This window comes from Cryptomeria japonica, chromosome 5 (assembly GCF_030272615.1).
Source record: "Cryptomeria japonica chromosome 5, Sugi_1.0, whole genome shotgun sequence".
NCBI lineage: Eukaryota > Viridiplantae > Streptophyta > Pinopsida > Cupressales > Cupressaceae > Cryptomeria > Cryptomeria japonica.
This window is the reverse complement of record NC_081409.1, coordinates 50515850-50660028: the sequence shown is the minus strand read 5'-3', so window position 1 is coordinate 50660028 and position 144179 is coordinate 50515850.

The window sequence follows — 144179 nt, the reverse complement described above, 5'->3', positions numbered from 1 at the left end:
CAAGATTTGTCCTGCAAAAGGTAGTGAGGCTGGTCTACATTCCCCAAAACATTTTTCTAACCCCACTTCTATGCCTATTCATGCAGTAAAAGATAAGAAGCCATCTTACACCAAGCACAAGCCTAATCTGACTCTAGACTTTTATACTCCTTGATATACAAGGACACGAAGTGCTGCGCAAAAGAAATGGACCAAGTCAAAGACAAAGAGGAAAAAGACAAAATCCTTGATACTCAGATTTTCAAAGTCAAGGACCTTGATAACGACATTGTCAACACCATAGATTCTCATGTAGTCATTGTAGCCATGATGCCACCCCCTAAGGTGATCAAAGGAATAGCTAGTTCAAGTACAACTCCTAAATGGCTAACCACTTCCATAAGAAAGAAATGGAGTTTCATTCCAGTGACCATCCTAATTCAGGACATGATCATTAAGTACACGGAGAAGGGTCCCAAACAAAAGAAGTTCAAAATAACTGCAAGATTGGATATTAATGAAGAGACTAGGAAGTGGGTTGCCGAGATTGCTTCTTATAAGCCCAAAGATGAGAATAAGGAGGTTAATGTAGAGGACTTTGAGATCACCAAAGTGGACCTTGGGAACATGAGTAGGGATTCAGATAATCACCTTTTCCAAGTATTGGCTAAGAAGATGCTCACTAGGTCAGAAAACGATGGGCAGGAGAAAAGAGACTTGAAGCAGCATATTAAAATTCTTGCTCAATTCATTGATAGTATCGGTTTCTTTGGAGCACTTCCCATATCACATGCTTTAGAAAGTTTTGACCCTACTACGCTAGAGAACAAGAAGTTGATGGGTCAAGTCTAACGAGCCAAAATCATCACGAGGGCTATGGAGAAATGGATTGAAGGAGTGATTAGAGATGGTGAAAAGTATATCACAAGCTCCAGAAAGTTATGCGATGAAATGCAAAGCCTCATTGCAGAGATCCAGAATCAGATTGTGCCATGGGAAAAAGAAGAGAATAAATGGGAAAATGTCTTACCCATCCTCACCAAGATAGAAGAGTACAGAGCCACAAAATTTTTAGTAGAAAACTCAATCAAGTTGGTAGACGAGTGCCAACTCTTCATATTGAAGAAGACTATAATGTGGCGGGTACTCGCATTCAAGTTTGTAATCTCTGATGCTAGGGCTTCTATTTATGAGCTTCAAGATCTTCAGTGCAGCTTGGTTAATGACAACAAAGTGGTTAATCCAGACCATGATTGGCAACTGGGAATCTGTGGACTGAACACATAGGATGCAATAAAGGCTTTTAAGCTGCACATGGAGAAAGTTAAGGCCAAAGGAAATTTCACTCCCGAAGATATAACGCAAGTCACCTGAATTGAGTCCATAACATTTATCGATAATGATCAGTTACCTAAGCATGCCGAGAAAATGTTGAAGCATAGGTGGGATAAAGAAGTTGCTAAAGAAAAGATCAATGCCATGAAAAATCCTAGCCAGTCTATAATTCAAGAACTTGCAACCACCCACAATGCCCAAAAAAGTGGAGGAGAGGATGGCGATCGAGAAGAAGCATAGCATGATGATAATGATCTATTTTTATTTTATGTGTTTTTCATAATCTTGCAAATGACTTCAGGACATCTATCCTTAAAATACTCTGTTGGTTTTTATAATTGTTTTGGAGGAGGTGGGGTTTTAAGGGAGACCTCCTCTGTTCTTTAAGACTACCATAAATTAGATTAAGATAGATAGAGAAGGGGTTAGAATAAGTTACTTAGATTTTGTTTTTAGAAGTTTTGTTTTTGTTGGAAGGAAGTCACTAGTTTCTCGAAATCTTAAATTAGAAAGAACTTAAACATGTGTTGTTGTGTCTTTGTTGCATGAAATACATATATATATAAAGATCATATGCATTTTGGAGAAGGAAAACCTTTGAGTTTTGAATTCGTGGAGTAGTATTTCTTTGCAAATATGAATCTAATTGAACGATTGTGATCACCTTTCTAATGGTAAATGTTGTTATTATTCTAGAGCTCCTTTCTATGTGATTTTAAAAGATATGTGTTTGAAAAGAGATTTTATTTCTCTTACCTATTTTTATGAAGTGCTAAATCGGTTTTTCTGAACTTTCTTTCGATCACCTCCATTTTTCATGTTGAAGCAATTTGAAGAATAGTTTTCTCTAAAATATTTGTAAACCATTTGCCTCTCATCTAAGAATGAAGTAGGTAGTCTTATGTGCTTTCAGGTTAAAAGCATACCAGTTTAATTTAATTAGATTATTCCCCGAATAACTAATGGAGGGAGATGTACCTATCAAAAATTCAGAGGGAAGTGGTGTATGTCACACTTACCCAATTGTTTAGTTAAACTTTTGTCTTTCAAAGAAGGCAACAAAGTTTAAAATAGTTTAATTTGAAGAAAGGCAAAAATCTGTTCACTAACAGATAAGTTTACTATTGTTTATCAGAGATCTGATAATGGTTACCAATAATGTTAATGAGTTGATAGATGAAGTATACTGATCTGATAATAAGTCTGTTTGAGTATGTGTTGATCAGATATCTAGTTGGTGAATAATTTTATTAATAAGATTGCATAAGTGGGTAACAAGTGTATGAGATCTGCTAAAGGGATAGATTTTATGTATTAAATGATTTCAGATCTGTTGTGAATGGTATTTTGATTTGAAGTTAGAAAATACTGATTCACCCCCCCCTCCTCTCTGTATTAACCAGATCCTCATAGGATTAACAATTGGTATGAGATTGGTAGTCCTCTATGTGCAGAAAAGATTAACCACTTGAGAAAAAGATTCAAAGGAAGACAAGATGATGAAGAAAGAGAGTCCAAAATTCAACAAGGATAATTATAAGATCTGGAAAGACTGAGTGAAGATATATCTCAAAGGTCTTTGTACTCAATACTGGAAACATGTTGAAACAACATATGTGGCTCCTACTACTGCTCCCTTGACATCGAATGAACTTAAAGATCAATAGGAGAACATGCAAGCCCTTGAAGCTATTGTAAGTACTTTATCTGATTTTGAATATATTGATGTTCAAGGATCGGAAACTACACATGAGGTTTGGAAAAAATTAAAGACAATTCATGGAGGAGATGAGCATGTCCAAAGAGAAAAAGAGGAAAGATTAAGAGGAAAATTTGATAATATGAAAATGTAAGAAGGAGAAAACATTGCACAGTGTGGTCAGAGAATTAAAGAAGTTGTTGGCGGTATAAAAGGTGCTAGTGGTAAAACTGATGATGATGTTGTGGTAAGTAAAATGCTCAGAACTCTTCAACCTAAATATGCTATTAGAGTATTGACAATCCAAGAACTGAGGTCCATTTCAAAGGATAAGGTAATTATTGACTCTTTGATTGGTAATCATACAACCTTTGAGTTAAATAGTTTTGGCAATAGTGTGACAAAATCTATTGAATCTACTTTTAAAGGTTCTATTACGGTTGATAACTCAATGATGAATAGTGAGTACCAAACCAGTACTGAGAGGGGGGGTGTGAATCGGTACAGGCACAAAAACTTTTCCTGAACCGGTTTGAATACAAATAGTGAACTTGACTGGCAATCACTAACATCAGTCAGAACCAAATTACTACTGATTAAGCACAATGAGGTTGTGAAAGATATAAACCAGAAACACTTATCTTTCCACACAACCTACACCCTCATTTCCACATTATCCTTGTGCATAAACAGGTAATGTGTCATTAAAAATGTAATAACTTGCTAGATCAACATGGTTCATCGCTTGACAGAAAACAACAAAACATCACATGAAAAGGACATCACATAAGACACACATATTTTTCATGTGGAAACCCAATTGGGAAAAACCACGGTGGGGATGAATACCCACAAGTTGTTTTTGAACCCTTTAGAAGTTCGCTTTGTTAGGAGCCTAGTCTGGTTAAGGAATGTTACAACAGGTTCTGTTAGGAACCAATCCTGTTAGGGATCACCCGGTTAAGGGATGGCTAGAATACCCGGTTAAGAGTTAAACCCTGTTAGGGGTTACCTTGTTAGAGGATTTTATGAACTCAATGTCTTTGAGTCACCATGTTAAAGGATTTATAGCAAGCTAGTTAAAGCTAACCTGTTAAGGGATTTTCCAACTATTGAAGTGATGAGAGATCAATAGGTATTACAATGATCTAGTAATAGCACTCAATGCCAATGCAGACTCGGTTTCGTTCCTTCCTTCTGCACACACACTTTGTAGGTATCAATTATTTTATTTGGTCTGGCAAGAATCACATATCTCTGTACTTAGATACACACCCAACATTTTCCAATAACCTCAACATCAAACACAACATCGACCTTAAAGGAAACAGATAGGTTGGTAGCATAAACCCTAAACCCTAAACATTTAGGTTGAGCAATTCAGTTGGTTCAATCCTAACCATTGAACACTTTGCATTTGAATACAATGGTCTTGAATAGATCTCAAGACATTCTCCATCATTCGTTCTTCACCATTTCTTGAAGGCGATAACCCATCACATGTTATTCACCATTTGCAGGGACTTCGCTCATTCCCGAGGTAGATAGGATCAATCCCCTTTGTGCAAGATCCTTCACATGCACAAGGCTGATGTGGCAACATGATTTGATCTCCATTACAATGCTAACTCATCACACAATGCCATCAGTTGAATCACAAGCTCGAAATACTTCAACTGGAAACCCTGAGGCTCGAACTACCAACCGATAGTCATACCATATTAAACCTTGATAGAGAACATTCCATATATCAGTTCACTTGGACAAAATTACCGCTTCACCTTTTGCACATATATCGGTTCACAACATTATACCGATTCACTTTTCCAGTTGCTCAACTTCAATAAACCGGTTCACTCTTCAACATATTACCGGTTCACTCTTCAGCATATTACCAGTTCTTTCTTCAGCATATTGACATCAATGACAACACAATATCATCATGTCAACATACTCTGCACATATGCCAACAATGGGTTCATCTGCTAGAAAAAGAAAGAATGTATGTCAAAGTCATGAGTGCAAATCTAGTTATGGAGGTAACTGGGAAAGTGAAGACAATGAAGATCAAGTAATGGAACTTGAAGCACTGCTAGCCAAGAGATTTCCAAGAGGCACTAGTAAGTATAAAGGAAAAATACCTTTAAAGTGTTTCTCTTGTAGTAATATTGTTCATATTGTTGCTATCTACCCTAACATTGATAAGAAAGATAAGTTCAATAAATTCAAAGGGAAAGGTAGAAAACGATGTTATGTTGCAGTGGATTAAGGTGTGACTGATGAAGAATTTGAAGATGAAGATGACAATGAAGAGATTGTGTTTGTAGATGTAAAGGAGGAATTGTCTGATGAAAAGGCATTGGTTTATCATGTAGAGAACAGTAATGAATGGATTATACACAGTGGTTGTTCACACTATATGACCAGAGATAAGAGTAAGTTCCCAACTCTTATTTATTTTGATGGAGGTGTTGTTAGATTTGGAAATGACTCTCCCTCCATGGTGAAAGGTAAAGGTTCTATTTCTTTGAATGGGAAGAATAATACTGATGATGTATTTTGGGTTGATGGTCTAAAACATTATCTGTTAAGTGTTGGACAACTCAATGATAAAGGTTATTTTCTTGAGTTTAATGGTAGAATCTGTAGAGTTCTTCGAGGAAACGGTGAACTAATTGCTACTGGAAAACAAAAAAAAGGTAGCTTATTTTATTTAAATGCTAATATCAATAGTTGTCTAGTTGCAAAGATGGAAGATAGCTAGTTGTGTCATAGGAGTTGTTGTCATATGAATTTTGATAACTTGGTGAAGGCAAGCAAGTCTAGTGTTGTGAGAGGATTACCACAAATTGTTAAACCGGATTATGTGATTTGTAAAGACTATCAGATTAGTAAGATGACTTCTATTTCATTTAAGAGAAATAAGTGTACATTTGAAAATATTTTGGATTTGGTTCATACTAATCTCTATAGTCCTATGCGAACAGAAAGTTATTTTGGTGATAGACATTTCATGCTTTTTACTGATGACTATTCTAAGATTATATGGGTTACATTCCTAAAGGAGAAATTTGGAGCCTTTAGTAAATTTAAATCATTTAAAGCTCTAGTTGAGAATGAGACCAGTAAAAACTTGAAATACTTAAGATCTGATTGAGGAGGAGAATTCACATCTGATGAGTTTGTCAATTATTGTGATGAATAAGGTATCAAAAGACAGATGTCTACTCCAAGGACACCACAACAAAATGGTGCAGCAGAAATGATGAACAGAATGATTGTTGGTTCTGCTAGAACAATGTTATTACAAGGTAATATGCCTAAGATGGTTTGGAGAGGAGCGATAAGTACTGTTGTCTATATATTAAACCAGATACTTGTAAAGAAAGACAACAATAAGACACCTTATGAGCTATGGTATGGTAAAATTCCTTGTGTTAGTTATTTCAAAATCTTTGGAAGTCAATATTTTATTAAAAAGGATAACTACACTGGAAAGTTTGATACAAAATCTGATGAAGGAATATTTCTTGGTTACTCTTCTAAAAGCAAAACATATAAATTCTATAATATGAGAACTAACAAAATAGTTGAAAGTGTTAATGTGAAGGTAGATGATTTGTCAAATAAATTTGAAGGAACAAGAAGGTTTGAACCTGAAAAAGATGATAATGAAGAAAGACTGGTGATCTTTGAACTAGAAGCACAAAATAATGATCAACCAAAAAATGTAGTTTTAGGTGCTCAACCAATAAGCAAGGACAGTGAAGAAGAAAGTAGTAAATCGACTGATGAATCTAATGAGGAAGATGCAGAACCAACATGAACAATACCTAGATATGTGAGATTAAATCACTCCCAAGACTAGATAATTGGTGACAAGAATGTAGGTGTGCAGACTAGGAGGAAGATTACAAAAAATTCTTATTTGATCTCTACAATGGAACCCAAGACAGTTAAGGAAGCACTCAAAGATGATGATTGGGTGAAAGTAATGAATGAGGAATTAGATCAAATAGAGAAAAATCAGACATGGTCACTTATTCCTAGACCAGAAGACAAGAATGTGATTGGAACCAAATGGATCTTCTGGAATAAGAAGGTGAAGACTATGGTGAAAATTTTGCACCAGTTGCAAGATTGGAAGGAGTAAGGATGTTGCTGACATTTGTTGCATATAGGGATTAAAAGTCTACCAAATGGATGTCAAATCAGCCTTTTTGAATGGAATTCTTGAAGAAGTATACATTGAACAACCAGATGGTTTTTCCTTGACCGATGATAAGGACATGCTATGTGAATTGCATAAAGATTTGTATGGTCTAAATCAAGCACTGAGAGCATGGTATGAGAGATTACATCCACATTTGATCAAGATTAGATTCCAGCGTACCAGTGAGGATAGTAATATTTATCTAAATATTGATGGAGACAAGATGGTAATAGCTGAAGTATTTGTAGATGACATAATTTTTGGTGGAGATGATAATATGAGTATGGACTTTGCTGATGAGATGAAAAAGGAATTTGAGATGTCTCTAATTGGTGAAATAAAGGTCTTTATTGGATTATAGATCCAACAACTGGATGGTGGTATTTTTATTTGTCAAAGCAAGTATATTAAAGAGGTGCTGAAATTTTTTGGCATGGAAGAATGTAAACCGATAGGTACACCGATGGTAACAGGTTGCAAATTGACAAAGCAAGATGATTCACCTGATGTTAGTGAAAAAGAATATAGGTCTATGATTGGCAAACTACACTATATTGTACATTGCAGACTAGACATTGCTCATGCTATTGGGTTAGTTGCAAGATTCCAAAAAGAGTGCAAAGAAAGTCACATGGTGGCTGTTAAGAGGATTTTTTGATATCTTAAAGGAACATTAGACTATGGATTATGGTATCCCTGCAAAGGAAATTTCACTTTAGATTTTTTACTGATGCAAATTGGGCAGGCAATGTGGATGATAGGAAAAGCACAACTGATGGAGCTTTTCTACTTGGAGGAAGACATGTTACATGGATAAGAAAGAAATAAACTTGTGTTTCTCAATCTACAATTGAAACTGAGTATGTTGTTGCATCCATGAATTGCATGCAAGCCATATGGATGAGACATGTGCTAGAAGGATTCAAGATAGATAAGTTTGAACCATTGACTATCTATTGTGACAATACGATTGCAATAAATATTTCCAAGAATCCTGTACTTCATGCAAGAACCAAGCATATAGAGTTGAAGTATCATTTCGTAAGGGAAATAATTCAAGAGAAGTGGGTAAAGATGGAGTATCTGAGGAGTAAAGATCAGTTAGCTGATATATTTACTAAACCATTGCCAAAGACTACTTTTGAGTTTCTTAGAAGTAAATTTGGGGTTAGACCCATACAATGGAAGAACTAAGATGTTGGAGTCACATCAATCATGTGGATTTCATGTTTATTATTCACTAAGGATTGATGAAGAAGTGAGCTACTCCATAGGGGGAGTGCTCTAATGCAGTATGATATGATTTACAATTCTGGTCAGATTGAAGTGAACTGATATTTTTCTTTACTCTAGCATTGCTATCAAGGGGGAGAAGAAAAATAAATTAGTTAATCAGTTATGGAGAAGAAAAATAAATCTGATGATCATGCTTGAGGAGAAGAAAAGACAGCGAAGACCAACAGATGCAAAGATCGACAGTTAATGTGCTAAGATGCAGATGATTGGTATATATGATTGTATATTGATTGTATAACTGATTGGTGTTGCCATCTATGCCAAAGGGGGAGATTGTTGGCATGATTGGCATAAATGATGTAGATGAGTTGATGACTATATCGGTAGAAGAATGATAATGACATGATCAGTTATTTGTGTTGTTATTGATCACAACCTAATTAATGTTTGATGATGGTTACAAATGAACTTTGATGTCTAACTTGTTGGATAAGTAATTTGGTCTACCAGATTTAGAATTTGTAAGTATGACAGGGTTTACCAACAGGACTAAGAATTAGGACTTCAACTGGTAAAAGAAAAGATTTTGATGGAATCATTAAATTGGTGATGGTTGGAGATTTGTGGTTTGAGACATAAGCTTTTATGATGCATTTGTGTATGTGACCAAAACTGCATTCTATGTTGATTACCGGAAGGCATGTTTTGAATTTCTGATGGAGTTGTGCTAAGGATTTAGTAGGGTTTTAGGACCGGTGATAAATTCACTCAACCAGTAATGATTTTTTATATGACGGTGATTGGCATTGAGTCTAAATAAAGATGGAAATAGGGCACAAGTAGCTTGATGAGTTTGAGAGCTATTTTTGGCACGATTGAAGGAAGATTTTCTTAGGAATCAACGAAACACTTAGTAGAGTGTTTTGAGGATATAGATCAGGTTTCTGTGATGGATTATGATCAACCAAAGGTTTATATTGCATTGTAATTTGTTGTAATGATCTGCATAGCAATCTATGATGATCTCTTGTGATCTATTGTAAATTCAAGATGTAACTAGGTTTTATGGCCCACTTATTTGTTATGTCTATATAAGGCAACACATTTGATATTTCATGTGTCGGTGGCATTAGGAGAATGACTAAAGCCATCCTAGAGATGATAGAAATCTATGTAAGTGTTGTAGATTGTGAAGTATAATGGGATCTGACCTAGCAAGCTAAAAGTGCAAAGTAATAGATCTTTTTTCATTGTTGTTCTCTAACAATTACAACATCTAAAATCCCTTAATCGGGTAGGTCCTAACAAGCCTTTTCCATCTAAGTCCCCTAACAAGGCAACTCACAAAAGATTTTTTAAATCCTCTAACCAGGTTGATCCTAACAGACCATTAAGCTCCTAGCTAGACTGATAGGTAAATCCCTTAATCGGGTGACTCCTAATAGGGTCTGTTCCTAATGAGGTGTATTGTAAGCTCCTAACCGAGATAATCTCATAACAAGGCATACTTCAAAAGAGTACAAATTATTGTGGGTACCAATCCCCATCATGGTTTTTCCCATTTGGGTTTCCATATCAAAAATCTTGGTGTTCATGTATGGAATGATTTTTCATAGTGTTTATGTTTTCATGCATTATTTCTGATTACAGGTTATGATAAGTTTACTATTGTTTATCAAAGATCTGATAATGGTTACCAATAATATTAATGTGGTACTACATTCTAAAACAAAGCATATATCAATTAAGTATCACTTCTTGAGGGAGAAAGTAAGTGATGAATAAGTCAAATTGGAGTATGTATCTATAAAGGATCAGATTGTAGATATTTTTACTAGGCCTCTTCTTGCAGATACATTTGTCTATTTGAGAGATAATTTAGGGGTTTGTGCCCCTCTTGATGAGAAATAGATGCATTGATATACATCAATCTAGTGGACTTCATAGTCTTATCTTGTACGGGTTTATGAGTTGGTGCTGCTACTTAATTGAAGTAGTCATTAGGTGGTTCAGATGTTCATTTGTGAGTTTGACCTAAGGGGGAGAGATTGTCCTTCTTAGAGGGAAAGAAGAATGATTTGCATTTTGTCTTTGGCATTGCTATCAAAGGGGTAGAGAAGCATGTAAAAATATGTCTTATCTTTGGAGCTTTGTGTGCATGATCTTAGGGGGAGTTTGTTGGTGTTAAATTATTACTTTGCATTGATTATTTTTTACATTTATATGTTGCCATCAATGCCAAAGGGGGAGATTGTTTGATATCATTGCTGCTAGGATATGTTGTTGTCATTGATGTCAACATATTCTTGTATTCTAGTGATCTGCTGATTGTAGTGAATTGTTCTAGTTGGTTTATCTATTTGCTATGCTGAATCAACTAGAGATACTTCATTCTTTATTGATTTCATGATGCAATGTGGTGACTTGATTGAGTTGTGGATTTCAGTATGGAGATTGGTTTTCACTATTCAGTGTTGCAGTATTCTCATGTTTGATCCGTTGTGCTCTGGTATGATCATATCTCTGGTTGCGGATTTGGGAGAGTGTTTGGGATGTTCATGTGTATCTTCATTTTAGATGGTTCATGATTTGGTGCTCTGCAAGTTATCTTTCTTGTCCAATTTGATGTTGTTGAGTGTTAGCGTGTTGATCAATGAAGATTTGATTAAGTGGTGTTGGTGCAACTATTGTGGATGGTTCTAATGTACTTGTCGGTGTTTCTTGATCATGTCCTATTTATTTTGGTGGTCTGTATTGATCATTGTGCATGATCTTATGGGTCTGGTGATATTCTTCATGTTATGTAGTATTTTTAGTGGTGTAATGTGTTGCGGTTGATCTTGGCAAGATTTTTAGTGGTGTTGCATATTTGAGGAGTTGATTTAGGTCCATGCTATGTTGTCTATGACATTGTATTGGTTTGGTGGTTGATTTATGTATCATGTGATGAAATTTTATAATTAGGTGTTAAGGGTTTAGTCGATCATGTAGTCAAGGCTGATGATCTATATAAATAGGTGTTATATCCATGTATTTTAGATATAGTTTTTTGTTTCTACATTATGAGAGAGTGGTTTACGTGAGTATAATAAAATTCATCTTTCGGTGTGGTGTACTGAGTAGAGATTTTTTCAAAGAAGACAAATGAGCTTAACCAAAATTGTCATCAAGCATTAGAAGATGTTATTCTTCTAGTTCATCTTAACTAGATTGTAGTCTGAATATTTTTGTAAGTTTTCCTTCATTTTTGTTGCCAACAAATGTTTGTGAGACTACATGGATTACCTAACAGAATAGTTTCTAATAGAGACACTAAATTTGTTGAATATTTTTGGAGAACACTTTGGAAGAAGATGAAGACAAATTTAAAATTTGGTTCTGCTTTTCACACACAAATTGATGGATAGACATAAGTAGTAAATAGGAGTTTTGGAAATTTGCTGAGATTCTTAGTTGGAGAGAAAACCCGAAGTTGGGACTAGGTTCTTGCACAAGCAGAGTTTGCCTACAATAATTCAGTGAACATGAATACCAAAAGAACACCCTTTGAGATTATTACTAGACTACACCCTAGAGGCATATCAAAGTTAAGAAACATCAATAATGAGGATAAAAGGAGTGTAGAAGTGGAATAATTTGTAGAACATATGAAGATGGTACATAATCAGGTCAAACAACATTTGGAGGACATGAACAGTAAGTATAAGGAGAAAGCAGATGAAAAGAGGAGACACAAGGAATTTGAAGTTGGAGATGAAGTGATGGTGTATTTGCAAAAAGAAAGATTCCTTGTTGGTACCTATAACAACTTAGTTTGGACATTTTAAGATCTTGAGGTAATTTGGACATTATAAGACCTTGAGGTAATTTAGTTTCGGAAATGCATATGAAGTGGAGTTACCTGATACTTTGGGTATTTCACCTATATTCAACATTGAAAACCTTGATCAATATCATGAGGTAGAATTCAGCGGAGACAGTGCAATAAACTTGGAGAAGGAGATGCCCCAGACAATACTCAATTAGATGGAAGATATTTTGGATGGTAGAATTGAGCATAGAACCCGAGGCAAACAATACAAAGAGTATCTTGTGAAGTGGAAGGGTAGACTGGTTGAAGACTCATCATGGATCTCTCAGGCTGATGTCTAGACAATCTTTGTTTTCCTCTAGTCCCTACAAAGTGAGGGGCTCACTTTTTATCAATCTCATATGTCTGATGCAAGAGCATCCCTAATTCTTGGCAAATATTTACATTCCATTTTGTTTTTCTATTTTCATTTTTGTTTAGTTCGGCTTCCAGTTTCAACATTCCATTCTACGTTTTCCCACATTTGTCCACTGAGTCTTGTGGAGCTAGATTTTGGTGGTGGATATGATCATCTTTCTTATCCTAAGTCCACAGGATGTTTAGAACTTTTCTTGGCAAGTTATCGCTTCTATAATATGTGCTAGTTTTTCTAATCAAAGCACCAGAGTTGATTGGACCTATTTACTAATGGAAAATATTGGGGATCATTTCCATAGTTTGTAGACCATAATTTCATTGCTTCCAATGTTCCTTGGCTTATGGGTGACCTTTCCCTTAGGTCCATACCTCATTCTATGTAATTTTCATAGGAATTCTTTTGGTATAGGACAACCTAGTTGTTCTACACATCACACCTTCTTCATCAGTAATTTTTTTTATCTTTGGCCAACATGAACCATCCTAAAGCTTTGAATATCATACAAATCAATGTAATCAAGCATTTAGAGGGGATATAGAATATTAATTAGAAGGTTAGGGGATCTGGTGTTGGCTTGCATTCTTGCTTGAGCCTGGATACTATATTTTGAGCATGTTTGTAATCAGGCTTGTGTGCTGAATTTATAATCCCACTTGTTGCCAACCAATTTGAATTCCATGATATAATAAAAGTATGATTCTACATTGTCTCCATCCTATTGTTTTTTCTGTTATGTGACTCTTGCTGCATGATCCAGACTATTCTCTTTGAGGACTCTCCTACTGTGACTGCACCAAGATTATAGGCAACATGAAATAGGGTGTTCAAACAAGGAGAAAACATGCAAGAAAAAATGAACTAGTCAATTTTTGTCTCTTGACTAAAATGGAAACAAAGAAGTACAATGAGAAGATTGGGTAAAGGCAATACAAGAACTACAATATATGGAAAAGAATAAAATGTGGGATTTAGTACCTAGACTAGCTTATAAAAATGTTATTGGCACTAAGTTGGTATACATGAATAAAGTAAATGAGGATGGCAAGGTGATAAAAAACAAAGATACTTGTGTGCAATGGATACTCACAAGTAGAGGGCATAAAATTTGAAGAAACATTTTCCCCCATTGCCAAACTTAAGTCCATTATAATGTTCTTGGTATTTTCAGCTCACAAGGGTTATAAAGTATACTAAATGGATGTTAAATCAATGTTCCTAAATGGAAACCTTGAAGAAGAAGTATATATTGAGCAACCTGAAGGGTTTTAGTCAATTGAGAAAGGATATTTTGTGTGCAATTTAAGGAAACAATTATATGGATTAAGGCAAGCACCTAGAGCATGGTACTCTAGACTAGACAGGTATTTACATTAGGAAGGCTTAAAGAAGGGGTGTGTTGACAACAACTTATACATTAAATATGAAGGTAATCTCATGATTATAGTTGTTTTTTGTGTAAATTGGTTAAGATGACCAATCATGCAACCAAGAGCTCTGAAATGCCATCTCCTTGTAATTCAACCAAAAAGAGTAGGAAAATGGTACCTTATGAATTAGTCCATGAGTTTTTCCTAATACAAATATATCATAACCTATTAAAGTTTTCTCTATTCTCTTGTACAAATTTGACTATCTAATCTAAACCTAAACGCATGGATAATAGGGAAGAATGGTTGTGTTGTATATGGGCTTTCCCAAGTCAAACCTCATGTTGATATTCCTAGACCCACAATAGCTACACTAAGTCAAAAGAGTGTATTTTATTGGGAGGATAGAGGAAAAGTTGGTGGAGCGTGCTAAAATGCTAAATTAAAAATATTACATTAGTTATGAAACCCTATCATGGAATTCCACATAAATGCTTGAAATAGTATTCCTTAAAGACATGCAAGTGTTAGCACATGACATGAATCAATACTTGAGTGTAGCTCTCATATGAGGATGTTGTAAATCTAATATACTTGTACCTTGTTGATCCTTGATATCTTTATATTTGACTTGGATTGGAATAGACTTGCTAGATTTTACCATTAGGCCTTATGAATGATAGAAGATGTTATTTATATAAGGAGTACAAGGTTTATTTCAAGTGTTGTATGACAACTAATGATCGAAGGAAAAGATCAAAGGTCATATATCAAATAATTTAGAATGACACTTGCAAATATTAAAATTTGAGCCCCTTTTAGAGGGGCACCCTAGTCCACTTAAGAAAGAGACAAGCAAAGTGTGTCAAGGTTTGAAACATATGATGTAGTCCAAGAATTAGCATTTAATTATCATTGTTATAGGTTCAATTATGAAATTTTGAGTAGAATAGGGAAAAAATAGGCTTAAAATAATCTATATGAAATGACACTAAAGTAGGTACCATGTAAAGTGTGAAGTTGTTAAGGTGTATAATTTATGACACTAAAACCCCTCATGTAGCAAGTTAAGGTGTGGTTAAATACTAATAAGGTAAAATATCAAGCCACTTGAAATGTGTTAAAATATCATTTTTCCAAGATCCATAATTATCCTCTTCTACGGAAACAAAAAGAGGATGAGTAAAAAACCCATAATACTCCCAAAATAACCTTTTATTAAAAACAAATAGACTCAATACATGCAAAGAAGATGAAATGAAATCATCTCATGCAAACAAACCATTTTCGAGTGCCAAATTGTCCAAGTAATTTACTAGAATGTGAAATTACAAAAAATAGAATATAATATACTTAGGGTAAATTGTAGAAAAGGAACATAAATCAAATAGAAGAGCTCTAAAATACCTTTTCAACATTATAAGAATCTCAAAAGTAGGATATTGTGGCAAAACATTGTGATCTCTGAAACAGAAAATGAAGATCTATTTTTGAATAAGAATAATAAAAACAATCAAGGAAAATTGAAAATGAGACCTACACCATTGGAAAGTGCATGGAATAAATTTTTCAACAATATATTTTTTTATAATTTCAACTTTGTGTGCCTATATTATTGTAAAAAATAAATTAAAAAACTCCTTTGCATGCAAACTAGGGTTAGAAGGGGGACAAGGTGGCTATACAGGGTGATGTCACATTAATATTAGAATATAGAATATGCCCCAATTTATCTTAATATTCTGTGAGGAAAATGGAAAATTGTATACCTAAAATAATTGAAGACACTTCTTAGATTGCACTGGAAAAATACCAACTAGATTGAAAAGTTCAATTGTCCAATAGAAATAAATGTTATTACCAATTGTGAAATTTATCACCATTTTTGGAGAAGCTAGCAATGCAAAATAGTTATTGGTGATAGAATCAAAAGTACTACAATGATATGAAAAGGAATAACATCAATTGGAACACACCGAGAAAATTGAAAGTATCATCCAACAATTATTGACCTGGTCATATGGATCTTGTAGGGCATTGTACCATGTGCATGTACCATTGGTAAATGTTATAGATGCACTAATGAAGTTGGTGAGTATATGTTTAGATTTTGTTCTATTTTATTTCCATACTAGGAGGATACCTATTTCCCAGTAATTAACATACATCATTGTACATCATTATGCTTTAAATTAGATTATTAATACTAAGGAATAATTAATAATACAAGTGATAGATACAATATTTATGCCACTAATCCTTACCCCTTTCCTAATTATTAACCCTAATAGAGGATGGGGAATCACTTGTTTAAGTGCTAGGAAACCATCTCCACAAATAGGCCAAAGGGTTTAAAGAACACCCATCCATGCCACTTCTTGGGGTTCACCTATTTTTGGATGGAATTACTTTTCCTTTCCCTAATAAAACCAACCTACCCTCATGAGAGGTAATATGAAATGAATAAAGATTATGTAACTAATATGCTAATATCTCTATTATTATAATTATATAAGTAAATGAATGAAATTAAATATAATTTTCATATAGATCTAATTACACTATTACTTAACACACACATAAATGAAACATGTTGTATTATAGACCATGAATATGTCCTTATTCCTAATTGAATTCCAATATAATATGACTATAATTATTAACTCATAAGTAAGACACATCATACAAATCTATTTTCACAATAATGATTGCAAGAATCTATATGTTTTGCTAGTAAAATCATTATTCTATTCCTTCCATGTCTTGTCGCCTAATATCCATTTCATCTATATAGGTTGTTATTCATATATTAAATTCTCTTTTATGTAAAATATACTTCTAGGTTCCAATTCAAACATCTATGTACGATTACAAAAGAAGTGTTACTTGATTGTTAAATTAAGAAATCAATGGTTATATTGAAGTCTACAAGGGTGCAATCTACCTTTTATGATAGTTATACTTTGTTTGTTAAGGTAACATTGAAATTAGAAGAGGAAGACTTTCTTGACTAGCTGCCACTTTTCATAGAGTTGTGCCTCTTAGTTAGGAGATAAGTCATGTTAAAGACTACCTTGTTAAAGGATTTCAGATCCACAGTTGTGAACCACCTTGTTAGAGGATTTACAAAGGCTTTGTTGGGCCTACCCGGTTAAGGGTTTCAGACTTGTCGAAGATATTAGTAATCAATAAGTGAATGATCTAGATAATAGCATAGTACGCTTAATTAGATCCTTGACAACTCCTTGTTAATGCATTTAAGCATTATTTTATTCTTCAATATCTCCACACTATATCTCTTCACACAGACCTAATCTTTTCTTCAATGTTTGCACATAACCTTTTCTATTCTATATCTCACATATGTAAATCCTAGACATGATGTCCTTATAAAGGAATCTAATTTCATGTCGGTCCAATAGAATTAGACTACAATTTCCTAGGTACAGTGCATCTAGACACATTTGGTAACATGACACAAACACACCGCCAAAGTGTCAATGGATGATAACTCATCACACATTATAGTCTGGTTGGTAATTCATCACAAATATATACTAGTTAACACAATATACCAATTACCAGTTGAAACAAATGAAGACTGGAAGATCATAGTGTTCTGATCAAAAGTTAAATAATGCTTGGGTCCTTTGTACCGCTTGAGATCCTCGAATCGCTTGGGGTCTTCATGCCGCTTGGGATCTTCAGTCAATCTATGACTGGTAAACCATCTTCTGCAAAATACCGATAGTCTAAAGACTATTCATTCAAAAATACACAATAGCGGTTGGAACAATTACCAGTTGAGCATAACTCATACATCAAGAAAGTGTGTATCCATCAATCACAATCAAAACATCATCAAAATGCCAACAATATCCCCCTTTGGCATTGATGGCAACACTTAGGAAAATTTTGACATCTAAGTGTTTTTACAACAATAACACAAAAGATGTTATAATCAAAATTAGTCCCCCTAAGCATGTACACTACCTTCTTTGTAAAAATTACAAGTAAGTGCATAAACATTCACCAAAATTTTAATGTATGTACACTACTCCCCCTTTTCCAACAATGACAAAGTAATGCAAACTATCCTTTTTATAAAATAACACAAAGTAGATGTTCATGACAATAAGGAATGAAATTTCTCAAAAACAGATTTAAAGTTCTGCACAAAAATCTTCATGTACAATGTCCACGACTCAAGTACTGAGGTAGCTATCTCACTTTCAGTCTTCATCTGGAATGCCAGTTCTTCCATTGCATTGATGGTACTCAGCTCTTGAGTTACCGTGATGGCTTCCAAGTTGAGAAAACATCTCTAAAGAACCTGCAGTTTAGGTAATAGGAGTAGTTGAAGCTCCTACAAATCTTGAGTCCGGTTGCTGATCTCTAAGTCCATCTTGGCAATCTGACGCTGAAAATGATGAACAATTTGTCCATACGCAGTTAATAAATCACAGGGCATCTTGAAGTTGTTGATGTATTCCTGTAACTCTGATTGGAGTTGAGCTTTCTGTTTGAGCACATCTTCACAAAATAGATGGGGTTGGCAGATTTTACTCAGAAGTAATTTACCCTTGCCCATAGCAACACTGATATTATCCTTCTGCTTCAGTAGTTGTGTCCTAAGTTCATTCCTTTACTTGACTAAGGCAATATTAAGTGCCTTTTCATGGCTCTTACTTGCAGTTGCTTGAGCAACATCTTCCAAGAATTGTATCTAGTCCTCTACTATGGTACAAATTAGTTTGAGCTTGGATAGAGAGGAGTCAGTATAGGGGAGGTTAGTACTGGGAATTAGACTGGTAAGGGTGTCAACTACAATTTGTATGACATCTTGTTCTTTCTTCTTCTGCAATTCTTCTAGTCTCTCCTGTGCAATTTTTATGCCTCGAAGTAGCTCAGACTCATCTACTGATTGAGTCAGACATGCAAGAGTTAGATCAATAGGACTAGTGGAATCAACCTGCTTGGTTTGATCACTGGTTGCCTTAGGATTCTACCCTCCTTCTTTGTTCTTGATCTTGGCTTGTTTTCTCTTCTCTGCTTCCTTCTCCTCTTCTGCTCTTTTCTTTTCTTGTTCTTTCTTCTTCTCTGACTCTTTCTTTTTCTCCTCTTCTTGTTTCTTCTCCATTTCTTCCTTCTTCTTATCTTCTTCTTGCTTTTTCTTTTCCTCTTGTTCTTTCTCTACTTTCTCTTTGTCCTGTTTCTCTTTTTGACCTTTTTCTTTGTCAGGAGAGACATCCTCATTATCTAATGCATCAACATCAATAGGGTCAATTTGTTCTGTCACTCTTTCACCTTGACTGTCAAATACCTCATCTGGTTTGTCTAAGGATAGGTCAGGTTCTTGATCATCCTTCCTAGTTGCTTCAGATACTCGGTGTATTTCAACAGCATCTTTAACCTGTATGTGTGTACCCTTTTCTACTTCAGAAGTTTTACCTTCTAGTAACCTAAGTCGCCTTCTTCTCATAAAGAAGATGCCTTTGTCCTTATCCATAGTTTCAAATAACTCAGAATTTGAAGCATCGAGAAAGTATTGTGCAAAAATTTTCTCCCTGATCTCTTGTTCTCTTTCAATGGAAATGCACCATTTATTATCCAAACAATTATACAAAGAATTTGGAGTAACAGATTTAATCTCAAAAAGCGACCAATTATTAATACATAAATATTTAATGACCTCCTTTTCTACCTCCTCTTTATTGATAATTAAAGTCATCAAAATATTCCTTTAAGTCATCATGCACTTTCCTCCTAATATTCTTTATTGTCCTATAACAATGTGTCATTGGTTTATAAGAGGTAACATCTATATTTACTAGTGCAGAAGTTGGTAGACTTTGACTTTTTTCTTGATTGCCTTGTCTTCTTTGTTTCAACCTTCAGTTCAGTGTCCTCTGACTCTGGTGAGTGATTCCTAGATTTCCGCTTCCTCTCGAATACTTTTTTTGGAATAATCTCAAGTTTATTTTTGGCTAGTGACTGCTTGGTCACTTTCAGACTAGCAAATGTAATCGATGCAGATACTGATGGCACTGCTTTGCCCTTTTTCTATTTTGGTTCCTCAATCGGTGTGACCCTCTCCAAGTAGGTACCGGTTCTTTTCTTCTTTGCATCCAGTGGTGAGGAAAGTAGGGTAGAGGCATACCCGATCAATATTTCATTCACCACTTCATGCCCCATAGGGCCAACTACTTCCTTTCTAGGTTCCACAACTTCCATTATGCAGTCATCTGTCCTTATTGTGAAGCAGATGTCATCTTCATACTTCTTCATATTATCACCAGATATCCTCATTCTCTGGCTCATCTTTCATTTGAATTCATCAAAATACGTATTTAGAACCTCAGGATATGCAGTTCCAACTACTTGTAGACTCTTGTTAATCTGTCTGAAAATTGATAGGTCAGTAGACCATTGAACATCACCTACTCCAAGGAAATAACCTTGAAAATAGAAGAATAGAGCGACCAGAAGTTGGCCAAACTTGAACCTCAATGATTTGTCTTGTTTGATGGATTTAAGATTCACCAACAATTGCTTATGTAAGTAGGTACATATGTCATATTTAGTATCTTCCTTGATCATCCTATAAGCAACATTCACCATAGCAGCAGGGACAGAATTCATTCTATTGGCATAAAATATCCTATAACCAATCACCATGCAAGTATATTTTACCAGATCATAAAAAATGGTGTTGACGATCATTGCCCGTTGGTCACTCATAGAACTGGTGAGTTGTGTCATTTTAGTTTTGGCAACCTTTTGTAGAACTAGTACTTCTCCAACATTGCAGAATCCAGTGATGGCATGAATCACTTCCGGTGTGATGTCATGGGTCTGCTCGAGATACATCTTGTCACCATGCACTCTGCTAAGGATAATGTGAATATGTTCTTCTGTAAATTCTTCCAGAAAGTATACTGCATTTTGTAGTTTCATCTTCTCAAGGATGCTATACTCTGGTTTGATCTTCTTGTCATCTCCATAGAATAGACTTAGCTAGGAGTGAATTACTAGGGATCCTAGGTCTTCCAACTTACAATCTATATACCCTGAAATATCTCCCTCAATAATGACTCCAATAGGAATTTGAGATAGGGCATTGTATCTCATTTTCTTTTGAGGAAACTCAAGTGTATCTTCAAGTGCACTAGAACTAGAATGCGATGCATAAGCCATAACCCAATGATAAAAATGAATTTCAGAAATTACCTTCACAATCTAAAATTTAGGGTTTCCAATATCGCGCACAGTACACCACTTCGGTTTCTAGTTCACCACTTAGTGTTCTTCATGGATTGCAAGATTTTGCACATGATTTCTCCAAATGCCAAAAAAAATTCTCTAGTTGCTCTACTCTTGAAGATTCTTCTTTTGAAAACAAATAAGTGAAAATGATGATGAAAACCCTTTTAAACAAACTCTCACCTACCATAATAAATGCATCACCACTAGGGTAAAAACCCTAATTTTTCCTTTTACCACTTCAGATCTTCTGCCAACTGACAGGTAACATATATCGATAAAGTTCTTTATTGATATAAACTGGGGGTTCAAAATATTTCACCAATATGTTCCCCCTAAGATTTTTTGAAGCCCAGTTTGCCGGTTCAAAGACTTCCACACTAGGTGCAGAAGCAAGTTGATCCTGTGACTCTTCTTCTAATTTCTTTTTCCAAGTTTTATTCATTTCCACCTGGACGGTTTCAATATCAATCTTCCCTTCTAGAGTGATCGGTATATCACCTGATAGGTTCTTTCTTAGTCTGCAAGTTCTGGCAGTGTGTCTCAGTTTGTTGCAATGATAGCATACCATTCCAGGTGTTCTCCATGGTCCATTATTCATAATTCCATTCTTCCTTCAACATGTTGCAGCAGTGTGACCGTTACCATGACAAATCAAACAAGTTGCTCTCCAACTAGTAGCCGCTTGATAACCACTTGACCGATGGTCATAGGTATTGTACCGGTTGGGATTCTGATTCACAGAAGGTTTCTGGATGACTCCTTGAGTCCTTGGAGGATATCTCCCAGTGTTGTGCAAAACCGACCTATATTAAAATTCTCTATGCCCAAACTTGTTGCATGCATAACAATTTCCATTGAATCTATTGGATCTAGGCATATTGTTTTGAAAATAAAGAAAATTGTTGTAGGCCTTGCTTCTACACACATTGGCAGTATGTCCCTCTTTGAGACAATTAAAGCAAACAGGCTTAAATCTTTTCTTACCTTTTCCTTTGGATGTCAGTTGCTTCTTTGGTGCTTCATCTTTTGTTCCAGAGGTCTCACCTTCCTCATATGTAGAGAAACCAAGTCCAGTGGTATTCTTTACTGGCTTTGCTAATTCTAGCTTTTGCTCTAGCTTAGCAGTACTTTGATTGAATTTGACAAGTATATCCTTTGACTTAGTAAGTTCCTTGGAAATAGCAGTATTGGATTCCATCAAGGTTGCATTCTCAAAAATGGCCATGTTTAGTTCACCTTGCATTTCTTCTTTTTCCACTTTACTCTCCTGGAGATGAGCGGTAAGGGTACTAATTTCTTGCTTTAGCTTGGAGATCTCATGATCTTTGTGTTTTACTAGATCTTCATCTTTCCTTCTATTCTCAATCTCTTGACTCATTCTGATAGTTAGTCCTTCCAACTCCCTTCTCAGATTGACTTTAGATTCATTCAATTTTTCAACCTCTTCAACTAGGGAATCAATGTCTTCTTCATCAAAAGAGCTATTTTTAGTAAGTTCCATCAGTTTTTGAGCATGCTCTCTTCTTTTGGCCAAAGAGGCTTTATACTTGAATTTGAGTTCATCATAGGCTCTCTCAGTCTGAGTGAGATGATGAGTAAGTTCCCTCACACTTTATTCCCCCATATCTCCTTCCAAGTGGTTAGACTTATAGAAAGGTTGGCTCTAATACCAATTGATGAATACTAAGAGGGGGGGTGAATTAGTATACCAAAAAATACTGTAATCAATTGTTTAAACAATTTAGCAGATAATTGGTGCAACAGATTCACTAATAAACTAGTTAAGATAAGTGCAAACCAAATAGCAAACAAAGCATTCACCCACAAAAGAACAATCACCATAACACAAGATATTTGACGTGGAAACCCAAATGGAAAAACCACGGTGAGCAAAAACTCACAAGTAACTATCTGCAGAATAGTAACCAGACCAGTTAAGGTCATACAATATTCTTCAATAGAACAGATCTTGTTAGGAATCTAGATCTCTATTAGGAGATAAGTCCTGTTAAAGACTACCTTGTTAAAGGATTTCAGATCCATAGTTGTGAACCACCTTGTTAGAGGATTTATAAAGGCTTTGTAGGGCCTACCTGATTAAGGGTTTTAGACTTGTCGAAGATATTAGTAATCAATAAGTGAATGATCTAGATAATAGCACAGTACGCTTAATTAGATCCTTGACAACTCCTTGTTAATGCATTTAAGCATTACTTTATTCTTCAATATCTCCACACTATATCTCTTCACACAAACCTAATCTTTTCTTCAATGATTGCACATAACCTTTTCTATTCTATATCTCACATATGCAAACCCTAGACATGATGTCCTTATAAAGGAATCTGATTTCATGTCGGTCCAATAGAATTAGACTACAAGTTCCTAGGTACAGTACATCTAGACACATTTGGTAACATGACACAAACACACCACCAAAGTGTCGGTGGATGATAACTCATCACACATTATAGTAATACTGGTTGGTTGGTAACTCATCATAGATATATATCGGTTAATACAATATATCGATTACCGATTGACAAAAAAGAAGACTAGAAGATCGTAGTGTTCCGATCAGAAGTTAACTACCACTTGGGTCCTTCGTACTGCTTGAGATCCTCGAACCACTTGGGGTTTTCATACCACTTGGGATCTTCAGTCAATCTATGACCGGTAAACCATCTTCTACAAAATATTGATAGTCTAAAGACAATTCATTCAATAATACACAATACCGGTTGGAACAATTACCCGTTGAGTATAACTCATATATCAAGAAAGTGTGTGTCCATCAATGACAATCAAAACATCATCAAAATGCCAACAATTAAGTATTACTTATGATGATGGAAGTAAATTTGAGGAAACCCCAAATCATGCTTTCACTCCATCATTACATATTGTTCATAAGAGGGAAACATCTATTTCTAAACTTATATTCTATATAGTTTGTTATATGAATATGTCTAATTAAATAGTTTAAGATAATACAATTGCTGAGATAAAATTCCCAAAAACTTATAAATGGTTTATTAATTATAGAATGTGAAATATGTTTGTTTTTTATTAAATAAATCTAGATGACAACATGAAGGTTAATAATAATAATTATACTTAACTTGGCATCTATGGATGTTGAACCCTTAACATGGAAAGTGATTAGAAAATGAGAAAATTGCTGATATCCTAGATACTAGATAGAAGTAAGTAATGAAAACTAATTAAAAAAATATGGTACCCCCCTATTTTACTTTTTTTCCATACAAATTGTATACATTTATAATGTATCATAGATATATTGAATGGCTAGTTTTATCTTTTTCTAATGTTATTCTCAACATGTTTACTTTCTTCTTTTATGACAATCTATATGCAAACTTACTATACTCATCAAGTTCTTTACTATCACCTCATGGTTTGGGCAATGGTACTTTCACACATTATTTCATCCTATCGGTTTTCATGGCATCATTATATTCAATAATCGCTATGTTGTCCTCCCCAATTTATTGAGTACATGACTCATATTTCTAGAAAGGACCATGATGATCTAAAACATGCACCCCATTTTAGTTGTAATGTGAGGGTATATCTCTTAAAATATTTATAATTACTCATACTCATAGGATAACTAAGAATGTGTGTTCCACACCTCAACACATATCACAAGAGTGTTAGAGAAATGGAATTCTAGAACCGAAGAGCCTATCAATGGTCATTTATTTCTTGGAAGGGGCAGGGGTTTCTAGAAGAGTCAATGCTTCCATGGAGACCACAAAAAATGGTTTGGGAGGACCAATATTTTTGATTAGGCTATCTTGAGAGATGGAATATGCAGCCAAAAAATCTGAAAAAGAAATTACTTCCTACCAAGAAAATGGGGCTATGTAGAGCTCGTGACGAGAAGAGAAGTTGGTTTCAGCAAAATCGCAAAAAACATTGGCAACCGAAAGAAGAGAAGAACAAATGTCTGGAAACACACATGACTATCATAATGTTTGCTGAGAAAAGGGTATATTTAAATATAGAAGATGAGATTTGGAGTTATATAGTAAAATCCTTTAAAGAAAGGGGACTCTTCCTCAAGTGGGTAGGAGAATGGTTGGCTTACCCCAAAGTTTAGAAATGGTGTGAGGATGAGTAGGGGAAAGTGTTTGTAGTTAAAACCATCATGAATGGTTTCTTTATTGATGAGGGCAAAAACTGAGAAACGAAAAAACACAAAAAGTTGCAATAAAAGACATAGAAGATCATATTATTATTATCTGTAAAACATGCAATTATAATCTAGAGGAATAAATCCTCTCATGCTGCAACACACAACTTACAAAGTTTTCTGGAAACCCTTTAAAATGCAAATTATCAAACTCCAAAACTCAACTCCCAAAAACACACTCTCTAGAAACTAAAACAAGTTTCCTCAAATGAGTCCTCAATAGATTCTCCTTTGTTTCAAGCCAAAATTACAATTTGCAAATTAGCATTTGGCGAACAAATGTGAAAACATAAAATTGGAAATTTGAAAATTTAGCCAGATTCGAAAACTGGAAACTTTCTGAAAAATTTGTCCAACCTTTGGCAGCTATAACTTTTGATCTGGGAATTAGATTGATGTGTCGTTTGAAGCATCAAAATAATCTCTAAGTGAATAATATGCTAATAGTTCTCTATGTTGATTCCCACCATTTTCAAGCCCATTCGAAACCATTTAATGCCTCAAATCTGACTTGGAAGATTTTTTTTTGGTTTTTTGAGAAATAGAAACTTGAATAAGTTTCAAAACATTATTGATTTTAACCTAATTCTTTCTCCATTGTGCTTATTTTTCCGTTCTCAAGCTTCCCACAAAATTCGGGCTCCATCCGCCTTTAAATAAAAACTTTCTATTTTTGCAAGTTGGCAAGAAAAAGTAGATTGACAATTCTAAAAGTTGGAATCTCTTATTCGTTCAAATGGGTATCTATAAATGAAAAAACTAAAAAAGAAAACTAAATTGAAATATTTTTGGATGATGCAGGATTGCTCTTATACCATTCAATGCCCTTGCATGAGACACCCAGGGTAGTTTGAGAAGTGACCCCTACACATCTTAGTTGGTTGAGGAAAACCCAAATGGTCAGCCTCTGCCTTGGACAACCATAAAGAATCCTCAATATATCTTCCTCTCCATTTCACCAGATACTCCTCATACTACCTATTCTTGGTACTCCTTCCCACACAACTATCAAGAATTGCTTCGATCTCCTCCTTCTCTGAAGTACGTGTAGGAATTTTGTACTATACTATTGGTAACTCCTACTCTCTGCCACCTTCATGATATTATATTAAGTCGACAATATTGAACATGTTGTTCTTAAATTCTGATTCCCCCTAAAATCCCTTATAATAAAATAATAAACTCTGCCTACAAAAGAGAAATCAAGGAGAAGGAAACTTCAGAGCAACATATGACATGGTTTGATAAACCTTCTACACTTCGAACTTATCCAAAGTTCAGGCAGGTATACCTTATGTGAATTGACTTCACACTTTTAAAAGACAAATCCATAGTAAACCAGTCCAAAAACCAATGAATCCTATCACCTCAAAACTAACTGAAACAAAGAAAGAAAGCTTATGCTCATGTTCAGTATCAACCTACAAGATATGTAAAAGATAACCACAATAGATACCAGTGCCTCATCCAGGCCATAGAGTCATCTAAGTTCAAACAATAATCTCACAATTAAACATCTCCATTTGTCCCATCACTTCGGCTTCTATAAAACCCCACATATGCATGACATACATAAGAATTTACCCTCATCACAACTAGATAGAATTCATCAAATTCAAAGTCTCCCACAAGGAATTTACTGATAGAATTGAATCCTGCATATTTAATTCCCCTCCTGAAGAGAAAATCTAAGAAACACATCTATTTAAGATTGCCTTACAATCCATATTCAAATGAATAACCCTAGATTACTCAAATTGAAAACAACAAATATTTGCAAGCACACTTGAAGACAACATGGATTCTAGGCTCAAAGTTGATGGTCTGTGTAGTGATATTTAATTTAGAAAATATTACAAGACACTTAAATGTTCTCCATAAGACTTAAAGAAAGCTCAGATAAATTTCTACAACATTTTCTTACAATTACTTGCGATCATTTTTTAGAAGTCTTGGTATCCATTTATAATAGCATGGATGCATACAAGCTTCAGATTTTTCAAAAGAAAGTTTTTTATAAACAAGAGTCTTTTCCAAGAAGCGGTTACAAGTCCTTTTCAACATCTGCGGCTTCCTTCACTTGTTGTTCTATTACAACCTCTCCTAACTGCTCTACATCCATCATCATGTACATTTTTGTCCACTCCTAGTATACATCATCAGCAGGCCATGAGAAGTTAATCACTTTTCCCTTCGTCTTGGCTAATCTTTTCCAAGAGTTCCTCATTTTGTTGACCTTTGAATTTAGAAAACCATAGTGTGATTTGATTTTCTCTATCTCCTCAATTGTTCTAACAAATAGGGAAGTATCATCTATATTAATGATTCCTTTTATTCTTAATGATAGGTTGGCTTCTAATTCATTAAGCCATATTTGTTTGTCCTTCAATTGAGGGTGACTGGTAAAACCCCTTGGGAGTAATTCAAATACTTGATCAGTGTACTCTTTCTTGTACAAGTTGATCTTTCTATCTACATTATCTACTCCTTCTACTAACTTTACTAGATCCTTTGTTATGTCACAAGTGGATTTGATAATGGGGTCTGCCCATGCCTCATCATAAGATACACAAATAAGTTCTAGATCCTGCTCTCTGGGTTTCCACTTGTCAAAAATAGGCATTAGAACAGCCTTGTCTCCATCGAGCTCATTCCATATGTCCAAAATTTTGCTCATGTTGTTGTACATTAATGAGGACCCTATGGTGTCAGCAAAACTCAAAATTGTAGCCCTCACTCTCTCTTCATATTTCTTTGCAAATAGTGCTTGGGCCTGTTTTAGCTTCTCCAACTCATGTGGAGTGATCTCAACCAATTGGGAACTCGAAGGTGCTAGAGATGGTGGGAATTCAATGATAGGGCTAGTAGGTGGAGGTCATGTAGGAGAAGAAGCGATCATCAATGTTGAGGACTCACCTTGATGGTACTATCCTGCCAACTGGCTTTTCAACTTGGTAATGATGCTATCTTTACCCATTACCTCCTCCTTGGCATTATTGTAGGCTTTTAAAACTATCTCCAACTTAGCTTGGAGATCTGCCTTTTCCTTTGCTTCTTTCTCTGCCACTGCAACACTGAACTTTGCAGTCTCTAGGACTATGCTAGCAACCTCCACCACCCTAGAGCTTTGTACTCTTTTCACTATCATACCTCCAAGGTAGCTTGACCCTGGGGTGTCCTTTTTCTTTCTATTTTCATCTCTTTTCAGAGACCACATGACCAGGGCAGCATTATCCTTGTTGAAGGTGACTCCTTCCATAGGCTTGGTCTCCTTCCTTACTGCCTCTAAGACCAAGACATCTGCTATATGCCATTCAGGGAGAATGAGTACACCAGCCTTTGCTACCATGTCTCTTCCTTGCTCAGGAGTGATGTTTTTGAACTCAGTGACCATTTCTTTCTTTATTTCTTCCTCCACCACAGCTGGATCCTTATGGGGATTCTCACTCTTCCTCTTCTCACATCTAGCATTAAACTGATCAATATTTTGCTTCCACATGAATTGAATGAAAGCTCCTAATGTGACAAAGTTTCTATTAGTCAAGAAATCATATCAAGATCTAGCTCCTAGCCTTTGAACTCATTAGTGGTTATGTTCATCTCAGCATTAAGGGGCTCTTCCGGCATTCCCTCTTCTACTTCATCATAGGTGCAGGCTATCTCCCTAAGACTACCTAATTGTAATAGTTACTCAGCTATTTCTTGTTCATCTCCTATATGAATAGGGGATTGAGATGGGGAATACAAGGGCTCATCAGACTGCACTTCCTTTCCCACCCTTTGCTTCTTTGGGGAGTCCTGAATATCAATGAAATCTTGTATTTTCCTCTTCCCTCTTGAAGTAGAAGGCTCCCCTATTGTTGGCACTAGCACACTGTATTGGGACTTTTTATGTAGCACATAATCACCTGGAGGGTTTTCTTTGGCAGATGTAGACCTAGTTAAAATTAATATTGCCTTCTCAAGGTTATTTTTAATCACTACCTCCCTCTTCTCTTTCAATGTCTGCATTACATCTTCAAAACAAAGAATGAAGAATTTTGCCTTTTCTTCAAAGAGGTGGAAACTAGACAAAGGGTCATAGCTGGTGTCAAATAGGTGCACAAAATCTAGGGCCTTCTTGTAGGCCACCCACTTTTCTTTCCTTAGCTCTTGGTCATCCAAATCGAACTCATTCCTGATGAGGTCTTCAAGGAATTGGAATTGGTGAGGTCTGCCTTTGCATACTACCCTCTTTCTGAACATGTCATTGAAGAAATCTTTAGGGTCAACACACCTTGATATTGCAGTTGATAAATGGTAGGGTTGAAGGAAATCTTCAAAGCACTTCCAACCCCCTTTAGTTATTACAAACTGATGTGCTATAGTTATTGTAGGGAAAATGGTCCCTTTACCTCTACCTATTAGCTCTGCCTCTTGCACACTTCCAATTTGCCTAAGGACTTCTTTAATTCCTATTATTAGTGGGACCTGATATGGCAACAAAAAAAGGAGTGCCTCTGAAACCATACACTCTGAAAACTATGGAAATGGGGTATAAGTACATATCACCCCAATTGTGGACAAATTTGATATCTTCAGCAAACTCCTTTGGCCTAAGGAACTCCAAAAGAGCTTTAGGGACTCTTGGATTCTCTAAGCATAAAAGAGTCTTGATCTTGGATGCAAAGCACTTATCAAACCTCAAGTATCTAGCATCTTCTCTATCCCATGGCAGCACTGTGCTCCATAACTGAACTGACATCTTCTCTCCATCCTTTTCGTTCACTAGATCCATTCCATCTGCAAATTAATCACCACCCTTGAATAGAAATAGGTGCATGAGGAGGGACTACCATCCAAAAGGCCTATCCACTTTTCCATTCTTTATCCCTATCAAGCCTTCATGGATGGAATCAGTAATATAGGGGGCATAATCAAATGTCACTGCCAGAGAAGGATTTAAAATTTGAGAAATCATTAACATGTAATGAGTTGGCATGTTTTCTTTAGCATCCTCTCCAAAAATATGGCAAAGGGACCAATATAATCCCTTTGCTCTAAGAGTGAACACATTTAAGGAGAAAGGCTCCATGGTATTAGGTCTTATAATAGTTAATTCACCTATTTTAACAAATAATTCTTTAAGAGGCCCATTCCTCAGATGATTCCTCTATGCATTGTAAACCTGAGCCAATGATTTAAAATTGATGGGTTCCAATTAATTGGACACTTCACTGAGCCCAAATACATTTCTGAACTCCTCATCATTTATTTCAATGAGGGTTTTTCCATTTATGTCCCTAACACTCTTTGTAATGGGGTCATAGTTGTGTGCAATCTGAGTTAGGAGATCCACATCCATGAACACTCCAGGGACCACCAATTTGCCTATATCCAACTCCCAAATACTGTTCATTGGGGATGGGGAGTGTCTCATACTAAATCTAACCTTGAATAAACCCAACCCAGACAACCCTGTCTACAGGTCTCTCAGCCAATTGCCTTTGTTGTACAATCCTTCTCCTATTCTCAGGCAAGGAGCTTTTGGCACCAACTCTTTAACCTTAGCTACCACGTTAGTCGACATGGTTAACTATTCTAGGAAATCATCACAGATTGCCCTCTCATAGTAATTAACTTTCCCAAAGAAATCCCTTTTAGGTGCCATCTCAATAATACTATACAAGTAACTTAATTACTAACCATAACAATTCTATAATAGAACAAAACCCCAATTCAAACAAACTATCAAGTAATTGTTAAGAAAAAATACAAGAAAACCTATTCTTGGCTTGAAGAAATCTCCTCTGCACCCACCTTTTCACAATAGCTCTTCAAACTGATGCCTACATTCAATTGATGTGAGACCATATACGCTAATCAGGCTCTTAACTGTGACATTGATACTGCATGCTTCGGTCGTCCCTTCAGAATTTAATTCATGGAAGAATTAAAAAATTTGGCTCCAACAAGTCATAACATGTCTGTGTATTTTCTTTTTGCTCTTTCGCTATTTTGCAGAGCATAACACCCTTGCATGTTCATCTAGTGAAGTCACACCAATCGCTAGATCAAATAAAACTTGCACTGCCTTTACCCTTTTACCTTTCCTCATTTGGCAACGGGCTAGAAATCCTTTTGCTATTTCGCAGATGGTAGCCAACGTGCACTTTAACCCAGTGAAGCTACGCTAGCTGTCCGATCGGATGGAACTTGATCGGTCTTTATCTCCACTTGATCTCACTACATTAGTGTCGAGCCCTACCTCCTTTTTGCCACTTCGTAGGCTTTAACCCTCAAACACGTTTCTTTCACGAAGCCTCATGAACCATTAGATCAAGCTCAAATCACCTAGTCTTTAACTCTAACTAGGATTGTCAACCTTACTAATTAACTGCGCTTCATCTTGACAGCTAGCAGTTTTCATCATTTTGCAGAGGTTAAGCCGCGAGCATCTTTGGGGCACGAAACAATGAAAACTGTTGGATCGACCTCAAGATGGATACCTTTTAACAACCTTCGAACCTTTTAAGTGTGCCCTTTATTCGGAAATCACTTACCCCACTTGTTCTCCGGTTAACAAATGCCACATGGCAGTCGGCCATTAGCTCTAGAAGCTCCTTCGGGTTCAATTCTAAGTCAGCCACGTGTCTTACTTCACTATTCCCACATAACTACTGGTTACGCCTAGGCGGGCCCTCAACTACCCTTTAGAACCATGTGGCATTCAACACATCACTATCAAACCCTATGAAATGCACTAGCTATCATGCCACGTCATGCCTTCATGTGATTTCCACCTATCTTTTGCCATTTCATGAACATTAATCTTCATTCAAATTGCTGCCATGAAACCATGAGAACCGTTGGATCAAACCAAAGTTAATCATCTTTTAACTTCATGCCTTGCCTGTCCTTTGGGCCCACCAGCCTTTTCACCATTTCGCAGAATTTAATTCACTAGCATCTTACCTTTGTGAATCCACGCGAGCCGTCAAATCTCAAGAACATGCTCATTGTTTATTCCTTTTATGACAACCTTGCCCAGGCCTACTGCGAACCGCCAACTGAGCGCCTTGTCACTGCTCTGTCATCACCAGCTGGACCTATCATCTTCACTACCACCTTTAGCTGGACTTGCCACCTTTTCACTACTTCGCGATTAATAAACTTGCGTGCTTATTTGGGCTGTGAAACAACGTGAGCCATTGGATTCAAAATGAGATGGAGTCTCATTAAGCTGGCTGCCAGTGCACCCGGTCAGGCCCGCTTATGCCTTTCACTATTTCGTAGAGGCTAACACACTAGCAACTCTGCCCAATGAAACAACGAAAGTCATAGATTTATCTGAGAGTTGTGCGATACTTATGAGGCCCAACAAACATTAGGAAAAGGCATTTGAGATAGCCATAATATTTTACACATATTTAACGACCGCCTAGGCAAATAACAATGGGGGGACACTCGTACGACTAAGGGACCCATCACTTAAGTGCATAAAGTAACACAGAGTTAGAAGCCAAAGGAATTTTATTAGACATTAAAGTGATTAAAACCTAAACCCTAAACCCCTTTGGATTTGAAATAGTTTTGAAGCAACAAGGGCATACCTAACTCAAAAACTTCATAAACTTAGCCAGTTATGGGAAAAGAATACCCATTTTCTAAACAGTGATAATAGTGGCTCTAACTAGGGATGGTTGATAGCAAGATCAACACAAGAAACTCATAAAACTGGAGAAACAGACCAAAAACAAGCCCAAAAACAACAACTAAAGCAAACCTAAATAAATACAAACAAGGACCTACTGTGCATGGACTTTAAGAGAAATAATGCTTCAGGAATTGTCCATGCACTGGAGATTCCTGTATTTCATCATTCATATTCTTTAGAAAGTATAAGTCTTTTCCATTCACATCACAGACCATAGAAGGGCGAATCCATAATGACTCAAACTTCTTATGCTTTCCCTTGTCCTGTCCTTATGCATTCCACTGAAGAACAACATCACCGATTTGAAACTTTCTCAATGATGTCCTTTTATCAAACAGATACTTAGACTGCAATTGGATCTTCAAATTTCTCTTATGGGCTAAAGTTCTAATTTTTTCCACTTCCACCATCTGAATCATTTGGTCCTCCATAGGCTCAGACAACTCCATGTCTTTAGCTTGTAGGAATTTATATACTAGAAGAAGATTTTTTACTGGCACTCTAGCTTGTGTACCATAAACCAATTCAAAAGGTGACATTTGAATGGCCTTCTTGACAGTAATTCTATCACCCCACAAAGCTAATTTCAGCTTTTGATCCCATGACCTCTTGTCTCTTCTAAGATTTTCTTAATAATGTTCAAGAGGCTTTTATTACTGGATTTAGCTTATCCATTCCCTTGAGGATGATAGGGTGAAAAGTAAGACATAATTATCCCATGACTAGTGCAAAATGTAACAAACTCTTTAGACCTAAAACTCATAGCATTATCCACTACTAATTTTGCAGGGACTCCAAATCTAGTTATAACACTATCTATCAGGAAATCAATGACAACTTTACTTGTATCTCTCCTGATGGGTCTGGCTTTGATCCATTTAGTAAAATAGTCAGTTGCTACTATAATCCACCTATGGCCTCTTCCGGATATTTCAACAATTTCTCCAATAAAATCAATGCCCCACTGGACAAAAGGGGCTTCCACTGTGACTAGATTTAAAGGTAAAGCTCCTTCATATTTTAGCTTGGATGAAAACCTTTGGCATGGGTCACATTTCCTAACATGTTCATGAGCATCTTTAAATAAGGTAGGCCAATAATACCCAGCCCTAACTATCTTTCCAGCAGTTGTCTTAGCAGAGTAATGACCTCCGCATACTCCATCATGCATTTGAATCAACGCTTTCTTGGCCTAGAATTCATCCAAACACATTAGTAATGCCCCATCTCTATTTATCCAAAAAAGGTCACCCTGAATGAGAACATATTTTTGAGACTTAAGCTTTAGTGTCCTTTTCTGATTTTGGGTCATCCCTTCTGAAAATGTAGCATCTCTCAAGAAATGTACTACTTCTGAATACCAGGGCCACTTTTCAATGCTCGTGACTACAATGTTTTCAAGTTCAACATTATTTATTTCAACATCAAGAAGATTGGATTCAGCCATAAGCTTTGCCAGGCCTAAGCCTCTCACCAATTTGGTGATCTTTAATGACAAATCAAATTCTTGGATTCTATTAATCCATCTGCACCTTTTGCTTCTGACCTCAGATTGGGATAAAATGTCCTTGACTGCAGCATGTGGAACATAAGCAACTACTTGTGCATTTACAAGATATGGCCTAAAAGCCTTGACAACTTTAACCAAAGCATATGCCTATTTTTCCATGATCTCATACCTTAATTCTGCTACTTGTAAAGACTTCCTATAGAAAGCTATGGGATGTTCAAATCCCTCTTATCCTTTTGCAACAACACTGCAACTACTGTATGATATGAAGCAAAAGAGAACAAAGAAAAGGGTTTACTATAATCTAGAGATTTCAACATAGCTGCTTCTTGAATAGCTCTTTTAATCTCAGCAAAAGCCTTTGAAGCTTCTTGATCCCAACAAAATTTTGTATCCTTCTGGAGTAGTCTAACAATAGGCTTTACCACCTCTACAATGATTGCAATGAATCTTCTAACAAAATTAACTTTGCCTAAAAAGGATTGAATACCTTTAATACTCTTTGGTTTAGGCACATTGTTTATTGCTTCAATTCTTTCAAGGTCTATCCTTACCCCTTCCTTGGAGACAATATGCCCCAGCAACTTACCTTCAGTAACAACAAAATGACATTTCTTGGGGTTTAATGACACACCAAATTCCAAAGCCTTACTGAACACTTGTTCCAAATGTCCACAGTGGTCATCAGCCTTTTTGGAGAAACATGTTAAATCATCTTGGTACACAACCATGATGATGTTGATAAATTATTTGAAGGCTACATCAATTGCTCTCTAAAATGAAGCTCCAGCATTTTTTAATCCAAATGGCATCCTTACATAAACATATGTTCCCCATGGGGTGGTGAAAGCGGTTTTGAATTGCTCAGATTCCTTCATTAGCACCTGATTATACCCTGAGAAACTATCCATCATTGACAAAACATCATAGCCAGTTACTCTCTGTAGCATGGCCTCCATATTGGGAGAAGAATAATTATCCTTTAGGGAAGCAACATTTAAATTTCTAAAATCAACACACAATCTTATGTCCCCATTTTTCTTTCTAACTGGGACCAAATTGGAGACCCATGAAGAATGTCTTATAGGTTTAATAATCCCCCCTTCTCTTAGCTTAGTCAATTCTTGTTGCATCTTGGTTTCTAGTAGGGGATTAATAGGTCTCTGCTTTTGTCTGAAAGGTGTAGCATCTGGAAGTAAAGGAACTTCATGCTGAAAAAGGTCTTGTCTGTATGCCTTTAGGTCTTCATAGGACCAAGCAAACACATGCTTATATCTCTTCAATAAATTAATAAGATTAGTTCTGACATGAGGAGGCAAGTTTTTTCCAATGTATACCAACTTAGGGGATAATTTAGTCCCCATGTTTACTTCCTCCAATTCTTCTAATTTGGTAGTAGATTGCTGGTGTAGGTGACTGTCATTATAGTTGAACATGCTCTCAAGCTCTACCAACCCTTTTGGTATCTCATTTGTTTCCAATTGAACCAAGTCATTGCCGAACACACTCTCTTTGTTGTCAATCACCTCTAATAATGCATTGCAGTCAATTTTATGTCCATCATAATCATCGATGCATTGTATGAACCTAAGAATATCTTCATCATCAGCAAAAAATTTCCAATTATACACATTATCAGGGATGGCAGGCCTAGATTTTATTTCCACAGTGGATATGTCGGTTAGTGTTGCATCATTATTTTTCAATGCAACATTGGCTAAAAAGTCTGCCATGATATTATTTGATCTCTCTATCCAATTAATAGAAAAAGCACTAAAATGTTCAATGACATCCCAAACCGCATGCTTATATCTTTTCAATCTATCATTTTTTGATGCATATTTGGATCTTACCTGAGAGACAACCAATTTTGAATCTCCCAAAACTTTTAATAGTTGTATCCCATGCCTCTTTGCAACTTCAAGCCCCAATAACAGAGCTTCATATTCTACAGTGTTGTTTGTGCACTGAAAGGCTAATAAAAAGGAATATTTAAAAGTTATACCTAATGGGGATACAAAAAGAACTCCTGTTCCAGACCCTTCTTTCGAGCAAGCTCCATAAAAATACATTTGCCATAGACCATGTTGTTGTGATTCTAATTCAATCACAATGGAGTCAGTATTTTTTAACTGAGGTAAAATTGGTTGCACTCTAAAGTTGTCAAGATCCACATCAATCATATAATTGAGCATGCTACAATCTACATTTTCAGTTACTCTAGGAGCACGTGTTTCTCTGTATAAGTTGATTTGATTCCCATTGATTGGGATGGTAGCATAAGATAGATCCAATTGGACATTTCCACCTACTACTCCTACCCGTTGCCTGGATAATAACATGCCATAATGAGGCTTACTGTCAGTGACAATAACATCCATCTTATAGGTCACTTCAAGGAATGCTGCTATCTTCACTTCAACATCTTTCATTGTACCTATCATAGGTACTTCTTTGTTATCCATAGCATAGAATTTACCATATACTATAGTCACTGATAATCCTAATTCTTTCATAACACCATAAGGTATTACATTAGCAGCTGCACCTGAATCTATCATACAATTTTTTATCAACTGGTTATTTACTAACAAAGTGACATAAAAAGGATCTACCTATGAAGGCTCTTGAGTAATAGTTGTTCCAACATAAACCTCTGGGGTTTGGAACTCCTGATCCTTTCCATTTTTAACTGAACCAGAGGGTAGGACTGTGTTATTGTCAGATATATTAGAAAACAAAGACAAGGTAGCTTCTCTATGCTCTTTTATTTTCAATAACTCTATTAATGGGATAGTAACTTTCATTTGTGTAAGAGCCTAAGCCATGTCAAATGTTGAATTGCTACTCAAGTCAGCATTAGCTTTAACTCTTTCTGCCTTAGGCTGACTCGCCTTCTTTGTTGTGGTAGCTCCTTGTGTATCATTGGTATTTTTATCATCTCTACTCTTGGGTACATCTTTAATTTGATCTTTCTTTTCTTGACCCATTTGAGGGGTAGTAGCACTACTTGTTGCCCTTTTCTAAAAAACCTCTTTTATAATCATAGAACTAGGTTCACCCTGATCACTATCCTTTTTGGTGCTCCTAAGGTTATAATTGTGCTTTGCCTTAGCTATAGTAGCTTTGGTGAGATTTTTCACTTCTTCCTCACTAGGCCTTCTAAGATGAACTTCTTCATCTTCAATGGTTATCACATTTAGAGTAGGATGCCATTCAAGTGTTAGTTATCCTCGCAAAGACCTTTTACTGTCCAACACATCACTAAATTCACTTTGTACAGATTCCTCATCACTTTCTACAATGGTTTCAAATATATTAATATCAGGCTCAGTATCTTGCCTTAGGGACTCTTCAAGGGCTTGAGAAACTACACACTGATGAGGAGAATGTGGCCCATCAAAAGCAATACACCAAGGAGTGTTCTCTATGTTGTGGAATTTTTTTCCTTTTAAGAGATTAGGGGTGTCTTGGCTTTGAACATTCTTAGGCTTGTCATTCTGAGGTTTACCATCCTTCCAGTTGGTATTATAAGGCATATCATGCAATCTGGGAGGTCTATCTTGCCAATTAGAGTGAGGCTTATAATTTTTATTTACCTTAGTAGTTAGATCCTTCATAGCAGTGACTAGCTTTTCTATCTTATCTTCCTCCTTAGCAACTTTGTTTGGTTGCTATTTTGTTTCCTGCCATAGCCTACCATCAGTTCTTCTTCCGAATTTTTTGGATGCTTTCCTATTGCTCTCCACATTGATAGCAATTCTGAATGCATCTCTTAGGCTATGTTGATTCTTATCCCTTAAAATATAATCCATTTTGTAATCAAATGCATTATAATAAGTGTTCAGGCACATGTTATCATCTAGTGTCATCACCTGATACAACCTATGCATGGCTTTCTGAAATCTAGCATTGAAATTGGTGACCATTTCATTATCAAATTTTCTAATATTATTGAATTCATTTAACATGAAACTCACATTTGTTTTGTCACCATATTGTTCTTGAAAGCAATTCTTGAAATCCTCCCAAGACCCAATGCTATTAACAGGGAGACCCCTATACCAATCTCTTGCATCATCTATTAGGGACTAGACAAATAATTTCATTATGACATCTTCATCTTCATCTTCTATCTCATAATCATTTATCAAGTCACCAAAAGATTTAAATGCTCCTCTACACTAATTGCATTATTTTCAGCAAATTTATGGAGTCTATCTCTTAACTCAGTAGGAATGTGGTTGGGATATCCTAAGATTCCATCAAAAAATAACTGTCTATACTCTTCGAAGTTGATAGGTATCCTTTGAAAAGGGTTAACAACATTGTTATTACCCATGTTCATTTCACAGTAGGGATTTGAGTCTAAGAGATTTGATTATTTTGGTTAATTATAGGGGCTTGACTGGCCATTGTTGTATTGACAGGCAAAGTGGACTGAACCTTAAGAGGGGGGAAAAAACTTGTTGAGGAATGGGATTGTTTAGATCTTTTGATGGGAAAATGATAGGGGGAGCTTTTAGGTAACCAATTTTTCTTTTAACTTCCTGGTTAGCAGCCTCTAATTCAGCTTTCTCTAGCCCCATTTGTAGATCTTCTTTCTCTTCCCTGATTCTTTCCATTTCCCTTTCATGTGCTAATAATCTATGAGAGATGTCCACCGTAGTCTTTGATCCTGACCCGCCTTTCATGCATTTTTGCTTTCCTTTATCAACCTCATTTCTAACAAACTGTAGGTCACTAAAAACCTCCTTATTTGGTTGGATTACTGACTTATATGCTAGTTTGGCTTTGGGGACTAGAATTTCCCTTATCATAGGACCTCCATCATCACTCTTTTCCTTTTCTTGGGCCAATAATTCAAGATCAGCAATCTGCCTAAGAAGCCTATCTCTTTCCATCAGTTTTGCTTTGACTTCCTTCTCCCTATTTGCTTCTTTTAGGGATCTTAAGGAGATTAAGTGATGATCCTTTCTATTTAGGTATTCTGTTTCTTGGGACACTTTATCTTCATCAGGGAAAATCTCCTCAGAGTCAGATACGTTGACTTGGTCTATATCAATCAAGCTGATGTTTCCATCAACTGTTCTAGGCACAGAATGTTTGACTACATTAGAACTACTTCTATCTTTCCCAAAAAAACTAGCATGAGATATATCTTGATTTAAAACTTGAACATCATCTATATTTCCAAATAATCCAGAATAAAAACCTAATACATCATGTTCAGATTCTTAGGAAGAAGAATTAGACTTTGCATATACAGGTCTATCAGATACCTTACTAGTATTGTTACTTTTTTGCACCCATGCAACATTTGATGGTTCATGTAGTACTAATCTTTTTTGACCTCTTTGTGACTGTTCAGGTAATCCCTCCTACAACGTCTCACAAGGATGTTTCTTCATGAAGGACCTAGTGTTCTTTCCTCCTTGCATTATGCTTGTTTCCCTTTTAGAATTTTCTTATTTTAAAAGGACTGGTTGAACTAACAGAGTTGCCACCCACAGATCTATGGGAAATATGAAAACAATCTTTGCACAAAATACTGCAAATCTTTAGACCAACATCATGTATCAAATATCGTGCAAATTTCTTTAAATGAATATATCAAGACAACACCGATATTTTATTGAAACACCAATCTGCATCTGGATTCATAGTATGACTCTCCCCAACAGAGTTGCCACTTTTGTTGTTCTCAAATTATGATTCCCCCTAAAATCCCTTATAATAAAATAATAAACTCTGTCTACAAAAGAGAAATCAAGGAGAAGGAAACCTCAAAGCAACATATGACAAGGTTTGATGAACCTTCTACACTTCAAACTTATCCAAAGTTTAGACGGGTATACCTTATGTGAATTGACTTCACACTTTTAAAAGACAGATCCATAGTAAACCATTCTGAAAACCAATGAATCCTATCGCCTCAAAACTAATTGAAACAAAGAAAGAAAGCTTATGCTAATGTTCAGCATCGACCTACAAGATATGTAAAAGATAACCACAATAGATACCAGTGCCTCATCCAGGCCACAGAGTCATCTAAGTTCAAACAATAATCTCACAATTAAACATTTCCATTCATCCCATCACTTCAACTTCTATAAAACCCCACATATGCCTGACATACATAAAAATTTACCCTCATCACAACTAGATAGCATCCATCAAATTCAAAGTCTCCCACAAGGAATTTACTGATAGAAATGAATCCTGAATATTTAATTCCCCTCCTAAAGAGAAAAGCTAAGAAACACATCTATTTAAGATTGCCTTACAATCCATATTCAAATGAATAACCCTAGATTACTCAAATTGAAAACAACAAATATTTGTAACCACACTTGAAGACAACATGTATTCTAGGCTCAAAGTTGATGGTCCCTGGAGTGTTCATGGATGTGGATCTCCTAACTCAGATTGCACATAGCTATGACCCCATTACAAAGAGTGCTAGGGACATAAATGGAAAAACCCTCATTGAAATAAATGATGAGGAGTTTAGAAATGTATTTAGGCTCAATGAAGTGTCCAATTACTTGGAACCCATCAATTTTAAATCATTGGCTCAGGTTTACAATGCTTAGAGGAATCATCTTAGGAATGGGCCTCTTAAAGAATTCGTTGTTAAAATAGGCAGATTAACTATTGTAGGACCTAATACCATGGAGCCTTTCTCCTTAAATGTGTTCACTTTTAGAGCTAAGGGATTATACTAGTCACTCTGCCAAATTTTTGGACAGGATGCTGAAGCAAACATGCCAACTCATTACATGTTAATGATTGCTCAAATTTTACAGAAGGTTACAAACTGGTACTTGGTTGACTGACAACCAGTTCCCAGAAGGTTATGACCGGTTCATTTACCACTTGCTCACTGCTGGTTTCCTCAGTTTTCTCAGAGGTTTCATCAAGTCTTACATTGATGTTTTCCATAATTCTCTAAGTCCTATTGTTGAAACACTTGAGAGCTTTTCTCTTGGTGGAATATCCTAGGAATATTCTCTCATCACATTTCGCATCAAATTTGCTCTGGTGTTCACTCCTCTTGATGTAACATTTGCTACCAAATACTCTAAAGTAGCTAACCACAGGTGTCTTACTGGTCCAATACTCATAAGGAGTTTTATCCTTACCTTTCTGGATGAGTACCCGGTTCATTGTGTAGACTACAGTGCTCACCGCTTCTCTTCAAAAGGTGTGAGCTACCTTTCCTTGAATCAACATGGCTCTAGCTGCTTCAACCATAGTCCAATTATTCCTCTCTGCTAGGCCATTCTGTTGTGGAGTCTAGGGAAGATAGTTGCCTCTTGATGCCATGTTCTTCACAGTACTTGTTGAATTCACCGGAAGTGAATTCCCTTCCTTGATCAGTTCTCAGGCACTTGATCCTTTTACCTCTTTCCTTCTCCACTAATTCTCTGAAACTGTTGAACTTTACAAAGGCTTTAGACTTGTCTTTCAAGAATGTGACCCACATCATTCTTGAGTAGTCATCAGTGAGAATCATGAAGTACCTATCACCCTGTACACTTCTTGTTTTCATAGGACCACACAAATCAGTATGCACAAGATCAAGCAAGTTGTCAGTAGTGAAAGATTTATCTTTAAAGGTTGAGGAAGACATTTTCCCCAATCGACACTCTCTACACAAGGTATTATTTGGTTTTCTTAGCACCGACAACCCTCTAACTACCTTGATCTTACTATCCTTCACAATGTTATCAAAGTTTATGGTGCAGGAGCACCTGAGCACCTGAATGCTCAAATCCTAGCAGGTATAGCATTTTGTTGCAAATTAAGCATGTGTGTTTATTTTATGCTCCTAGTAGTTTAATAGGTTTGTTTTGTGGTGTAATAAGGTTTGGAACTCATTTGTGTTTAAGAGTTTCCAAGATTTTTGTTTTTTTCTCAGTGGGCCAAAAACTGTCAATTTTGGGTCCAAATGAGCATTTTTGAATTTTTGATGTTGTAAAGCCTTGAAACACATTGAAGGATGTTTATTTAGTGTTTCTAATGATTTTGAGTCATTGGTTTGAGTGCCAAGTCACCGAGAGTCAAAATGCAACTTTTTGAGCAACAAAAGTAGTCAAAAGTTGTCAAAAAGCTGTCAAAATAGTGCAAAAAAGTGACTTTTGGTGGTTTTGCTTAGTTCCAGCCTATACCTGTCTATACAAAGGCTTCAATAAGTTGGCACATGTTTAAAAACCATGTTCCCATCATTGTATGTATGGTTCATGTTGGAAAAGTAAGAGAAATACTTGTTTTTGCTCTTGTTTTATGAGTTTTAACTAGTTTTCTGTACTTTTGAGAGTACAGTCCGTACCATGGCTCCATGAGTCCGTACTATTCCTGTTTTTGATTGGTGTGATCTCATTTTATGTTTGAGTAGTGGTTTGGAACAAGTTTTGTTTGAAGTTCTCTTGAGAAAGGAATTGTTTTGTGGTTCCAATGGAAGATCATTCCTGGTCCAACTGATTTCTTCAAAGTCTCTTCATCCCTGGCTTTGAGGAAATTTGTTGGATCCCCTGTACATACTGTATCATTAATCTATTTTCCTTTTCTAGAAATGCACAAGTGTTTGTAAGCCCATGGCAAGTGTGTGAAGTGAGCAACTTGGCTTGGGTATTCTTAAATTTGTTTGAATGGTACTTTGTTGTTCATAGCACTGTACTTTGAAATGTTGAAGAAGAATCAAGTTGGCAAGAGTCATCATTGTACTTTACCATCCTTGTCTCTCTCATGACTTGGTTGGATGAAAGAAGAAAAGGTGTAAATGGACTATAAGACAGTGTGTCACTGTTTCACTGTTAAAACCTCATTGGCAACCTTCCTAAAGGACAGTATGGAATGATGGACTCCTTCTTTTATGCATCATGGGAATGTATTTACAAGTGTTTTCAATGTTAGGAAGACAAGATGCACAATCTGATTGTAAAGGACCTAAATAAGGATCCTAGAAAGGTGTATCCTCTGTCACAGTCTTATAGTGCTGTCATGTTTTGTGGTATCCTTTGAATGATCAAACTTGTAAGATCCTTGAAGAGGATATATGTGTTATTTTACCTTGCCATTTACACCTTCTTGTAGGCCAAGGACAGAGTGAAGAAAGAAATTAAAACAAAGAAAGAAAGTGCAAACAGTTTTAAGACTGTTAAAGTGCAGTGATGGCGGTGTATGACCAACAGTCATAAAAAAATCCTTTCCTACTTGTTTGCAGGTTGCTCCAACTTCTATCAAGTCTTTATTGCATCTATATTTGATAGTATTACATTGTATTTGGTTTACAAATGTTGAAATCTATGCAAAACATTAAAATCATTGTTGTCCCAGTCCTCTAGACTATTTTTTCTATGTAAGGGCAGCTGTATGGCATTTTTTTGACATAATGATAATATCCTAAGTTGGATTTTGGATCCTTGGAAGTGTTTGGTAGATGACATAGCAAGGTTTGAACATTTAAATTGGGTCTAGTATCATGGAGAAGACTCTTAATTTGCAAACCCTCACTAAAACCTTTAAAAACCCTTGAAAAGTGCCTATTTTGTGGGACAGTCCTCAAACCATCCATACAGTACTTGCCATAGCAAAAATCCTTGAGTCTTCATCATCAATAGACCACATCTCCAAGGGTTTGTCATGAAGTTGAGCAGGTTGAGCAGGGTGAACAAATTTCACTAAAAACTAGGGCTAATTCTAGTAGCCTTTTTGGAGCAAATTTGACAATTTCATGAAATCGGTAAGGAAGGAGAAGTAAAAGATTGTTTCAAATCATCAAAACTGATCAGTTAAGACCTAAGACACCCTACTACAAGCTCCACAACATTGCATTAAGTCATTTGATCAAAATGACCATTTGAACCTAGAAGTTGCCTTGAGTAAACCAATGCTCTTTGCATCCAATTTGGATATTTTCACTATTGAAAGGTGAAGGACAGTCATCATACTTTGCAGACCTGTCCAGATGCTCAATCAACACATCAATATGATTGAAATCCTTAAAGGTGCAAACAAGGTTAGGTAAACCATGGTTCTCCAATAGTTGCCCATTCCTGGAAGAGAGGAGATTCAGCCAGTTGGAAAACCAAACTTGTTCATTTTTGGTGACACACAAGAGGATCTCATTTCTGACTTGAATGCCTTAGCATGGAAGGTAAGGAGGAGTGATTTCCAATACAATAGGGTGCAAGCAGTGTTGAATAAAGAGGAGGAGATAGGAGAAAGGTTTAGAAGAATCCCAGTTGTGCCTAGGGATTGATTTGGGAAGCACATTGAGAACAAAAGCCCACCAACCTCAAAGAAGACCAACTCCTACTCTACCTCCTCATCATAGTGGTATCAGAGCCAATTTAGATTTGGGTTGAGAGATTAGCACATGTCAAGTAGTTAGTCAGTGGGAGACAACACCAACAACATGGTGACCAATGCAGAGTTAGCAAAGAGGATGGAGGATCAGGTTGAAGAAAATAGACTCCTTAGGGAAAGATTACAACAACTTGAAAAAAAGTTGAACCAAGTAGAAGTCAAGACTGAAGAAGTTAGTGAGAGAGTAGAAAATGTTGAAGATAAGAAGGAAACCTTAGAGGAAGAAGTCCCAGAACCAGATCCAATCTTGGATAGAGAACAAGAAACCTTTTTACAAGCTTTGAAAGCTTTGACTGGAAAGGCCCTAGATGGAGTGTCCCTTTTTAGTGGCAAGATGGAACCAGAAGCACTAATGGAGTGGATAGAGGGCCTAGAGAATCACTTTGAATGTGATGGAATCACTGAAGCACAGAAAGTGAAGGTAGCCAAATCTAGAATGAGAGGGGAAACCTTAACTTGGTGGAAGTTCATCCAAGAGGAAAGGGTGAAAGAGGGAAAGAAACCCATAACCACCTGGAAGACAATGGTAACTAAAATCAAAGACACCTACATGCCTAAAGATTATGAAATCTAGTTACATAGGAAGAGACAAAACTTGAGACAGAAAGACCTAGATGTCAGTAGTTACACTGAAGAATTCCAAAAACTAAGCCTTCGATCTAAGGTACAAGAAGATGAAAATATCAGAGTAGCTAGGTATCTCAATGGGTTAAGATGGAATATTCAGGAAGAGTTAAGCCTATGGTGTCCCAACACATTATAGAAGTGTTTTCAATTAGCGCTAAAGGTAGAAGAGAGAAACAAGAAGAAGCAAGAACAGAATGGTAGAGGCAGAGGTAGAGGAAACAGAGGCAGTCATAGAGGCAGTTTTGGGGGAAGAAATATAGATCATAGGTCCCAGGGAGAGTCTAAGCTTATTGAGCAAAGCGGGGATTCTCAGAGTAGACCCAATTATAGGGGTAGAGGATCAGGCAACCCAGGAAGGGGTAGATCTAATGGACCTGGAAGAGGTTCATACTTCTCCACCATGAAATGTTACAACTGTCAGAAACTAGGCCATCCAGCATATAGATGCCCAGAAAAGCCAAGCTCATCTCAAGGAGGTGATAAGAGAGTCCATTTTGTGCAAGAGGAAGCCACACCAGGTCAAAGGTGTCTACCATCAGAAGAAGAGGAAAACCTCATGATCAGGAGGATCCTCATGGAAGAACCATCCCAGAAAGATATGTCTCAAAGGAAAGCTCTTTTTAGGATCAAATGTAAGATCCAAGGAAAGGTGTGCAAAGTTATCATTGACTTAGGATCAACTGATAACATCATATCAGAAGAAGCTACTACAAAACTTCATCTACCTAGAATACAACACAATGAGCCCTACAAGGTCACATGGTTGGAAAAAGGGCAGCATGTATTGGTGAGTGAACAAACATGGGTAGAGTTTAACATAGGTGAATACCAAGATAAGATTTTGTGTGATATACTACCTATGGATGCTTGTCATTTGCTTTTAGGAAGACCTTGGCAATTTGACAGGAAAGCACAATATGATGGTGAAAAGAACTCATACTCATTTTTCAAGAATGGTATCAACTATAAAATTCAGTCCCTTAATGAAGGAAGTGAGGGCAGCAAACCACAAGTTCCCAAAACTTTGTTAGTTGGTGAAAAGGAGTTCATTCATACCTTAAAAGAAGGTGATGACATAGGTTTTGCATTGGTAACTAAACCAGTTGATGAAAAGAAAGAAAAGAAGGTAGAAATCCCATATGAGGTGCAGCAACTTCTATATCAGTTTAAGTCAATTGTTAATGATGGTCAACCAACCTCTCTACCTCCTCAGAGAGCCATTAGCCACTAGATAGACTTCATCCCAGGTGCATCCTTACCAAACAAAGCTACTTACAAAATGACACCTGAACAAAATCAGGAAGTGGCAAGACAAATCCATGAGCTCCTAGACCAAGGATTGATTAGAAAAAGTATTAGTCCATGTGCAGTACCCACAGTGTTAGCACCTAAGAAAGGTGGGGCTTGGAGACTTTGTACAGATTCAAGAGCAATAAACAGGATCACAATCAGGTATAGATTCCCCATCCCTAGGATAGAAGATCTTATGGATTGTTTAGGGGCAGCAAAATATTTCAGTAAGATAGACCTAAAAAGTGGTTATCATCAAATCCGCATCAAAGAGGGAGATGAATGGAAAATAGCTTTCAAGACAAATGAGGGGTTGTATGAATGGCTAGTCATGCCATTTGGGTTAACAAATGCACCCAATACATTTATGAGATTAATGAATGAGGTGTTACATGACTTCATAGGCAGGTTTGTAGTTGTGTACCTTGATGACATCTTAATTTTCAGTCAAACCAAGGAAGAACACCTCCAACATTTGCAGATTGTCTTACAAAGATTGAATGATGAACAACTTACTATCAATCTAGAGAAATGTGATTTTCTTAAGCAAGAGCTGGTCTATTTGGGTTTTGTTGTTTCAGGGGGTGATTTGAAGATGGATCCAAGTAAGGTAGAAGCCATAGTTAATTGGGCAACCCCTAAGAATGCTAGTGATGTCAGGAGTTTTCATGGACTTGCTCAATTTTATAGGAAATTTATCAGAGGTTTCAGTGAAATATGTGCACCTATGTTGGAAACCATTAAGGGTGGTGTGAAAGTGAAATTTCAGTGGATAGAAGCAGCCAACAAGGGATTTGAATTGCTGAAAGTCAGAGTTGCTACCCAACCAGTGTTGATTCTACCTAGTTTTGACAAATTGTTTACCTTAGAGTGTGATGCAAGTAATATTGCTATTGGTGCTATTTTGAGTCAGGATAATAGGCCTATTGCATTTTTCAGTGAAAAGCTTAATGATGCTAAGAAGAAATATTCTTCAAATGATCTTGAAATGTATGCTTTGGTTTAGGCACTTAGGACATGGAGGCATTATCTTCTTCCTAAAGAATTTGTGGTTTACACTGACAACCAGGCACTTAGTTTTCTCAATTCATAGGATAAGCTTAGTCACAGACATGTTAAATGGGTAGAGTCTTTGCAAGCATATACCTTTGCTTTGAAGCATAAGAAAGGATAGTGCAATAAAGTAGCTGATGCATTGAGTAGAAGGTTACTTACTGTTCAAGAAATTCAGATTAGAAGTATTGGTATAGAATGTTTTAAGGATTTATATCCACATGATTCTGATTTTGCTGATATTTACAAGGTTTGTCAAGATTTTCAGAATACTTTTCATAGTGAATATGCTGACTATACTTTGCAAAATAGATTGTTATTCAGGGGTGGATAGCTGTGTGTGCCAAAAGGTTCAATGAGGGAGAATTTGATACAGGAAAAGCACAATGGTTGCTTGAGTGGTCACTTTGGTCTTAATAAGACTTTGGAATTGGTTTAGAGGCACTATTTTTGGCCTAAGATGCAGGCAGATGTCAGGAAATATGTTGAGCAATGCATGGTATGTCAGAAAGCCAAGGGTACTAGCACTAATGTTGGTTTGTATCAGCCTCTTCCCATACCTTCTAGGCCTTGGGATTGCATCAGTATGGATTTTGTGGTAGGTTTGCCCAGAACAAAAACAGGGTGTGATAGTATTTTTGTGGTTGTTGATAGATTCAGTAAAATGGCACATTTCATACCTCGCAAAACTACTAATGATGCTAGTCACATTGCTTTTCTTTTCTTTAAGGAACTTGTAAGAATTCATGGTTTTCCATCCAGTATTGTATCTGATAGAGATGCTAAGTTTTTGGGTCATTTTTGGAAAACTTTATGGAAGAAATTGGGTACTAACTTGTCTTTTGGCTCAGCTTATCATCCACAGACAGATGGCCAAACAGAAGTGGTGAACAGAACATTGGGTAACCTACTAAAATGTCTTACCAAAGAATATGGGCAAAGTTGGGATCAACTCATCCATCAGGCAGAGTTTGCATACAATGACAGTGTAAACAGATCCACTGGTAAGAGCCCATTTCAAATTGTTTATGGAATGCATCCTAGAGGTGTTTTTGAGTTAAATGATGTAACTAATTTCCAGCAAGTGAGTGGTACAGTAGAAGATATGGCACAGTCTATGAAAGAAATTCATGAATAGGTACAGAAGTCTTTACAGGAAACTACTCAAAAAGTTAAGGAGAGAGTTGATGCTTCAAAAAGAGATGTTCAATTTTCAGTGGGTGATTATGTGATGGTCCATCTCAACAAGTCATGGTTACAGAAAGGAGTGCCTACTAAGTTGCAAATGAGAAGAGTAGGACCATGCAAAATCTTGGCTAAATATGGCCATAATGCTTACAAAGTTGATTTGCCTAATGAAGTTTCTATGTCTTCTATTTTCAATGTTGTAGATTTGGTGCCATTCAAAGGGGAGCTACCATCAGATTCACAAAGAGTTTCAGATATTTTTCATTCCCTTTCTGATCTTTCTCTCCCCTCTTCTTCTACTCCCATTCCTCAGCAGGTACTAGATTCAAGAATCATCAAAAAGACAAGACACCATACCTACTTGGAGCATCTCATCAAGTGGAAGGATAAACCAGCTTCTGAAGCCACATGGATACCTGAAAGTGACTTTCTCAAAGTTGGAATTCCTCTTTCTTTACTACCCAAAGGAGTCACATGACTTCTTTGTCCTTAGGGGAGTATGGTGCAGGAGCACCTGAGCACCTGAATGCTCAAATCCTAGCAGGTATAGCATTTTGTTGTGAATTAAGCATGTGTGTTTATTTTATGCTTCTAGTAGGTTTAATAGGTTTGTTTTGTGGTGTAATAAGGTTTGGAACTCATTTGTGTTTAAGAGTTTCCAAGATTTTTGTTTTTTTCTCAGTGGGCAAAAAACTGTCAATTTTGGGTCCAAATGAGCATTTTTGAATTTTTGATGTTGTAAAGCCTTGAAAGGAATTGAAGCATGTTTATTTAGTGTTTCTAATTATTTTGAGTCATTTTTTTGAGTTCCAAGTCACCAGGAGTCAAAATGTAACTTTTTGAGCAACAAAAGTTGTCAAAAGTTGTCAAAAAGCTGTCAAAAAGTGCAAAAAAGTGACATTTGGTGGTTTTGGTTAGTTCTAGCCTGTACCTGTCCATACAAAGGCTTCAATAAGTTGGCACATGTTTAAAAACCATGTTCCCATCATTGTATGTATGGTTCATGTTGGAAAAGTAAGAGAAATACTTGTTTTTGCTCTTGTTTTGTGAGTTTTAACTAGTTTTCTACACTTTTGAGAGTACAGTCCGTACCGTGGCTCCATGAGTCCATACTATTCTTGTTTTTGATTGGTGTGATCTCATTTGATGTTTGAGTAGTGGTTTGGAACAAGTTTTGTTTGAAGTGCTCTTGAGAAAGGCATTGTTTTGTGGTTCCAATGGAAGATCATTCCTGGTCCAACTGATTTCTTCAAAGTCTCTTCATCCATGGCTTTGAGGAAATTTGTTGGATCCTCTGTACATACTATATCATACATCTATTTTCCTTTTCTAGCAATGCACAAGTGTTTGTAAGCCCATGGAAAGTGTGTGAAGTGAGCAACTTGGCTTGGGTATTCTTAAATTTGTTTGAATGGTACTTTGTTGTTCATAGCACTGTACTTTGAAATGTTGAAGAAGAATCAAGTTGGAAAGAGTCATCATTGTACTTTACCATCCTTGTCTCTCTCATGACTTGGTTGGATGCAAGAAGAAAAGGTGTAAACGGACTGTAAGATAGTGTGTCACTGTTTCACTGTTAAAACCTCATTGCCAACCTTCCTAAAGCATAGTATGGAATGATGGATTCCTTCTTTTATGCATCATGGGAATGTATTTACAAGTGTTTTCAATGTTAGGAAGACAAGATGCACAATCTGATTGTAAAGGACCTAAATAAGGATCCTAGAAAGGTGTATCCTCTGTCACAGTCTTATAGTGCTGTCATGTTCTGTGGTATCTTTTGATTGATCAAACTTGTAAGATCCTTGAAGAGGATATATGTGTTATTTTACCTTGTCATTTACACCTTCTTGCAGGCCAGGGATAGAGTGAAGAAATAAATTAAAACAAGGAAAGAAAGTGCAAACAGTTTTAAGACTGTTAAAGTGCAGTGATGGCGGTGTATGACCAACAGTCATAAAAAAATCCTTTCCTACTTGTTTGCAAGTTGCTCCAACTTCTGTCAAGTCTTTATTACATCTATATTTGATAGTATTACATTGTATTTGGTTTACAAATGTTGAAATCTATGCAAAACATTAAAATCATTGCTGTCCCAGTCCTCTAGACTGTTTTTTCTGTGTAAGGGCAGCAGTATGGCATTTGTTTGACATAATGATAATATCCTAAGTTGGCTTTTGGATCCTTGGAAGTGTTTGGTATATGACATAGAAAGGTTTGAACATTTAAATTGGGTCTAGTATCATGGAGAAGACTCTTAATTTGCAAACCCTCACTAAAACCTTTAAAAACCCTTGAAAAGTGCCTATTTTGTGGGACAGTCCTCAAATAGTCCATACAGTAGTTGCCATAGAAAAAATCCTTGAGTCTTCATCATCAATAGACCACATCTCCAAGGGTTTTTCATGAAGTTTAGTAGGTTGAGCAGGGTGAACAAATTTCACTAAAAACTAGGGCTAATTCTAGTAGCCTTTTTTGAGCAAATTTGACAATTTCATGAAATCGATAAGGAAGGAGAAGTAAAAGATTGTTTCAAATCATCAAAACTAATCAGTTAAGACCTGAGACACCCTACTAAAAGCTCCACAACATTGCATTAAGTCATTTGATCAAAATGACCATTTGAACCTAGAAGTTGCCTTGAGTAAGCCAACGCTCTTTGCATCCAATTGGGATATTTTCACTATTAAAAGGTGAAGGACAGTCATCATACTTTGCAGACCTATCCAGATGCTCAATCAACACATCAATATGATTGAAATCCTTAAAGGTTCAAACAAGGTTAGGTAAACCATGGTTCTCCAACAGTTGCCCATTCCTGGAAGAGAGGAGATTCAGCCAGTTGGACAACCAAACTTGTTCATTTTTGGTGACACACAAGAGGATCTCATTTCAGAGTTGAATGCCTTAGCATGGAAGGTAAGGAGGAGTGATGTCCAATACAATAGGGTGCAAGCAGTGTTGAATAAAGAGGAGGAGATAGGAGAAAGGTTTAGAAGAATCCCAGTTGTGCCTAGGGATTGATTTGAGAAGCACATTGAGAACAAAAGCCCACCAACCTCAAAGAAGACCAACTCCTACTCTACCTCCTCATCAGTTTACATGGCAGAGTCTCCTATAACATATCTAGCTATCATCAAATTTAGCCATAAGACATGTACTTATATTTGCATTCAACTGAAATAGGTTACCTTTGGTCTGCATGTCGATGGCCACCAATTCACCATTCTTTCCTTTGATTCTGCAAACTCCATTCTTGAATTCCAGAGTGAGGCCATTGTCATTCAGCTAGGCAACACTCAGAAGGTTGTGTTTGAGACCATCAACCCAATACACATTGTCAACACTACTCTTTCCATTCAAAGAAATGGACCCTCTGCCTTTGACCATGCATGGTGCATCATTGCCAAAGCGAGCCACACCACCATCATACTCTTCCAAGGATAGAAACTTTTTCTAGTCACCAGTCATATGGTGAGAACAACCACTATCAATGATCCACTCCTTGGAATTATCAAACTGCGAGACAAGAGCCTTCTTGTCTACCACATCTTCCTTGACAGCAACAAACACAATATCTTCATTTTCTTCATCCTCTGATTTCTCATCTATGACACCTTCATCAACTGTTGCAAAATAGTTTCTCCTGTTTCCTCCTCTGAATTTCTTGATCCTTTCCGGTTTGTCCTTGTTGTTTCCATTAGGATAGTTTACAACAATATGTCCTATCCGATTACAAGAAAAGCATTTCAAAGGTAGCTTACCTCTGTATTTGCCGGTTTCTTTAGGAAGTTTCCTGGCAAGGAGAGCTTCAAATGCCATCAAAATCTCCTCATCATCCATTTCTCTACTCTATCTTGGTTCACCACTACTGCTAGCTTCTTTTCCTTTTTTGGATGGTACATTAGAAGCTTTAAAAGTTGATTCAATCTTTTGAACACTGCCATCAAAACTATTTAGCTCATAGGCTGTCAACTTTGCAATGATGGAGTCTAGGGATACCTTAGTCTTGTCTATTGATCTTAGCTCCTAAATAGCAACAACCCTTATTGCATAGACTTGCAATAGGGATCTCAGGACTTTGCTTACCATAGTGGAATATTCTATTTTACCACTTGCACTCTTGATATCTCCAACAACAGTTTTGATTCGTATTCCATATTGTTGAATTGTCTCACCTTCAACCATCTGCATATCTTCAAACTTCCCTCTAAGGCTTTCTTCCTTAGCTTGTTTTACATGCTCATCACCGCCATAGATATTTTCAAGAGTATCCCATACCTCTTTGGGATTTAAATTATATTGGACATCAATAAACTCAATGTGAGATAAACTACTAATTAGGGCTTCCATGACTTGCCCATTCTCCTGCATCTCTCTCTTTGGGTGATTGGTGAGAGTACCGGTAGGGGCAACATAAGCATTCTCAACATAGCTCCAGTGTTGAGCACCCATGCTTCTGATGTATATCTTCATTCTGTCTTTACATATACTAAAATTTTCTTTGTTAAACTTTGGACCTTCCCTCTTCATCATTAGACTAGAATCTTTACCTCAAGCAGTTAAGATTATAGCACAGAGGACCTAGAGGATGCTCTGATACCAATTGATAACTCAATGATTAAAGAATAGTACCAAACCGGTACTGAGAGGAGGGGGGGTGAATCAATATAGACAAAAACACACTCTTAAAGCATGTTATCACTAATTAAAAATGGGCTTTTATTTTCCCATAATTGGCTATGGTTTTTTGAAATTTTGAGTAAGGCGCATTTTCAAATGCTTCAGCTCTGTTTTAGGACTTAAGGGTTTAGGATTTTTTTATTTTAAATCACCTGATGTTTGTTTAAAACCCTCTGGTTTATATTCTTTTGTTACTTTATCCACTTAAGTGATGGGTTATGGGATCGTAGGAAGTGTCCCCCCTTGTCATTTGCCTAGGTGGTCATGTTAATTAATCGCAAAAAATTTATGCCTTATGTGTATTCCCCTTAAAGTTGTCGGGCCTAGTAAGTAGTGCACATCTCGTAGATAGATCTACAGCTTTGGCTATTTTGCAAGGTGAAGTTGTGCATAGTTTAAAACTAGCGAAGTTGCGAAAATGACATGGCATGCCAACTAGGTGGTCTAGCTGGTCAATGAGGGCGAGTAAAATGGCGGCACGCGGCATAATCTACAACACTCAGCAAGTTAGGATTAAAGGTTAAAAGGTGGGTCCCAGAGGTGAGTCACATCATAGGTTAGGAGATGACATGGCAGATACAAGTGTCAAGAATTAATCAGAGCTTGGTACTTTCTCTCGGCAAGTAAAATGGTGACATGTTAGCTCTGAAGATGATTGTATGCCAGGTGTTCAAAGTGAGTCAGAGGGCCCACCCCTCCTGAAACCTATTCTGATGGTTAAAAGTCGATTAACTAAAAAAATGATCTGATGGCCCATGCTATTTCACAAGGGTAAGATGCTCATGCTTTATACCCTACGAAATAGCAAAAGTGAACGAGGACCGTCCATGTGTCATGATGGATGGTAACGTGTCCTGGGACACGTGGTCTTAGAAGAAAGTCGTGGGCCTGGCAAGGTGGAACTGGTGGTATAAGAGAAAGACACACGGCCAGCGTTAAGTCAAATGTGAAAGGCATTTCAAGGCCAGTGGTTGAGTGCCACATGGTAGCACATAGCCAATAGAGAAGCAGGACGCAGCGCGGAGCCAAGGCTATTAGTTAGTGTAACGGTCGATCAAGTTCTTTTTGATCGGACGGTCGGTGCTATTTTGCAAGACTAAGCTGCCTGATAGTTATGCTTCACGAAGTTGTGAAAGAGCAAAAAGAAAGACTTGTAGGAATGTTGTGACCCATTGGAGTGAAAAATACGAATTCTCCTATGAATTCAATTTTGAAGGGACGGCTAAAGCATGCAGAATCAATGTTGTAGTTAAGACCCTAGGTACAATATATGATTTCCCATCAACCGGATGAAGATATCTTTTTAAAGAATTATTGCAGAGGAGCGGATGAAGAGCTATCTTCTTCAGGTACAGAGCAAGTCAATTTAGTTGCAAAGCAAATTCCTTCAAGTCAAGAACAAGTTTTCTCATAGTCTTGTGTAGCAATTTCTATGTGGTGTGTTTCAGATAAGATATTCATTCGTCATAGAAGTATTTAGGGGCGGTATTGATTTCTTATGTTTTTTTTAAATGGCTCCTAAAAGAGAATTTTCTGGCAAGTCAATTACTCAGAGAGAAGTATCTGTGATGATTTTCTTGAACAGTTGACATTGTCAACTAATCAGGCATTGAAAGCAAAAGAATTAGTGCCTAGAGCTTCCCGTTTTAAAATAGGAGAAGGACTATATGACAAGGGTAACTGGTTGAGAGACCCACAGGTTGGATTGTCTGGGTTGGGGTTATTTAAGATTGGATTTGGAATGAGAAATTCTCTGGCCCCGCAAAATAGTATTTGGGAATTAGATGTTGGGAAATTGGTAGTCACAGGGGTATTTATGGACATAGATTTGTTGACCCAAATTACACTCAACTATTATCCAGTCACAAGAAGCATTCAGGATATAAATGGAAAAACCCTTATTGAGATTAATGCTGAAGAATTCAAAAATGCTTTTGGGCTTAATGAGTTTACCAATTTTCTAGAGCCCATAAATTTCAAGTTACTAGCTCAAATTTATAGTGCACAGAGGAATCATCTCAGGAATGGGCCACTCAAGAAATTTTTTGTAAAGATAGGTGGGTTGGCAGTTGTAGGACCCAACATAGAAGAGCCCTTTTCATTGAGTATGTTCAGCCTTAGGGCTAAGGGAATGTATTGGGCACTTTGCCATGTTTTGGAAGAAGATGTTGAAGCAAATATGCACAATCACTACCTATTAATGATTGCTCAGATCTTGAATCCTTCTCTTGCAATTACATTTGATTATGCTTCTTTCATTGCTGACGCTATCCATGGAGGGTTAACAGGAATAAAGAATGGAAAGGTGGATAGGCCTTTCGGATAGTACTCACTCCTGATGCATCTATTTCTTTTCAAAGGTGGTGATTACTTTGCCAGTGGATTGGACCTTGTCAAGGAGAAAGAAGGAGAAAAGATTCCAGTACTAGTATGGATTACTGTGTTGTCATGGGATAGGGAGGATGTCAGTTTCTTGAAGTTTGACAAATACTTTGCATCCAAGATCAGGACTCTCCTCTACTCGGAGAACCCAAGAATCCCCAAAGTTCTTTTGGAATTCATAAGACCAAAAGAATTCGCAAAGAACAGAAAAATTGTTCACAATTGGGGTGACATTTATTTGTATCCAGTCTCAATAGTTTTCAGAGTGTTTGGTTTTAGAGGCACCCCATTCTTGCTACCTTACAAGGTCCCTCTCAAAGTAGGAATTGCAAAGATCCTTAGACAAATTGGTGGTGTACAAGATGCATAACTAACAGGCAGGGATAAAGGGACTATTTTCCCTACAGTTACCATAGCCCACCAATTTGTAATAACAAAAGGGAGTTGGAATTGCTTTGAGGATTTTCTCAAGCCTTATCATTTGTCTATTACAGTATCTAGGTGTGCTGATCCAGAAGACTTCTTCAATGGCATGTTTAGAAAGAGAGCAGCATGCAGAGGTAGGCCCCATCAATTTCAATTTCCTAAAGACCTCATCAGAAATGAGTTTGATCTAGATAAGCAGGAGCTGAAGAAAGAGAAATGGGTGGCTTATAAGAAAGCCTTGGATTTCATGCATCAATTTGATGCCAGCTATGACCCATTGTCTAGTTTTTTCCCTCTGGAGGAGAAAATAAAGTTTTTAATTGTTTGCTTTGAGGATGTGATGCAGACCCTGAAGGAGAAGAGGGAAGCTGTAATCAAAAGTAACCCTGAAAAGGTGAGAGTGGTCCTAAGTAGGTTAGCTTCTAGCAAAGCAATCCCTCCTAGTGATTATACACTGCACAAGAAATCTAGTTACAATGTGTTGATGCCTACAACAAGGGAGCCCTCTACCTCTAAAGGAAAGAGGAAGATACAAGATGTCATTGACATCCAAGAGAGCCCAAAGGTGCAAAGGGTAGGGAAAGAAGTACAATCAGATTTAGCTTTGTATTCTCCATCCCAATCCCCTATACACATAGGAGATGAGCAAGCAGCAGCTGAGCAACTCCTACAGTTAGGCAGTCTAGGAGAAATTTCCTACACTTATGATGAAGTGGAAGAAGGAATGATAGAAGAACCCCTTGCTACTGAAATGGACATTACCACCACTAAACTCAAAGGCCAGGAGTGGGATCTTTGGATAAAGCAGGCAAGTAATGCCTTCTTGGTTGACAACAATTTTGTCACATCAGAAGCATTTATGCAGTTTATATGGAAACATAACATAGATAAATACAATGCTAGATGTGAAAAGAAAAGAAGGTGAGCAGCCTAATAAAGTTCCACCCTGGTAGAAGAGGAAATAAAGCAAGAGATGATGGAAGAATTCAAAACCATCACCCCTGAGCAAGGGAGAGATATGGTGGCACAAGCTAGAGTGCTTATTTTACCTGAGTGGGATATAGAAGATGCTCTGGTACTAGACGTAGTGAGGAAGGAGACCAAACCCATGGAGGGAATTACTTTCAGTAAGGATAATGCTGCACTCATCATGTGGTCTCTCAAGAGAAATGAGAGTAAGAAAAGAAAAGACACCCCAGGGTCAAGTTACCTTGGTGGGATGATGGTGAAGAGAGTGCAGAGTACAGGGGTAGTGGAAGCTACTAGCATTGTGCTAGAGACTGCAAAATTTAGTGTTGCAGTAGCAGAAAAGGAAGCCAAAGAAAAAGAGATCCTCCAAGTCAAGTTGGAAACAATTTTGAAGGCCTATAACAGTGCTAAGGAAGAGGTAAGAGGTAAGGATAGCATCATTGCTAAGCTGCAGAGCCAGTTGACTGGACAATACCATCAAGGTGAGTCTTCAACACTGATGATCTCCTCTTCTCCTGCAAGACCTCCACCCACTAGCCCTATCGTTGAGTTTCCACCATCTCCAGCACCCTCCTGCTCTCAAATGGTTGAGATTACTCCTCAAGAATTAGAAAATTTAAAACAGGCTCAGGCCTTATATGCAAAGAAGTATGAGGAGAGAGTAAAGGCTACCATTTCCAGTTTTGTAGATACAATAAATGCCTCATTGCTATATAATAATGTAGGTAAAATTTTGGATATATGGAATGAACTCAGGGGAGATAAGGCCATTTTGACACCTATTTTTGACAAGTGGAGGCCTAGGGAGCAAGATTTAGAGTTTATATGTGCATCTTATGATGAAGCAGGGGCCAATCCTATCATTAAATCCACTTGTGACATCACTAAAGATTTAGTACAATTAGCAGCAGGGGTGGATAATGTTGATAGCAAAGTTAACTTGTGCAAAACGGAATATACTAATCAAGTTTTTGAATTGCTCCTAGGAGTTTTTGCTAGCCCGGATCAACTGAAGGATAAACAAATGTGGCTTAAGGAGATGGAGGCCAAACTGTCAGCAAGGATTAAAGGAATTATTGACCTAGATGATGCTTCTTTCTTTGTTATAACAATACAGGAGATAGAGAAAATTAAGGCACATTATGGTTTTCTCAATTCAGAAGTCAACAAATTGAAAAACTCTTGGAAAAGGTTGACCAAGGCCAAAGCTAAGGTGATTAATTTCTCATGGCCTACCAATGATGTGTATGATGAGTGGACCACAAAATATGCCACTCGTGATCCGGAACAGTTGGAGAGCGCCCTTGAAAAGGTAGAAGAAGTTACAACCGAACAACCTGTTGAAGAAACTGCAGAGGCCGAAAAGAGTTTGTAACTATTTTTGTGAAAAGCTTGTAACCTCTTTGTTTTGAAAGAAATGATTGTTAAAAACTCTCCTCGAGAAGTTCGAAGCTTTGTGCATCCATGTTGATATAAATGGATACCAGGACTAGAGGAAAGGGGATCGCAAAGAATTGTAAGAAAATGCTACTGAAATTCATAGCTGAGTTTTTCTAAGTATAATGGAGAAAATTCCAAAGTTTTGTAATACTTCTTCGAAGAATAATATCAATATGCAAACCATCGGCTTTTGAGTAAACTTTGTGTTGTCTTCAAGTATTCCTGCAATTTGTTTACTGTTTTCATTCTGAATAATCCAGGGTTATTTTGTTTGAATGGGGTTGCAAGGCAATTTTTAGTAGATGTGCTCGCTAGCTTTTCTCTTTAGGAGGGAAATTAAAGATGCGGGGATCATTCCTATCGATGAATTCTTTGTAGGGAACGTTGAATCTTGATGATCATGGTTTAATTTGATATGCATAAATTCTTATAACTGTTAGGCACATGTAAGGATTAACAGAAGTCAAGCCAATGGGATGTGTGAAGATATTTTGTTTTGGGGAGTATTGTCTGAATTTTAGATGACTCTATGACCTTGGATATGGCACTGGTACTGATTGAAGTTGTCTATTACATGTTTTGTTGGTCACAATACTAAATATGAGTAGAATTTGCATTCTTTTGTTTCAGTCGGTTTCAAGGTGATTAAATCCACTGATTTTCTGGACTGGTTTGCTGTGGGTTTCTGTTTGAAAGTTTCAATTTAGTTCACAAAGGTATACCCACCTGGACTCTGAGCAAGTCCGAAGTGTAGAAGGTTTATTTAAACCTTGTCATATGTTGTCTTGGGAATTTCCTTATCTTTGATATCTCTTCTGCACCGAGTTCAATCATATTATATTAAGGATGTTAAAGAGAATTAGATTTTGAAGACAACAAAAGTGGCAACTCTGCTGGGGAGAGTTACAATAAAGATATAAATGCAGATTTGTGTTGAGGCTTATAAAGAAAATTGTTGTGTGTTTGTGGATTAGACTGCTTGTTTTCATATTTCCCATAGTTTTGTGGGTGGCGACTCTATTACTTTTGAACCAGTCCTTGTGAGATACAAATATTTTTTAAAAGGAAGACAAGTGAGATGCAAGGAGCAAAAAACACGAGATCATTCATGAAGAAACATCCTCGTGAAACCTTGCAAGAAGGTCTGCTAGAACAGTCACGGAGAAGCCAGAAGAGATCTGTGTTGCATGAGCCATCAAATGTTGCTTGGGTGTAGAAAAACAATAATACTGGGAAGATGCCTAATCAACCTGTTTATGCAAAGTCTAATTCATCTTCCAGAGATTCAGAACATGATATATTAGGTTTCCATTTGGGATTGTTTGGAAATATTGATAATGCACCTATTTTAAATCAAGATTTATCTCATGTTAGTGTTTCTGCAAGAGATAGAACCAATTCAAATGCAATTAGACACTCTGTTCCTAGGATAATTGATGGGAACATTAGTTTGATTGACATAGATCAAGTTAATGCATCAGACTCTGAAGAAAACTTTCCTGATGAGGATAAAGTGTCTCAAGAGATTGAAGACTTAAATAGAAGAGTCCATCACTTAATCTCCCTAAGAGCCCAAAAGGAAGCAAATAAGGAGAAGGAAGTCAAAGCCAAATTAATGGAAAGGGATAGGCTCCTTAGACAGATAGCTGATCTTGAAGTACTTGCTAAGGAGAAAGAAAAAAGTGATGAGGAAGGCCCTGTGATTATAGAGATTCTAATCCCCAAAACTAAACAAGCTTGTAAGTTAGTAGTCCAGCCAACTAGGGAAGTATTTAATGACTCCTAGCTTCCTAAAGCTAATATGGATAAAGGAAAATACAAATGGGTAGATGATGGAATAGAATCTAAAATTGCAGAAGAGATCTCTCATAAGCTTTTAGCACATGAGAGAGAAATGGAAAGGATGAGGAAGGAAAAGGAAGATCTCCAAATGGAATTGGAAAAGGCTGAGTTAGAAGCAGCGAATCAAGAAGTAAAAAGAAAGATTAATTACTTAAAGGCTCCCCCCATTACATTCCCATCAGAAGATCTTAGCAAGCCTAATTATCAACATATTTCCCTTCCCTAGGCTAATACTCAACCTGCAGTACAAGCTAATATTGCCTTAGTAAGTCAAATCCCTGTGAATAAACAGCACACCCAAATACCTCAATCTCCAATCCCAAAAGTTAAAATGACCATGGGAAATAATAATGCTATTACCCCTTTTCAAAGAAGACCAATCAATTTAGAACAATATAGACAATTGTTCTTTGATGGGATCCCGGGATATCCAAATCATGTTCCCACTGAGTTAAGAGACAGACTCCATAAATTTGCTGGGAACAATGCAATTAGTGCTGAGGAACATCTGAAATCTTTTGGGGATCTAATAAATGATTATGAGATAGTAGATGAAGATGTTATTATGAAACTGTTTGTTCAATCCCTGGTTGATGATGCAATAGATTGGTACAAAGGTCTCCCGGTCAATAGCATAGGGTGATGGGAAGATTTTAAAAATTGTTTTCAAGAGTAGTATGGTGACAAGGCTAATGTGAGTTTCATGCTAAATGAATTCAACAATATCAGAAAATCTGAAAATGAAATGGTCACTGATTTCAATGCTAGATTCCAGAAGGCCATGCACAGATTGTATCAAGTGATGAGGCTAGATGATAACATGTGTCTTAATACATATTACAATGCATTTGATTCCAAGATGGCCTATATTTTGAGGGATAAGAACCCACATAACTTGAGAGATGCTTTTAGAATTGCCATAAATGTAGAAAGTAATAGAAAAGAATCTGGGAAGTTAGGAAGAAGGACAGATGGTAGATTATGGCAAGAAACCAAACAACAACCTAATAAAGTTGCTAAGGAGGATGATAAGATAGAGAAATTGGTTATTGCTATGAAAGATTTGACTGCCAAGGTTAACAAAAATGATAAACCTCATTATAACTGGCAAGATAGACCCCCTAGATTGCATGATATGCCATATAATACCAATTGGAAAGATGGCAAGCCCCAAATTGAGAAGCCTAAAATTGGCCAAAGTCAAGACACTCTAGATCCCTTGAAAGGGAAAACTATTCACAATATAGAAAATACTCCTTGGTGTATTGCTTGTGATGGACCACATTCTCCTCATCAGTGTGTAGTGGCTCAGGCTCTAGAAGGATCTATAAGACCAGAAGCAAAGCCTAACATTAATATGTTTGAAACCATCATAGAAAGTGATGAGGAATCCGTGCAAAGTGGATATAGTGATGTGCTAGATAATGAAAGGTTAGTGCAAGGATAGTTAACCTTAGATTGACATCCTACATTGAATGTGGTAAGAATTGAGGATGAAGAGGTTCATCTCAGGAGGCCTAGTGAGGAAGAAGTTAGAAATCTCACTAAAGCTGCAATTGCCAAAGCAAAACACAATTATAACTTGAGAAGCACTAAAAGAGATACTGATCAAGGTGAGATAGGTTCTATGTTCATAAAGGAGGTCACTAAGAAGGGGGCATCAAGTAGTGCTACCATTGCTCCCAAGGTCAGTCAAGAGAAAGAGGAACAAGTTAAAGATGTACCCAAAGGCAAACATAATAAAAATATTGATGATGTACAAGGAGCATCAATAGTGAAAAAGGCAAGCCAGTTCAAGACAGAAAAGGTCAGAACTAACACTAAAACATGCAATAGTTCTACATTTGACATGGCCCAAGCTCTTACTAAAATGAAGGTCATTGTTCCCTTAGTAGAATTACTAAAGATTAAAGAACCTAAAGATGCAGCTTTGTCTCTATTCTCTAGTATATCTGACATTGACACAGTCTTACCCACCGGTTCAGCTAGAGTTAGAAAGGATCAAGAGTTCCAAACCCCAGAAGTTTATGTTGGAACCACTATCACTCAAGAACCCTCATAGGTAGATCCCTTCTATGTTACCTTGTTAGACAATAATCGACTGATTAAAAATTGCATGAATGATTCAAGGGCTGCTGCCAATGTAATGCCTTATGGTGTTATGAAAGAATTAGGATTATTAGTAACCACTGTGTATGGGAAGTGCTATGCCATGGATAACAGAGAAGTGCCTGTGATAGGCACAATGAAAGATTTAGAAGTAAAAATAGTAGCATTCCCCAAAGCCACTTACAAAATGGATGTTATTGTTATTGACACTAAACCCCACTATGGTATGTTACTTTCCAGGCAATGGGCAGTAGCAGTAGGGGGAAATGTCCAACTGGACTTATCTTATGCCACCATTCCTATTAATGGTAATCAGGTCAAATTGTACAGAGAGCCACGAGCTCCTAGGGAAATAGAAAATGCAGACCCTAGTATGCTTAATTGTATGATTGATGTAGACCTAGATAACTTCAGACTTCAACCAATTCTACCTCAATTGAGGAATATTGACCCTATTGTGATTGAGTTACAAGCACAATAGTATGGTTGTGGCAGATGTATTTTGATGGAGCTTGCTCCAAGGAAGGATCAGGAGCAGCGGTTCTTTTTGTTTCCCCATCAGCTATAACTTTTAAGTATTCATTTTTATTGGCATTCTAGTGCACAAATAATACTGCAGAATATGAAGCCCTGTTACTGGGACTTGAGGTTGCAAAAAGGCATGGAATCTAACTATTGAAGGTAATGGGGGATTCAGAATTGGTTGTCTCTCAAGTCAGATCTAAGTATGCATCCAAGAATGATAGATTAAAGCAGTATAAGCATGCTGTTTGGGATGTTATATAATATTTTGATACATTTTCTATTAATTGGATAGAGCAAGCAAAGAATATTATGGCAGACTTCCTAGCTAATGTTGCTTTGAAAAATGATGATGCAACCCTAACCGATATCTCCACTATGGAAATAAAATCTAGGCCTGCTATTCCTGACAATGTGTACAATTGGCAAGTTTTTGCTGATGATGAAGACATTCTTAGGTTTATTCAATGTGTTGACAATTATGATGGACAAAAAATTGATTGTAATGCATTGGTGGAAGTGGTAGACAATAGAGAGACAGTGTTTGGAAATGATGTGGTCCAGTTGGAAACTAATGAAATACCTAAAGGGCTGGTAGAGTTGGAGAGCATGTTTAGTTACAATGATAGTCACTTACGTCAGCAATCTACCGCCAAATTAGAAGAGTTGGAGGAGGTAAATTTGGGGATTGAGTCATCCCCTAAGTTAGTGTATATTGGCAAAAAATTACCTCCTCATGTTAGGACTAACCTTATTAATTTATTGAAAAGATATAAACATGTTTTTGCTTGGTCTTATGAATACCTAAAGGCGTATAGACAAGATCTTTTTTAGCATGAGGTTCCCTTACTTCCAGATGCTAAGCCTTTTAGGCAAAAATAGAGACCTATTAACCCCTTATTAGAAGCTAAGATGCAACACGAGCTGACTAAATTAAGGGAAGGGGGGATTATCAAACCAATAAGGCATTCTTCATGGGTCTCCAATCTGGTCCCAGTAAGGAAGAAGAATGGGGACATCAGATTGTGTGTAGATTTCAGGAATTTAAATGTTGCTTCCTTGAAGTTTAACTACTCATCCCCAAATATGGAAGCCATGCTATAGAGAGTGATAGGATGTGATCTTTTATTCATGATGGACGGTTTCTCAGGATATAATCAAGTGTTAGTAAAGGAGTCTGAATAGTTTAAAACAACCTTCACTACTCCATGGGGAACTTATGTTTATGTGAGAATGCCATTCAGATTAAAAAATGCTGGAGCTACATTTCAAAGAGCTATGGATGTAGTTTTTAAAGAATTCATTAACATCATCATGGTGGTTTATCAAGATGACCTAACCTATTTCTGTAAGAAGGCTGATGATCATTATGGACATCTGGAGAAAGTGTTCAATAACGCCTTGGAATTTGGTATATCACTAAATCCCAAGAAATGTCATTTTGGAGTCACTGAGGGAAAGCTATTGGGACACATAGTTTCCAAGGAAGGGGTAAGGATAGACCCTGAAATAATTGAAGCCATCAATAAGGTGTCTGAACCTAAAAATGTGAAAGGTATTCAATCTTTTTTAGGCAAAGTAAATTTTGTTAGGAGATTCATTGCAAACTTCACAGAGATAGTGAAGCCTATTGTCAAGCTCCTCAAGAAGGACACCAAATTTTATTGGGATCAAGAAGCCTCAAAAACTTTTGCTAAAATTAAGAAGGCAATCCAGGAGGCACCAGTGTTGAAATCTCCTAATTACAGTAAGCCTTTTTCTCTATTTTATTTTGCTTCATATCATACGGTGGCTGCAGTATTACTACAAAAGGACAATGAAGGATATGAACATCCCATAGCTTTCTATAGTAAGTCTTTGCAGGTGGCAGAACTAAAATATGAGACCATGGAGAAACAAGCTTATGCTCTAGTTAAAGCTGTTAAGGCTTTTAGGCCATACTTAGTGAATGCAAATATCATTGCCTATGTCCCACATGTGGCAGTTAAGGATATTTTGTCTCAGTCTAAGGTTACTGGGAAGAGATGTAGATGGATCAACAGAATTCAATAATTCAACTTGGAGATAAAGATCACCAAATTGGTGAGAGGTTTAGGTTTGGCTAAGCTCATGACTAAGTCTAATCTCATGAATTTAGAAATACATAATATTGAGGTTAGAAATGCTTCAGTCACTAGTATTGAGAGGCAACCCTGGTACACAGAGATAGTCCAAATTTTGAGAGGTGCTACATTCCCAGAAGAAATGACACATAATCAGAAAAGAACTCTGAAACTCAAGTCCCAAAAATATGTGCTCATTCAGGGTGATCTTTTCTGGAGGAAAAGAGATGGAGAGCTACTAATGTGTTTGGATGAATTCCAAGCTAAACGGGTGTTGACTGAAATGCATGATGGAGTATGTGGAGGTCACTACTCTGCTAAGACTATTGCTGGTAAGATAATCTGGGCTGGATACTATTGGCCCACTCTATTTAAGGATACTCATGCATATGTTTGGAAATGTGACCCATGTCAGAAATTCTCATCCAAGCTGAAGTATGAAGGAGCCTTACCCTTAAATCCAGTCTCCGTAGAAGCTCCTTTTGTCCAATGGGGCATTGATTTTATTGGAGAGATTATTGAGAAGTCAGGGAGAGGTCACAGATGGATCATAGTTGCCACTGATTATTTCACCAAATGGATAGAAGCCATCCCTACAAGAAGAGCTACTAGTAAAATTGTCATTGATTTCCTGATGGATAATGTTCTAACTAGATTCGAAACACCTACAAAATTGGTGATGGATAATGCCATGTGTTTTAGATCAGAAGAGTTTGTAGGCTTTTGTACCAGTCACGAAATACTCATGTCTTACTCTTCACCTTATCACCCTCGGGGGAATGGACAAGCAGAATCCAGCAATAAAAGCCTGTTGACTATCATTAAGAAAATCCTAGAAGAGAATAAAAGGTCTTGGGATCAAAAATTGAAGTTAGCTCTGTGGGCAGATAGAATAACAGTTAAGAAATCCATTGGAATGTCACCTTTTAAATTAGTCTATGGTGCCCAAGCCAGATTGCCAGTAAATAATCTTCTTCCAGTGTATAAGTTTTTGCAAAATGAGGACATGGAGATATCTGAACCACTGGAAAATAGAATGATCCAAATTGTAGAAATGAAGGAGCTTAGAACTTCTGCCCATAAAAAAAATCAGAAGATTCAGTTGTAGTCAAAATATCTTTTTGATAAAAGGACATCACAAAGGAAGTTTCAAATTGACGACATGGTTCTTCAGTGGAATGCAAAAGGACAGGATAAGGGAAAGCATAAGAAATTTGAATCATTGTGGATTGGCCCTTTTGTGATTTATGACTTAAATGGTAAAGATTCATATTTCTTGAAGAATATGAATGATGAAATACAGGAATTTCCAGTGCATGGACAATTCCTGAAGCATTATTTCTCTTAATGTCCATGCACGGTAGGTCCTTTGTTTGTACATATTTTGTTCCTTTCCTGTTTTTCTATTTTGGTCTGTGTTTTGGTCTGTTTCTCCAGAAGTTTCTGAGTCTTCTTGTGTTGACCTTGTGATCAACCATCCCCAGTTAGAGCCACTGTTATCACTAATTAAAAATAGGCTTTTCTTTTCCCATAATTGGCTATGGTTTTTTGAAATTTTGAGTAAGGTGCATTTCCAAATGCTTCAGCTCTGTTTTAGGCCTTAAGGGTTTAGGGTTTTTTTAATTTTAAATCGCCTGATGTCTGTTTAAAACCCTATGGTTTATATTCTTTCGTTACTTTATCCACTTAAGTGATGGGTCATGGGATAATAGGAAGTGTCCCCACTTGTTGTTTGCCTAGGCGGTCATGTTAATTAATCGCAAAAAAATTATGCCTTATGTGTATTCCCCTTAAAGATGTTGGGCCCAGTAAGTAGTGTGCATCTCGCGGATGGATCTACGACATTCGCTATTTCGCTAGGCGAAGTTGCGCGTAGTTTAAAACCAGCAAAGTTGCGAAAATGACATGGCATGCCAACTAGGTGGTCTAGCTGGTCAATGAGGGCGAGTAAAATGGTGGCACGCGGCATAAGCTACAACACATAGCAAGTCGGGATTAAAGTTTAAAAGGTGGGTCCCAGAGGTGAGTCACATCGCAGGTTAGGAGATGACATGGTAGATACAGGTGTCAAGAATTAATCAGAGCCTAGTACTTTCTCTTGGCAAGTAAAAAGGTGACATGTTAGCTCTGAAGATGACTGTACGCTAGGTGTTCAAAGTGAGTAAAAGGGCCCACCCCTCCCGAAGCCTATTCAGATGGTTAAAAGCCGATCAACTAAAAAAATGATCTGACGGCCCGTGCTATTTCGCAAGGATAAGATGCTCGTGCTTTATACCTTGCAAAATAGTGAAAGTGAATGAGGATCATCCATGTGTCGTGATGGATGGTAACGTGTCCTGGGACACATGGTCTAAGAAGAAAGCCATGGACCCACCAAGGTGGAACCGGCGGTATAAGAGAAAGACACGCTGCCAGCATTAAGTCGAATGCGAAAGGCATTTCAAGGCCAGTGGTTGAGTGCCATGTGGTAGCACGTAGCCAATAGAGAAGCGGGACCCAACATGGAGCCAAGGCTATTAGTTAGTGTAACGATAGATCAAGTTTCTTTTGATCAGATGGTCGGCACTATTTCCCAGGACTAAGCTACCTGATAGTTATGCTTCGCGAAGTTGCGAAAGAGCAAAAAGAAAGACTTGCAGGAATGTTGTGACCCATTGGAGCGAAAAATATGAATTCTCCTATGAATTCAATTTTGAAGGGACGGCCAAAGCATGCGGAGTCAATGTTGTAGTTAAGACCCTAGGTACAATATATGATTTCCCATCAACCGGATGAAGATATCTTTTTAAAGAATTATTGCAGAGGAGTGGATGCAGAGCTATCTTCTTCAGGTACAGAGCAAGTCAATTCAGTCACAGAGAAAATTCCTTCAAGTCAAGAATAGGTTTTCTCGTAGTCTTGTGTAGCAATTTCTGTGTGGTGTGTTTTAGATAAGATATTGATTTGTCACAGAAGTATTTAGGGCCGGTATTCATTTCTTACATTTTTTTTTAATGGCTCCTAAAAGAGAATTTTCTGGCAAAGTCAATTATTCAGAAAGAAGTATCTGTGATGATTTTCTTGAACAGTTGACATTGTCAACTAATCAGGCATCCAAGGCAAAAGAATTTGTGCCTAGAGCTCCCCGTTTGAAAATAGGAGAAGGAATATATGACAAGGGTAACTAGTTGAGAGACCCACAAGTTGGATTGTCTGGATTAGGGTTATTTAAGATTGGATTTGGAAAGAGAAATTCTCTGGCCCCGCAAAATAGTATTTGGGAATTAGATGTTGGGAAATTGGTAGTCCAAGGGGTATATATGGACATAGATTTGTTGACCCAAATTGCACTCAACTATTATCCAGTCACAAGAAGCATTCGGGATATAAATGGAAAAACCCTTATTGAGATTAATGTTGAAGAATTCAAAAATGCTTTTGGGCTTAATGAGTTTACCAATTTTCTAGAGCCCATAAATTTCAAGTCACTAGCTAAAATTTATAATGCACAGAGGAATCATCTCAGGAATGGACCACTCAAGGAATTTTTTGTAAAGATAGGTGGGTTGGCAGTTGTAGGACCCAACACAGAAGAGCCCTTTTCATTGAGTATGTTCACCCTTAGGGCTAAGGGAATGTATTGGGCACTTTGCCAAGTTTTGGGAGAAGATGCTAAAGCAAATATGCCCAATCACTACCTGTTAATGATTGCTCAGATCTTGAATCATTCTATTGCAATTACATTTGATTATGCTTCTTTCATTGCTGACACTATCCATGGAGGGTTAACAGGAATAAAGAATGGAAAGGTGGATAGGCCTTTCAGATAGTACTCACTCTTGATGCATCTATTTCTTTTCAAAGGTGTTGATTACTTTGCCAGTGGATTGGACCTTGTCAAGGAGAAAGAAGGAGAAACGATGCCAGTACAACTATGGAGTACAGTGTTGTCATGGGATAGGGAGGATGCCAGTTTCTTAAAGTTTGACAAATACTTTGCATCCAAGATCAGGACTCTCCTCTGGTCGGAGAACCCAAGAATCCTCAAAGTTCTTTTGGAATTCATAAGACCAAAAGAATTCGCAGAGAACATAAAAATTGTTCACAATTGGGGTGACATTTATTTGCATCCAGTCTCGATAGTTTTCAGAGTGTTCGGTTTTAGAGGCACCCCATTCTTGCTACCTTACCAGGTCCCTCTCAAAGTAGGAATTGCAGAACTGACAAGCAGGGGTAAAGGGACTATTTTCCCTATAGTTACCATAGCCCACCAATTTGTAATAACAAAAGGGGGTTGGAATTGCTTTGAGGATTTTCTCAAGCCTTATCATTTGTCTACTCCAGTATCCAGGTGTGCTGATCCAGAAGACTTCTTCAATGACAGGTTTAGAAAGAGAGCAACATTCAGAGGTAGGCCCCATCAATTTTAGTTTCCTGAAGACCTCATTAGAAATGAGTTTGATCTAGATGAGAAGGAGCTGAGGAAAGAGAAATGGATGGCTTATAAGAAAGCCTTGGATTTTGTGCATCAGTTTGATGCCAGCTATTTACCATTGTCTAGTTTTTTCCCTCTAGAGGAGAAAATAAAGTTTTTAATTGTTTGCTTTGAGGATGTGATGCAGACCCTGAAGGAGAAGAGGGAAGCTATAATCAAAAGTAACCCTGAAAAGGCAAGAGTGGTCCTAAGTAGGTCAGCTTCCAGTAAAGCAATCCCTCTTGGTGAGTATACACTGCACAAGAAATCTAGTTACAGTGTGCTGATGCCTACAACAGGGGAGCCCTCTACCTCTAAAGGAAAGAGGAAGATACAAGATGTCATTGACATCTAAGAGAGCCCAAAGAAGCAAAGGGTAGGGAAAGAAGTACAATTGGATGCACCTTTGTATTCTCCATCCCAATCCCCTATCCACATAGGAGATGAGCAAGCAACAGCTAAGCAACTCCTACAGTTAGGCACTCTAGGGTAAATTGCCTACACTTATGATGAAGTCGAAGAATGAATGCTAGAAGAACCCCTTGCTGCTGAAATGGACATTACCACCACTGAACTCAAAGGCCAAGAGTGGGATCCTAGGATAAAGTAGGCAAGTAATGCCTTCTTGGCTGACAACAATTTTGTCACATCAGAAGCATTTATGCAGTTTATATGGAAATAGAACATAGATAAATACAATGCTAGATGTGAAAAGAGAAAAGGTGAGAAGCCTAATAAAGATCCAGCCCTGGTAGAAGAGGAAATAAAGCAAGAGATGATGGAAGAATTCAAAACCATCACCCTTGAGCAAGGGAGAGATATGGTGGCACAAGTTGGAGTGCTTATTTTACCCGAGTGGGATATAGCAGATGCCCTGGTATAGGACGTAGTGAGGAAGGAGACCAAACCCATGGAGGGAATTACTTTCAGTAAGGATAATGCTGCACTCATCATGTGGTCTCTCAAAAGAAATGAGAGTAAGAAAAGAAAATACACCCCAGGGTCAAGCTACCTTGGTGGGATGATGGTGAAGAGAGTGCAGAGTACAGGGGTAGTGGAAGCTACTAGCACTGTGCTAGAGACTACAAATTTTAGTGTTGCAGTAGCAGAAAAGGAAGCCAAAGAAAAAGAGATCCTCCAAGTCAAGTTGGAAATAATTTTGAAGGTCTATAACAGTGCTAAGGATGAGTTAAGAGGTAAGGATAACATCATTGCTAAGCTGTAGAGCCAATGAAGCAGGGGCCAATCCTATCATTAAATCCACTTGTGACATCACTAAAGATTTAGGACAATTAGCAGCAGAGGTGGATAATGTTGATAGGAAAGTTAACTTGTGCAAAAAGGAATATACTAATCAAGTTTTTGAGTTACTCCCAGGAGTTTTTGCTAGCTCGGATCAACTGAAGGATAAAGAAAAGTGGCTTAAGGAGATGGAAGCCAAACTATTAGCAAGGATTAAAGGAATTATTGATCTAGATGATTCTTTCTTTGTTATAACAATACAGGAGATAGAGAAAATTAAGGCACATTATGGTTTTCTCAATTCAGAAGTCAACAAATTGAGAAACTCCTGGAAAAGGTTGACCAAGGCTAAAGCTAAGGTGATTAATTTCTCATAGCCTACCAATGATGTGTATGATGAGTGGACCACAAAATATGCCACTCATGATCTGAAACAGTTGGAGAGCGCCCCTGAAAAGGTAGAAGAAGTTACAACCGAACAACCTATTGAAGAAATTGCAGAGGCCGAAAAGAGCTTGTAACTGTTTTTGTGAAAAGCTTGTAACCTCTTTGTTTTGAAAGAAATGATTGTAAAAAACTCTCCTCAAGAAGTCTGAAGCTTTGTGCATCCATGTTGATATAAATGGATACCAGGACTTGAGGAAAGGGGATCGCAAAGAATTGTAAGAAAATGGTGCTGAAATTCATAGCTGAGATTTTCTAAGTATAATGGAGAAAATTCCAAAGTTTTGTAATACTTCTTTGAAGAATAATATCAATATGCAGACCATTGGCTTTTGAGTAAACTTTGTGTTGTCTTCAAGTATTCCTGCAATTTGTTTATTGTTTTCATTCTGAATAATCTAGGGTTATTTTGTTTGAATGGGGTTGCAAGGCAATTTTTAGTAGATGTGCTCACTAGCTTTTCTCTTTAGGAGGGAAATTAAAGATGCGGGGATCATTCCTACCGGTGAATTCTTTGTAGGGAACGTTGAATCTTGATGGTCATGGTTTAGTTTGATATGCATAAATTCTTATAAGTTTTAGGCACATGTAAGGATTAACAGAAGTCAAGCCAATGGGATGTGTGAAGATATTTTGTTTTGGGGAGTATTGTTTGAATTTTAGATGACTCTGTGACCTTGGATATGTCACTGGTATTGATTGAAGTTGTCTATTACATATTTTTTTGGTCACAATACTGCATATGAGCATAAATTGCATTCTTTTGTTTTAGTCAATTTCAAGGTGATTAAATCCACTGGTTTTCTGGACTGATTTGCTGTGGGTTTATGTTTGAAAGTGTGAATTTAGCTCACAAAGGTATACCCACCTGGACTCTGAGCAAGTCCAAATTGTAAGAGGTTTATTTAAACCTTGTCATATGTTGTCTTGGGAATTTGCTTATCTTTGATATCTCTTTTGCATCGAGTTCAATCATATTATATTAAGGATGTTAAAGAGAATCAGATTTTGAAGACAACAAACCGGTTTGTTAGCAGACACTGTGCATTGACAGACAAACAGTAACACCAGTCCTAAAATAGAGTACAACCGGCAAAAACCCAGAATAACTGAGATAAGCATAAATTGGTTGATACCTATCTTCTCATATACTCTAACACTTCATTACCATTTCACTCTAATACATGAACAAGTAATCTACCATCAAAGATATACTTATGAGCAACTAGATCAACATGATTTACCGCTTGATAGAAAACAACAAAGCATCACATGAGGAAGACATCACACATAACACACATATTTTTCACGTGGAAACCCAACTGGGAAAAACCACGATGGGGATGAATACCCACAGGCTTGTTTTTGAACTCTTTAGAAGTTCGCTCTGTTAGGAGCCTTGTCCAGTTAAAGACTGATACAATAGGTTCTATTAGGAACCGATCCTGTTAGGGATCACCCAGTTAAGGGATGGCAAGAATACCTGGTTAAGGGTTAAACCCTGTTAAAGGTTACCTTGTTAGAGGATTTTAAGAACTCAATTGTTTTGATTCACCCTATTAAATGATTTACAGCAAGCATGTTAAAGCTACCCTATTAAGGGATTTTCCAACTGTTGAGGTGGTTAGAGATCAACAAGTATTACAATGATCTGGTAACATCACTCAATGTCAATATAGATCCGCTTAAGCTCCTCTTCACCTTCTTTACTTACATTCTATAGGTATCACTTCTCTCCTTTGGTTTGGCAAGAATCATTTATCCCTTCTCTTGGATACACACACACAACTTTTGCCAACAACCTGAGAAAGAATCACAACATCGACCTTATAGGAAAATAGATAGGTCGGTAGCATAAACCCTAAACCCTAAAACCTATTAGTTTAAGAAATTCAAATGGTTCAATCTTCACCATTGAGCACACTGCATTAAATGCAATTGTCTTGATCCAATCTCCATCATCCATTTTCCACCGATTTCATAGCGGCTGATAACCCATCACACGTTATCACCATTTATAGACTTTGTATATTCCCGAGGTAGATAGGAACAATCTCCTGCATGCAAGATCCTTCACTAGCACAAGGCTTACATGGCAACATGATCTGCTCTTCATTACCATGCTAACTCATCACACAAAGTCACTGGTTGAGCCACATAGGCTTGAAGCACTTCAACCAGAAACCCTAAAGTTGAGACTACCAACTAGTAGTCATACAACGCTTCCATGTGCCAGTTCTCATAACCATATGTTAGTTCACCTTGAACAAACACACTACTTCACTTTGGCACAAATGTTGGTTCACAGTGTTACACCGGTTCTCACATATGCCGGTTCTCACCTCTTTAGCGTATTGACATCAATGACAACATACAATTTCATTATGACCTCATACCGGTTCACATAATGCCAACATGATCCACTCATCCTTTACTTCAACTTTAGCTGCCAAGGCCTGTTCTACCGATTGAGTAGTAGGTTTCAGTTGATCTTCTATTATAGCAACAAAAACTCATCCATTGTCTGTCAGATCCTCATCAGAATCATCAGTCACACCTTCATCAGCAATGTAACAAGATTTGTCTTTATTCTTCTTAAATCTGTATCTCTGATATTCTGGGTTAGGCTTGTATGTTCTTCTAGCTTCTTCTCTTAGTCTAGCATGTCTACCAGGGCATCTTGAAGCCATATGACCAATCTTATTGCAGTTAAAACATTTAAAGGGTGCTTTTGTAGGATTTTGCCAAGATCAAGGGCACAATGAAAAGCATAAAAGAGACAATAGAATGACAAGAACAAACTGTATTCTCATCAATATGCAAATGATCAACTGGATTCACCAATACAATGAATATAGGCCTGCTTATATAGGCAAGGCCATATGGATGTATGAGCACACAAATATGACATGTGGCTCAATGAGAAACAAGGGTAGGTAAGAAATACTAGGGGTAGGTAGGAGAAATAATATAATATTCCACAAGAGGTGGATGACCCACCGAATGTGGAGTGTAATAGCAAAATAAGACCACAAAAGGTGGAACTTCTCCTACAAGCTCTATCCCTATGTGCACACTTCCCTAAGTGTCTCAAATCCAAACTACGAAGAGATGCATTATCCTAAGTTAACTTAAGTATGTGTAATAATATCCAAAATGAATATTTATTTACACCAACACCCCCCCTTAAGTGCAACTTATGGGAATGAAGACTCAAGTCAGCAATGCAACTAAGCAATGCAAGATGGGTCCTGGCTACTAGGCCATGATAGGTACCCATGTACAATATGCAAGTAAAACTATGCAATGCAATCTCTCACAAATGGGGAAAGGGAGAAACCCAGTAGGAAAAAAACTCCCCCCCAAAAGAGAGATAAATGTACAAAAGACTCTCAAAGAAGAAGGACAAAACCTCAAAGAGGAAAAAGTCCTCCCCATAAAAGAGGAAGGAGAAGTCAGCTGACCCCCCCTAATGACACATCCCGCACCTCCAAGAGAGCTCGCAACTGCTGGAACTTATTCTCGATGAAAGGTTTGGTGAATATGTCAGCAACCTGCTCTGTTGTAGGACAATACTGTAAATCAATGACCTGCTCCTAGATGAGCTCTCGGATATAGTGCATATGAATCTTGATGTGTTTGGTCCGCTGGTGCTGGACCAGGTTCTTCGAGATTGCAATAGCACTCTGATTGTCGCAATGTAGAACTGTCAGCCTTGGAGTGGTGAAACCAAACTCTGTGAGAATCTACTGGAGCCAAATGGTTTCAGTCGCTGCGTTAACAGCGCCTCGATACTTAGTCTCAGTCAAAGAGAGAGCAATAGCATGTTGCTTCTTGCTCTGCCAACAAATGGGGCCCGAACCAAGGTGAAAACTGTAACCAGAAGTAGACTTACGACCAACTAGATCGCCAGCCCAATCGGAGTCTGTGTAACCAACCAAGTGAAGTCCTGTGCCTACTGCATAGTGAATCCCATAGTGATGTGTACCCTGGATGTAATGAAGGATGTGTTTGGTGGCTTTCCATTGAAGCTCATGTGGTTCCTGCATGAAGCAGTAAACCATGCCAACTGCAAATGAAATATTAGGGCGTATATGAGTCAAGTAGATGAGACTACCCACAAGCTGACGATACAAAGTGGCATCAACTGGTGGAGAAGAACAATGAGCCTCAAGCTTGATTCCTGAAAGAAAGGGAGTTGGGGCAGGCTTACAATCAGCCATATGAAAGCATGCAAGTAGATCAAGAGCATACTTGGGCAGTGATAGTATAATCCTGGAAGGTGACTGTGAAATCTCTATCCCGAGAAAGTAGTGCAAAAGATCCAAGTCAGTCATAGCAAATCTGTCATGCAAAGCAGATTTGACCTTGCTAATGATGGATGAAGTACTCCCTGTAATGATCAAGTCATCAACATAGAGCACAAGTATCAAGTGAGATTCATCCTATCATAAAATGTAGACATTTGGATTGGAATGACACCTGGTGAACCCTGCGAAGAGAAGAAAGGAATCCATCTTGGCGTACCAAGCCCTGGGGGCTTGCTTAAGGCCATAGAGAGATTTCCTTAGTCTGCAAAAAAAGGAAGTATCCTGGATGAAACCCTGTGGCTGCTCCATATAAATCTCCTCATCAAGATCACCATGAAGAAAATCACTCTTCACATCCATCTGATGTATAGCCCAACCATGAGCTACAGCAATAGCAAGTGTCAAACGAATGGAGTTCATCTTGGCTACGGGTGCAAAGGTATTAGTATAGTCAACACCTGCAACCTGAGAAAAACCTTTTGCAACAAGCCGAGCCTTATACTTATCCACACTACCATCCGTTGCAAACTTGGTCTGATAGATCCACTTACATTGAACCATCTTTCTCCCCTTAGGAAGATGGACTAAATCCCATGTGTTGTTCCTCATCAGGGAACTATACTCTTCCTCCATAGCTTGGTCCCATTCAGGAACCCCTGACGCTTCCCTAAATGTTTGTGGATCGGAAGCGGTAGCAATGAATGCATGTGGAAGATCCCGATGTTGTGAGTGAGTTCTCTATGTATCTAAAGGACCCCCAACAAGAGAACCCACCGACTCAAGTGTCAGTTGAGCCCAACGAGGTCTAGGTGGAGGTGGAGAATGAGGCTCCTCAACTGCAAGTGTACCCTGCGGAGGTGTACCTACGAGTCGGAGTTGAAGGAGGCTCATCATCTAAATCACTAACATCACTATCCATAATGGAGGAAGGTGGAGGAGGTAGAGAGGCTAAGCTAGGAGAGCTTTCCTCAAAGTGAACACTCCTCTCAATGAATACCTCATGTGTCTCTGGATCCATCAATCTGTATGCCTTAACACCCTCAGGATATCCAACAAATATGCAAGGTCGACTTTGTGGTTCCAATGCCTTGCATTTCTGCGGAGGTATGCGAGCCCATGCTAGACACCTAAAGACTCTGAAATGTCACACAATCAGTTTCCTACCAGCCCAAGCTTCAAAAGGTGTAATACCTTGCAAAGCTTTGTGAGGAACCCGATTCTGGATGTGTGTGGCACAACTGATAGCCTCTGCCCAAAAAGTGGGATCAAGAGAACGTGCATGTATCATACAGCTAGCCATTTCTTTGAGAGTTCTATTCTTGCATTCTGCAACCCCATTCTGTTGTGGAGTGTATGCTACAGAATGCTGAAGATCAATCCCCTCAAATGTACAAAAATCCTCAAGTCTCTTGTTCATATATTCCCTTCCATTATATGTGCGAAGAATCTTGACCACTTTCCCTGATTACTTCTCCACACAAGTCTTGAACTCCTGAAATCTGTCAAATACTTCACTCTTATGAACGAGAAAGTAGACCCAAGTGAAGCGGGAGTAGTCATCAATGAAGGTAAGAACATAGCGGGCCTTACTAAATGAAGGTGCTAGAAATGGACCTGCTACATCGCTGTGAACAAGTTGAAGAACTTCCAAAGCTCTCAAAGTTTTCCCTTTATCAAACTTCTCTTCGGGATGCTTGCCCATGGAACAACCTGAACATACACCCTCTAAAAAAATGATTCAAGGTAGACCTGTGACCATGTCTTTAGTGCTAAGCTGCTGAAGATACCAGTAGTTGAGGTGACCAAACCGCTCATGCCATAGCTTACTTTCTGAATTTGAATGAGTAAGCAAGGCCCTAGAAGGTGAACTTGGCACAAAGTGGGAGAATGAATAAAGCCTTGAGTTGTCATTGACTTGTCCCACTGCTACCAAGGCATCATCATCAAGTTCCTTTACCACAACTAAATCTGGTGTAAACTCAACCTTTTTCCCATTCCCATAGTGAGTGATTTGGTAGATGGAGAGAAGGTTGGTAGACAAGTTAGGAACATAGAGAACATTCTCAAATGTTCCATCATCCATGTCAACTAAACCTTTCCCTTCAACCTCAACTTGATTATCATCACCTATGTAAATGTGAGGTACCTTAGATGGCTCCAATGAAGAAAACTGCTCCTTTGTAGAACCCATGTGATATGAGGCACCTGAGTCAAGTATCCATTGCTGTGAAGAACCTATTGTAGCCACAAATGCTTGCCCTTTTCCCTTAGACTGTGAGGAAGAGGAAGGAGATGAATCCTTCTTTCTGTAGGTGGATGGCAAGTTGATGTTGTTTTTCTTAAGAAGATTGGTTAACTCATCAACTTTCTTTGCATGGCATCGATGCTCATCATGACCATACTTCTTGCAATATGCACAAGTTGGTTTATCCTTCTTAGGTGGTGTCCCCTTCTTGGAAGAGGATGAAAAATTGCCTTTTGATGGAGAGGATGATTGTCCTTTTTCCTGATGTGGCTTAGACTTAGATTGCTTCTTCTTCTTGTTGGAATCTTTGCCTTGACTTCCTTGATTTCCTTGATTAGCCACCAAAGCCTTGGACTTTGAAGACTTGAGAAACCCCATGTTCAACAACTTAGATTGTTCCAATATCAACATTTCTGTGAAAGCATCAAATGAAGGCATAACATAAGAACTCCCCACTGTCAAACGATGAGTTTGGAAGCTAGACACAAATGCTACATATTCTGGTGCAAGCTTGTCCAACAAGTTGAATATCAACTGAGCATCCTTTTTGTCAATTCCACAATCCTTAAGCTTTGCTCTTAGCTCATTTGCTTTGGTGACATAATCTTGGATTATATCAAAACTCTTGGGATCCAATTTGGTGAGCTCATTGTCAATCTGATAGCCTCTGATTTCATCAACTTGTCCATACAATTTCTGAAACATATCCCAAGCCTCTTTGATTGTTTTACACTTCTCAATGTGAAAAATGAGGTCATCTGATACATACTTGTGTAAGGTTCCAAGAGCCATGCAATTCTTTGTGAGCCATTCTAATTGAGCAATTGGATCAGCCTTAGGATCAGGTGGTGCTGTTATTGTTCCATCTATGTAGTGTATGAGACCCTTTTCCATTAATTTACTCCATACTTTAATTTTCCATGATGCATAATTATGTGGAGTTAGAGGTGGAAATTTATTAGGACTCATTGCAACAAAAATGGAAAGAGCACAAAGAGAGGCACAATCACACAAGACACCCACCCAAATTCACTCAGTCAAAGAACCCCCCCCAAATGTGATGATTTGGCACTTTATAAGTAGTGCGTATACAATGGGCCACTTGCAAAAAATGGCAAAGTGGACTTCTGATTTACAATTTTACAACTGCCTTAATAAAGACAAAAGAGTCTCAAACTGATAATGCAAGAGATCTAACTAAGATCCAAGCAATTTCCAAGTACCTAATAGGCCAAATAAGACCAATATCTGAAAGTACAATTTCCACTGAAAATCTCTAAATTCTGATCATAGATTCTAAAAGTAGATGAAAAAATAAGCACTTTCAAAAAAAATGGCACCTGAAAAGGAGGTTGTATGAGCTCAAACGAGGCCTTTGAAGTTATAGAATTGAGGATTGGACAAGTACAGCTGAGAGAATCCAAAAATCTCAAAAAATGTGTGCATCAAAATTAGAAAATAATAACACCACTATGAAGATCATGAAATTTTAGCCCATTTCAAAAAAAAATTGCACCAAAAAAGGAGCAAAAATGAGCAAGATATGGCCTTTCAAAATTGGACTACAAAACTGAAAAGCCCAATTGAGAGGGGTTAAATTTTTTTCAAAAAATGCTGATGTGATGCTGATGTCAGCAATTCACTATGTTAAATTTGATGGCTGTATGACCGTCGCAAAAATTTTGCCTCCCTGCTGCCTGGGCGTCCGTACTGTACGGACTGCTAACTGTACGCGATGACTGGGCCTACGGTCTGATGACGTGGTAGTCTGACAGTGCATACGGAGGTGTCCACGGGCCAGTGGCCACCTGCCACGTGGCAGACACGGGTCGCTGGTTTAAAACTGCCGGCGGAAGGAGGCACTGCCAGAGCCGAGGGAAGTCGGCGGCGACGTGTAGAGACCGACGGGCGAGCAGTCGCTGAGCGGCGGGGAGACCTAGGCGCTCGGGCGGTGGCGGGCATGCGGTCGCTGAGCGAAGAGGTAGCAGCCAGCACGGAGGGCGAAGACCGGCGGCATGGAGCTCAGCGGTGTGCAGGTTCCGGAGGGTGTGGGCGGCGGTGTGCTCGGCAGCAGCAACGCGGGCGGTGGTGAACCTGGGTGCCGATGGGAGGAGACCTGGGCGCCGGTGGAGAGATTGGTCGGCGCGGGTCCCAGCAGTACTGTATGCATCAGTTGCAGGTACAACTGGTATGCCTGCGACCTGCGGTACACACAGGGTATGGGGGGGTCTGCAGACCCCCAAAAAACCAGGGACAAAAAACTTTTATTTATTTATTTTTGATCGCTATTTTTTTTTTGATTTTCGAAATTTTTGAAAAATAAAATTTTTTTTTGAAATTTTTTTTTGAAATCCATATGATAATAACCAAAATGGGGAAAAAAGAAATTCTCACCAGAATAGGTTGACTTTATAGTCAAAATTTATGGAAACGGCCTCTCGGATTCAACGGTGATGTCCAAATCGTTGTATGACGCCCCCAAAAAATGGAGATCCCCAAATCTAAAAATAGAAGCCTTCCATGATGTCTCCAAAAACCAATCAATGAAGGCCCAATAGCTTTGATACCATGTAGGATTTTGCCAAGATCAAGGGCACAATGAAAAGCATAAAAGAGACAATAGAATGACAAGAACAAACTGTATTCTCATCAATATGCAAATGATCGCCTGGATTCACCAATACAATGAATATAGGCCTACTTATATAGGCAAGGCCATATGGATGTATGAGCACACAAATATGACATGTGGCTCAATGAGAAACAAGGGTAGGTAAGAGAAATAATATAATATTCCACAAGAGGTGGATGACCCACCGAATGTGGAGTGTAACAGAAAAATAAGACCACAAAAGGTGGAATTTCTCCTACAAGCTTTATCCCTATGTGCACACTTCCCTAAGTGTCTCAAATCCAAACTATGAAAAGATGCATTATCCTAAGTTAACTTAATTATGTGTAATAATATCCAAAATGAATATTTATTTATACCAACAGCTTTACCTTCATACTTACTTCCAACTGGACCTTTAGGCATTTTCCTTGCAAATGGTGCTTCAAGTTCTTCAAGTTCTTCATTTTCTTTCCTGCTTTCTTCAAGTTCTCTTTCATAAAAGGCTTTCCAATCAAATGTGTCAAATGATGATGCAGATGATGTTGATGCTTTAAAAGCTAAATCTATCTTTATAGTAGCAACATAACCAAATTCTTCAATTTCAAAAGCTGAAAGTTTTCCAATCAATGTATCCCTAGTTACTAATGTATTAGGCATTGTTCTTAGCTCATTTATAGCAGTGCCTTTCATTTTATATGCCGATGGAATTCCTCTTAAAATTTTTGAAACAATTTCATCTTCACTTAAAGTACCTCCACAACATTTAATACCCAAAACAATTTCATTTACTCTTTCCATAAAAGAAGAAATCCTTTCATCTTCTTCCATTTTCAGATGTTCATACCTAGCCCGGAAGCTTTCAAGTTTTGCAATCTTAACTATGGAATATCCTTCATTCAGTGTTTCCAAATGATCCCAAATAGCTTTAGCAGTAGACCTATCTGATAATCCCATGATTTTCTAATCTGATAATGCACTCAAAATTGCTTCTCTTGCTTTGCAATCATTTTCTTCATCTTTAGTCAAGTTAGCTGGATTGGGCTGACTCTGAGTTGGAGCAGTATAGCCATTCTTTGTAACATCCCAAATTTCCTTTCCAATGAAATTTATATCTGTCTCCATTATGATCTTCCATATGCCATAGTTGGTTCCATCAAGTTTAGGACTATCCTTTCTGAAATAGTTAGTAGACATTAGATCTCCTCAAGTTGTTAAACTTCTGCAAAAAGAGGACTAGGCTCTGATACCAATTGTTAGGTCCCGGAGACAACTGACAAGGGGGGTGAATTAGTTGTCTAACAATTTTAAACCAAAAACACTTTAACCAATATACTGCTTAATACCGGTAAACTAGTCTTATATTCCGGTAGTCAGTTTTAACAGTTAATTGTAATACCGGTAAAGATTAATGTATGAAACAAAAAGATAAAGTCATCCACAACACATAACACCAATATTTGTACGTGGAAACCCTATAAGGGGAAAAACCACGGTGGGAAACCTTATCCACAATCAGATGATACTACTGTAGATAGTAAGTGTACATAAATGGGGTCTGCACATGTAGAAAGGCCAAGTGCCTAGAGCTCACTGCTCAATCACAAATGGGAGTCACACTAACTACAATTGGATGGTTAAATCCAATAAGAATGTACTGGTCAAAATAGCATCTTCATATGCTAGATTCAGTACCGGTGTAGTTCTGATATGCTTTCATAAAAACCTAGCTTCACCTTCAAATGATGTCTGCGTGTTTAGCTCTACTAAATCTCGCATATACCTTCTTACAATTCTTCTTCACATTTTTTTTTTATCTTACAAATAAGATTTTACATTTATACCATAACTTAAGACCAGTTTTAGTAGGTCGGCTCTACAAGATATTATAATAAAAACATTTTACAATCAATACAATATCCGATCCAATAACCAATTCAACATGTCAGTTTAATGCATTTGCAACAATAATTAATCATCTCCATAGCATGTCGTGCTGATCTAGAAAAGATAAACCTGCCGGCATAACCTTGACTTATTTGTCAGTAACAACAAATATGTAAATATGAATATACCAATAACAAATTCTTCAAGACAAGATGTCCAAACAATGTCTTCGACATTACCAAGGTTTTCCATGCTATTCCAAGTGTCGGTGATCATTATATCTTACCAGTGTACCTCATATCGGTGACTGTGCAAAAGTTACTTGCTTGACGGTGAATGTTTGTTGGATCTCCAAAGTGCTAGAGTTTTAGTAGGTGTTGACATCAATGATAAAACCATACCAAAATACCAACAAACATCTCTCACTCCTCTCTCCAAATACAAAAGATACAATGACAATAAAGAACATTTATTACCTCAACAATAAACAATGACATCCCCATGACTCTATCAAAACAAAGTTTTTCATTCTTTGAACAAAGTTACCATATCTTTCTATGATACCATATTTTAAATTCTATAGAATTAAAACATTAATGTGCTACTAAACATTCATGTTATCTATAGAATAATCGTTCTCTCTTCCAGTGCACATTCCAACCAACCTTTCTTTGACCAAACTTCATTACTTTAAAACTTCATTGAGGAGTTGAAAAGTTGGTTATTCAAAGAACTAAACTGGCAACTACTCTTTGAGTTTTTGTCATAAAAACTAACCATTAGTATTTGAAAATTTTAGAAATCAAATATCATACCCACGGGGTGAACTCACAATACTGGTTCCCACGTTTTGACCAACTTTGACACTTAGATGAATATTTAAAAAAAAACCTTCACTTTCTGACACTTAGATGAATAAAATTTTACTGATTTTTCCATCTCGCTCAAAAAGTAGTTGTTTACAGCAAACACCATTTTTTAAGAGTGATGTGTATCCCAAAACGCATAATTTTTTTTCTATAAATGATAAAAACTTAATTCTTTTGAATTTTGGTTTATAACATTAATACCCAGGGCATGCACTTGGTTTGATAGTGATATGTTGAATATTTTTTATTTTATTAAGTTTTGAAGTTTGACTAATTATAATTTGGATATAGGTGTACGTTTGAACACATAACTTGTTCTATATATATCAAAATTCAATTTTCTTGTTTTTGTTAGAAAGAAAACACCAATACCTAGTGCATAGATATTTTTCAGAATTTTTTTGAATTAGTTTACTATTTTTCCCAATGCATTGAACAAAGAAGTTCATGTTCAGTGAAAAACCTACATTCATAAGAAATAAAATAAAAATATATTAAAAGTTATACTATTTGGAAATCTTATAATAAGGACTAAATACTTTTAAAAAAAACTTTTAAATGAATTAATTTGACCCCCCAAAAGCTAATGTAAAATTGTTTTTTTATTAGCAATTCATAGATGCAAAGGAGACTCCATTGCAAGTATGATTTAGAAGTAGAGAGGTTCTATCCAAGAAATTTTGATCTAAGAGCCTTTGATTTAACTCTCTTCAATTAATTACTTCAAATGGGACCTCTTAAAGCTTAAATCATTATATTTTTTTTTAAATGTATGATTTCAACAAAAATCAGGACATACCAAAAAGTGGGAACCAACTTTGTGAGTTCACCCCACGTATATTAGAATGTAAGCACCAACCTTTGGGATTACCACACTAATTAATGTCATTAATATTCAATATTATTTTGTTAAAGGTAAACAATAAGGTTCTGGTCACTATGGATATGAAGTTCATATCATTGTATCCACTCTCTATCATAGGTTCCTATTGCCAAAATGATACGATATAGAAACTACCATTTCAAGACTTTTTCTACAAGCTTCAATGTTCATCTCTACACTAAGACTTCAAGAGAACCTCTCTTTTGCTAATCCTCTCTTTTTCTCTTGATATCCATGCATAAATCTAATATTCCAATATTCTATAAACACATATTCATACTTTTATTATCTAAACTAACATAATCATCATCTCAGTATCAAAATCATTGTTGAATGAAACATCTCTAAAGAATCATTATTCTAGTTGACATCAATCGTTGACATAGTCTAATGAACACATACTAACATTATCATTAATATGCTGACTATATCCATGATGAATAAATGATGAACAATTAGTACCAAACTGGTACTGAGAGGGGGGGGGTGAATCAGTACAGGCAACAACACTTACCTTGAACCAGTTTGACTGCACACACTGAACTTTGACCGGCAAGCAATAACACCGGTCTAAATCAAATTACTACTGGCAAAACATAGTGAGAATGTGAAAGACATAAACTGGTAACCCTTAGCTTTCCATACAATCTAATACCTCATTTCCACTTCACCCTTATGCATAAACAAGTAATCTATCATAAAAAATATAACGAGTACTAGTGCAACATATTTTACCAGTTTGACATAAAACACTAAACCATCACATGAAAGGCATCACACATGACACACTGATTTTTCATGTGTAAACCCAACTGGGAAAAACCACGGTGGGGATGAATACCCACAAGCTATTCTTGAACTCTTTTGAAGTCTGCTCTGTTAGGAGCCTAGTCTAGTTAAAGACTATTACAATGGGTTCTGCTAGGAACCGATCCTGCTAGGGATCACTCGGTAAAGGGATGGATAAATACCTGGTTAAAGGTTAGAACCCTATTAAAGATTACCTCACAAGAGGATTTGAAGAACTCATTGAATTGAGTCACCCTATTAAAGGATTTCCAAAAAAGCCTATTAAAACTACTCGGTTAAGGGATTTTCCAACTGCTGAAATGGTTAGAAGTCAACAGTTAATACACTGATCTGATAACAACACTCAATGCCAAGGCAGATCCACTTTAGCTCCTTTTCTTCTGCAATCAAACTCTGTAGGTATCAACACACTTCTCTAGTCTGTCAAGAATCAAGTATCACTCACTGGGATACACACATAATATTTGCCAACAACTTCAAAATGAAAAACATCATTGACCTTATAGGAAACAAATAGGTTAGTAGCATAAACCCTAAGCCCTAAACATTTAGGTTTTACAATCCAGTCGGTTCAATCCTGACCATTAATCAGATGGCATCGAATACAACATTTTTGAACAGATGACGTTCTCCAATGTTCATTCTTTGCCACTTCAGGAAGCTAATAACTCATCACGCGCTCTCCATCATTTATAGAGACTTCACACATTCCCGAGGTAGATAGGATCAATCTCCATGCAAGATCCTCAAGGAAATCCTTCACGCGCACAAGGTTGACATGGAAACACTTATCTGGTCTTCATTACAATGCTAACTCATCATAAGATATCATCAGTTGAATCACACAATCTTGGAATGCATCAACCAGAAACCCTGAAGTTGAGACTACCAACTGGTAGTCATACCAAATGAAACCTTGATACAAAACTTCCATTTACCAGTTCTCATGCCAACATATCGGTTCACCTTGAACAAACATACTGCTTCACTTTTTCACAAATACCAGTTCACATCATCATACTGGTTCTCTTTCTAGTTTGCTTACTACAACATACCAGTTCATACTTCAACATATTGACATCAATGACAACATACAATATCATCATGTCATCATGCTCTGCACATATGCCAACAATCTCCTCCTTTGGCATTGATGGCAATATACAAAGATATCTTTCTTCTTCTGCTTCACATCTTCTCCCCAATACGACATATATCTTTTCTTCTTCACATCTTCTCCCCCTTTGAAAACAATGCCAAAGTGGAGGCATACACATCTATGTTCCACTATGTTGCTCCCCCTAAGGAGTAGCATCCTTCAACACACCAATCTTGAAAAAGATATATCAATGTAAGACCTGACTGGTGTGGAGAACACACCTTTAGTTCACCTCTTGAAGGGGCAACACCCCTAATTCACCTCTCAAATAGGTAAAGGCAGCCTTCGATAGAGGCTTGGTGAATATGTCTGCTAACTGCTCCTTACTGGAAACATGTTCCAGTACAACCTCTTTTTTCTAAACCTTCTCCCTCAAGAAATGATAGTTGATCTTGAAGTGCTTGGTTCTAGCATGTAAAACCAGATTCTTGGAGACGTTAATTACACTTGTGTTGTCACAAAATATACTTACTGGTTCAGATACAGGAACTTTGAAGCCATTTAATATATGCTTCATCCAAATTGTCTGGGTGTATTTCATAAATGCTACAACATACTCTACTTTTGCTATAGACTAAGAGATACAACTCTACTTCTTACTCGTCCATTAGACTAGTCTACCACCAAAAAAGAATGCACCACTGATTGTGCTCTTTTGGTCATCCACATTACTAGCCCAATCAGCATCTGTAAACACTTTCAGGTTGAAATCATTACTATATGGATACCATAATCCATAGTCAATAGTTCCCTTCAGATATCTAAGAATCCATTTGACTGCTACCAAGTGGGATTCTCTTGGGCTTTTCTGGAATTGTGCAGTAACGCCCACTACATGTGTAATGTCCGGTCTGCTATGTACTACATAGTGAAACTTACCAATCATTGATCGGTATTCCTTCTCATTTACCAACACTGAGTCATCCTCTTTTGATAATTTACAACCGGTTTGCTGTCTTCCATGCCAAAGGTCTTCAACACCTCTTTGACATACTTGGACTGAGTGATAAAGATTCCATCTTTCATTTGTTAAATTTGTAGTCCAATGAATAACTTAATCTCTCCTATAAGTGACATCTCATCTACAAAGTCATGACTCATCCTATCATCTCCACCAAAAATTATGTCATCAACAAATATAGTTATCTTCACTTGTTCTTCAAATCTAATCTTCACAAGATGGGAGTGTAAGCGTTCATACCATTCTCTAGGTGTCTGCTTTAGTCCATACAAGGCTTTATGTAGACTACACACCATGTCACTATCTTCTAATAGGGCAAGCCCATATGGTTGCTCTATATACACCTCCTCTTCTCGTATTCCATTCAGGAATACAGATTTTACATCCATTTGATATAATTTGAATCCCTTCAAGGGTGCATATGCAAGAAGCATATGAACTCCTTCCAATCTGGCTACTGGAGCAAAGTTTTCTCCATAGTCTTCTCCTTCTTCTTGAGCATATCCTTTACACACTAGTCTGGCTTTGCTTCTTACCATTGTGCCATCTTCATTTAGCTTATTTATGAAAACCCATTTGGTGCCTATGACATTTTTATGCTCAGGCCTAGGTACCAAAGACCATGTACCATTCTTTTCTATCTGGTCAAGTTCCTCTTCCATTGCCTTGATCCAGTCTTCATCTTTATGTGCCTCTTTGAATGTTTTAGGCTCAAAGTCAGAGATCATGTAAGAATTTTCTCTGACCTTTCTTCTTGTAAGAATTCATGCATCCTTGTCTCCTATGATCTTTTTTTGATAATGATTTAGCTTTACATACCTCAGAATGATCTTAGTTGTTTCCTCTTGTTTTTCTTCTTCATCCTCATCTTCATCAACATCAACATCTACCGGTGTAGGAGCACTGTTATTGGTGCTAGGTTTTTTTGCAACCGGTTCCTAGAAGGTTACTACCAGTTCCTCTCCTACTTTCTCACTATCGGTTTCCTCAGGTTTCTCAGAGGTTTCATCAACTCTAACATTGATACTTTCAACAATTCTTTGAGTTCTATTGTTGAAACACTTAAGAGCTTTACTCTTGGTGGAATATCCTAGGAATATTCCTTCATCACATTTTGCATCAAACTTGCTCTGATGTTCACTCCTCTTGATATAACATTTGCTGCCAAACACTCTAAAGTAGCTTACCACAGGGGTTTTACCAGTCCAATACTCATAAGGAGTTTTATCCTTACCTTTCTTGATTAGTACCCAGTTCATAGTGTAGACTACAGTGCTCACCCCTTCTCTCCAAAAAGTGTGAGCAACTTTTCCTTGGATTAACATTGTTCTGGCTACTTCAACTATAGTCCAGTTGTTTCTCTCTGCTAGGCCATTTTGTTGTGTAGTCTAGGGGGAAGGCAGTTGCCTCTTGATCCCATTCTCTTCACAGTACTTGTTGAATTCACCAGAAGTGAATTCTCCTCCTTGATTAGTTCTTGGGCACTTAATCCTCTTACCACTTTCTTTTTCAACCAGTGCTTTGAAGGCTTTGAACTTTCCAAAGGCTTCAGGCTTGTCCTTCAAGAATATGACCAACATCATTTTTGAGCAATCATCAGTAAGAATCATAACATACCTATCTCTCTACACACTCCTAGTTTTCATAGGATCACACAAATCAGTATGCACAAGATCAAGTAAATTGTCTGTATTGAAAGATTTACCTTTGAAGGTTGAGGAAGACATTTTCCCCAGTTCACACTCTCTGCACAAAGGATTCTCTAGTTTGCTCAGCATAGGCAATCCTCTAACTTCCTTGATCTTATTCGCCTTCACAATATTATCAAAGTTTACATGGCAGAGTCTCCTATGCCATATCCAGCTATCATCAAACTTAGCTATTAGACATGTACTGATATTTGCATTCAGCTGAAATAGGTTACCTTTGGTATGCATATCGGTGGCCGTCAGTTCACCATTTTTCCTTTGATTTTGCACACTCCATCTTTGAATTCCAGAGTGAGTCCATTATCATTCAACTAGGCAACACTCAAAAGGTTGTGTATGAGACCTTCTACCCAATACACATTATCAGCACTGCTTTTTCCATTTAGAGAGATGGACCCTCTACCTTTTACCATACATGGTGCATCATTACCAAAATGAACCACACCACTATCATACTCTTCCAGAGAGAGAAACTTACTCCAATCACTAGTCATATGGTGAGAACAGCCACTATCAATAATCCACTCATTAGAATTATCAAAGAAGGAGACAAGAGCCTTCTTGTCTGACACATCTTCCTTAACTGCTACAAACACAATGTCTTCACTTTCTTCATCTTCTGATTCCTCATCAGTGACACCTTCATCAACTGCTACAAAATAGTTTCTCCTATTTCCTCCTTTGAACTTCTTGAACTTCTCCAGTTTGTCCTTGTTATCACCATTAGGACAATTTACAACAATCTGTCCTATCCTATTACGAGAAAAGCATTTCAAAGGAAGCTTACCTCTGTATTGACCAGTTCCCTTAGGAAGTCTCTCGGCAAGAAGAGCTTCAAATTCCATTAGAATCTCCTCATCATCCATTTCTCTTATTTGTCTTGGTTCACCACTAGTACTAGCTTCTTTTCCCTTTCTAGATGGTGCAACAGATGCTCTAAAGGTTGATTCAGTCTCCTGAATACTGCCATCATAATTATTTAGCTCATAAGTAGTCAACTTAGCAATGATAGAGTCTAGAGATACCTTTGTCTTGTTTATAGACCTCAACTCCTGAATAGCAACAACCCTTATTGCATAGACTGGTAATAAGGATCTCAAGACTTTGCTAATGATAGTGGAATCATCTATTATACCACCTGTACTCTTGATGTCTCCAACAATAGTTTTGATTCTTATTCCATATTGTTGAATGGTCTCTCCTTCAACCATCTGCATGTCATCCAAATTTCCCCTAAGGCTATCTTCCTTAGCTTGTTTCACATGCTCATCACCGCCATAGATATTCTCAAGAGCATCCCATACTTCTTTGGGATTGTCTTTATCCTAAACATCAATAAACTCAATGTTAGATAGACTACTGATTAGGGCTTACATGACTTACCCATTCTCCCGAATCTCTCTCTTTTGATCATTGGTGAGAGTACCAATAGGGATAATATATGCATTCTCAACATAGCTCCAGTGTTGAGCACCCGTGCTTTTGATGTATATCTTCATTCTGTCCTTCCATATTTTAAAGTTGTCTCTATTGAACTTTGGACCTTCCCTCTTCATCATTAGAGTAGGATCTTTTCCTCAAGCGGACAAGCTTACAACATAGAGGACATGGAAGAGGCTCTAATACCAATTGATGAATAAATGATGAAGAGTTACTACCAAACCGGTACTGAGTGGGGGGGTGAATCAGTACATGCAAAAACACTTACCCTGAACTGGTTTGACTGCATACACTAAACTTTGACTGGCAAGCAATAAAACCGGTCTAAATAAGATTACTACCGGTAAAACATAGTGAGAATGTGAAAGAAATAAACTAGTAACCCTTAGCTTTCCATACAGTCTAATACCTCATTTCCACTTCACCCTTATGAATAAAAAAGTAGTCTATCATAAAAAATATAATGACTACTAGTTCAACATATTTTACCTATTTGACATAAAACACTAAACCATCACATGGAGTGCATCACACATGACACACTGATTTTTCACATGGAAACCCAATTGGGAAGAACCACTGTGGGGATGAATACCCACAAGCTGATCTTGAACTCTTTTGAAGTCCACTCTGTTAGAAGCCTAGTCTGATTAAAGACTATTACAATGGGTTCTTCTAGGAATTGATCCTGCTAGGGATCACCCAGTTAAGGGATGGCTAAATACTCAGTTAAAGGTTAGAACCCTATTAAAGGTTACCTCGCAAGAGGATTTGGAGAACTCATTGAATTGAGTCACCTTGTTAAAGGATTTACACAAAAGCCTGTTAAAGCTACTTGGTTAAGGGATTTTCCAACTACTAAAATGGTTAGAAGTCAATAGGTAATACACTAATTTGATAACAATACTCAATGCCAAGGCAGATCCACTTTACCTCCTTTATTTCTGCAATCACACTCTGTAGGTAGCAACACACTTCTCCAGTCTGGCAAGAATCAAGTATCTCTCACTGGGATACACACATAAAATTTTCCAACAACTTCAAAATGAAAAACATCATCGACCTTATAGGAAATAGATAGGTCGGTCGCATAAACCCTAAACCCTAAACATTTAGGTTTTACAATCCAGTCATTTCAATCCCGACCGTTAATCACACTGTATTGAATACAATAGTCTTGAATAGATCTCAAGACATTTTCCAACATTCATTCTTTGCCGCTTCAAGAAGTTGATAACTCATCACACGCTCTCTGCCATTTATAGAGACTTCGCACATTCCCAAGGTAGATAGGATCAATCTCCATGCAAGATCCTCAAGGAAATCCTTCATGTGCACAAGTGTGACATGGCAACACTTATCTGGTCTTCATTACAATGCTAACTCATCACAAGATGTCATTGGTTGAATCACACAATCTTGGAATGCATCAACTAGAAACTCTGAAGCTGAGACTACCAACTGGTAGTCATGCCAAATGAAACCTTGATACAAAACTTCCATTTACCAGTTCTCATTCCAACATACCGGTTCACCTTGAACAAACATACCACTTCACTTTTTCATAAATACTGGTTTACATCATCATACCGACTCTCTTGCGAGTTTGCTTACTACAACATATCGGTTCATACTTCAACATATTGACATCAATGACAACATACAATATCATCATGTCATCATGCTCTGCACATATGCCAACAATCCATTGGAATCTAACTCCCCCTTTGATAATCAAATACAAACATTGTCATGAAAGTGCTATCTCCATTAGCATCTAACTCTCCCTTTGACAATGCACTTGACCCAGTTGACATCAATGCCAACTAAACTACTCTTCTTCACTTGCCAAACATGCCAATGAATGTAAAATGCCTAATATCTCCCTATCTCCACTCATGAGAAATGTGACTGATATCTCATGATTCTCCCTCGCACTGGTAGGCATAGGATGTGATACAAATCCTCTAAGGTTATAATCATCTCTTTAATGGGAAGGTGCAAGGTAGCTATATTTGGGTCTCATCTCTTTATCAAGGCCATTATCATTGGCTCATGGTGCTTCATCACCAACATGCAACATACCTAATATAATCCAACTACTTGAAGAAAATTATTCTCTTCTCGAGAAAGGTGAGGAATGTGACTCCTAAGGTGGGTGTATGTGTGACCCAAAATATGCTCTTGCATGTAGGTTAACTACTGCAAACATCAAATTCACACATTAATATCATCATCTCTAAGCTACTTTAGCAACAAATGTGTCATGTGGTTCCCTTTCTAGGACCATGGTGTCCTTGTGAACCATGGCACCCAAGAAAGACCATGGCATCAATTTTGGGTGGGAACATGAAACCTAGGGTTATGAGAAACAAATCAATAAATGAAACAAAAACACATCAACAAGGTAATTTTGTCAAGCCTACCTTGTCTAGTGGCATGTCCTCCAAGATTGATTGTCTCAGGTTCTCCATCCTCGTGGGCATGTCTAGTTGTCGGGATGACATTCATCAGTACATGGACTTTCCTTATACACTTCAAGATAAAAAAGTGAATAAGAGAAATCAATAGTGTCCTTATGGCTATTTAAAAGTTAATTCTTCCTCAAAACCCAAATTTTCTATGTTGCCTTTAATCTTTTGTATCTTATGTTAGAGAACTCTGATTCTTGTACTATTGGTTGCACTAGAATTGTGATTCAGTTCTCTTTCACCAAATAATCCTCTATTAGTTTTGGTCTAGTATTAAACCTTATTGAAAATATTTGTCATCAATTTTATTTCACAATTGGAAGTGGTAAACATGATACCTTATTTTGAACTCCTACTTAGCAGGCCGAAATAGGGGGGCATATAGCTACCCTCAAATTTCATCACTCTTTGTAAGCATTCTAGGAGATTTTGTGATTTCAACTAACAATGTTGTTTTGTAGAATGTGGTTCCTAATATTGTATTGTACATATTGCTGAGGTCTTTGTTTGACATTTATGGACATATCCTTTTTGTTATGAATGATTACTTTTTTGTACTTTAGCTTGCATATGCATGTAGTGTTATGTAAACAGTAAAGTGGAGGCTAAATGTAGCATTTTAAATTGTTCACCCTTCATTAGGTTGTCCAATTCTATGCTTAGTTGGCCCTCACCTTATTGTGTCCCATTTTATTATGCATTATAGGACTTCCTTAGGAATTTAATTAAACCTAAGTCCTTTCTTATCAATTCACATATCATAAAATTGGGCCCTTGCTCCTAGATGTGCCCATTTTTATTATTTCATCCCAATTTAATCCTAATCTTACCCTAATTTCCACCTTCAAGGCATATCCCACATATCAATACATTATGGTTTGAGCCACCTATTGGGAGTATTTAAAACTGAGTCAAGTTTATAGGCCCATTTCAAAATTTTGCCCTGCATTTCCAAATGATTAAAATAAGTCAGTTTGAATGGCCTAGTTAGCAAGGGGGTAAAATGGAGCCGATTGATTTTTGGAGGGTAAGGCTCGGGATTCACATCCCACACCTCTCATTTGGCCTATGCAGTGATGTGCAACTTTCAGAATTCAGTTTGGATAAGTTTACTAGGTACCCATTTCGAGGGTTGAGCTGAAAGTGCATTCTAGGCACAAGTGCAAATTTTATTAAGTAGACTACTTTGGGTGTTTATATCTTTTTCCATGTTTATTATCATGAAGAATTTCAAAATGGATTGAATTTTATGCATAAATGTGAGTCAACATGCAAAATTTCAAGTCCTTATGAATCCGTTTGCTCAGTTTTCAAAGCTCAATCCGTTTGTAGTTTGTGATGTTTGCACAAGTGTAAAAATGTCTTGGTGAGTGTCATGTCAAAATTTTTGTTCCCAGCTAATGTTGGTATAAATGGTGAGCTACATTTCAAATTTCAAGGCTCTACCAATCCGTTTGATTGGTTTTCAAAAGAGCTCATTTTGCCATCAAATTTAGTTATCCGCACTCTAGTGTTATATCAGTTAATGTAGCCGTTTTGGTGAGCGCGTAGTTTGCATCCTGTCAGTCTGGTGATCGAATTGAGAATTCAAAGATTTAATATGTAATTTAAGGTACCTATGTTTCAAATTTGAGGACCCACGGAGGTCGTTTGATATTTTTGAGAAAGGCATCATGTGTTGCCAGAACATTGACTTCAACAAGTCCGCAGTGTCGACAAAGCTAGTTGGCCGTTTTTGGAAATTAATATCTCTTCGCTCGGGACTTGTCTTGAGAAACCATTTGGTAGATGTCATCCTTGTATATCAAAGTACATGCCTGTCAGATGGCGAGCTCCAGAAAGGTGTTTTGACAGGTTTGAAAATTACGTCTTCGCGATTAAATGCGAAAATTGTGGCGTAATTGCTTGAAGGTTGTAAAATGCGGATTAATGATCCGAAAATGGTGCCGATCGATTCCAAAGGTGTTTTTGAGGTTCCTGAAGCATTCTGAAGGTCAGTTGCATGAAAACAAAATTTTTTTTTAGTCAAACCCACTTTGGGGCCCGACTTGGCTGGCCACTTCATGTTTTTTTTTTTAGGGAAAGCTTTGAATTGTTGTTTTAAATCATATGTTATATGATTTAAGAATAAAAGAGAAACATTTAGAGGAAGAACGAGCAAACAAGAGGAGGAGAGGAACTGGAAAGAACAAATGAATTTTGTTCCTCTATTGACCGATGGAAGGCTCCAGCAGATGCATTGCCAAGTCAAAATGGTAGCAATATCCCTCTCCATGGTGGTTAACTCAAGCGTGTACAAATCAAGCAAATGCAATAATAGCAGATCTAGCTACATTTGAGGTGAAGTATGGAAGAAATTCAATATTTTTTTAAAGTTTTCAAAATTTGCCTTTGGTTGGTGTAAAGCCCAGACTTTACAATCTTTCAGCATACTCCTCTCCCCAAGTGGAAATTAATGAAGCCCCTGTATGGAGAGTGGGGAGGTTTAAAACAGAAATGCAATTACTTGGTGTAAAGCCCAGCTCTAGTGCCTTTTTCTAGTCCTCCCTCCTTCACGAGAGGTGAGCGAAACCTGAAAAAAATAAAAAATGAAACTTCCAGCCAATGCAAACAGCAGTTTGACTATTTGCATGGAGTTTTTGGTGGGGGAAATTTGAAATCAAATGCAATGCCAGTGATGTCTTCTAGTGTGGCTAGTAAAAGGAAAGTTATAGAAACCTTCAAGCAAATTAAATGGTGGAGGAGCAGCGCTGGAGTTTTGAGAAAATGCAAACAGAGACAAATTAATGCCAATGTGGAGTGGGCATTTTGTTTTATAAACAATAGTCACATGCAAATTCCAAAGCTCACGTGGTGTGGCATGTAAAGGGGCATCTTGAGAGATGTTAGCAGCAACATTAAACTTCAAATTAAATCCAAACTTCATACCATTTTGCCAACACTCCCTCTCTGCTGTAACTGTTGAAAAGACCATAGAAAACATCAAGCAAAATGCAAACAACAGTCTCCTCCCTCATGTGGACCATGAAATCATCCAAGTAAATAAAATGGAAGGGGGTATTAAAATCCCACACAAAATGAATGGGCAGCACCATTAAAAACTCAGAGAAAAGCTCCAAAATCGCAGTCCTAGGCATAATGCATTATCCCACATTGGCTGGGAAGTGGACTTTTTTGATGTTTATAAACAAAAACACACTATAGTAATGTCTAAGCCATAAAGGCTTTTGACAGATGGTGCCTATGGGTGCCCAAGGTGGGCCCACGTGCGAGCACACTTCTCGAGGTGATGGAGGAGTTGATTGGATGGTGACTTGGTGGACCCCATGCAGGCATGCTTCTCGAGGCATATAGGCAAAATTTTGCAGAGAAAGGTCGGGTTAATGAGTGAGCAAGTTCCAGATGGATCGATGGTGCGCGCTATTTCACAAAGGGAAGATGCACGCGAGTTACACCTTGCGAAATAGCGAAAGTGAACGAGAGCCGTCCACGTGTCGTGATAGGTGGCAGTCCAGCAGGCGGGTTCCGGTGAGGTGGCACACAATTGGAGCACAGGTGGCAGTCCAGTGGTGATGACGTGGCGGCCAAGTGGCAGTGACGAAGCAGATGACATGGTGGTGATGAGGTGTCATCCCAGGTGGCATCCGATCAACTCCATCGACCAATCAAAGGTCGCCACGTGGCAAGGCGTCAGAGCACAAATGGAGGCAAAAAATCAAAATCAAAATGAATAAATGATATAGTTCTGACTATATTAAAATTCGAAATATTTAAATGACTAAGCACAAATGGGAATTAATTTGCCCAGGGTCTAAATTTTGGCCAAAATATAAAGTATTATATATCGCCGGAAAGCTCTCGGAGTGAGGAATCTGATTATGAGGTTAATTTTGACAAATGTGGGATATTTTGGAGGCAGTTTCCATGGGAAAAAAATTCAGTTAGAGAGGAGACACTTGGCAATGTAGTTGCAGATTTGATTTGGTTCCCTCTCCCTTTTTATTCCCAATTCTTCTCAGTTGTAAGGGTTCCAGAATTCTGTGAGGAAGTGCTCCAGTTTTCAGGGCTTCCATTTTCTGAAATTCTTGACCCAAACTTGTAAAGTTCTATGGATCTATTCAAGGTATAGAGGCTACATTGCAGGATGACAGATTGTTTTCTAGTTGCAAGTCTTACTTGTGTCAGGCATGAGTAAATTTTCCATGATATTGTCTCTATGTATGCATTTAATTGTTATGAATTGAATCCTCAAGGAGGCTTATAATTTTTCATCTCAAGGAGATTGTATGACTATTTGTAGGCATTCTTTAATGAAGAGTTTAAATTCTATAATCAGTCATAAACAATGGAATGTGTCCCAGATCTGATAATTTTATGAATGGATTGAGTAATGCATTAGTACAAGGTACTAATGCAAGGATATGTTGTAAGGAAAACCAATTTGCAACTGTGATTAACATTTTGTAGTTCTGTGTGTGTGACTCTGTTGCCCAATGAACAAGGCACTAGTCTTTGACAGATTTGGGAATGGTCTCATATATACATTTTAAAAGACAAATCTATTTCCCTTTATGTTTAGGGGTTAATGTTCTATCCTTCCAAAGCTCTATTTCACCTATTATTTGTATAAGATCCAACCCATCTATACATGTTACCTAATTTGGTGAGCTTGTGGAATGGTTTGTCTGCTCATTGTTGATGCAGTCTTATGTTTGTGATTGTTGTATTCAATGCATCAAAAGGGTGTCCCCCCCTAGGTCTAGCAGAACCTGAAGTGCAGGAGGATCATTAGGATCCTATGTTATGTTGTCCAAGCCCTGAGGTGTTTCATTGATTGAGATTGGCTATCTCATAGATAGATTTACAGGTGTCTTGGGTTATCACTTTTGGTGAACAACACCACCAAGCTGGATTCAGCATTAGAACCCTATTATCCTTCATTCCACTAAAGAAAAATATTGTTGAGACCAAGGTTACCTAGCATCCCAGTCCCACTCTTTATTCCATTATTTTTTAAGGATAATTTAGCGGTTTTATTTAATTTAAATCCCACTTAGTTTGAAAATATATCAATTCTAGGTCTTCTTTTGATCAAATTCAAATCTAGGGTTTCATATATAAGGCAAGCCTTTTACCCATTTGGAAATATAATTCTAACACTCCAGAGGAAATCCTTATGAGGTGGAAGTACTAGTTTTAGGTGAATTATCAGACTTGCAAATTCATCTATTATAAAAATCTTCATCAACATCTTCATCAACCATGGAAGCTTCAAGAGACATTGGAGGATAATAAGGAAATCAATGACTGATGATTCTGTTGTACCTCTTCCTACAAGATTTTGTATGATCTCATTTGTTCTTGGGTTTCTAAATTGAGCTTTAGACATATGATTTATTAGCTTTTAGATTTACATAATAGATTTATATTGACATCCTAATTGTGATTTAAAGTGTTTTCAATGTAATCATTTAGGGTTTTCTCTAATACATTTGGGTGGGAATCTAGTTTTCATTTTAGTGCATATAAATCTTAAACACACTTAATATTTCAGGACATACACTTTTCCAATTAAAATATCAGCTATTTGTGAATGTGTAAATCACCAAAAAATGAGGGTTAACCAAGGTAAACCCCTATATAGCCACATTCCTACCATTTTGTGTTTTGTAGGTGTAGCTATAGGTACCCGACAATGCCAAAATAGTTAGGGAAGCCTTAGGAAATAGGTATAGGTATGCTATTAAAATTGGCCCTAGTTCTTAGAGACCAGGGCACTAGAGTGTTCCTGTCATAGGACCAAGGTGTGAGATCACCCTCATCCTCCCATTTTTGTTCTAGATTTTAGGGTTGTACTTTAGTCTGCTCCAAGATTCGGACCTCTTGACCGTAGCTTAGCCTTAGATTACTAGGGCATTCTAGCACCCCGTTCTAGTCACCCCAACCTTAGATTTCAAACAGAGGTTTATAGTCATATCCTCCTTTCATTTTTGTGCTTATTGTCTTAGTTCTAAAATTTACCAATTTGCTACAAAATATTTTTGTTCACTTTCTCTTATACTTAAAATATAGTGTTACATCCTTTCATACATCACTTATTCACTCCTATAGTAGCAAATGAATAAAACCCCTAGAAGTGTCACTTTGACTCTGTTTCACAAGAGTTGGTCAAGTACAATCACTCTTCTAGGTTCTTTTGTATTCCAATGTTTGGGTGAAGGTGGATTCAGGTCCTACTACTACCCTATTCCATTTTCATCCAAAATACTATCTATAGTTACCAACCATTTTCCCCTACCTAATCTATAGTAATTAATCAACTTATATTCATAAGCATATAGATAATACCCTCTACCATTAATTATGTAAGGTGATAAGAAAATATAAAAACCCTATATCATTTATCAACCTGCTAATGAATTAATTTTTAATATAATCCTCTATTAATAAACTTGTGGTGAATACGAAAATATAATAATCCTCTTAGGGATCCAAGATGGATGATCTATTTATTATTCCCTACTAGAATAAATCATGGCTATTATATCTTCTTATTCCCTACTAGATCAAATAAGAGGGTTTTTATCATTCTTAATATAATAGTTTGATTAAAGGAAAAGGTAGATTAGTAGGGGATATTAGTTCTGGGAGACTATAGTTGCCACCCCTAGTTACTAAGAAACTTTCTTTTGAATGTTATGTATAGAACATAGGCAGACAAGTGGGTGAGTGACTCTTTATTTAGTAGTGGTAGGATAAAAAAAGGAGAGACTTGTTATCACTATTTTGAGCTTGGGTAATTTTGTTCCATAGTTAACTAAGGTTTGCAAAGTTGTTCTTAGCATATCATGTTGCTTCTGAGTTTTTCGATCAAAAAGGGGTTTAGGGTTTTTGAAATTTAACCTTTCCTATGTTCTGAAAGCCCTCATGTTCTATTTTTGTGTACCTTTTTCCACTTAACCAGAAGGGTAGGTCTATCGTGAAGCGCCCCCCCGCCCCCCCTTTTACAACTTTCCATCGTCGAGTCTCTATTAATTTTTAATTATTTGTGCCCTTTTCCTAAGTTTTGAGTTCTTTGACAGGCCCCATAAAACCCATGCAACTTCAAATCCGATCTGGTGGTGTGCATGGATTCGTAGCCTAAAGTAGCCCAAGGTTTACTTTTCGTGAAGTAGCGAAAAGGTGGCGGGCTTGGGTAATGTGGTCACAAAGGAGCTAACATACGATCACCTTTCGAAGGATCTAATGATTCACGTAGATTCACGAGGAAAAGTTGTCAGGGTTTTATGCTTCTTGAAATGGCAAAAAGTTGGCGGCTCCCAGAAGGTAAGCGAACCCTACTGTTAAAGACTGATCAACTCAAGGTTGATCCGGTGGTTTGTGTGAATTCTCAAAGGAAAGATGTATGAGGTTTACCTTTCACAAAGTGGCAAAAAGGTAATGGGCCCGACTTAAGGGTGACATGGCAATTAAAGAAGGTGCATCTCCCAGTTGATCTAATGGTTCACGTTGGTTCGCAAAAAAAAGCTGCCAAAAATTTAAAGTCTACGAAACAGTGAAAGAAATGGTGGACCCGAGCGGTTAGGTTAAAGAATGAAGTTAAAAGTTGAGCATCTAGCTGAAGATCTAATGGCCCGCATTGGTTTGAAGCCAAAAGCAAAGTGGGGTTTACCTTTCACGAAGTAGCGAAATGAAGTGGCAGTTGCACGATAGATGATGTGGCAGAACAACTGGATGTCCAGCTAGGGCAAATGATGATCTATCGGTATGACACATGGCTCCAAGTAGATCGTGGATGGCCCAATTTGATTGAATAGCGATGGTGATGAAATCCATGGCCAAAATAAAACACGTGGTTGTTAAATGTGGAGTCTGATAGAGTTTTTGGATGAATGGATTGTTAGGGGTCCCACAGATATTGAGAGGGGGGGTGAATCAGTATCTAACTGGTAGTAAGAATTTCCTAAGTTAAAACATGCAGAACATAATATAACAGTATATCGGTATGCAAGAAATAATGCAATAAACAGAATCAAGAATATCCACATGAAAAGTACACCATAACACAAGATGTTTAACGAGGAAACCCGATGTGGGAAAAAACTCGGTGGGATTTGTGACCCACAATATTCACTCACTGGGCAATAAGAGAATATTACTTACAATAGGTGCCAGCACATGCAGGAAGGCCAACTGCCTAGAGCTCACTACTCAATGGGAAGTCACACTGACTTACAATAAGGATTATACTAATCCAATGACTTGTACTACTTTACAATAGCATCTTCAATGCCAGATTCAGTACCGATTCCTGCTCTGTTCTTTACATATACCCTTGACCTATAATTTGCACATTAGGTCTGCCTAATAATTTTCTTTTATGCTTCTTACATCACTTCCACAAATGTCTACAATGATCTCCTTTATATACAAGAGTCATTTTACAATTTGCCAAGTCGTCTTACAATAATAAACAAAATATTACATAACAAAAATCTTGTTGGCCTCTATGCCGGTATACATGTTTTCTTTAGTGCCAGTGCCAGTGTAGAGTGATCTGTTGATGCCGGTGCACTGTCTTTCCTTTGTAATGATTTGCTGGTATGATGTCTTGTCGGTGCCATAGGATTGCAAGGTTGCCTGTGTAATGCTTTGCCAGTATGATGTCTTGCCAGTGCCATAGGATTGCAAGGTTGCCATCAATGACAAAACCTTCAATCACATACAATGTCTCATTGGAGTGTCCATATGCCAACAATCTCCCCCTTTGGCATTGATGGCAACACTCATGAGAAATTTCAAAAAGTATCCAAAATGTGTAGTCCAAAAAAAATGTTACCAAAAATGTTTACCAAAAATATGAGAGCTCCCCCTGAGCATATGATTCCTATGTTTTGAACTTTCTCATCCCACTACTCCCCCTTTGGCATCAATGACAAAGGTTGTCAAGATGTCAGTAGAGTTTGTAGGTTCATATATCCATATCCTCAACCTTGTAGCTGGGTAGTTATTATATGAAAAAGATCTCCCAAAATTAAGTTTATACTATCCATAAAATTTTTACTATCTTTTATTGATGTTTCAGTTCTCTTCACTGTACCGGTGAGATGCTGCAAATGCTCTGCCAGTGTTTTGCTTCCCTGTATTAGTGCCTTTGAAATTTCCTTCCGCAAAGATGCTAAATAGTCCAATCTTAGACTTAGTTTAGATCTCAGATGTTTTGCCTTGTTTATTATTCTCTCTTTCTCTCCCATCAGCAGATAGAGTGTCATAAATTTTCTCTATGTTTTTCAGTTTTCCTTCCTCTGTGATTTCATTTAACAATATATCAAGAGGGGCCAAGTCACTATTTGTTCTTTTCTTTTTCTTTGGTGTCAGCTTCTTCTTGGGTGTGACCTTTCTAACTGGAGATCTCACTGTTTGTTGCTTCTGTCTTGTTCTTCTAGGTGAAGGAGTGGTTGCCGATGAGGGATCTCTTTTTCTAACAACTCTTTTAAAAGTTGTTGGCATGTCACCTTCTGAAGAAGTACCTACCGGTGATAGGTGAGTTTCAGGTTGTGGAGCTACCAACTCATCTTCTGTTATGCTGGTTTTCTTTAGTACATCTTCCTTAATGGCCTTTGCTTGCCTGGATCCTTTCCTCACAAATGCCTCAACCTTCTTTACTCTTTTCTTTGATTATATTTGGCTTTTTATGGTCTTAGCACTACCAAATACTTCTTCCTTAGGTTCAATGGGGGCTTCCAGAAGTGCTTTAGCATAAGTTTCAACTATGCAATCATCTGTCTCATAGCCCATCTCGGTTACCCAAATTGTCCTTGGGATGACCGCTTCCATCCAGATTTCATCTTTCTTAATAACAAAGCATATATCGTCTTTGTATTTGTCTACTATTTTCTAGGATAACCTTATTCTTTGCTTCATTTTGGTCTTCAATGCTTGGAAAAAGTCATGAATATTGTTCTCCTTGTTCTCACCCATGTTATTGAACAGTTTTGTCAATTTCTTTCCTACCGGTATGTCATATCCAAGTTCTCTATAACCTATACCGGGAACCTATTTTGTTATGTGTAGCATTAGGCATACTAACAGATTTCCAAATTTGAAAGTTCCTTTCTTGTCCTTTTTAATTTTTCCAAAGTTGTCAATCTGTTCATCCTTTAACCATTCACAGATGTCAATTTTGCATTGTCTATTACCATATCATAAGCACTCTTAATGCATAAACTTGAAACTGAGTTAAGTCTATTAGCATGAGTGGCTTTGTAACCTAATATCATACTTATGAATCTCACATTGATATCTTTTACATCATTAACCCTTAGAGATCTCTTATCGAATGTTGCACCTATTAGTTTTGTAACTAGGTCATTTGGAACCTTCTTGGTTTTGTTTGGTCTCTTACCAGTGGTCAGTAACCCTATGACAGCTTTCACAGCTTCCTTGGTGATCTTATGGATTGCATCTAGCCAAAAAAATTCTCCATGAACTCTACTTAACACTATCCTAATCACATCCTTTGGAAATTCAGGAATGCTAAGGATTTCTGTGAATCCTAGGGTTTCAATAACCTTGTGTTCAGCTTTAACATTGCCGATATCATCACATATCACAATTTTATACATGGTTTTGATTTTCTCATCTCCTAACTTTTCAATGTTGCAGTGGATGTACATTCTAGGGTCTTCAGCATATACAACACCTTTAGGGATTTGAGAAAAAGAACCTAAGGTATCATCCTTCTTTGCTATCTCGGGGACTAACTGAAATACGGGCCTAGGTCTTTTAATTACTTCAACAATAGTAGGGTTTGCTATGTATTCAATTGTAGAGGTGGATGCCATGATTAAATACCTTTTTCTGTCTTGGGTGGATGATTGCTTGGAGTGTGCTTGCTTCTTGCTCGGAATCTTCGTGCTCTCTGAAAATTTGAAATCATGGTGAAATGAAATGGAGCCAAAACCTTATTTTTATAATGTCTTTTTGCCATCTACCACATTTATTACATGTCGATTAACATTGTATGCTGGTAATAAGTGATTTTCAACTTCTTATCTCTAACCGAGGGAATAATTAGCACTTGTGTCATTTGATTGCCAAACCCTCAAGAAAATTTTCTTGAATTAGATGAAGAACTTCCTGCCGGTGGAGCACTGCTTTGTCCTACAGATGAAGCATCATTCTATCCTACCGGTGAAGCATTGGTTGGTTCTACCAATGGAGAAGTATTCCCAATATTTAGATCAGCTTTTCTAATCCATTGCTTTGAGAATTCTTTCTTAACCTCTTCAACTTTTTCCTTACCTTTCAAGCTAGCACTTTTGTTGTCTACCGATGTTCCTTTACTTCTACAAAATTTAGCAATATGCCCAATCTTGTTACATGCATAACAAGTTACATTATTCTTCTGAATAGCTTTCCCATAACTTATGCTGGTTTGTGTTCTGCATTGATTTGATAAATGTCCAAATCTTCCACAAACATAACATCTCACATTCATTCTGCAGTTTTCAGAGTTATGACCAACTTTGTTGCATTTTGAACATTGACCAGTGGGTGTATTGATATTCTGATAATTCCTAGATCTACATTCATTTTCTCTATGACCATACTTATTATAGTTAAAGCATTTTCCATTGAATTTATAAGCATTAGGTTGTCTTACCGGTTTGCTGTGATCCTAAGTATTTGTAGTACTAGCACTTTCACCAACTTCAAAGCCAATTCCAGAAGTGTAACCTTTAGGTTTTTGATTCTTTAGCAAGGTACCAAGTTCCTCTGAGCTTTTCTTGAATTTTTCTTTGTGTTGATTTGCAGTTTCCAGTTCTCTTTCCATGATTTCTTTTTGTCTCATTAGTTCATTTGAGTCATTCTGAGTATGCATCAGATCTATCTTCAACATATCATTTTCATAGATAAGCCTCGTGTTCTCATTTTTTGCATCACTTAGTCTTATGGTCAATTCTTCTTCATTCTTCTTTCTATCCTCAATCTCTTTGCAAAATCTCATAGTCATGTCCTACATTTCATTTTTTGTTGTCATGATCTCTTGTTTCAACTTGCTTATCATATCATTAAGTGATTCCTTTTCATCATTCTCATTTTGCAGTTTTCATAGAGTTTTCTTCTCTTATTTCTTGCAACAGTAAAATTTTCTTGAAGTGCCTAAATGATATCCTGAGCTACTCTTAAATCATCTTCTAATTTGATATTTTTCAATTTCTCTGCATCAAAGTCTGTAAGAGCTCTTTCTATTTGCTTCATCAGATTTTCCATCTTTACCGGTGTCAAGATCTTCCTCAAGCTATTAGGCTTCTGAAAATAGAGGACCAGGCTCTAATACCAATTGTTAGGGGTCCCACGGATACTGAGAGTGGGGGTGAATCAGTATCTAATTGGTAGTAAGAATTTCTTAAGTTAAAACATGTAGAACATAATATAACAGTGTACTGGTATGCAAGAAATAATGCAATAAACAAAATCAAGAATATCCACATGAAAAGTACACCATAACACAAGATGTTTAACGAGGAAACCCGGTGTGGGAAAAACCTCAGTGGGATTTGTGACCCACAATATTCACTCACTGGCCAATAAGAGAATATTACTTACAATAGGTGCCTACACATGCAGGAAGGCCAACTGCCTAGAGCTCACTGCTCAATGGGAAGTCACACTGACTTACAATAAGGATTATACTAATCCAATGACTTGTACTGCTTTACAATAGCATCTTCAATGCCAGATTCAGTACCGTTTCTTGCTCTATTCTTTACATATACCCTTGACCTATAATTCGCACATTAGGTTTGCCTAATAATTTTATTTTATGCTTCTTACATCACTTCCACAAATGTCTACAATGATCTCCTTTATATACAAGAGTCATTTTACAATTTTCCAAGTCGACTTACAATAATAAACAAAATATTACATAACAAAAATCCTGTCGGCCTCTATGCCGGTATACATGTTTTCTTCTGTGTCGGTGTCGGTGTAGAGTGATATGTTGATGTCGGTGCACTGTCTTGCTTGTGTAATGATTTGCCGGTATGATGTCTTGCCAGTGCCATAGGATTGCAAGGTTGCCTATGTAAAGCTCTGTCGATATCATGTCTTGCAAATGCCATAGGATTGCAAGGTTTCCATCAATGACAAAACCTTCAATCACATACAATGTCTCATTGGAGTGTCCATATGCCAACATGGGTGGCTAACATGTTAGAGTTATCTGTTGGAAATAAAAGGGCACATGGACTCCATGCAGAGGGCCCACTTTGAAGGTTAAAGGGTGTTAAAGCCCACGCATCTCAAAGGTGATCCAATGATGAGCGTTGTTTCACAGCCCAAAGATGCAAGGTGAGTAACCTTCGCAAAGCAGCGAAAACCATTAGTAGTAATAACTTCCATGCAGTTAGTGAAAAGATAAGTGGTCACCGTGTAGAGTAAAGGTCGAGCAGATGGTGGAAGATCTAACGGCAGGCATTGTTTTGTGTGGAAGAGATGCATAAGGTTTATGCTCTGCAAAACAGCGAAAGGAAGGTAGGGTCCAGTTTGAAGTAGCTTGACCCAGGTAACGTAAAAGACGTGCGGGTTTATCAGGATCCAAAGGAAAACATTGCTTCACAATGAAAAGGTGTGAGGATGTTAAGCTTCACGAAGTAGCGAAAGGCGAAACACTTAGAGAATGTTATGATCTGTTGGAGCCATTTTTCGAATTCGGCTACGAATTCAATTCTGAGTTGATTGTCGAAGCATATGGTTTTAAATGCTTCAATTCATTGCTTTGTTTTTGTATTAAACTTCACATCAATTGGACGTTGGCATCATTTTGAAGAGTTCTGCAGAGGAGTCGATGCACAGAGCGAATTTCTTCAAACAACTAGTGAGTTTCTGCATATTGCTTGATTGTTACTACTTGAATTGGGATCATTGTATGTTCCTTTTCTCAGAGGTTAGTCAAAATTTTAATTAATATAACTAAGATTCTGGGATGGCACCAAGAAGGGATTTCATAGGGAAGGTGAATTATCAGGATAGAAACATATGTTATGATTTCTTGGAACAATTGACCATGTCCACAAATGTCATGGCCAAAATTAAAGAATTGGTACCTAAAGCCCCCCGTCTAAGATTGGAGATGGTTTGTATGACAAACACAACTGGTTGGGGGATCCACAGATAGGGATATTAGTTCTAGGACTTTTTAAGGTGGGTTTTAGTCAAAGATATGCCTCCACTCCAATGAATAGTATATGAGAATTAGACATGGGAAAGCTCATAGTCCTTGGGGTTTTCATGGATGTAGACTTGTTAACCCAGATTGCACACAATTATGACCCTATGGCTAAGTGTATCAAGAATTTGAATGGAAAAGCCTTAATTGAAATCAATGATGATGAATTTAGGAAGGTGTTTAAGCTCAATGAGGTATCAAGTTACTTAGAGCCTATAAATTTTGAAACATTGGCCCAAGCGTACAATGTGCAGAGAGATCACCTTAGGAGTGGTCCTTTGAAGGAGTTTTTTGTCAAAATAGGAGGACTAACTGTTGTAGGCCCTAGTACCATGGAACCCTTCTCTCTAAATTTGTTTACCCTGAGGGATAAAGGGATGTATTGGTCACTATGCCAGATGTTTGGGGAAGATATTGAAACAACTATGCCAACCCATTATATGTTAATGATAGCATGGATTCTAAACCCCTCTCTAGTAGTAACATTTGATTATAAACCTTATCTCACTGATGCAATCCATGTAGGACTGATAGGGATAAAAACTAGTAAGGTAGACAAACCTTTTGGATAGTACTCCCTTCTCATGCATATGTTTGTACTTTAAAGGTGTTGATTACTTTTCTAGTGAAATGGATCTAGTTAAGGAAAATGATGGTGAAGAGATGCTTGTACAATTGTGGAGCACCATTTTGTCCTGGGATAGAGAGGATGCCAGCTACCTAATGTTTGATAGATGCTTTTCATATAAGATTAGGATTCTCTTATGCTCAGAGAACCCTAGGACCCCCAAAGCTCTTTTAGAATTCCTTAGGCCTAATGAATTTGCTAAAGGTATCAAGATTGTGCACAATTGGGGTGACATATACTTATACCTTGTCTCTACAGTTTTTTAGTGTTTATGGTTTTAGAGGCACTCCATATTTATTGCCCTATCAAGTCCCATTGAAGATAGGAATTGCAGAGGTCCTAAGGCAAATTGGGGGTGTGCAAGAGGTAGAGCTAACAAATAGAGGAAAAGGGACCATTTTCCCAACTGTCACCGTGGCTCATCAATTTGTAATCACCAAGGGTGGTTGGAAATACTTGGATGACTTCTTTCAACCATATACGTTGTCTACTGCAGTATCCAGGTTTGTTGACCCCGAGGATTTTTTCAATGGCATGTTCAGTAAGAGAGTAGTATGTAAAGGTAGGCCACAACAATTCCATTTCCCTGAGGATCTAATTAGAAATGAATTCAATTTGTATGAGCAAGAATTGAGGAAAGAAAAGTGGGTGGCATACAAAAAGGCTCTTGATTTTATTCATCAATTTGATAGTAGTTATGACCCTCTTTCTAGCTTTAATCCCTTTGAGGAAAAGATTAAATTCTTAATTCTTTATTTTGAAGACCTAATGCAAACTTTGAAGGAAAAGAGGGAAGCTATAATTAGAGATAATCTTGACAAGGCTAGGTTGGTGCTAAGTAAGCCTACCTTTGCTAAGGCCATCCCTCCAAGTAATTATGTAATGCATAAGAAGCCAAAATATAGTGTGTTGATGCCAGTAACAGGTGAGCCCTCTACTTCAAGATGGAAGAGAGCAATAGAAGATGTCATTGACATCCAAGACTCCCCTAAGAGGCAAAGGGTGGGGAAAGAAATGAAAAGAGGTGAACCTTTGTATTCTCCATCCCAATCCCCTATCCATATAGGAGATGAATAGGTAGTGGCTGAACAATTGTTGTAGTTAGGGAGTCTCGGGGAGATTGCCTACACATATGAGGAAATACAAGAAGGGATACCAGAAGAGCCACCGAGTGTTGGGATGAACTTAATTGTAGATGAGTTCAAAGGCAAAGAGTTAGACCTTGCTATCAAGCAAGCCAATTAGGAGTTCCTGGTTGATAGTAATTTTGTCACAATAGGGGCCTTCATGCAATTTGTTTGGAAGAAAAACATAGAGCAATTCAAGGCAAGGTGTGAAAAGAGGAAGAGTGAGCAGCCTCACAAAGGTGCAACTTCAGTAGAGGAGGAGGTGAAACAAGAAATGATGGCAAAATTTAAAGCCATCACTCCTGAAGTAGGAAGGGAAATGATGTCAAAGGCTGGTGTTCTAATCCTCCCTAAATGGGATATAGAAGATGCTTTAGTACTTGAAGTAGTCAGAAAAGAAATCAAGCCTATGGAAGGAGTGACATTCAACAAGGATAATGTTGCTTTGGTCATGTGGTCCTTAAAGAGGGATGAGAGTAGAAGAAGGAAGGACACCTTAGAATCTAGTTTCCTAGGAGGTATGATAGTGAAGAGAGTCCAAGATAGAGGGGTGGTTGAAGCTACCAACACAGTTCTAGAAATTGCAAAGTTAAGTGTGGCAGTGGCTGAGAAAGAAGCAAAGGAGAGAGCTGATCTCCAAGTGAAACTAGAAACAATTCTAAAGGCTTATAATGAAGCCAAAAAGGAGGTAGCCAATAGGGATAGTATTATTGCTAGACTACAGAGTCAATTGGCAAGACAAAACCAAGGAGGTGAATCATCTACTCTGATGATTGCATCTTCTCCAGCAAGACCTCCACCCACTAGTCCTATTGTTTAATTTCCCCCTTCTCCCATGACCTCTTGTTTTCAACCAGCTGAGACTATTCGGCATGAATTGGAAAAGTTAAAACAAGCTCAAGCCCTGTTTGCAAATAAATATGAAGAAAAGGTAAAGGCCACAATTATGAGTTTTGCTGATACAGTAGAAGCCCCCTTTATGCACACTAACATGAAGAGAATTTTGGATATTTTGAGTGAGTTGAATGAAGACAAGGCTACTTTGGAGCCAATTTTAGAGAAGTGGATGCCTAGGGAAGTGGATTTAGAACTTATGTGTGCATGTTATGATGAGGCAAGATCTGATGCCACTATTAAATCTACAAGTGAGCTAGCAAAAAGCATGACCAGGTTATCAGAAGGAAGAGTTGGTGTAGAGAGAAAAGCCAATTTGTACAGGAAGGAATATACTGAGCATAAATTTGAATTATTTCCTTGAGGTTTTGTTAGTCCAGATTAGTTGAAGGACAAACAAATATGGCTTGATGAGTTAGGAGCTAACTTGTCTCTAAGGGTGAATAAAATCATCAATATAGATGACACATCTCTGTTTGTCAAGACAGTTGAGAAAATAGAAAAGATAAAATCACATTATGGTTTCTTGGAATCAGAGGTCAAGAAAATGAGAAATTCTTGGAAAAGGTTAGTTAAGTTGAAAGAAAAGATTGTTAGCTTCTCATGGCCTATTGATGACGTGTTCCAAGAGTGGACCAAAAAGTATGCGGTGCAAGAAGAGGAAGTCCCATAATAGTTAGAAGATGTTGTAGTGGAGCAACAAACTGAAAAGGACGCTGGGATTGAAAGTGATGTGTAGCTTCTTGTTAAAAGAAATTGCGGTTGTAACAAACTATTTTTAGGAATGTTTGAAGCTTCTATGCATCCATATTGTTATAAATGGATACCAGGACTTAAGAAAAGAGGATCACAAGAATTTGTAAAGAAACTCTATTGAAATATATCTAGGTTTTTTCTAGTTCTCTCAGAGGTTACTGTAAATTATGTAACATTTTCAAGAATGAATATGAATATACAGATCGAAGTTTGAGGCCTAAATCTTCTTTATCTTTTGGTGTGCATTCATTAGTTTTCTGGTTTCATTTGGATAATTTAGGGTTGTTCAAATGAGCATGGATTGTAAGGCAGTCTTATAGACATATTTCAGGCTTTTCTCTTCAGGAGAGGGATTAAATGTGCATGAAATAATTTTGTCAGTAGATTAACTGTTTGCTACTTTGAATCTGATGAACTATTTTAGTTAAATGGGACAAGACCTATGTATATGTTAGGCATGTATGGGGTTCATGAAAGCCGAGATGATGAAATGTATGAAAATGTTTAGTTTTGAAAACTTTTGCTTGATTTAGGTGACTTTGTGGCATGGATAAGGCACTAATACTTGTTATGGAAGTCTTTTTATTTTTCTTGAGGATGAATACTAAAAATGAACACAAGTTTTTCTTTTAATGTTTCAGTTCCATTGAGGTGATGAAATCCATAGGTTTTTAGCATTGGTTTACTGTGGATCTCAATTTAAAAGTGTGAAAGTTTTCACAAGGGGTATAACCACCTGAGCTTTGCGTAAGTTCAAATTATAGAAGGTTTTGTTGAGAACCTTGTTATATGTTATTCCGGAATTCTATTTTCTTGGTTGCCTCTTCATATGCAAACAAAGTTATCAAATCTTCTTACAAGAAGGAAAGGAGAGAATCAGAATTTGAGACTAACAAAAGTGGTGACTCTGCTAGGGAGAGTCATAGTGTGTATCTATGTTACAGATTGGTGCTTGTATTAACTCAGAAGTTTGTGGCAAATTGCATTATTTTTCATTTGTGCCATCTCTCTCTCTGCGAATCTTCCTGTTATCTAAATCTTTGCAAGTGATTTGTCAAAACTTATTTTCTTTTTTTTCCCATATTCCTTGTGGGTGGTGAATCTGAGAAGTATAACCAGTGCTATTGAATAAGTATAATTCTTTTAAAGAGAAACAAGTATAATGCTGAGAGGAAGAAACACCAGGTCATTTATGAGGAAGCATCCTCAAGAGACATTGAAAGAGGGATTACTTGAACAAACACGAAGAGGCCAGAAAAGATCAGTTGCACATGAGCCATCTAGTGCAACATGGGTACAAAAGAGAATTCATACAGGTAAGTTATCTGATAGACCCATATATGCAAATTCAAATTCTTCTTCCTGTGGATCTGAGCAAGACATTTTGGGTTTGCATTCTAGTTTGTTAAGTAATATTGAGGATGTCCCAGTTTTGAACCAAAAGATTTCTCACACTAGTATCTCAAGAAGGATAGGAATAGCTCTAATATGAAGATGGATTTTGTACCTAGGACAGTAGATGGAAATATTAGTTTAATTGATATCGACCAAGTCAATGTGTCAGATTCTAAAGAAATGTTCCCTGGTGAAGATAAGGTGTCCCAAGAAATTGAAGCCCTCAATAGAAGAGTCCATCACTTAATCTCCCTAAGGGCACAAAAGGAAGCAAAAAAGAAGAGGAAGTGAAAGCTAAGTTGAATGAGAGGGATAGGCTTTTAAGGTAGATTGCTGATCTTGAATTATTCACCCAAGAAGAAGCTAAGAGTGAGGATGAAGGACCAGTCATCAGAGAAAATCTAGTTGCCAAAATTAACCCTGCATATAAATCTATTGTACAACCAAGTAGGGAGGTCCTTAGTGACCCACAACCTGTTAAGAATGTTGTTGACAAAGGAAAAAAGAAATGTATGGAACATGGGTTTGGGTCTAAAACTATAGTAGAAGTTTCTCACATGTTGTCTACACATGAGTCAGAAATAGAAAGAATGAGAAAGGAAAAAGAAGACCTGCAAAGAGAATTAGAGAAAGTTGAATTAGAAGCAACCAATCAAGAGGTTAAATGGAAAATTAATTATCTAAAGGCTCCTCCTATAATGTTTCCTTCAACAGACTTAAGTAAACCTCTACCTCAGCTTGTTTCACTCCCTCCAGTAAAGATTCAGTTAGCTTTACCTTTAAGCATTCATCCAGCTAATCAAGTCCCTGTTACTAATCAAGGTAGCTAGACCCCTTTGACTCATTGTTCCAATGTGAGAATGAATATGGGTAACAACTCTAATGCTAATCAGTTCTAGAGAAGACCCATTAACTTAGAATTATATAGACAACTTTTTTTTTATGGAATCCCAGGGTATCCTAACCATGTTCCTACCGAATTAAGAGATAGGCTTCATAAATTTGCTGGTAATAATGCAATCAGTGTAGAAGAGCATCTAAAATCATTCGGTGACCTGATAAATGATTATGAAATTATTGATGAAGATGTCATCATGAAACTAGTTGTACAATCTTTGGTAGATGATGCAAGGGATTGGTATAGAGGTCTTCCTATGAATAACATTGGTTCTTGGGAGGATTTTAAGAATTGCTTCCAGGAACAATACGGTGATAAAACAAATGTGAGCTTCATGCTCAATGAGTTCAATAATATTAGAAAGTCTGATAATGAGATTGTCATAGATTTCAATGCTAGATTTTAGAAAGCAATGCATAGGCTTTACCAAGTAATGAGGCTAGATGATAATATGTGTCTGAACACTTATTATAATGCTTTTGATTCAAAAATGGCTTACATCTTGAGGGATAAAAACCCACATAGTCTAAGAGATGCTTTTATGATTGCCATTAATGTGGAGAGTAATAGGAAAGCATCTGGAAAAGTAAGAAGGAGAACTGATGGAAGGTTGTGGCAAGAATCAAAATAGGACCCAAATACAGTTTCCAAGGAGGATGACAAAATAGAGAAGTTAATGACTACCATGAAAGATATTACTGCTAAGGTAAGTAAAAATAAAAAACCTCATTATAATTGGAAAGATAGACCTCCTAGATTGCATGACATGCCTTACAAAACTACTTGGAAGGATGGAAAACCTCAAAATGATAAGCCAAAAAACACTCAAAGCCAAGATACTCAAGATCCTTTGAAAGGAGGAAATGTTCATAACATGGAAAATACTCCCTGGTGCATGGCTTGTGATGGACCACATTCTCCTCATCAGTGTGTTGTAGCTCAAGCTCTTGAAGAATCTATGAGAAAAGAGGGTGAGATTGATATTAACATGTTTGAAACGGTTATTGAAAGTGATGATGAGTCCTCACAAAGTGAATCTAGTGAGTGTGATGTGCTAAATAATAATAAGTGTTACCAAGGATACTTGACACTTGATTGGCATCCTACTTTGAATGTGGTAACCATTGAAGATGAAGAAGTTCATCTTTGAAGACCTAGTGATGAAGAGGTAAGAAATATTACTAAGGCTATCATATCCAAAGCTAAGCATAATTACAACTTGAGAAGTAGTAAAAATGATGGAGATCAGGGTGAGCCTAGTTCAATGTTCATAAAAGAAATATCTCAAAAGAAGACAACAAGTAATGGCACCTTGCTTCAAGACGGTCAAGCCAAGAATGACCAATCTAAAGATGTAGCCAAGAGTGTGGATAATAATGCTACTCATGATATACAAGGGACTGCTACAGTGAAGAAGGCAAGTTAGCCTAAGGCAGAGAAAGCTAAAATTAATACTAAGTTAATTAATAATTCCACTTTTGATATGACTCAGGCTCTGACCTAGATGAAGGTTATAGCTCCATTAGTAGAATTACTGAAAATAAAAGAACATAGAGAAGCTGCTCTATCTTTATTTTCTAAAATATCTGATAGTAGTAAAGCTTTGCCTTTAGGTGCAATGAAAGGTGAAAAGGATCATGAGTTGCAAAATCTAGAAGCATATGTGGGAACAACTATTACACAAGAGCCTTCAAAGGTTGATCCTTTCTATGTAACTTTGTTGGTGAATAATAGACTGATTAAGAATTGCATGATAGATTCTAGTGCTGCTACAAATGTGATGCCATATGGTGTCATGAAGGAATTGGGACTATTAGTAAGTACTGTGTATGGAAATTTTTATGCTATGGATAATAGAGAAGTGCCTATAATAGGTACAATGAAAGATGTGGAGGTAAAAATAGCAGCATTTCCTGAAGCAACATATAAGATGGATGTCATAGTAACTGATACAAAACCTCATTATGGTATGCTACTATCTAGATAATGGGCTGTAGCAGTAGGTGGAAATGTTCAGTTGGATCTATCATATGCTACAAACCTAATCAATGGAAGCCAGGTTAAATTGTATAGAGAACCACATGCCCCTAGGGTAATTGAGAAAATAGACCCTAGTATGTTAAACTACATGATTGATGTAGATCATGATAATTTTAGAATGCAACCAATTTTACCTTAGTTAAAACATATTGATTCTATTGTGACTAAATTAGAATCTCAACAACAAGGTTTATGGCACATGTACTTTGATAGAGCTTGTTCTAAAGAAGGATCTGGAGCAAGAGTTCTTTTTGTGTCTCCATCAGGTATAACTTTCAAATACTCTTTTTTGCTAGCCTTCCAGTGTACAAATAACACTACTAAATATGAAGCCTTGTTATTGGGTTTTGAAATTGCTAAAATGCATGGAATTCAGTTGTTAAGAGTGTTTGGGGATTCAGAGTTGGTTGTTTCTCAGGTAAGGTCTAAGTATGCATCTAAGAATGATCGTCTGAAAAGGTATAAACATGTTGTTTGGGATGTGATTGAACATTTTTGTGCTTTCACTATTAACTGGATAGAAAGATCAAAGAACATCATGGCTGATTTCTTAGCAAATGTTGCATTAAAGAATGATGATGTACACTAACCGGTGTATCCACAGTTGAGATAAAAGCTAGGCCTTATGTTGTCTTCAAAATCTGATTGACTTCAACATCCTTATAATAGTATGATAACTCTATGCAGAAGAGATATTAAAGGGAAGGAAACTCTTAGGACAACATATGACAAGGTTTGATTTAACCTTCTACACTTCGGACCTACTCTAAGTCCAGGCGGGTATACCTTTGTGAACTAAATTCACACTTTTAAAAGATAAATCCACAGCAAACTAGTGGATCTAATCACCTTAAAACTTACTAAAACAAAGGAATGAAAATTGTACTCATATTCAGTATTCGAAATACAAAACATGTAATAAACAACCTTGATCTATACTAGTGCCTTATCCAAGGTCACAGAGTCATCTAAATTCAAATAATACTCTCCCAATCAAAATATCTCTACACATCCCATTAGCTTGGCTTCTGTAGATCCCTATATATGCCTAACACACATAAGAATTTATTCATACTTCATCAGACTATGTTCTTCGAGATTCAAAATATCCTACAAAACAATTTACTAGTAGAAATAATTCATGCATATTTAATTCCCCTCTTGAAGAGAAAAGCTAAGAAAAATATCTACTGAAAGTTGCTTTACAACCTTATTCAAACAAAATAACCCTAGATTATTCAAAATGAAATAGTAAACATTTGCAAACACATTTGAAGATGACACAAAGATTAAACTCAAAACTAATGGTCTGTATATTGATATTATCTTCAAGAAAGTATTACAAAAACTTTCAAATATTCTCCATTAAAACTTGGAAAAGCTCAGATAAATTTTTGTAGCGTTTTCTTACAATTCTTTGCGATCCCTCTTTCTACTAGTCTTGGTATCCATTTATAACAATATGGATGCAAATATCTTCGGACTTTCCTAGGAGAATTTGTTACAATCATTTCTTCTCAAGAAGAAGTTACAAAGATCTTTTACAAAAATGGTTACAAGTCTTTTTCAACCTCAACGGCTTCTTCTACTTGTTGGCCCGTCACAACCTCTTCTAACTATTCTGCATCCTGAATGGCATATTTTCTTGTCCACTCATTGTACACATCATCAGCTAGCCACGCAAAGTTAATCACTTTTTCATTTGCCTTGGTTAACCTTTTCCAGGAATTTAAAATCTTGTTGCCTCTGAATTGAGAAAACCATAATGAGATTTGATTCTCTCTATCTCCTAAATTGTTACAACAAAAAAGGAAGCATCATCTAAGTCAATAGTTCCTTTTATTCTAGCTAACATTTTGGCTTCTAATTCCTTAAGCCACACCTGTTTGTCCTTTAATTGATTTGGGCTAACAAAAACTCCTGGAATCAATTCAAAAATTTGATCAGTGTACTCCTTTTTGTACAAGTTGATCTTCCTGTTAGCATTGTCTATCCCTTCTACTAATTTTATTAGCTCCTTTGTGGTGTCACAAGTAGATTTGATGATAGGATCAACCCCTGCTTCATCATAAGATACACAAATAAGCTCCAAATCCTGCTCTCTAGGCTTCCACTTGTCAAAAATAGGCATCAAAATGGCCTTATCTCCATTAAGCTCATTCCACATATCTAAAATCTTGCTTATGTTGTTATATAATAGTGAGGCCCCCATGGTGTTTGTAAGACTTGAAATGGTAGCCCTTACTCTTTCTTCATACTTCTTTGCATATAAGGCCTGAGCCTGTTTTAGATTCTCCAATTCTTGGGGAGTGATCTCAACCATTTGAGAACTAGAAGGTGCTATAGATGGTGGTAACTCAATGATGGGTCTGGTAGGTGGAGGTCTTGTATGAGAAGAGGAGATCATCAGTGTTGAAGACTCACCTTGATGGTATTGTCCTATCAACTGACTTTGCATCTTAGCAATGATGCTATATTTACCCCTTACCTCTTCCTTAGCACTGTTATAGGCTTTCAAAATTGTCTCCAACTTAACTTGCAGGTCTGCCTTTTCCTTAGCCTCCCTTTCCACTACTGCAACACTAAACTTTGCAGTCTCTAGCATAGTGCTAGTAGCTTCCACCACCCTTATGTTCTGCACTCTTTTCACTATCATTCCACCAAGGTAACTTGACCCTAGGGTGTCCTTATTTCTCTTATTCTCATCTCTCTTAAGAGACCACATGACTAGTGCAGCATTACCTTTGTTAAAAGTGATTCCCTCCATGGGTTTGGTTTCTTTTCTCACTGCCTCCAATACCAAGGCATCTGCTATGTCCCACTTAGGGAGAATGACTACTCTAGCTTGTGCCACCATATCTCTTCCTTGCTTAGGAGTGATGGTCTTAAACTTATCTATCACTTCTTGCTTTATTTACTCCTCAACCACAGCTGGATTTTTATGAGGCTGCTCACCTTTTCTCTTTTCACATCTTGCATTGTATTTGTCAATATTCTGCTTCCATACAAATTGCATGAATGCTCCTGATGTAACAAAGTTGTTGTTAGCCAAGAAGTCCTCACTGGCCTGCTTGATCTCAGGATCCCACTCCTGGCCCTTGAATTCATTGGTAGTGATGTTCATCTCAGCAGCCAGGGGCTCTTCTGGCATTCCTTCTTCTACTTAATCATATGTAGCTATTTCTCCCGGACTACCCAACTGTATCAGTTGCTCAACTGCTGCCTATTCATTTCCTATGTGAATAGGGGATTGAGATGGAGAGTACAAGGGTGTATTAGATTGTATTTCTTTTCCTACTCTCTACTTCTTTAGGCTATCTTGGATGTCAGTGACATCTTGTATCTTCCTCTTTACTTTAGAGGTAGAGGGCTCCCCTGTTGTAGGCATCAACACACTATAATTAGACTTCTTGTGCAACATATAGTCACCAGGAGGGATTGTTCTAGTGGATGCATACATACTTAGAACCATTCTTTCCTTTTCAGGGTTGTTTTTAATCACAACCTCCCTCTTTTCTTTCAGAGTCTACATTACATCCTCAAAGCAAAGAATTAGGAACTTTATTTTCTCCTCAAATGGGTAAAAGCTAGACAATGGGTCATAGCTAGTATCAAACTGATGTACAAAGTGTAAGGCCTTTTTATAAGCCACCCACTTTTCCTTCCACGGCTCCTGCTCATCTAGATCAAACTCATTTCTAATAAGGTCTTCAGGAAACTAGAATTGATGGGGTCTACCTTTGCATATTGCCCTCTTTCTAAACATGCCATTAAAGAAATCTTCTGGATCGGCACACTTGGACACTGTAGTCAACAAATGATAAGGTTTAAGAAAATCCTCAAAACAATTCCAACCTCCCTTGGTTATTACAAATTGGTGGGCTATAGTAACCATAGGGAAAATAGTCCCTTTACCCCTGCTTGTCAGCTCTGCCTCTTGCACACTACCAATTTGTCTAAGGACTTCTCCAATTCCCACTTTGAGAGGGACCTGATAGGGCAATAAAAATGGAGTGCCTCTAAAACCAAATACTCTGAAAACTATGGAGACAGGGTACAATTAAATATCACCCCAATTATGGAAAATTTTTATACTTTCTGCAAATTCTTTTGGTCTAATAAATTCCAAAAGAACCTTGGGGATTATTGGATTTTCTGAATAGAGTAGAGTCCTAATCTTTGATGCAAAACATTTATCAAATTTTAAGAAACTAGCATCATCTCTGTCCCATGACAGCATTGTACTGCATAATTGCACTGGCATCTTTTCTCCATCTTTCTCTTTTATAAGATCCATTCCACTTACAAAATAATCACCACCTTTGAATAAAAATAGATGCATGAGGAGTGAATACCATCCAAAAGGCCTATTAACCTTCCCATTCTTTATTCCTTTCAACCCTCCATGGATAGAATCAATAATAAAGGAAGCATAATCAAAGGTTACTGCAAGAGAAGGATTCAAAATTTGAGCAATCATTAGCATGTAATGATTAGGCATATTTGCCTCAGCATCCTCTCCCAAAATCTGGCAAAGTGACCAATACACTCCCTTAGCCCTAAGGGTGAATAGATTCAGTGAGAAGGGCTCTTTAGTGTTGGGTCCTACAACTATCATCCCACCTATCTTCACAAAGAATTCTTTAAGAGGCCCATTTATAAGGTAATTCCTCTGTGCACTATATACCTGAGCTAGTGATTTGAAATTAATAGGCTCTAGAAAATTGGTAAACTCATTAAGCCCAAAAGAACTTCTGAATTCCTCATTACTTATTTCAATGATGGTTTTCCCATTTATATCCCTAATGCTCCTTGTGACTGGATCATAATTATGGGCAATCTGATTCAGGAGATCCATATCCATGAATACTCCTGGAACCACCAATTTTCCCACATCTAACTCCCAGATGCTATTCTGCGGGGCTGGGGAATTCCTCATGCCAAATCCAACTTTGAACAACCCCAGCCCAAAAAACCCAACCTATGGGTCTCTCAACCAGTTATCCTTATCATATAACCCTTCTCCTATCTTCAAACGAGGAGCTCTTGGCACTAGTTCTTTCACTTTCGATGCCTGATTAGTTGACAATGTCAACTGTTCGAGTAAATCATCACAAATGGCCCTTTCCTGGTAATTAACTTTTCCTAAGAACTCTCTCTTAGGTTCCATCTTAAAATATGCAAGCAATATTACCCCTAACTAGTTCTGTGACAAATCAAGACCTCAATTAAAACACGTTGCTAAGAAATTGCCAAACAAGAGTACAAGAAAACCTGTTTTTAGCTTGAAGGAATCCGCTCTACAACTGAATGAATTTTCTTTGTATTTGAATAAAATAGCTCTCTTCTCTGCAACAATTCTTTGGAATGATACCTTCACTCAATTGATATGAGAGCATATATGGTACTTAGGCTCTTAACTGCAACATTGATACCGCATGCTTCGGCCGTCCCTTCAGAATTAAATTCATGAGAGAATTCAAATTTTTTGCTCCAACAGGTCACAACATGCCTACACATTTTTCCTTCTTGCTCTTTCACTGTTTCATAGAGCATAACCTTCAAGCAATTTCGTTAAATGAAATCATGCCAACCATCCGATCAAATGAAACTTGATCGGTCTTTACACTGACTTAACAGCTTTGCCTTAGCACCGGGCCCTACCTCCTTTTCGCCATGTTGCAGGCTTTATCCTCCAAGCACTTTTCCTTCGCAAAGTTGTGCTTGGCGTTAGATGGAACTTTAACTGCTTGGCATTTAACTCTTACCAGGACTGTCAGCTTCTTCATTAACCGCGCCTTTATCTTGATGGCTAACTGTCTTTCTCTATTTCGCATAGCTTAAACCGCTTTCAACTTAGGGCCACAAAACAATGCGAAGCGTTGGATCAAATTGGAGATGACCATCCTTTAAGGGAAACCTTTATGCTTGCTTCACTCATGCTATTCTTTCACTGGTTACCAAGTACCACGTGGCACTCAACCATTAGCTTTGGAAAACTGTTTGAGTTTAGTTCAACGTCAGCCACATGTCTTTCCCTTATAACAGCCAGTTACTCCTTGGTGGGCCCTCAACTTCTTCTAAAACCATGTGTTAGTTGACACGTCACCATCTAGCATTACACTTGGACGAACCTTCTCTTCCTTTCACTATTTCCTGAAGTATATCCTTCGGTTGGTTCGCGACCATGAAACAACACGAGTGCTTGGATCAAAATAGAGTTGATCCCCTTTTAACTTCATGCTTTATCTATCTTTGGGGCCCAAAAACCTTTTCACTATTTTGTGGGTTTTAAAACATGAGCACTTTACCATTGCAAACTCATGCAGGCCATTAGATTATTCTTAACTTGCTCGATGCTTAACAACTTAACTGAATTCAGCAGACGTGGGCTCTCTGACTCAGCTCCATCCACCTAGCATCTAGTCACTTCTGAACTGACATGTCAACCTTTCATTTGCTGAGAAAGAACATCGGATTCTGCCTCATCCTTGCCACTTGTATCTGCCAAGTTACTTCTTATCCCACGGCATGACTCACCTCTGGGACCCACCTTTTAATCCTTAAATCTGACTTGCTGACTATTTTGACCTTTTGCCACATGCCATCATCTTACTCGCCATCTCGACCAACTGGACTGCCTACTTGGAGCACCATGTCATTTCACTACTTCGCGAAAGCTAACTGTTGAGCATCTTCCTCCTATAAAGTTGCACTAACCGTCGGATCAAATGAGACTTGTGCTTCTGTTATGCTCTTATTAAAACTCCCTTTTTGTAGGCCGAAAAACCTTTTTGCTGTTTCACGGGGCACAACCTTTGAGCATCTATCAGCCATGAAACAACGCGAACCATCAGATCAGATTGGACTTGATCACCTTTTAGTCACTTGGAAAGTCTTCACTGTAGGGTCCCAACAGACGCTTTCGCCATTTCTCGAAAGGTATTTCACTTGCAAGTTTCGGCTGTGAAATAATGCCAGCCGTTAGATTTTGAATGAGATGGAGCCTTTTTAAACCGGACCAAATGCGCACCATTGAGAATGCTTTTCCCTTTCGCCATTTCATGAGTCTTAAACCATGTGCAACTTCTCCTAACGAAATAGAGAAAACCATAGATCAATCTAAGAGCTGCATACAACTTACTGGGCCCAACAACATTAGGAAGAAAAGACATAAGGCATAAATTTTTATGATTAATTCAACAACTGCCTAGGCAAGTGACATGCGGGGGGACACCTCTTACAACCCCAAGACCCATCACTTAAGTGGATAAAGTAATGTAGGAATAGAAACCAGAGGGTTTTGATCAAACATTGAGCAATTTAAAATTGAAACCCTAAACCCTTTAGGACTTCACACAGACTTGAAGCAGTTGATAATGTGTCTGACCCAAATTTTCAAAAACTTAGCCAATTATGGGAAAAGAAAACCCATTTCTTAAACAGTGATAACAATGGCTCTGACTAGGGATGGTTGATCGCAAGGTCAACACAAGAAAACTCAAAAAATCTAGAGAAAGAGACAACAACATAGACCCAAACAAAACAATAGGAAGGAAACAAAATATATACAAACAAAGGACCTACTATGCATGGACATCAAGAGAAATAATGTTTCAGGAATTGTCCATGCACTGGAAATTCCTATACTTCATCATTCATATTTTTCACAAAATAAGAATCCTTTCCATTCAAATCACATACCACAAAAGGGCCAATCCATAATGATTCAAATTTTTTATGCTTCCCTTTGTCTTGTCCTTTTGCATTCCACTGAAGAACAATATCATCAATTTGAAACTTCCATAATGATGTCCTTTTATCAAAAAGGTATTTGGACTACAATTGGATCTTTTGATTTCTTTTATGAGCTAGAGTTCTGAGCTCTTCCACCTCCACAATTTGGATCATTCTATTTTCCATAGGTTCAGATAGCTCCATGTCCTCATCATGCAAGAATTTATAAACTGGAAGAAGATTGTTCAGTGGCAATCTGATTTGTGTAGCATAAACCAGTTCAAAAGGTGACATTCCAATGGCCTTCTTGACTGTTATTCTATCTGCCCACAAAGCTAATTTCAATTTTTGATCCCAAGATCTCTTATTTTCTTCTAGGATTTTCTTGATGATGTTCAAAAGGCTTTTATTGCTGGATTCTGCTTGTCTATTCCCCTGAGGGTGATAGGGTGAAGAGTAAGACATGAGTATTCCATGATTGGTACAAAATCCTACAAACTCTTCCAACTTGAAACTCATGGCATTATCCATCACCAATTTTGCAGGTATTCCAAATCTAGTTATTACATTATCCATCAGGAAATCAATGACAACCTTACTTGTAGCTCTTCTTGTAGGAATAGCTTCAATCCATTTAGTAAAATAGTCAGTGGCTACTATGATCCATCTATGACCTCTTCCTGACCTCTCAACAATCTCTCCAATAAAATCAATTCCCCACTAGACAAAAGGGGCTTCCATTGTGACTGGATTCAGGGGTAAAGCTCCTTCATACTTGAGCTTGGATGAAAACTTTTGACATGGGTCACATTTTCGGACATGTGCATGAGCATCTTTGAATAAGGTGGGCCAATAGTATCCTACCTGGATTGTCTTACCAGCAGTTGTCTTAGCAGAGTAATGACCCCCACATACTCCATCATGCATTTCAGTCAACACTCATTTAGCCTAGAATTCATCCAAACACATTAGCAATTCTGCATCTCTCTTTCTCCAAAATAGATCACCTTGAATGAGAACATATTTTTGTGACTTGAGTTTTAGAGTTCTTTTCTGATTATGTGTCATTCCTTCTGAGAATTCAGCATCTCTTAAAAATTGGACTACCTCTGAATACCAAGGTTGTCTTTCAATGCGAGTGACTGAAGTACTTTTGACTTCAACATTATGTATTTCAACATTTAGAAGATTAGACTTAGTCATGAGCTTAGCCAGACCTAAACCTCTCACCAATTTGGTGATCTTTATTTCCAAGTCAAATTCTTGGATTCTATTAATCCATCTGCATCTTTTCCCTGTAACCTCAGACTGGGACAGGATATCCTTAACTGCAGCATGTGGGACATAAGCATTGATATTTGCATTTACCAGATATGGCCTAAAAGCCTTGACAACTTTAACCAAAGCATAAGCTTGTTTCTCTATGGTTTCATATTTTAATTCTGCTGCTTGTAAAGACTTGTTGTAGAAAGCTATGGGATGTTCATATCCCTCATTATCCTTTTGTAACAACACTGCAACTATAGTATGATATGAAGAAAAAGAGAACAGAGAGAAGGGCTTACTGTAATCAGGAGACTTTAACACCGGTGCTTCCTGAATGGCCTTTTTAATTTCAGCAAAAGCCTCTGAGGCTTCTTGATCCCAACAAAATTTGGTATCCTTCTTGAGCAACTTGACAATGGGCTTCATTATCTCTACAAAGTTTGCAATGAATCTCCTAACAAAATTCACTTTACCTAGAAAGGATTGAATACCTTTAACATTCTTTGGTTCAGACACTTTGTTTATTGCTTCAATTCTTTCAGGGTCTATCCTTACCCCTTCCTTGGAAACAATGTGTCACAATAATTTTCCTTCAGTGACCCTGAAATGACATTTCTTGGGATTAAATGACACACCAAATTCCAAGGCTTTATTGAACACCTTTTCCAAATGTACACAATGATCATCACCCCTTTTGGAGAAACAAGTTAGATCATCTTGATAAACCACCATGATGATATTAATGAATTATTTGAAGGCTACATCCATGGCTCTCTGGAATGTTGCTCCAACATTTTTTCAGTCCGAATGGCATTCTTACATTAACATATGTCCCCCATGGAGTAGTGAAAGTAGTTTTAAACTGTTCAAATTCCTTCACTAACACTTGGTTGTATCCTGAAAAACCATTCATCATGGATAAAAGATAATAACCTGTTACTCTCTACAACATAGCTTCCATATTGGGAAAAGAGTAATTGTCCTTTAAAGAAGCAACATTTAAATTCCTAAAATCCACACACAATCTAATGTCCCCATTTTTCTTTCTTACTGGGACCAGATTGGAGACCCATGAAGAATGCCTTATAGGTTTGATAATCCCCCCTTCTCTTAACTTAGTCAACTCTTGTTGCATCTTAGTTTCTAACAGGGGATTAATAGGTCTCTGTTTCTATCTGAAAGGTTTAGCATCTGGAAGTAAAGGAACTTCATGCTGATAAAGATCTTGTTTATACGCCTTTAGGTCTTCATAAGACCAAGCAAAAACATGTTTATATCTCTTTAATAAATTAATAAGATTAGTCCTGACATGAGGGGGTAATTTCTTCCCAATGTATACTAACTTAGGCGATGATTCAGTCCCTAGGTTTACCTCCTCTAATTCTTCCAACTTGGTGGTAGACTGCTGATGTAAGTGACTGTCATTGTAACTAAACATGCTTTCCAGCTCTACCAACCCTTTAGGTATTTCATTGGTTTCCAACTACACCAAGACATTTCCAAACATTGTTTCCCTATTGTCAACCACCTCCACCAGTACATTGCAATCAATCTTCTGTCCATCATAATCATCAACACATTGGATGAACCTAAGAATATCATCATCATCAGCAAAAATTTGCCAATTGTATATGTTATCAGGAATAGAAGGCCTAGATTTTATTTCCATAGTGGAAATACCTGTTAGTGTTGCATCCTCATTTTTCAAGGCAACATTAGCTAGGAAATCTACCATAATATTCTTTGACCGCTCTATCCAATTAATAGAAAATGCTCAATAACATCCCAAACTGCATGTTTATATCTCTTTAATTTATCATTCTTGGAAGCATATTTGGATCTTACTTGAGAGACAACCAATTCTAAATCCCCTAACACTATCAACAGCTGGATTCCATGCTTTTTTGTAACTTCAAGCCCCAACAATAGAGCTTCATACTCTACAGTATTATTTGTGCACTAGAAAGCCAATAAGAAAGAATACTTAAAAGTTATACCTGATGGGGATACAAAAAGAACCCCTTCTCTAGATCCTTCTTTGGAGCAAGCTCCATCAAAATACATCTACCATAAACCATACTGTTGTGATTCTAATTTGACCACAATGGGGTCAGTATTCTTCAACTGAGGCAAAATTCGTTGAAGTCTAAAGTTATCAAGATCTACATCAATCATACAACTGAGCATATTAGGGTCTACATTTTCAATTACCCTAGGAGCACATGGTTCTCTGTACAACTTGACCTGATTTCCATTGATTGGAATGGTGGCATAAGACAAATCTAGTTGAACATTTCCTCCTACTGTTGCACCCCATTGCCTAGATAGTAACATACCATAATGGGGCTTGGTATCAGTAGCAATAACATCCATTTTATAAGTTGCCTCAAGGAATTCTGCTATTTTTACTTCAACATCTTTCATTGTACCTATCATAGGTACTTCCTTGTTATCCATAGCATAGCATTTTCCATATACAGTGGTTACTAACAGTCCTAATTCTTTCATAACACTATAGGGCATAACATTAGCAGCAGCTCCTGAATCTATCATGCATGTTTTTATCAACCAGTTGTTTACTAACAAAGTGACATAAAAAGGATCTACCTATGAAGGCTCTTGAGTGATAGTGGTTCCAACATAAACCTCTGGGGTTTGGAGTTCTTGATCCTTTCCAATTCTATTTGAACTGGTGGGTAGGACTATGTTATTGTCAAATATACTAGAAAACAAAGACAAAGTTGCATCCCTATGTTCTTTTATTTTTAGCAATTCTACTAACAGGACAATAACCTTCATTTGAGTGAGATCTTGAGCCATGTCAAATGTAGAACTATTGTTTAATTTAGTATTAGCTCTAACTCCTTTTGCCTTGAGCTGACTTGCTCTTTTTGTTGTGGTAGCTCCTTGTATATCACTGGTATTTTTGTCATCTGTACTCTTGGGTACATCTTTAACTTGTTCCTTCTTTTCTTGACCAATTTTAGGAACACTAGTAGCACTACTTACTACCCCCTTTTGATTAACCTCTTTTATGAACATGGAACCAAGTTCACCCTGATCAGTGTCCTTCTTAGTGCTTCTTAAGTTATAGTTGTGTTTTGCTTTGGCAATGGCAGCTTTAGTGAGGCTTTTAACTTCTTCCTCACTAGGCCTTCTAAGATGAACTTCTTCATCCTCAATTGTTACCACATTCAATGTAGGATGCCAATCCAAGGTTATTTTTCCTTGAACAAACCTTTCATTATCCAGCACATCACTGTATTCACTTTGTATAGACTCCTCATCACTTTCTATAATAGTTTCAAACATAGTAATGTCAGGCTCAGCTTCTTGTCTCATAGATTCTTCAAGGGCTTGAGCTACTGCACATTGATGAGGAGAATGTGGTCCATCACAAGCAATACACCAAGGAGTATTTTCTATATTGTGGACAATTGTCCCTTTCAAGGGATCTGGAGTGTCCTAGTTTTGGGGAATTTTAGGCTTCTCACTTTGGGGTTTGCCATCTTTCAAGTTGGTATTATATGGCATGTCATGCAGTCTAGGGGGCCTATCCTGCCAGTTATAATGAGGTTTATCATTTTTGTTTACCTTGGCAGTTAGATCCTTCATAGAAATGACCAACTTCTCTATTGTGTCTTCCTCCTTAGCTTCTTTTCTAGGTTGCTGTTTTGTTTCTTGCCATAATCTACCATCTGTTCTTCTTCCTAAGTTCCCAAATGCTTTTCTATTACTTTCTACATTAATGGCAATTCTAAAAGCATCTCTCAAGTTATGTGGATTTTTATCCCACGGGATATAGGCCATCTTAGAATCAAATGCATTGTAATAGGTATTCAAACACATGTTATCATCTAACCTCATCACCTGATACAATCTATGCATAGCCTTTTGGAATCTAGCATTAAAATTAGTGACCATTTCATTGTCAGACTTTTTGATGTTATTGAATTCATTGAGCATAAAGCTCACATTTTTTTTATCACCATATTGCTCTTGAAAACAATTTTTAAAATCATCCCATGACCCAATGCTATTAACTAGAAGACCTCTGTACCAATCTCTTGCATCATCAACCAGGGACTAGACAAATAGTTTCATGATGACATCTTCATCCACTATCTCATAATCATTTATTAGGTCCCCAAAAGATTTTAGATTTTCCTTAGCACTAATTGCATTATTTCTAGCAAATTTATGGAGTCTATCTCTTAACTCAGTAGGAACATGGTTGGGATATCCTAGGATCCCATCAAAGAACAATTGTCTATATTTCTCTAAATTGATAGGTTTCCTTTGAAAAGGGGTAATAACATTATTGTTTCCCAAATTCATTCTAACTTTTGGAATTGGAGACTGAGATATTAGGGTATGCTGACTGTTCACAGGGATTTGACTCACTGATGCTATATTAGCAGGCACCGTAGGTTGAATTTTAAATAGGGGAAGTGAAATTTGTTGAGGATCAGGCTTACTAAGGTCTTCTGATGGAAACATGATCGGGGGAGCTTTTGGATAAATAATTTTTCTTTTAACTTCCTAATTGGCTGCTTCCAACTCAACTTTCTCTAACTCCATTTGTAAATCCTCCTTTTCTTTCCTCATTATTTCCATTTCTCTCTCATGTGCTGACAACCTATGAGAAATCTCCTCTGCACTTTTAGATCCAATTCCATCATCTACCCATTTCTGTTTTCCTTTATCTACATTAGTCCTAGGAAGCTGAGAATCACTAAGAACTTCCCTGTTTGGTTGGACTACTGACCTATATGCCAGCTTAGCCTTGGGGATCAAAACTTCTTTGCTCACAGGGCCTTCCTCATCACTCTTTTCTTTTTCCTTAGCTAGCACTTCAAGGTCATCTATTTGTCTAAGAATCCTATCTCTCTCCATTAATTTAGCTTTCACTTCCTTTTGGGCTCTTAGGGAGATTAAATGGTGAACTCTCCTATTCAAATCTTCAATCTCTTGGGACACTTTATCTTCATCAGGGAAATTTTCCTCAGAATTAGATATATTGACTTGATCTATGTCAATCAAACTAATGTTTCTATTTATTGTCCTAGGCACAGAGTGTCTAATTGCATTTGAACTAGTCCTATCTCCTGCAAAGACACTAACATGGGATAAATCTTGATTTAAAGCATGTGCATTATCAATATTTCCAAACAATCTAGAATGCAAACCTAATATATCATGTTCAGAATCTCTAGAAGAAGAATTAGACTTTGCATAAATAGGTCGATCAGGCATCTTACCGGTATTACTATTCTTTTGTACCCAAGAAGCATTTGATGGCTCGTGTAACATTGATCTCTTCTGACCTCTTCGTGACTGCTCTGGCAAACCCTCTTGCAAAGTTTCATGAGGATGCTTCTTCATGAATGATCTAGTGTTTTTTCCTCCTTGCATTATGCTCATTTTCCTTTCTTATTGTACTTCACAAGGACTGGTTCCAAGATAACAGAGTCGCCACCCACTTCTATGGGATTTATTAAAATAAGCTTAGAATGAAAGGCTGGAATTCCACAAAGACAATAATTTTCTTTATAAATTTAAGCATGAAATTTACTTCTAGATTCTTAATGTGACTTATCCCATCGGGGTCACCACAACATGAATTAAATCTTCTTAAACTAGAAACTTTTAACAATTCATTTATTCCCTAGTAGAGTCACCACTTTTGTTGTCTTCAAAATCTGATTCACTTTAACATCCTTATAATAGTATGATAACTCTATGCAGAAGAGATATTCAAGGGAAGGAAACTCTTAGGATAACATATGACAAGGTTTGATTTAACCTTCTACACTTCGGACCTACTCTAAGTCCAGGCGGGTATACCTTTGTGAACTAGATTCACACTTTTAAAAGATAAATCCACAGCAAACCAGTAAAGAAAACCAATGGATCTAATCACCTTAAAACTTACTGAAACAAAGGAATGAAAATTGTACTCATATTCAGTATTTGACCTACAAAACATGTAATAAACAACCTTGATCTATACCAGTGCCTTATCCAAGGTCACAGAGTCATCTAAATTCAAATAATACTCCCCTAATCAAAATATCTCTACACATCCCATTAGCTTGGCTTTTGCAGATCCCTATATATGAGAATTTATTCATACTTCATCAAACTATGTTCATCGAGATTTAAAATATCCTACAAAAGAATTTACTAGTAGAAATAATTCCTGCATATTTAATTCCCCTCCTGTAGAGAAAAGCTAAGAAAAATATCTACTGAAAGTTGCTTTACAACCTTATTCAAATAAAATAACCATGGATTATTAAGAATGAAATAGTAAACATTCGCAAACACATTTGAAGATGACACAAAGTTTAAACTCAAAACCGATGGTCTATATATTGATATTATCTTCAAGAAAGTATTACAAAAACTTTCAAATATTCTCCATTAAAACTTGGAAAAGCTCAGATAAATTTTTGCAGCATTTTCTTACAATTCTTTGTGATCCCTCTTTCTACTAGTCCTAGTATCCATTTATAATAATATGGATGCACATAGCTTCAGACTTTCCTAAGACAATTTGTTACAATCATTTCTTCTCAAGAAGAAGTTACAAAGATCTTTTACAGAAACAGTTACAAGTCTTTTTCAACCTCAGCAGCTTCTTCTACTTGTTGGCCCGTCGCAACCTCTTCTAACTGTTCTGCATCCTGAATGGCATATTTTCTTGTCCACTCATTGTACACATCATCAGATGGCCACTCGAAGTTAATCACTTTTTCCTTTGCCTAGGTTAACCTTTTCCAAGAATTTCTCATCATGTTGACCTCTGAATTGAGAAAACCATAATGAGATTTGATTCTCTCTATCTCCTAAATTGTTACAACAAAAAAGGAAGCATCATCTAAGTCAACAATTCCTTTTATTCTAGCTAATAGTTTGGTCTCTAATTCCTTAAGCCACACCTGTTTGTCCTTTAATTGATTTGGGCTGACAAAAACTCCTCGAATCAATTCAAAAACCTAATCAGTGTACTCCTTTTTGTACAAGTTGATCTTCTTGTCAGCATTGTCTATCCCTTCTGCTAATTTTATTAGATCCTTTGTGGTGTCACAAGTGGATTTGATGATGAAATCATCCCCTGCTTCATCATAAGATACACAAATAAGCTCCAAATCCTGCTCTCTAGGCTTCCACTTGTCAAAAATAGGCATCAAAATGGCCTTATCTCCATTAAGCTCATTCCACATATCTATGTTGGCATTATGTGAACCGGCATGAAGACATATTGATATTGTATGTTGTCATTGATGTCAATATGAGACATAGTGTGAACCGGCCCATGTGATAAGTAAAGAGAGAGGAACCGGCACATGTGTGAACCGGTTTGTATGCCAAACTGAAGCAGCATATTTGTTCAAAGATGAACCAGCATGTAGTTATGGGAACTAGCACATGGAAGCACTGTATGACTATCGGTTGGTAGGAAGCTTCCACTTCGGGGTTTCCGGTTGGAGTACCTCAAGTCTATGTGACTCAATTGGTGATCCTTGTGTGATGAGTTAGTAGTATGATGGAGGACAGATCATGTTGCCATGTAAGCTCTGTGCACGTGAAGGATCTTGCATGAAGATGACTATTTGTATCTACGTTGGGAATGTGCGAAGTCTGTCAAATGGTGATAACGCGTGATGGGTTATCAGCCACCATGAAAATGGTGGATAATTGATGATGGAGAATGTCTTGAGATCGATTCAAGATTGGTGCATTTAATGTAGTATGATTCAATGGTTAGGATAGAACCGTTTTGAATTGCTCAACATGACAGGTTTAAGGTTTAGGGTTTTTGCTACCGACCTGTATGTTTCCTATAAGGTCAATGTTGGGTTTCTATCTGAGGTTGTTGGCAAAAGTTGTGAATGTGTATCCAAGGAGAGTGATACGTGATTCTTGCTAGACCAAAGGAGAGAAGAGATACCTGGAAAGTGAATGTGTAGAAGGAAAAGAGGAGCCTAAATGGATCTGCATTAGCATTAAGTCCTATTAATAGATCATTGTAATACCTGTTGATCTCTAACCACTTCAACAATTGTAAAATCCCCTAACATGGTAGCCTTAACTGGCTTGATTCGAAATCCCTTAAATCAGGTGGTCTTAACAGGCTTGTTTCAAATCCCTTAACCGGGTAACTCGAGGCTAATGATTTCTGAGAAGCTAGAGAAGCTTAGGAGATCCTTTCAGTTATTGAGTTCTTAAAATCCTCTAACAAGGTGACCCTACTAGGTTTAACCCTTAACCGGGTATCCCTTAACCGGGTGATCCTTAACAGGATTGGTTCCTACCAGAACCTATTGTAATGTCCTTAACCGGATAAGGCTCCTAACAGAGCGAACTTCTAAAGAGTTCAAAAAGTAGCTTGGGGGTATTCATCCCCACTGTGGTTTTTCCCAGTTGGGTTTCCATGTGAAAAGAACTTGTGTCATGTGAAATGCTTTTGTCTTGTGATACTTTGTTTTATCTATTAAGAACATGAAGGTTCTATGTTTTATGCCTATCTATAAAACATATTGAACTCACTGTTGTGAAGATCTAATGGTTAATTTTTCTTGTTTATGCATGAGAATATAATGATATTATGGTATTGAGATAAGAGGAAAGCTTATTGAGTGACCGGTTCATGACTGATTGAGCTATATTGGATGTTACCGTTTGCACTCTGTTTTACCGGTATCCCTGTTTATCAGTCATTTGGAGTATTTGCTGTCAAACCAGTTTTGGACTGATATTTGTGTTTGTACTGATTCCCCCCCCCCTCTCAGTACTAGTTTGGTACTAGTGGTTCATCATTGAGTTATCAATTGGTATCAGAGCTCTCCAGGTCCTCTATGTTGTAAGCTTAACCGCTTGAGGAAAAGATCCTAGTCAAATGATGAAGAGGGAAGGTCCAAAGTTTAACAGGGAAAATTTTGGTATATGGAAAGATAGGATGAAGATATTCATCAAAAGCATGGGTGTTCAACACTGGAGTTATGTTGAAAATGTATATGTTGTTCCTACTAGTACTCTCACTGATGACCAAAAGAGAGAGATACAAGAAAATGGGCAAGTCATGGAAGCCCTCATTAGTAGCCTATCTGACATTGAATCTATTGATGCCCAGGACAAGGCAAATCCCAAAGAGGTATGGGATGCTCTTGAAAATATCTATGGTGGTGATGAGCATGTAAAATAGGCCAAGGAAGAGAGCTTGAGAGGAAAGTTTGAAGACATGTGGATGGTTGAAGGAGAGACCATTCAGCAGTATGGAATAAGAATCAAAATAGTTGTTGGAGAAATAAAGAGTGCAGGTGGCAAAATAGAAGATTCCACTGTGGTAAGTAAAGTCCTAAGATCCCTGTTGCCGGTCTATGCAATAAGGGTTGCTTCTATTTAGGAGCTGATATCAATAGACAAGTCTAAGGTGTCCTTGGACTCCATCATAGCCAAGTTGATAGCCTATGAGCTGAATAGTTTTGATGGTAGTTTTCAAAAGACAGAATCAGCTTTTAAAGCTTCTGCTATACCATCCAGAAAAGAAAAAGAGACTAGCACTAGTAGGGAACCTAATCAGAATAGAGAAATGAAGGATGAAGAGTTTCTAATGGAATTTGAAGCTCTTCTTGCCAGGAGATTTCAAAATGGAACCAGTAAATATAAAGGTAAGCTTCCTTTGAAATGTTTCTCCTATAACCAGATAGGACATATTGCTATGAACTATCCTAATAGTGATAACATGGATAAAACAGAAAGGTTCAAGAAATTCAAAAGAGGAAACTGGAGAAATTGTTTTGTGGCATTTGATGAAGGTGTCACAGATGAGGAATCAGAAGATGAAGAGAATGAAGACATTGTGTTTGTTGCTGTAAAGGAAGATGTGGTAGACAAGAAGGCTCTTGTCTCTTGGTTTGATGATTCTAATGAGTGGATCATTGACAGTGGCTGTTCTCACCATATGATTGGTGACCGGAGCAAGTTTCTATCCTTAGAGGAGTATGATGGTGGTGTGGTTCGCTTTGGCAATGATGCACCTTGCATGGTCAAAGGTAGAGGGTCCATCTCTTTGAATGGAAAGGGTAGTGTTGACAATGTGTACTGGGTTGATGGTCTCAGACACAACCTTCTAAGTGTTGCCCAGCTAAATGACAGTGGTCTCACTCTACAATTCAAGAATGGAATTTGCAGAATCAAAGGTAAAGATGGTAAATTGGTAGCCATTGGCATGCAGACTAAAGGCAACCTATTTCATCTGAATGCAAATATAAGTACATGTCTTATTGCTAAGATTGATGATAGCTGGATATGGCATAGGATATTCTGCCATGTGAACTTTGACAACATTGTGAAGGCTAGTAAGATCAAGACAGTTAGAGGGTTGCCGGTGTTGAGTAAACCGGATAATACCCTATGTAGAGAATGTCAATTGGGGAAAATGTCTTCCTCAACCTTTAAAGGTAAATCTTTCACTGCTGACAACTTGCTTGATCTTGTGCATATTGATTTATGTGGTCCTATGAAAACTAGAAGTGTGCAGGGTGATAGGTACTTCATGATTCTCACTGATGACTACTCAAGAATGATGTGGGTCACATTCTTGAAAGACAAGTCTAAATCTTTTGGGAAATTCAAAGCTTTCAGAGCATTAGTGGAGAAGGAAAGTGGTAAAAGGATCAAATGTCTCAGAACTTATCAAGAAGGTAAATTCACTTCAAGTGAATTCAACAAGTATTGTGAAGAATTTGGCATCAAGAGATAGCTGTCTGCCCCCCAGACTCCATAGCAGAATGGCCTAGTAGAGAGGAATAACTGGACTATGGTTGAAGTAGCTAGAACCATGTTAATCCAAGGAAAGGTTGCTCACACCTTTTGGAGAGAAGCGGTGAGCACATTAGTCTACACTATGAACCGGGTACTCATCAAAAAGGGTAAGGACAAAACTCCTTATGAGTATTGGACTGGTAAGACACCTGTGGTTAACTACTTTAAGGTATTTGGTAGCAAATTTTACATCAAAAGGAGTGAACATCAGGGCAAATTTGAAGCTCAATGTGATGAAGGAATATTTCTAGGATATTCCACCAAGAGTAAAGCTTTCAAGTGCTACAACAATAGGACTCAAAAAATTATGGAAAGCATCAATGTAAGAGTTGATGAATCCTCTCAGAAGACTAAGAAAATCTGTAGTGAGAAAGTTGTAAATTAACTGGTTGCAACCTTCTGGGAACCAGTTGTCAATCAACCTAGTACCACTAACAGTGTTCCTGAACTGGTGAATGCTGATACTAATGAAGATGAGGATGAAGAAGAAAAGAAAGAAGAACCAGTTAAGACCATTCCTCGGTATGTCAAGGTGAATCATGATCCCAAGCAGATCATAGGTGATAAGGATGCAAGAATCCTTACTAGAAGAAAGATTAAAGAAAACTAATGTATGATATCTGAATTTGAGCCTAAGTCATTCAAAGAGGCTCATAAAGATGAAGACTGGATCAAGGCAATGGAAGAACTTGACTAGATAGAGAAAAATGGTACATGGTCCTCGGTACCCAGACCAGAGCATAAAAATGTCATTGGCACCAAATGGGTGTTCACAAATAAGTTGAATGAGGATGGCACAGTGATTAGGAATAAAGCCAGACTGGTATGCAAAGGATATGCTCAAGAAGAAGGTGAAGACTATGGGGAAACCTTTGCTCCTGTGGCCAGATTGGAAGGAGTTCATATGCTTCTTGCATATGTAGCTTTTAAGAGGTTCAAGGTATATCAAATGGATGTAAAATCTGCATTCCTAAATGGTGTACTTGAAGAGGAGGTGTATATTGAGCAGCCAGATGGGTTTACCCTATCTAAAGATAGTGACATGGTATGTAGGCTACATAAAGCATTATATGGTATAAAGCAAGCACCTAGGGCATGGTATGAGCACCTACATTCCCATCTTGTGAAGATTGGATTTGAGAGAACAAGTGAAGATAGCAATATCTACTTGAAGTCTGAAGGAGATCAGATTCTGATCTGTGAAGTTTTTGTTGATGACATCATCTTTGGTGCAGATGACAAGATGAGTCATGAGTTTGCTGATGAGATGAAGAAAGCGTTTGAGATGTCACTCATAGGGGAGATTAAGTTCTTCATTGGACTGCAAATTTAGCAAATGAAAGATGGAATCTTCATCACTCAGTCCAAATATGTCAAAGAGGTGTTGAAGACTTTTGGCATGGAAGATAGCAAATCGGTTGGTACACCAATGGTGATGGTTGCAAATTGACAAGGGAGGATGATTCTGTACTGGTTGATGAGAAGGAATACCAGTCAATGATTGGTAAGTTGCATTATGTAGTGCGTAGCAGACTGGATATTGCACATGTAGTTGGCATCACTGCAAGGTTCTAGAAGAGTCCAAGAGAATCTCACTTGAGTCCAGTCAAGCGGATTCTTAGGTATCTGAAGGGAACAATTGACTATGGATTGTGGTACCCATACAACAATAATTTCAATCTGAAAGTATTCACAGATGCTGATTGGGCCGGTAATGTGGATGACTGAAAGAGCACAACCGGTGGTGCATTCTTTCTCGGTGGTAGACTAGTCTCATGGATGAGTAAAAAGCAGAGTTGTATCTCTCAGTCTACAGCGGAAGTGGAGTATGTTGCAACTTTCATGAACTAGACTTAGATAATCTAGATGAAGCATGTATTGGAAGGCTTCAAGATCCTTGTATCTGAACTGGTAAGTATATTCTGTGATAACACAAGTGCTAGCAATATATCAAAGAATCTGGTTTTACATTCTCAAACCAAGCATTTTGAGCTTAAGTATCATTTCTTGAGGGAAAAGGTTCAGAATAAAGAGATTGCACTAGAGCATGTGTCCAGTAAGGAGCAGTTAGTAGACATATTCACCAAGCCTCTCCCAAAGACAACATTTGTGTATTTGAGAGGTAAATTAGGGGTATTGCCCCTTCAAGAGGTGAACTAAAAGTGATTGTTCCACATCAGTCAGGTACTAAAAAGACAAATCTTTTGTTGATTGGTGTGTTTATGGAAGCTACTCCTCAGGGGGAGTAGCATGATGAAATAGTAATGTTTGTACCTCCACTTTGGCATTGTTGTCAAAGGGGGAGAAGGAGTGAAACGAAAAGATATCTACAGCAAATGGGGAGAAGATGTGAAGTAGAGAAGATAGCTTTTGTATATTGCCATCAATGCCAAAGGGGGAGATTGTTGGTATTATGTGAACTGGCATGAAGACATAATGATATTGTATGTTGTCATTGATGTCAATATGAGACATAGTGTGAACTGGCACATGTGATAAGCAAAGAGAGAGGAACTGGCATATGTGTGAACCGGTTTATATGCCAAAGTGAAGCAACATATTTGTTCAAAGATGACCCAGCATGTAGTTATGGGAACCAGCACATGGAAGCACTGTATGACTACCGGTTGGTAGGCAGCTTCCACTTCGAGCTTTCCAGTTGGAGTAACTCAAGTCTGTGTGACTCAATCGGTGATCCTTGTGTGATGAGTTAGCAGTATGATGGAGGACAGATCATGTTGCCACGTAAGCTCTGTGCACATGAAGGATCTTGCATGAAGATGACTATTCCTATCTACCTCAGGAATGTATGAAGTTTGTCAAATGGTGATAACACGTGATGGGTTATTAGCCGCTATGAAAATAGTGGATAATGGACGATGGAGAATGTCTTGAGATCGATTCAGGACTGGTGCATTTAATGCAATATGATTCAATGATCAGGATCGAACCATTTTGAATTGCTCAACATGACAGGTTTAGGGTTTAGGGTTTTTGCTATCGACCTGTATGTTTCCTATAAGGTGGATGTTGGGTTTCTATCTGAGGTTGTTGGAAAAAGTTGTGAATGTGTATCTAAGGAGAGTGATACGTGATTCTTGCCAGAGCAAAGGAGAGAAGAGATACCTGCAAAGTGAATGTGTGGAAGGAAAAGAGGAGCCTAAATGGATCTGCATTAGCATTAAGTGCTCTTAACAGATCATTGTAATACTTGTTGATCTCTAACCACTTCAATAGTTGTAAAATCCCCTAAGAGGGTAGCCTTAACTAGCTTGATTCAAAATCCCTTAACTAGGTATCCCTTAACCGGGTGATCCTTAACAGGATCAGTTCCTACCAGAACCTATTGTAATGTCCTTAACCGGATAAGGCTCCTAATAGAGTGGACTTCTAAAGAGTTCAAAAAGAAGATTGTGGGTATTCATCCCCACCATGGTTTTTCCCAGTTGGGTTTCCACATGAAAATAATTTGTGTGTCATGTGAAATGCTTTTGTCTTGTGATGCTTTGTTTTATCTATTAAGAACATGAAGGTTCTATGTTTTATGCCTGTCTATAAAACATATTGAACTCACTATTGTGAGGATCTGATGGTTAAGTTTTCTTATTTATGCATGAGAATATAATGATATTATGGTAATGAGCTAAGAGGAAAGCTTATTGAGTGACCGGTTCATGACTGATTGAGCTATATTGGATGTTACCGGTTGCACTCTATTTTACTAGTATCCCTATTTTTTAGTCATTTGGAGTATTTGTTGTGAAACCAGTTCTGGACTGATATTTGTGTTTGTACTGATTCACCCCCCCCCTCTCAGTACTGGGTTGGTACTAGTGGTTCATCATTGAGTTATCAATCTAAAATCTTGCTTATGTTGCTATATAATAGTGAGGCCCCCATGGTGTCTGCAAAACTTGAAATGGTAGCACTTACTCTTTCTTCATACTTCTTTGCATACAAGGTCTGAGCCTGTTTTAGATTCTCCAATTCTTGGGGAGTGATCTCAACCATTTGAGAACTAGAAGGTGCTAGACATTGTGGGAACTTAATGATGGGGCTGGTAGGTGGAGGTCTTGCAAGAGAACAGGAGATCATCAGTGTTGAAGACTCACCTTGATGGTACTGTCCTATCAACTGGCTTTGCAGCTTAACTTGGAGGTCTGCCTTTTCCTTAGCCTCCCTTTCTACTACTACAACACTAAACTTTGTCTCTAGTACAGTGCTAGCAGCTTCCACCACCACTATGTTCTGCACTCTTTTCACTATCATTCCACCAAGGTAACTTGACCCTGGGGTGTCCTTATTTCTCTTATTCTCATCTCTCTTAAGAGACCACATGACTAGTGCAGCATTATCTTTGCTAAAAGTGATTCCCTCCATGGGTTTGGTTTCTTTTCTCACTGCCTCCAATACCAAGGAATCTGCTATGTCCCACTTAGGGAGAATGAGTACTCTAGCTTGTGCCACCATATCTCTTCCTTGCTCATGAGTGATGGTCTTAAACTCATCTATCATTTCTTGCTTTATTTACTCCTCAACCACAGCTGGATCTTTATGAGACTGCTCACCTTTTCTCTTTTCATATCTTGCATTGTATTTGTCAATATTCTGCTTCCATACAAATTGCATGAATACTCCTGATGTAATAAAGTTGTTGTCAACCAAGAAGTCCTCACTAGCCTGCTTGATCTCGGGATCCCACTCCTGGCCCTTGAAATCATTGGTAGTGAAGTTCATCTCAGCAGCAAGGGGCTCTTCTGGCATTCCTTCTTCTACTTCATCATATGTGTAAGCTATTTCTCCAAGACTACCCAATTATATCAGTTGCTCAGTTGCTGCCTATTTATCTCCTATGTGAATAGGGGATTGAGATGGAGAGTACAAGGGCGTATCAGATTGTATTTATTTTCCTACTCTCTATTTCTTTAGACTATCTTGGATGTTAGTGACATCTTATATCTTCCTCTTTTCTTTAGAGGTAGAGGGCTCCCCTGTTGTAGGCATCAACACACTATAATTAGACTTCTTGTGCAACGTATAGTCACCAGGAGGGATTGTTCTAGTGGATGCAGACCTACTTAGAACCATTCTTTCCTTTTCAAGGTTGTTTTTAATCACAACCTCCCTCTTTTCTTTTAGAGTCTGCATTACATCCTCAAAGCAAAGAATTAGGAACTTTATTTTCTCCTCAAATGGGTAAAAGCTAGACAATGGGTCATAGCTGCTATCAAACTGATGTACAAAGTCTAAGGCCTTTTTCTAAGAGACCCACTTTTCCTTTCTCAGCTCCTCCTCATCTAGATCAAACTCATTTCTAATGAGGTCTTCAGGAAACTGGAATTGATGGGGTCTACCTCTACATATTGCCCTCTTTCTAAACATGCCATTAAAGAAATCTTCTAGATCAGCACACCTGGACACTACAGTTGACAAATGATAAGGTTTAAGAAAATCCTCAAAACAATTCTAACCTCCCTTGGTTATTACAAATTTGTGGGCTATAGTAACCATAGGTAAAATAGTCCCTTTACCCCTGCCTATCAGCTCTACCTCTTGCACAATACCAATTTGTCTGAGGACTTCTACAATTCCCACTTTGAGATTGACCTGATAGGGCAATAAAAATCGAGTGCCTCTGAAACCAAATACTCTAAAAACTGTGGAGATAGGGTACGAGTAAATATCACCCCAATTATGGACAATTTTTATACTTTGTGCAAATTCTTTTGGTCTAATAGATTCCAAAAGAACCTTGGGGATTCTTGGATTTTCTGAACAGAGGAGAGTCCTAATCTTTGATGCAAAATATTTATCAAATTTTAAGAAACTAGCATCATCTCTGTCTCATGAAAACATTGTACTGCATAATTGCACTGGCATCTTTTCTCTATCTTTCTCTTTTATAACATCCATTCCACTTGCAAAATAATCACCACCTTTGAATAAAAATAGATGCATGAGGAGTGAATACCATCCAAAAGGCCTATCAGCCTTCCCATTCTTTATTCTTATCAACCCTCCATGGATAGCATCAGTAATAAATGAAGCATAATCACAGGTTACTGCAAGAGAAGGATTCAAAATCTGAGCAATCATTAGCATGTAATGATTAGGCATATTTGCCTCAGCATCCTCTCCCAAAATCTAGAAAAGTGACCAATACACTCCCTTAGCCCTAAGGGTGAACAAATTCAATGAGAAGGGATCTTTAGTGTTGGGTCCTACAACTGTCAACCCACCTATCTTCACAAAGAATTATTTAAGAGGCCCATTTCTAAGGTGATTCCTCTGTGCACTATATACCTGAGCTAGTGATTTGAAATTAATAGGCTCTAGAAAATTGGTAAACTCATTAAGCCCAAAAGCACTTCTAAATTCCTCATTACTTATTTCAATGAGGGCTTTCCCATTTATATCTCTAATGCTCCTTGTGACTGGATCATAATTATGTGCAATCTGAGTCAGGAGATCCATATCCATGAATACTCCTGGAACTACCAATTTTCCCACATCTAACTCCCAGATGCTATTCTGCAGGGCTGGGGAATTTCTAATGCCAAATCCAACTTTGAACAACCCCAACCTAGACAACCCAACCTATGGGTCTCTCAACTAGTTACCCTTATCATATAACCCTTCTCCTATCTTCAAAGGAGGAGCTCTTGGCACTAGTTCTTTCACTTTCGATGCCTGATTAGTTGACAATGTCAACTGTTTGAGTAAATCATCACAAATGGCCCTTTCCTGGTAATTAACTTTTCCTGAGAACTCTCTCTTAGGTGCCATCTTAAAATATGCAAGCAATATTACCCCCAACTAGTTCTGTGACAAATCAAGACCTCAATTAAAACACACTGCTAAGAAATTGCCAAACAAGAGTACAAGAAAACCTATTTTTACCTTGAAGGAACTTGATGTACAACTGAATGAATTTGCTCTGTATTTGAATAAAATAGCTCTACAACCACTTCTCTACAACAATTCTTTGGAATGATAGCTTCACTCAATTGATACGAGAGCATATATGGTACTCAGGCTATTAACTGCGACATTGATACCGCATGCTTTGGTCGTCCCTTCAGAATTGAATTCATGAGAGAATTCAAATTTTTCGCTCCAACGGATCACAACATGCCTGAACATTTTTCCTTCTTGCTCTTTCTCTATTTTGCAGAGCATAACCTTCAAGCAATTTTGGTAAATGAAATCACACCAACCGTCCAATCAAATGAAACTTGATTGGTCTTTACACTGACTTAACAGCTTTGCCTTAGCACCGGGCCCTACCTCCTTTTCACCATTTCATGGGCTTTATCCTCCGAGCACTTTTCCTTTGCAAAGCTATGCCAGGCGTTAGATGGAACTTTAACTACTTAGTGTTTAACTCTTACCAGGACCATTAGCTTCTTCATTAACCGTGCCTTTATCTTGATTGCTAACAGTCTTTCACTATTTTGCATAGCTTGAACCGCTTTCAACTTAGGGCCATGAAACAACATGAAGCATTGGATCAAATCGGAGATGACCATCCTTTAAGGGAAACCTTTATGCTTGCCTCACTCATGCTATTCTTTCACTAGTTACCGAGTACCACGTGGCACTCAACCATTAGCTTTGGAAAACTCTTCGAGTTTAGTTCAACGTCAGCCATGTGTCTTTCCCTTATAACCACTGGTTACACCTTGGCGGGCCCTCAACTTCTTCTAAAACCACGTGTCAATTGACATGTCACCATCTAGCATTACACCTGGATGAACCTTCTCTTCCTTTCACTATTTCATGAAGCATATCCTTCGGTTGGTTCGCAAGCACGAAACAATGTGAGCCCTTAGATCAAAACGGAGTTGATCCCCTTTTAACTTCATGCTTTATCTATCTTCGGGGCCCAAAAGCCTCTATCTTCGGGGCCCAAAAACCTTTTCCCTATTTTGTGGGTTTTAAAACACGAGCACTTTACCATTGTGAACTCACGTAGGCCATTAGATTATAATTAACTTGCTCGATGCTTAACAACTTAACAGAATTCAGCAGACATGGGCCCTTTGACTCAACTCCATCCACCTGACATCTAGTCACTTCCGAACTGACATATCAACCTTTCATTTGCTTAGAAAGAACATCGGATTCCACCTCATCCTTGCCACCTATATCTGCCAGGTTACTTCTTATCCTGCGGCATGACTCACCTCTGGGACCCACCTTTTAGTAATCCTTAAATCTGACTTGCTGACTATTTTGACCTTCTGCCACATGCCATCATCTTAATCGCCATCTCGACCAACTGGACTGCCTACTTGGAGCACCATGTCATTTCGCTACTTTATGAAAGCTAACTGTTGAGCATATTCCTCTTGTGAAGCTGCACTAACCGTCAAATCAAATGAGACTTGTGCATCTATTATGCTCTTATTAAAACTCCCTTTTCGTAGGCCGAAAAACCTTTTCGCTATTTTGCGGGGCATAACCTTCGAGCATCTATCAGCCACAAAACAATGTGAACCATCGGATCAAATTGGACTTGATCACCTTTTAGTCACTTGGAAAGTCTTCACTACAGGGTCCCACCAGATGCTTTCGCCATTTCTCAAAAGGTATTTCACTTGCAAGTTTTGGCTGCGAAATAATGCCAGCCGTTAGATTTTGAATGAGATGGAGCCTTTTTAAACCAGACCAAATGCGCACCATTGAGAATGCTTTTCCCTTTCGCCATTTCATGAGTCTTAAACCACACGCAACTTTGCCTAATGAAATAGCAAAAACCATAGATCCATCTGAGAGCTGCGTACAACTTACTGGGCCCGACAACATTAGGAAGAAAAGACATAAGGCATAAATTTTTATGTTTAATTCAACAACTGCCTAGGCAAATGACATGGGGGGGACACCTCTTACGACCCCAAGACCCATCACTTAAGTGGATAAAGTAATGCAAGAATAGAAACCAGAGGGTTTTGATCAAACATTGAGTGATTTATAATTGAAACCCTAAACCCTTTAGGACTTAACACAGACTTGAAGCAATTGATAATGTGTCTGACCCAAATTTTCAAAAACTTAGCCAATTATGGGAAAAGAAAACCCATTTCTTAAATAGTGATAACACCTTCTATTCCTTATAA